This window comes from Ipomoea triloba, chromosome 1 (assembly GCF_003576645.1).
Source record: "Ipomoea triloba cultivar NCNSP0323 chromosome 1, ASM357664v1".
In the NCBI taxonomy this organism is placed as follows: Eukaryota; Viridiplantae; Streptophyta; class Magnoliopsida; order Solanales; family Convolvulaceae; genus Ipomoea; species Ipomoea triloba.
In genome coordinates this window covers 27,066,280-27,207,500 of record NC_044916.1, presented here as the reverse complement: position 1 = coordinate 27,207,500, position 141,221 = coordinate 27,066,280, and the positions used below count along the sequence as shown (strand labels likewise).

The window sequence follows — 141,221 nt, the reverse complement described above, 5'->3', positions numbered from 1 at the left end:
GGGGCGAAAAACCTGAGGCTTGAGGTGGGCTTCGTGATCAAAGCTTAAGCGCTCGATATTGTACTAAAAAGAGAAGTTTTTAGTGCAATCCTTCCAGGGAGTTTCTGGAAGAAGAGTGGACGTAGGCGGGTTGGCCGAACCACTTAAAAATCTCTCTTGCATTTACTTTCTGCTTTTATCTCTCGCTAACCTCTCGACTACACTACATATAAACACACCTCTCGAACTAACCCAAACTCGTGCTAATTAAAAGGGGATAATATTTCCGCTGCGCATAAAACTTTGTCTTCACCTCGTGAGGTATCGAACCTAAACATCCTAAGTTCAATACACACGAGAGGTCGAAAAAGATTTGCAAAATCTTATACAAGTCTATTCACCCCCCCTCTAGACTTGTACCCCATCCCCTTGGGACCAACATATTTAGCTTAATTAACTTAATAATTATTAGGCAATTATTATTAGTCAATTACACTAAATTAATTATTTTTCGTTAACATGAATATCAATTCGTATATACAAAAATTATTATTATTATATATTAAATATGTTCGACCTTCTACAGTGTTCATGTAACTTATGTATTTATGTATTTTATACATAAAGATTGGAATATATTTTTCCTAATTTTTAAATGCCATTTCAAAATATATTCTAACTATACGTATAAAATATATGAAAATATATTATAATATTATAATATAATGGAGGTTACAAAATAATAGTATGGATGTTACAAAATAATATTATAATATTATAATTATAATTATAATATAGTAATATAAAATAATATATTTTATACATATAGATTAGAATATATTTTTTCTAATTTTTAAACAATAATTAATAGGTATGAATGGTAGATAATGCAATATCTTAAACATAACAAAACATGATTTGATTTGATTAAGAATAATATATATGTTTACGAATGTATATTATAGATTATGAATATATCACCAATCACCAATTAATATTAACAATATTACCATAAATATATATGGATAATTAATCAATTATAGGTGAATGAAATTGGGGTATGAAATTGGTATGTTCTTAGCAATTGACTGATTTTATGAATAAATATATATGTATAATTAATAAAATAATAAATGAATAAAATAAATGATTTTATTAAAATGCCACTAAGTTTGGGATGAAAAATTTGGGAGGAGTATATTGTTTTTATATACACACTTTTAACTCTATATTTATTAGTACAATTTGTGGAGTGTAAACTGGGACACCGGGTGCCACTATATATATATATATATATATATATATATATATTCCATACAATATCGTAAGGTAAATTGATAAAAAATAATAATAATTACTTCAAAATCAAATACATAAATGTTCTAAGGAAATATTGGATTTTACAATTAAAAAGTGTGCTATTCTTTTATTGATGAATTCAAAAAACATCACCAGTCAATCCCCTCATTTCTTCTGGTCGTCACCGACGCCTTTGCATATCGTCTTCTCCGGCTCTAGATGATCCTTGTTTAGTAACTCCATCAACACCATGTGTTCATACTATGACAAATATTTCATACAGATACATAAATCGAAGTATAAACACTGAGACTAATGTCAAAGTATTAAAACAAAATCAATCTTGTGCTTCAACAAATAATAGTTATCATAAAATCAATATTGTAAAATGATATTATAATCGATATTATAATGGATGCAACACCAATCCATTCTATTTACAGGGCGGTGAAAGAAGAAAATAAGAGAGCCGCCAAGATATGATTTCACATAGAACGGGAAGAAGAGACAGACAGTGCAAATTGAAGAATTGTGATTTTCAAAATCAACAATCCATTGTATTTATAGGTAGAAATGGTGAGAATTATAAATTTGTTAATTTTTCAAAAGGAAAGTATATTAATTACTTAACATTTTTAATTTTTAATTCTAAATGAAATTTTTAATCCTACGTATAAATTATAATTTGTTCCGATTATTATTATTATTATTATTATTATTATTATTATTATAAACATGTATAACTTTCATAGTAACACGTGCCTCATGCCTTTTTTCACCGATCTGGAGACTTCTTTTTACTTTTTTTTTCGTTCTTTTAATATAAAATAATATATTTTATACACATAGATTAGAATATATTTTTCCTAATTTTTAAATGTCATTTCAAAATATATTTTAATCTATACGTATAAAATATATGAAAATATATTATAATATTATAATACAATGGAGGTTACAAAATAATAGTATGGATGATTTACAAAATAATATTATAATATTATAATATTATAATTATAATTATAATAAAGTAATATAAAATAATATTTTTATACATATAGTATAGATTATAATACATGATTTGATTTGATTAAGAATAATATATATGTTTACAAATATATAGTATAGATTATGAATATATCACCAATCACCAATTAATATTAACAATATCACCATAAATATATATGGATAATTAATCAATTATAGGTGAATGAAATTGGGGTATGAAATTGGTATGTTCAACTGATTTTATGAATAAATATATATGGATAATTAATAAAATAATAAATGAATAATATAAATGATTTTACTAAAATGATTTTACTAAAATGCCACTAGATGTACTCCCAAAATCATACTCCCAACTTTAACTCCCACTTGTGTTCAAATTTGATTTGAGAATGAAAAAAAAGGAATGGATAAACACATGGCCCCGTATTATATTGATCAATCAAAGCATGCCAACTCATATGAAGTAGAAAATGGGAGTGTGAATTGGGAGTATATGTAGAATTACTCTTTTATATATAGTATAGATTAGAGTAATCTATACTATATATAAAAACATTATCCTCCTCCAAAATTTCCCGCCCAAACGTAGGGGCATTTTAGTAATATAGTAATTATTATTCTAATTATAATTAATTAATATTATTGTATCATAATATTAGTAATTATGGTAATCATAATATACGGAGTATTATATATAGTATAGATTGGTAATTAGTTATTAGTAATTATGGTAATTCTTTATTAGTAATTATGTTAATTATTATGATAGTATATTTGTATTTTATAGATTAATACATGTACGTGCTGATAGCGTAAATGTAAACGGGGTCTACGATTACGCTACGGATACGTGTGTTACGGGTGGTGAGGAATGTCGTTTGGCCGGTCAGACGGTCGGTCTACCGGTCAACGACTGAGCGGTTCGAAGCTATATCGCTCTACGGGTGACGAACAGTGATAAAGAGTAAGCAGGAGAAAGACAATCGGCAAATTGCAAGTGTATTAGTGTAGTACTGATGAGTTCTTCTCCTCCCTTAGTGAGGGGAATGACCCCTATATTTATACAAAGTGGGTTCACTATGCACATAATGTCTGATATGCAAGTGGATGGCATATTTGCATGGGCTGAACAGTCACTCCGCAAAATGCGCATCGGTTTGCTCGAAGTGGTTGAGTTACTCGAGGTGATGAAAACACGGATCCCTTGTTCCCGAAAAGTTGTCGGTCGTCACATCAAGCAACTGTTGCGCTCGTGAGCCTCCAATCCACAAGGTGTGTTGCTTCCAATCACGCAGTTGACGGACCGATTGGGTGACCGTTCGACGGACAGGTTGGTGACCGTTGACGGACGGGTGATTTACGGACCGACTAGTACATGTGCATATTTACCCATCACAAGTCCCCCACTTCTTGAATCTGCGAGAGTCGTCAGGTTCGAGAAGTAGAATGTGCTCCAGACGGCTAACTCGTTACGAGCAAAGTCTCCCTGGTTTGAATGCCTTGATAGTCCGTGAACCCCTCAAGTTTGAGTTGAGCAGGAGGGGCGTGATTTACGCTGGTTGCCTCGTTAAAAACCTTAGACTAAGAAAAACCCTATGGGAAAAAACCTAGCTAAGGAAAAAAGAGTACAACCGAAAGCATAATCATTAAAGACGGGTTTGTTCTTGGTTGTTTCTGATCGTCGAGCAATGGATCATTTAGCGGATTTTGTTCACATCTTTTCCATGGTTTGGAGATGGGTCTTCCCTTGGTGATACCTTGGTCAAGTAATAGTTGACGGACCTGGGGATGAGGAAGGTAGCACATACGAATCACCGAGTGGTTGAGTTGACCAGGCGCATCCAGTCCAGATGGGGTGATTGTTATCGGTCAGCTGAGTGATTTTTATGATCCGACCACCTGCGTGTATATTTCCTCCAGTTTGACACTTTGGACTTGCCAAGAATAATGCTCCCACCAGTAGTCTTCCAAGCTATCAAAACAAAAACAAAAACTTTTTTTTTTTTTTGGGACCAGATCTGGAAAATCCAGATCTGGTCTAACCAGTCGGCGGTTGCCGACTGGATCCCCGGTCGGCGGTCGCCCAGTCGGCGCCCCGCCGACTGGATTCCCCGGTCGACGCCGACCGACTGGAATTTCAAGTCGGTCAGCGTCGACCGACTGGGGCCGACTGGAATTTCCAGTCGGTCGACTATTAGTCGACCGACGACGTCGACGTCGACCAGTCGGTCGACCGACGACGTCGACGTCACCCAGTCGGTCGACGTCGACCGGCTGGGTCGGTCGGTCGACTCCTTTTTTTTTTTTTTTTTTTTTTGTACAACTAGTCCAATCTACACAAACCAAAAATTACAAGTGGTCTAAAAGTTGATAACACTTGTCCATGTTGCTCTGGCGACTCTATCTTGGTGCAAGTCGCTTGGTATCGTTGATAGTCCCGTGCAAGTTGCTTGTCTTTCAAGTGGATGGTCGGTCAACATGTCACTTTGTCAGTCGCAAGTCGTTTGACATTGAAGTGGTTGTCGATTGTTGCAGGTTGCAAGGCTTCCAAGGTGTTGGTCGACCGATCAACCATCTTGACATAAGATAATATTCAAGCTTCTCTATGCTTTCTTGCAGTTTTTCAAGTAGTATATTCTTCCATCCAACTCTCGCTGCTAACAAACTTGCACAACTTGGCTGCTCTGATGGTTACATTTACTCGTGCATGTCGAACAAAACCCCAAACGAAGATTCGTGCAGGTTGAACAAAACCCCAAACGGAGATTCGTGCAGGTCAAACAAAACCCCAAACGTGCAGGTTGATCACAACCCCAAACGTGCAGGTCAAACACAACCCCAAACGTGCAGGTTGAACACAACCCCAAACGTGCAGGTCGAAAAAAAACCCCAAACGTGCAGGTTGAACACAACCCCAAACGTGCAGGTCAAACACAACCCCAAACGTGCAGGTTGAACACAACCCCAAATGTGCAGGTCGAACAAAACCCCAAACGTGCAGGTTGAACACAACCCCAAACGTGCAGGTCAAACACAACCCTAAACGTGCAGGTTGGACACAACCCCAAACGTGCAGGTCGAACAAAACCCCAAACGTGCAGGTCAAACACAACCCCAAACGTGCAGGTCGAACACAACCCCAAACGTGCAGGTCGAACAAAACCCCAAACGTGCAGGTTGAACACAACCCCAAACATGCAGGTCAAACACAACCCCAAACGTGCAGGTTGAACACAACCCCAAACGTGCAGGTCGAACAAAACCCCAAACGTGCAGGTCAAACACAACCCCAAACGTGCAGGTCGAACACAACCCCAAACGAAGATTCGTCCAGGTCGAGCACAACCCCAAACGAAAATTCGTGCAGGTCGGTGTTTTTTTTTTTTTTTTTTTTTTTTTTTTGACTTACATCAAACAAGATTATAGTGAAAAATTCAAAAAACACTGCGACTTAACTATTCTAGATGCAAGTTACATTCCAACAACCAAACTACTTGTGAAATTTAATAAGGTGCTCAGAGTTCCACACTCGGGCGACTAATCGACCAGAAAGAGTCTCTAACTTATAGGTACCTGGCTGAACCATTGTAGAGACCTTGTAGGGTCCTTCCCATTTCTTGGCAAATTTTCCGTGATCAGTCGGTTTGCTAGCTTCCCTCCGCCGTAGGACCAGATCTCCTACTTGGTTGCTAGCTTCCCTCCGCCGTAGGACCAGATCTCCTACTTGGAAATAAGCTTCCCTCCGCCGTAGGACCAGATCTCCTACTTGGAAATACCGTGGGTTCACTCGAAGGACCAGATCTCCTACTTGGAAATACCGTGGGTTCACTCGATCGTCATGGGCTACTTTGGCATTCCTCTGATATTCTATTAACCTTCGAGCTGCCATGTCCCTTTTTTCGTCTATGAAATTGAGTTCCGTACCTTGCATCTCATCATTCACTTCAGGATCGTAATTTTTTTCTCGGGTGGTAGGGAGCCATGCTTCAATCGGGACTCTTGCCTCGAATCCATATGTCAGCGAGAAGGGTGTCTCATTCGTCGCCCGACGCGGGGTGGTTCGGTATGTCCAAAGAACATATGAAAGTTCATCAACCCAACCTCGGCCTGCAGTTTGCAACTTCTTTTTCAATCCATCCAAAATCGTCCGGTTGGTGTTCTCCACTTGACCATTTGCTTGCGGGTATGCTACGGCCACTCGGGTATGCTTTATGCCCAAATGAGCCATAAAGTTCTTAAACGGCCGGCTGTCAAATTGCGTCCCGTTGTCTGTGATCAATTGAACAGGTACCCCGAAGCGAGTAATCACATTTTTCCAAAGGAACTTTTGACACTGTTGAGAAGTGATGGTTGCCAACGCTTTTGCTTCCACCCACTTAGTGAAGTAGTCAATCGCCACTATCACATACTTTTTTCGTCCGGCTGCCATCGGGAATGCTCCGATCAGATCCACACCCCACCTTGCAAAAGGTATTACTTCGCTGACTGGTTGATAGTAGGTGGCTGGTCGACCGGGTAACTTGTGAAATTCTTGACAAGTGGCGCATCGTCGAACGTACTACTCGCAATCCAGGTTGATCGAAGGCCAATAGTAACCCATCAGAATGATCTTTTGCGCGAGTGTTCTTAGTCCTTGATGGGCAGAACAGATCCCTTCATGAACTTCTTCCATCACTACTTTTGCCTCGTCGCTGGTTAAGCATCGGAGCAGCGGTCCGCCATATGATCTTTTGTAGAGCCTATCATCAACCAATTGAAAGCGCGGTGCCCTCAACTTAACTTTCTTTGCCCGGGAGGAGTCGTCAGGTAGAGTGCCGTTGGTGATGTAATTCTTCAAGTCGTACATCCAATCTGGTTCGCCTATCTCGACCGGTTGGACTTCTATGACATCAATGCTTGGCACTTCAATTTCTTCAATACGTGCAATCTTGGACACGTATTCAGGAGCTTCCTGAGTCAACTTGGAGAGCATGTCAGCGTCCGTGTTCTCCATCCTTGATACTTGGATCAGCTCGTATTTTTTGAATTGTTGCAACAATTCGAGCGCAATATCCTTGTACTGTATCATTCGATCCTCCTTTGCATCGATCGTGCTGGATAGCTGTCCGATTATCAACCGGGAGTCTGATCGTGCCCTTAACCGTTCGGCCTTCATCTGCTTGGCCAATCGCAACCCGCCTATGAGTGCTTCGTATTCTGCTTCGTTGTTGGTAGGTTGAAATTTGAAGATCAAGGCTTGATAAATCTTGAAGCCCTCGGGGGATGTGAGCACAATTCCACCCCCACATCCCTTCTTACTTGACGACCCATCAGTAGAAACTTCCCACCATGGTTCTTCTAGGGCAGTCGGTCGGTCAGGTTCCGGATCGCGTGCAGTGCATTCGACGATGAAATCAGCCAATGCTTGACCCTTGATGGCAGGACGGGGCTTATACTCAATCGCGAACTGGGTGAGCATCATGGCCCATTTGATCAATTGTCCTGATGACGTTGGATTCCTGAGGATCGTCCCCAACGGTTGATCGGTTAGCACTACTATCGGGTGAGCTTGGAAGTAAGCTGCAAGTCTTCTGGCCGTCACCCAGAGCGCCAACGCGGTCTTCTCAAATTTTGTGTACCTCAGCTCAGCTCCCTGAAGAGCTTTGCTCACGTAGTAGATCGGCTTCTGAATTCCCTTTGTTTCTTCACGGACAAGCACAGAACTGACCGCTCGGTCGGACACGGCCAAATAAACGAATAAGACCTCATCTTTTTCTGGCTTCGAGAGGACTGGTGCAGAGCTCAAGTATACCTTCAAATCTTCAAAAGCCGATTGACACGCCGATGTCCACTCAAAGCCATTTGATTTTTTCAAAATCTGAAAGAACGGCAAAGACTTTTCGGCCGACTTGGATAGGAAACGGCTAAGCGCTGCTAGCCGATCGGCCGACTTGGATAGGAAACGGCTAAGCGCTGCTAGCCGACCGGTCAGTTTGGATAGGAAACGGCTAAGCGCTGCTAGCCGACCGGTCAGTCGCTGAACATCCTTGACCGATCGGGGGGGTTGCATCTCCATTATCGCAACATCCTTGACCGATCGGGGGGGTTGCATCTCCATTATCGCCTTTACCTTCTCAGGGTTTGGCTCGATCCCCCGCCCCGTCATCATGAACCCCAAGAATTTTCCCGTCTGAACAGCAAAAGTACACTTACTTGGGTTCAGACGCAGGTTGAAAGTTTCCATCACCTTGAATGCCTGGGCAAGGTCAGTATGATGAGTTTCTTTCAGTCGACTCTTGATGAGCATGTCATCCACATATGCTTCCATAGTTGATCCGAGCAAACCCTTAAACAATTTGTTCACCATCCTTTGGTACGTAGCTCTAGAGTTCCGTAAACCAAACGCCATTACCACGTAACAGAACACTCCATCTGGAGTGATGAAAGCAGTCTTCTCTTCATCTTCCTTGCTCATGAAGATCTGATGGTATCCTTTGAAGGCGTCCATGAAACTTAGCAGCTCACACCCGGCCGTTTCATCAACCATCTGGTCGGGATTTGGTAAGGGATATGGATCCTTCGGGCAAGCTTTGTTTAAATCGGTGTAGTCAACGCACATTCTCCATGTTGGCGGTTTAGGCGCGAGGACTACGTTGGCTAACCACTCCGGGTAGAGGACCTCTCGGATGTGCCCTACCGACAAGAGGGTGGCGGTCTCCTTTTTCACGAATTCTCTCCTTTCGCTTGACAGGTGCCTTTTCTTTTGCTTGACCGGTTTCGAACCCGGTTAAATTGATAAGAGATGGCAAATGACAGACCGATCAACCCCGGGCATGTCTTCCGGTCCCCAAGCAAAAATGTCTTTGTACTTCTGCAACACTCCGATGATGTCCTCACGTAGGTCTGTAGGGAGTCCCCGACCGATTTTAACCACCCTTTCTGGTTGGTCGGAGTCAAGTACTATCTCTTCCAATTCTGAGGCAGGTTGCGGTTTTTCCCTCTCTTCCCCGCGGTCTACCTGTTGGGATATGGTGTGAATCCTTCCTTCCTCCCGGTCCGACTGTTTGACTGCTCGCACGTAGCACTGCCGAGCAGCACGTTGGTCTCCTCGAACCACTCCAATCCCATTGGGTGTATGGAACTTCATGCACAAGTGGTTCATGGATATAACAGCAGCTGCGCGAGTGATACCTGGTCGCCCAAGTATGGCGTTGTGAACACACTTCAATTTCACTACCACAAAGTCTATGGTAGTCTTCAACACATTTGGTTGGCTGCCCAACTCCACATTCAAGCTGATGACTCCCTCTGCTTCTATTGAGTCACCGGTGAAACCAGACAGCGGGGTCCGAATGGGGGTTAACTGATCGGTGGATAGACCCAACAGAGCAAAAACATCAAAATATAAGATGTTCACCGAGCTCCCCGTGTCAACCAGCACCCGCTGGACATCCGTTCCATTGACATCTAGTGTGATGACGAGTGGATCATTTTGGGCTTCCCCATGGAGTGGTAGATCATCGTCACTGAAAAGTATTGGCTCTGTACGTTTTCTCTTCTCTCGGGGTTCCGAATGAATCGTCCCAACGTATAAGTTTCTCGCCCATTGCTTCCTTTGCCGTGAAGAGTCGCCTCCTTCAGGGCCCCCGTAGATGACGTGGATCACTGGTTTCTTTCCGACCGCCTTCTCGTCAACTGACCCAGGTGGGACAAATGCTTTGTCGTGCCTTTCGAGATTCCTTTTCATCACATTCCTTTCCGTTTTTCCTTGGTTTCTATCCTCCTTCATCACAAATTGCCTCAACTCCCCCTTCTGAATGAGTTGTTCAATGAGCATGCGCAAGGCCATGCACTCCGAAGTATTGTGTCCCTTGACTCTGTGGAAAGCACAATACTTTCTCTTGTCCTCCCCCTCGGGTATCGGCTCCGGTGGGTGGATCAGATTGCATTGCTCGGCAAACTGCAAGACTTCCACCAGGGGTCTGTTCAATGGAGTGAAACGTGGTACACTTTCTGATCGATCGTATTGTTTGACGTGTTTGAACGGTGGTTTATTTTTCCTTTGATCGTGGCCTCTGTCCCGATTGACCGGCTGCTCATCGCGTCTCTTTGCCATGTTAGCTTCGGTGGCATCTGCATGATGCCTAGCTCTGGTGATGGCCTCTTCATAGGTTCGGGGGGGATTAACTATGAGGTCGTAGTAAGATTTCTTTCTTGATTTACTTGCAGCGAAACGCTTTACAAACTTATCGGCCAACTGACCGAAGTCCCTGATCGACCCCTGCTCCAAACCCTTGAACCATTCGGCCGCTTTACCGACTAAGGTAGCGAAAAAAGCTCTACAAATGACCGCATCGCTTACTCCCAACATCAACATGTTGCCATAGTACATATCGACATGCTCTTGCGGGTCGTACCGTCCGGAATAAGTGTGGGCCAGCGGGATTTGGAGGTCCTGTGGATAGTGGGCATTCATGATGTCGTCCGTAAAGGGGGTGGCAACCAGCGAGTATGATGGTTCTTTTCCCGCGCCGACTCTCTGGCGAAGCTCTTGTTGTAAACGATCTATTCTTTCCTGCATCCTGGCCATTTGGAGTCGGGGACTATCCTCTTCACCGAGTTGCCTCTCTTCCCTAACCGGTTGATCGCCTACTCGATTGGTCCGCCGATCACTCACCCGACCGACCGGTCGGGCCCTTCTGTCAGCTAAATGGGCGTCCCTATGTTGTGCACTCCCAGTGCTGCTTTCCTCTACAGTCATTTGGGGCCTTTGTCTCGCGTGTTCATTGTTATTCTGGGGCCCCAACCGAGATCTAACGCTATTCCGAACGCGATAAAAAACGCTCCTACGTTGAATTGGGTCATACCGACGTCCCTCTCGATCGGACCTTCGTGTGCGATCCGTAGATTGGACTTCCTCCAAGTTACGATCTTGAGGTTGGGGGTGCGACTGTTGCCTCTGGGAAGGTCGGGGCGCCTGTCAGACGGTCGGTCTACCGGTCAACGACTGAGCGGTTCGAAGCTATATCGCTCTACGGGTGACGAACAGTGATAAAGAGTAAGCAGGAGAAAGACAATCGGCAAATTGCAAGTGTATTAGTGTAGTACTGATGAGTTCTTCTCCTCCCTTAGTGAGGGGAATGACTCCTATATTTATACAAAGTGGGTTCACTATGCACATAATGTCTGATATGCAAGTGGATGGCATATTTGCATGGGCTGAACAGTCACTCCGCAAAATGCGCATCGGTTTGCTCGAAGTGGTTGAGTTACTCGAGGTGATGAAAACACGGATCCCTTGTTCCCGAAAAGTTGTCGGTCGTCACATCAAACAACTGTTGCGCTCGTGAGCCTCCAATCCACAAGGTGTGTTGCTTCCAATCACGCGGTTGACGGACCGATTGGGTGACCGTTCGACGGACAGGTTGGTGACCGTTGACGGACGGGTGATTTACGGACCGACTAGTACATGTGCATATTTACCCATCACGTGCATTAATGTAATACCACTGAAAAATGTTTATGGTAATTAATTATATTATGATAGTATATTTATATTTTATAGATTAATACATATACGTGCATTAATGTAATACCACTTAAAATTGTTTATGGTAATTAATTATTATGACAATATATTTGTATTTCATATAGATTAATATATATACATGCTTTAATGTAATACCACTGGCAAATGTTTATGGTATAGATTTATTTATTATGGTAGAATAATAATCTATATCTATATCTATATCTATATAATAATATATAAAAATATATTAGTTATAATTGTATGAAATTCTATTAATTATAATTGAATTCCATATATATTATATTCCAATACCTATTTGTTTACAATTCTATTTATTTATTACCAAATTAGCAATTATTACCAAAAGATATGTTATTATTATGTTAATGGTGAAAACATATGAATGGTAATCAAATGAATTACCAATTACCAATTATTACCAATTAACAATAATAGCTATACATCTCTCTCTTTATGGCTATAAATATAAGAAGAAACTCAGTCCACCACCAACACCAATTTTAATCTCTCTTAGTTCTGTTGTTTTTCGTTTGTGAAAACATCAATGTACATAGGAAAAACCACCCTTCTCCATAAAAGTGTGACATATTTATTGCTTTTTTTTTTTACTGTTCTTATCTTTTCTTCTTTTTCTTTTTCTTTTTTTTTTTTGATTTTTTTGGTTACATTCATTGCAGGTTCTTATATTTTGCAATCACAAGCGCTATGGTTAATTATTGGTAGCTTCAATTGTCGAAAGGTAAGCTAATTTGTCAAATAACTACAACTTTTATTCTAAGTATTAACTATTCTTTTTTAATTGATTTTTTTAACTATTCTTTTATATTTGAAATCTTATATGTCCAGCTCTCTTGATTCTTTAATTATAAATGCAGATATTTGGAGCGTAATAAGCAATGTGATGCAAAGGATAATGGATCTGTTAAGAGATGGATGTAAAAGTTGAGAAGCAATTAATAAAATATTTTCCTGTTGAAATCATAGGCATTTTATGTTTTTGGGCATTAAATATTTCAAATTTTAAATTTGTGTAATTTTTTTAAATCTTAACATTTCATGGTTTTACATTACTTTGAATATGTAGTTGTTTTATTCGTTTATTCATACCATGTTCAGAGGTGAAATTATAGTTCAAAAAAAAAGAATATTAAAAAAATAATTAATTGGAAATTAAACGGCACGGAATTTAGGCCATTTGAAAAAGTAAATTAATATTAATATTTGATTGAAAATTGAACAAAAAAGGAATTGAATTTATTTTGACAATTAAATTATTATAATTATATTAATTATATTAATATTTATGAAGGAAAGAGAAAATGAATATATTAATATTTCATTGGAAATATAATTGGCAATTATATTTTTATAATTATATTACTTATTAATTATATGGAAATGAATATTAAAATCTTTTTATGAATAAAAAAGGAAATAAATATTACACACGGAAATATGTTATTAATATTATGTTACTAATGTTACTAATTGGCACATGAATCAGGCCAAATGAAAAAGGAGATTAATAATAAAAATTCACTATAAATATAACATAGCTTTCCCTGTTCAAAAATTAGTAACTACAAAATGAAATATTAGTAAAAAATTATGAAGGAAAAAGAAATGGAAATGAATATACGAAGGAAAAAGGAAATGAATATACGAAGGAAAAAGGAAATGAATATATTCATATTTCACTGGAAATATAATCGAAAATTATATTATAATTATAATTATATTAATTATTTAGAATGAAAACAAAATGAATTTATTAATATTTCACTGAAAATATATTCAACAATAATATTTTTATAATTATATTACTTTTTAATCATATGGAAATTAATAATAAAATTTAATGAATGAAAAGAAAATAAATATCACACGGGAATCTGTTATTAATATTTTCTTGCTAATTGGCAAGGAATCAGGCCAATTAATTGGCAATTATTATCAGGAAAAAGGAATGGATGGAAAACAATATTAATTCTTTTGATGAAGAAAAAAAAGAAATGAATATACTAAAAAGAAAATGGAATATTATGAAAACTGAAATGAATATATTAATATTTCACTGAAAATATAACATAACTTTTCACTACGAAAAAACTAGTAACCACAAAATGAATGACTAGGAAACAATTATAAAGGAAAAAGGAATGTAAAATAATATTAATTCTTTTTATGAAGGAAAAAGGAAATAAATATATTTAAAAGGAAATAAAATATTAGGAAAAACGAAATGAACATATTAATATTTCACTGGAAATATAACACAGTTTTCTCTATAAACAAATTAGTAACCACCAAATGAAATATTAGAAAAACATTATGAAGGAAAAAAAATGGGAATGAATAATAATTTTTTTATGAAAGAAAATGGAAATGAATATATTTAAAAGGAAATGAAATATTAGGAAAAACGAAAGAAATATATTAATATTTCACTGGAAATATGACACAACTTTCCATATGAAAAAATTAGTAACCAACAAATGAAATATTAGGAAAAAATTATGAAGGAAAAAGGAATGTAGATCAATATTAATTCTTTTTACGAAGGAAAAATGAAATGAATATATTTAAAAGGAAATAAAATATTAGGAAAAACGAAATGAATATATTAATATTTCATTGGAAATATAGCATAGCTTTCCCTACAAAAAATTAGTAGCCAACAAATGAAATATTAGGAAAAAATTATGAAGGAAAAATGAATGACAATAAATAATTCTAATTATAAAGGAAAAAAGAAATGAATATATTCAAAAGGAAATTAAAATATTAGAAAAAATAAAATGAATATATTAATATTTCATTGGAAATATAATCGCCAATTATATTATTATAATTATATAAATTAAATATTAATTATTTAATTATATTAATTATAATTATATTAATAAATAGTACTCCATAATAATTAATATTTATTAACTAGAAGGTTGAGCAATCCCCTCACCAACTTTAGATGTCGTTGATCAAATTAATTTGTACACGTGTGACATGAACACTGCAGAAGGTCGAACATATTTAATATATAATAATAATAATTTTTGTATATACGAATTGATATTTCTATTAACGAAAAATAATTAATTTAGTGTAATTGACTAATATTAATTGCCTAATAATTATTATCGTAATTAAGCTAAATATCGGTCGTTGAATTTATTTTTATACTCCGTAATAATTAAAGTTAAATTATTTCTCATTTTCCATATTTATTTTTGTAATAATATAATTACTTAAGTTATATTAAATATAGATCTTTTTAAGATAATGGTAAACAAACAAGTCATATATTATTCAAGTTATTGAGTGATACTTTTGCACTAATCTTATAATCAAATAAATGTACATGTGCAATATTATATTTTTTTTAATAAATAATTTTCTTTAATTTTATTATCTAAATAAATAATACAAAAATTTATCCACGTGAATCGTACGGGTAATTGGACAATTATTTGCTCTAATTCAAGCAAAGAAAACATCAGAAAACATAATCAATCCAACTAATTTCATCAATTGCGCTATATAATATTCGATGTTATAATTTATATAATTGTATATCGATCCAAATATTCTTAAAATATTATAACAAATTAATTCCGTGCAACGCACGGGCGAAAATACTAGTTAGAGTAATGGTATCCGCCACTCCCAAACTTTTCCTTTCAATCTTTCCCTCCTTAGATTGCATTTTCTAATTAGACAATTAACTTTTTGGATCACCCATTTTATGTGCACCAATGATTTTAAATCACATCATGGAGAATATTAGGAGAAAAATTTAGAGGGGAGTATATCATTTCCTTATTATTATATTTATCAAATCAGGACACGACAATGACAAATAATAAAAATAAGAAGGGACAACTTGTATCAAATTAGTCAAATTGTTGACTTGGTAACTAAATTGTTATAAGTTTGACTTCTGGTGTGAACAACTTATTTATCTTCTTAATTTGAACCAGTTACCTTTTTGTGGGTTTTGTCGATTAAGAACATTAAAAGATGAAGTTTTCCAAAATTTGGTATATTAGAAGATGTTATCCGATCAGATACTAATAGAAATAAGAAGAATTCTGAAAAATAACAAAAATATCGTAGGAGTGAGCAGGAAAAATTTGTGACAACTTAGTCATTTGTATGTCCACAGTGGTGGAGTCACAATGGAGGTAGTGGGGGCAGCTGTCCCACTCACCCACCCCATATATAATATGTAGATATTATATATACCAAAATTTAATTAAAGGTTAATTTGGCTTAGATGGAAAGCTATTATTTCCAACCAATATCAAATGGTTAGCTATTTGAACCCTAGAGGATTTAATTTTGTTTTTGAAATTTTTAATACCAATAGTGAGAATTTTAATTGAATTTTTTTTATTTGTAACATTATGGTTTTTTTTTCATTTTTTAATATTAATAGTGTGAATTCTAATTGAATTTTTTATTTGTAACATTGTGAATTCTTCTCTATTTTTATTTTTTCTTTTTTTAATATTAATAGTGAGATGAATGATTTATAATGTGTCTTCCATTCAAAATATTTTATCAAATTAATTATTTTTTATATTTTGTTTTAAATATTTTTTATCTTGATGTTTTTTTTTTCATCACTATTCACCAATATTTATGACACGGTATCTAAGTTTTTCATTTTTTTCCAAAATATCTCGTTACTTTTAATTTTTCACCCCCGTTGGAGAAGATTTCTGGATCCGCCACTGTTAACGTCCGTATCTATCTATCTAATAATAATAATATATATCTAATCTAAATAATAAAAACATAATAAATATAATGTGAATGAAGGTTATACCCCTCATTTATGTCCGTTTTTTCCGTTAAGTTTTTTTTTTGTACATTATGCTATAAAAGTTGTACTACATAATATTTTGGACAAATATACCCCTACCTTTATAACTTCCGTTATCTTTTCCACTATTGTTACTATGCAAATGCATCCACCATATATTTTCTTATCTTCTTCAAGAATAATAATAATAATATATATACATTAAATATTAGACTTATATGTTAGTTATTTTTTAAAATATAAATATCGAATTTATAAAAATATTTTATATTATTATTATTATTATTATTTACTATATTAAAATTTAAATAAATTTAAAATTTTAATATAAAATACTAATATTGAGCACCTATTTTTTGCGCATCACGCATAAGAAAAACTAGTATATAAATATAATAAGAGTTATTATGAGTCATTTAATTCTTTGTAACCTACCTTATACTGTATATATATTTTTTTAAAATGTAATGAAAGTAATGGGGTTCTTTTGGCTCTATATTCTTTGTCTCTTACTTTCTCTACTCTATCTCTTCCCTATATTTTGTCTAATCCATTGGTTTACATTATATTGTTTTATCATATTGTTGATCCAAACCTGCAACTCTGCAAGTCACCGATTAGGAGCTAATAAGTCAACGGGCATCAAATTTCACAACACGTTATTATCAATACGCTCTTTTAGTAAATGGTATGCTTACACAAACATAAACATTTACCATAGTCTAACCTCATCAGGGTTGGTTTTTAGATTTTTTTGCCCGATTTTTATAAATAAATTAAATGAGACCCTACCAAAAGTATAAACACAATCTTTAACACCAATACGTAAAATATATGATTTTTACTTCAAGTTATCTTTGTAGATTCAAGACATGAGACATCATCTGTGCCGTTGGAGAAACATAATGGTTTTGCCATGCTCAATTAATTACGTCCTAATTATTATTGGTTTGCAGATTCAAGGCATGAGACATCATCTGTGCCATTGGAAAAAGAGGCGTCATTTTAACGTTTACAAAAATAATTTCATTTGTCAATAACGGCGTTTGTTGTAGCCGTTTGTGTGTTAGAATAGTGAACCTTATGTAGTAGGATAATGTATTTTATGAGTTAGAATAATGTATTTTATGAGTTAGAATAATGTACTTTATGTATTAGAATAATGTACTTTATGTGTTAAAATAATGAACCTTTTGAGGTTAGAATAATGTACTTTATGAGTTATAAAAAGAGTTAATACCCAATATAGTTCTCGACTATAGTGGTTTTACTCAATTTAGTCCTAAGTGACTTTTTGTCACTATTTAGTTCTCGACTTTAATGATTTTACCCACTTTAGTCATCTGTTAAGAATTCTGTTTGTTGGGTGTTAATAACAAGGTTAACATGGTAATTTAATTTCTATTTTTTTATCAAATTAATTATTAATTATATATCCTAATTTCTCTCCCTCTTCTCCGTATTCTTCTGTCGCCGATACAATTCCCCCCTCCCCTCACTCTTCTCAGTCTTCTGCCAATACAATTCTGTTTCCCTTCCTCAAGCTCAATAAGCACACATCAAACTCACCGGAACTCTGGAAGCGAATACAAAGCAAACCCACCAGAAGCAAGCACATGGCAAAGCACTCCAACGATTGTTGAACCTGTTACCCATTGTTGGCACTGGGAGCAAACGCCGAACTGGAAGCAACACTCCATGGGGGATTCAAGACGAAGAATTGGATACAAATGCACGCCAAAATACTACCCACAAAAAAATATTGTTAGTAGTTTTTTTTTAATATGGATTTAACTCATTTCTTACTGGTTGTTAGATCAAATATGTTTTAATGTGGATTTAACTCATGAGGGATTCAAATCTGTTTAAATTATGAAGGTGTTTGTGCATTGGATGAAAAAATATATATATTTTTAAGGAAGTGTATTGTTTGTTTAGAAATTAGCTATCTGATCTGTCAATGTGTCTACGGTATGTTTCTACCGCCTGAGGAAGGGAATGAGGGAAATGTATCCACTATGAAGAAGAGTGGGAGAAATTAGGACATATAATTAATAATTAATTTGATAAAAAAATAAAATATAAATGAAATTACCATGTTAACCTTGTTATTAACACCTAACAAACAAAATTCTTAACGAAGGACTAAAGTGGGTAAAATCATTAAAGTCGGGGACTAAATAGAGTACAAAAAGTCACTTAGGACTAAATTGAGTAAAACTACTATAGTCGAGGACTATATTGGGTATTAACTCGTTATAAAATGTATGTTATAGCAGTGAGGATGAGGAAGAAGAAGTAATGGAGAAGAAAATGCAGGTCATGTGAAAAAAAATGTGCAACCCATGTCGTGCAATTAAGGGTGTCGTCTCCTCTAGACGACATCGTTTTGAACCGTGGTTCACAGTCCACGCAATAATGATTAGAGAAATCCTTGATTGAGGAATGGCTGACAGTAGTTGTGTGGGTCACGTCGCACTGGCCATTTTATCAGTGTTTGAATTTGCAAGAGACTTGTCTTTGAGGTTTAGACCCGTATCCAATTCGTAGTCAAAAGTCAAAACTAATCTTGAGCCTTTGACCCTGTAACTCAATTGTAAATATTGTTCAGATATAATGCTTAATTTGTTATAAAAATTGTTATTTAGTGGATATTATTAGACATTATTATATAACGGGGATATTTATATCTTCATTATGTTTTTCGTTATGGTTTAGAATTATATATATTTCCTATTATTATGTACATTGGATTGCTAGTGAATGAAATGAGAATTATCTCTTTACATCTTTGTCTATTATTTGTCACTCTTTCTCTCATATTTTATCCTGTAAAAGATTCATCAGTTAGGAGCTAATGGCAACAGACACAATTACAACATAATTAACATAATCTTTTTGTTTTCCTCATTTTAATCATATTCCCGTCCTATTTTATAAAGAGCCCGGCTTCGCATAACCATTGTCCATTAATGCCAAATCCCAAGCAAATAATTAAATATAATACTCACATAAACATATGTCCCCATGTGATTTCTGAAAAAAGAATTCGACGATAGTGAATAGTCCATTTCTGGCAGTATATCGGTACAAATAATCAAATGATAATTATATGGTTTCATGATCTTTCCTCGCAATTGACTCATGTTCCCTGGTCATTTTTTCTTTAATACAAGAAATTAAACAACGTGTTAAGTATTAGTTGTTATACCGTGGACCATGGTTGTGTTGAACTGATACTGTAGTTGCGCGGAACAAGGGTTATTTCATTCGTCTGGAACTGCAGTTGTGTTAAAAGGGAACTGCAGTTGCGCGAAATGGATACTGTTGTTTTTATTAATCAAAACGACATTGTTTTGATGTCGCAGTCCACAGTACAGTATATATAATTTGCGGTTAAGTATATAATAAAAATATCTTCTTCTTCTTTTTTGTTTTTGTACGAATTCCTCTTTCACAGTTGGCTCTATTCAGGATAGATCTAGGAATACCATTACGTGATGACTCTATAAAATGGTTAGAAAAAATTCTACACTAGCTAATACACTATCATTATTAATATGATATTCATAATTACATTTTATCACAATTAGATTAACTCTATGTATATTTTTAGATAAATCTGAATACGATGACACATTATTGAAACTTTTAGACTACATTGACTAGTTAGTTCATAAAAAAAAATTGTAATCTTGTGGCCATGATAAACATTTTGACCTAGTTTAAACACTCCGCAATGAATTACCAAGCTAAAGTTGGATTTGTAATCTTGTGGTTACCAAGCTAATGGTCTGATCAACTTTATGGGTCTTACTTTCCTTTTTAGTTTTTCCCAAAATGTTGTTCTCTTCCAAAAACTCTGTTCATCTATACTTTCAATTCTCAACCTGTTGAAGCAGACTCGATCTCATGACCTCCCATATAGGAGAGTCACTACATGTCATTTGAGCACAAAGTGCTTGGCGACTATTGCTTTCTTTATTACTTTTATTTAAGAAAGTGAAAAAGTAAGAGACATAATTGGAAAGTACAATATATTTACTTTAATTTCTTAAAATGTGTGTAAAGATAAAATTAGATAACCAATTTGGAACAGAAGGGGTATTATTTAAGTTATAGAATTATAGCTGCATCTACAATGGTTACGACAATACATCTAGCCATGTGACAGTGACATTTAATTTGATTCACCACTTGACCCAAACTATTTATTTATTGACTAGTTGCTTGACTTAGAGTTGACTCCATGCTGAATACTCGTCCTTCTATCTTCTCAGTTCCCACTATATATAAACAAAACCTAGCTAAGGCCCCCTCATTATCCCCTTTGCACAACTCTACTCTCATTACTTGCATAGATCTCTTTTCTCTAAGCTTCAATTCTCTTCCAAGCAATGAAGGCCAGTCAGCTCTTCCTTTAATCTCCTGTTCTTTTATTCTTTTTTATCCTAATATATTAGTATTTATGATTTATTTACCCATTAGTCACTATGTCAATAAGTTTGATCGTTTTTTAACCATTATGTGAATATAGGTCATTGATTATTATTTTAGTTTCTTAAACATTGAAGTATAAAGCATAATTCATGAAAAAATGTGTTATGTTTCAACTAAAAATTTAAATTGATAGTTAGATTATACGTTTATTATTTATATAGTATATTCAGGGGTAGATCTACAGTGTGACAGTTGTCCCCCACCCCTATCCCCATATATAGTATACTTTGTATGTATGTGTGTGTGTGTATGTGTGTGTGTGTGTGTGTGTATATATATATATATATATAATACATGATATGTTTAGAGATAGATATAATATACAAATACTAGTATTCAAAAGATGAGTTAGGTGAGATGGTAAGTTATGTTCTTAATTAGTGTAAGAAAGGTCAATGGATTGAATTTCAAATCATTTTGTGGTCTACATTGAGCAATATTTATGGCTAAGCAGCAGTGTTTGATGGGATTAGATTGGCTGATATGTATATGGTTTTTGGTTATTAATTTTGCCAGAAAGTTGTGGTGCAGTTGGAGTTTGAAGGTGGCCAAATCAAGAAAAAGGTCATGGGAAAGGTGTCAAAGATAAAAGGTGTTCAATTTTTTATTTCTACTTTTTTAGAACTAGCTAGCTACTCCGATCTGATCCATTCTTGAACTTTGAATATATAAATTAAAATAGCAATAATTATAAGTAAGTATAATTTTGCAGGGGTGAAATGTATTGAGATTGGGAGGGACAAGAAAATGACAGTAATAGGGGACATGGATCCGGTGTTGGTGGATAAGAAATTGAAGACGATATGTTCCACAAAGGTAGTGCATGTTGGACCAGCAGAAGCTGAGGTCACGACGGCCAACAATGGCGGCCAGGGGGGGATCGGAGTTCAACAAGCGCCGGCGGCAGTGACTACTGTAATACCGCCGCTACAACCTGATAACCCGTACTTTAATTATTATCAGAATCTCTACTATCCACCCAGTGCACCCCCTTGGCCATTTTACTAGTCACACATTATATTTCTCAAGTTTAAATGCATGCCATCATCCTATTCATCACTTAGCTTCAATCCTTTTTATTTTTGCTGCGTGCTGTGTTTAATTTGGTTTGGAAGTTGTTCAATTGAATCAATAATTTTAGTAATTTTTTTTGTTTACCAATTTCTTGATTCTTGATATTATTATCTACTAATCTACTATCTACTATTGTATGAGCCAATAAAGTTAAGCCTATAATGAAAACTAAAAAATGTCCCTCCAATTATTTGATAAAATGAATGGTTCATTATTTTGATTTTTAATTTGTATTTTTATTTGCTTACTTTACCCTCTATTATATTATTTTCTTCATTTAAATACCTCATATTCCAATCCATTAGTATAAACTTTAATATATAATCGAATATTCCATTAACTATTTATTCTATTAAAAAATATGCAAGAAAATGATTTCCGTAATAAATAGTTATCATTTGAAAACTTATAAGATGAGGGGTAACATTGAAAACTATTTGTATTAGTATAAGAAAGAGAACATAAGGAGAAAGTATTTAATGCAATCTATTAAGTATTAACACATTTTTATTATTGTTATAATAATCCTAACATTCTTATAGTGTTTATTATATTTTGTAGATTACATTTTGATTATTGATTTCTTCATTTTCTTGTAATAATTTTTAAGTTAAATAGTTGAAAATAAATATATAAATTTATAAAACTAATTTAGAAAGAAAATATAAATTAAATGAGTTGATATATAATTTTTAATATTTTTTTATTTTTTTTTATTTTTAGGACTATAATAGGACCGGAATTTACTTTTTGTTTCTGAATTCTGACCAGTCTAAAAAATTAAATGGGCTAATGACGGGCCACACAAGCTCGGCCCAAGCCCACCTGTTTGACACCTCTAAGAGTCTAAGGCAAAGTGTATCTTTTTTTTTAAAAAAAATGTACAAATAAGCCATCCAACTATTTGAAAAACATCAATCAAGCCACCCAATTGAAATAAGCTCCAAACAAATTCACGAACTTGGAAAAGTATTGCAATGGCATTTTAGCATATACGTAGTATATAACTTACCGATTTGTGCTTACTAGGATTGTCACATGGATTTAAAAGTACTGTTGCAAAAATCGGCCGTCTAGCGCCTAACTTGACCGAGTTAACTCGCCCAACTCGGTAGAATTAGCTGAGTTAACTCGGGCGAGTCGGTCTTGCTAATTTTTTTTTATATTTATATATATTTAAATTTATTTATTTATATAAATAAGAGAAGTAAGATATATATATATATATATATATATATATATATATATATATATATATATATATATATATATATATATATATATATATATACACTCAGCCACAGAATCCCATAAATCACAATGAGGAACAAAATTAGTGCACGTTAAGCACTCTTGTAGGCGATTAGGATTGAAAATAATTTATCAGAATTATAAATACCTAATCGATGCTGATATATATAATGTATGTATTTTATATATAATATAATTTTATTCGTTTTCAAAATAAAAGAAAAACTCTCCCGACAGCTAGAGCCAAAATTCTTGATTCGGGTATGATGTTTGGAGTTTCTTTTACGCAGTAATAAGTTGTAATATAATGTGTAGGTATGCTTTTTAAAATGATTATAAAATGCCAACAACATTATATTTTTTTCCTTAAAAAATACAAGCAAATAATGTCGTGCTATACATTAAGATAGACTTGTTATCTTTAATGAATAAATTAAATCAACAAATGCAATATAAAATATTTAAAATATCATTAATTAATTGAAACATATCGGTGGAAGAAGATCTATCTAGTACTATACTATAATATCTATATACAGAAACTAGTTTTACCGGCGCAGTACGCGACTGATTTAATATCCAATATTTGTATTTAAATAAGTAATTCAATGAGTCTAAAAAAAAATAAGTAATTCAAAGTATATCAATTCAAGATTATATATAAGAAGTTCACTATGGTTGGCATTAAAATTAATGTTTAATTTACACTTTTTTAAAAATAATTATTTAAATACTTATATTAGTTAATATGACATTGGTAGTAGGTTGGAATTACTTTAAGTTTTGTTAATTCACTTTTGGATATGTTTGTCATTCATTTTAACCAACAATTCGCATTATATAGTCATAACTTTATTGGCTTTCATTTATTAGTAAAAATTAAGAGAAATTTTAACTTTTACTATTAAAAATAGAATCGTAAATAAACAAACAATGAATTTTTTTTTCTACTGATATTTGCCTTCTAACATTCCCGATTCATAAAATCAAACAAATATTCGTATAAACTAATTTATGCAATAACTAAATATAGAAAAAGAAAAATTGTAAGAACTCGTGAATAACACTATAAAACCACAGTATGAATGCAATCTCACGATTTACAACTGCAAATTGGTAGTTTCTTTATTTAATATATTGTGTCATGGGTCTCTGTCACTTTGGAAATGAAGGAAGAAGTAGCATAGTAAGACAACCTATTAAATAGTTTTTCAGCGTGCCTTAATTGTTCTTCCACTTCATTTTAATTAATTAATTTATTTATCTTATCATTTTTAATATATATTTTTCAATATTATCGACCTAAATTCTCCTATCTAGCCTTAAGAACTGACTAATTAACGTTTACATTTAACTAACTGCGTCCTTGTAATTTCAATTATTGGCATATTCTCTCGCATTCACATCTGTGACGTGAAAGAACCCAATGGGCAGCTCATCAAGTGACAAGTGAACTTTCTTTAATTTGTGAGAAAAATTTTTGAAAAAATTCGAGTTCGATTATTACAAGTGATGATTCTCCTTGGGCTAACTACTTGGACCATTAAACTGACGGGAAGACCCGGTGAATTTACCCAAAAAAAAAAAAAGTCTTGGACGTGAAAGATCGATTGGTCTATAGAATGAGAATATAACAATTTGTTAGTTTTGCGCCTATTGAACACCTGGAAAATAATTTCATCTCGGAATAATTTTTTAGGAAAACTAAATAATATTTTTTATGTTACCATGAAAATATAACAACTAAATTATGTAAAAAGTTATTTCAAACATTTAGTTCTTTTAATTTTTTTAATATCCAATATACCTTACCACATATAAACATAAAAAATATCATATCCAAACACAAACATATCGGGGTGTTTGTTAATAGCTACGGGGTGTTTGTTAATAACTGTTAGCTGATTGGATTATTGAGTTTGACTAGTTGATAGCATTAGCTGATTATAAAAAGCTAAGATGTTTGGTAAATTTCACATGCAAAATTACTTTATCAAAAAGCTGATCGAAAAAGATGTTTTTTTGAATTTTAGTGTTTTGAAGCAATAAAACTGTTACAAAAAGTCAATTAATCAAATATTCATATTAGTTGTTTAACCACGTCAAACATCTAATAGTAGTCAAACAAGTCAGGATTGACTAATAAGCTAACTATGTTATCAAACCGGCCAACATCTTACCATTAACTTATATTGACTTAGGTATATAAAAAAAAAATTGGAGTTAAATAGAACACATTAATAAATTATATGCCAAATAAATTTAAGTTTGCAACAAAAATANTATATATATATATATATATATACACTCAGCCACAGAATCCCATAAATCACAATGAGGAACAAAATTAGTGCACGTTAAGCACTCTTGTAGGCGATTAGGATTGAAAATAATTTATCAGAATTATAAATACCTAATCGATGCTGATATATATAATGTATGTATTTTATATATAATATAATTTTATTCGTTTTCAAAATAAAAGAAAAACTCTCCCGACAGCTAGAGCCAAAATTCTTGATTCGGGTATGATGTTTGGAGTTTCTTTTACGCAGTAATAAGTTGTAATATAATGTGTAGGTATGCTTTTTAAAATGATTATAAAATGCCAACAACATTATATTTTTTTCCTTAAAAAATACAAGCAAATAATGTCGTGCTATACATTAAGATAGACTTGTTATCTTTAATGAATAAATTAAATCAACAAATGCAATATAAAATATTTAAAATATCATTAATTAATTGAAACATATCGGTGGAAGAAGATCTATCTAGTACTATACTATAATATCTATATACAGAAACTAGTTTTACCGGCGCAGTACGCGACTGATTTAATATCCAATATTTGTATTTAAATAAGTAATTCAATGAGTCTAAAAAAAAATAAGTAATTCAAAGTATATCAATTCAAGATTATATATAAGAAGTTCACTATGGTTGGCATTAAAATTAATGTTTAATTTACACTTTTTTAAAAATAATTATTTAAATACTTATATTAGTTAATATGACATTGGTAGTAGGTTGGAATTACTTTAAGTTTTGTTAATTCACTTTTGGATATGTTTGTCATTCATTTTAACCAACAATTCGCATTATATAGTCATAACTTTATTGGCTTTCATTTATTAGTAAAAATTAAGAGAAATTTTAACTTTTACTATTAAAAATAGAATCGTAAATAAACAAACAATGAATTTTTTTTTCTACTGATATTTGCCTTCTAACATTCCCGATTCATAAAATCAAACAAATATTCGTATAAACTAATTTATGCAATAACTAAATATAGAAAAAGAAAAATTGTAAGAACTCGTGAATAACACTATAAAACCACAGTATGAATGCAATCTCACGATTTACAACTGCAAATTGGTAGTTTCTTTATTTAATATATTGTGTCATGGGTCTCTGTCACTTTGGAAATGAAGGAAGAAGTAGCATAGTAAGACAACCTATTAAATAGTTTTTCAGCGTGCCTTAATTGTTCTTCCACTTCATTTTAATTAATTAATTTATTTATCTTATCATTTTTAATATATATTTTTCAATATTATCGACCTAAATTCTCCTATCTAGCCTTAAGAACTGACTAATTAACGTTTACATTTAACTAACTGCGTCCTTGTAATTTCAATTATTGGCATATTCTCTCGCATTCACATCTGTGACGTGAAAGAACCCAATGGGCAGCTCATCAAGTGACAAGTGAACTTTCTTTAATTTGTGAGAAAAATTTTTGAAAAAATTCGAGTTCGATTATTACAAGTGATGATTCTCCTTGGGCTAACTACTTGGACCATTAAACTGACGGGAAGACCCGGTGAATTTACCCAAAAAAAAAAAAAGTCTTGGACGTGAAAGATCGATTGGTCTATAGAATGAGAATATAACAATTTGTTAGTTTTGCGCCTATTGAACACCTGGAAAATAATTTCATCTCGGAATAATTTTTTAGGAAAACTAAATAATATTTTTTATGTTACCATGAAAATATAACAACTAAATTATGTAAAAAGTTATTTCAAACATTTAGTTCTTTTAATTTTTTTAATATCCAATATACCTTACCACATATAAACATAAAAAATATCATATCCAAACACAAACATATCGGGGTGTTTGTTAATAGCTACGGGGTGTTTGTTAATAACTGTTAGCTGATTGGATTATTGAGTTTGACTAGTTGATAGCATTAGCTGATTATAAAAAGCTAAGATGTTTGGTAAATTTCACATGCAAAATTACTTTATCAAAAAGCTGATCGAAAAAGATGTTTTTTTGAATTTTAGTGTTTTGAAGCAATAAAACTGTTACAAAAAGTCAATTAATCAAATATTCATATTAGTTGTTTAACCACGTCAAACATCTAATAGTAGTCAAACAAGTCAGGATTGACTAATAAGCTAACTATGTTATCAAACCGGCCAACATCTTACCATTAACTTATATTGACTTAGGTATATAAAAAAAAAATTGGAGTTAAATAGAACACATTAATAAATTATATGCCAAATAAATTTAAGTTTGCAACAAAAATATCTAACATAGAAAACAATACAAAAGAAAATTGCCCAAATTTCACATTACCCTTAAATTTAATATTTACTAAATTGATCTTTAACTGATGACCAAATTTAGAACAAAATCAATAGTCAATGGATTATTTATAATCAAATTAAAAGTCGAGTATGAAAGTTAGTAAAAATCAATAGTCAATAGACCATTTATGGTCCAATTGAAAGTCCAAGATAAAAATTGATAAATGTCAATAGTCAATAGACCATAAAATGGTCCAATTGAAAGTCGAAGATAAAAATTAATAAATGTCAATAGTCAATAGACCATTTATGGAATTAACTCTTTAAATAAATTAATAAGTTATAATATAGCTGATTGGATTGGATTTGAAATTCAATAATAATAATAATAATAATAATTATTATTATTATTATTATTATTATTATAATAATAATATGTATTTTTATTATATTAACATATTTTTGTTAGATAACAAGGAAACTTGCAGCCACTAATTAAACATGTAAATTTGATAAACCTTATTAATGTGTAATATTCTACAAACTGTATAGGAGAGATAACTGTTTAACTGCAATAGAAAGACATTGTGTGACAACTTGATTGGCTTGACTAAGAAGGTGTTAGCAAAAATTAAATATGTGATCATCCAAGTGTGAGAATTATGCTCCACCCACTTGGCTACTATTTTCAAAGCATGTTAAAATATTATTAATTAGTGATTCGACAGCCCCACCTTCACCATTTTATCTAGCCAAGTCAACATATTTTACAATTTAACTAATGATGTTAATAATTTTGGGGAGGTTAGACAAATAATTTTTAGCTTATAGCTGATAGATGCTAGTTGATTGGATTAGTTTGTTTGACTAGTTGATAGTATTAGTTGATTGTAGAAAGGTGTTTGGTAAATTAGTCGTTAACTGAACATGTAAAATGACTTTTAAAGGTATGAGTGTATTGTATTATTTTAACCTATAAAAACATTAATAATAGTAATATTATAATAATAATAATAATTATTATTATTATTATTATTATTGTTATTATTATTGTTAGTATTAAAATAGAATTTATCAAAAAATAAATAAGCACATGTTCACAGGTTTAGGAAGCCAGTGAATGCTAATCACGTCTTCCTCAGGCTTCCTAAGCCCATTGCTAATACCTAACAGTAATAGGCAATGAGCTTATGAGCCACGTTGACGGGCTCAAGCACCCCGTTTTTTAGTACCATGAAGAGACAAGGAGAGTAACGAGACTATTGAACCCGTCTGGACAGTCCTTATTTTTTAAAAAATTATTGAAGGCGTTTTGGAGAATTTTTTTTTCTCAAAAACGCTGCTCAAAGCAACGTTTAGGATTTTAACGTTATGGAGCAATAAGTAGCTTCAAAACGCTGATTAACCAAACACTTTTTTTGGTTGGTTGGACTTGTCAAAATGCTAAAATGGCTTATCAACTAAAATTTTGGCTTATATATCAACCATTTACCATACACCACATATTCTAATTTTATTATACAAGGGCTAAATTAAACATTTTACAATAATATAAAGACAAATTGAGTACTTAAATCTTTATAGTTGCATTAAAATTTTGACTAATCGAGGGATAAATACATAACATGAAAATTATGTGTTTGCAGTTAATATATTATGTATCTGCTGTTAACAGATTATGTGTCTATAAATAAATTGAAGGCACATAATATGTTTACTGGATACACATAATATAATATGTAATTAACATATTATGTGTCTGTGGTTAATATATTATGTATATTTAGTTAACATATTATGCCTTGTTTGACATACATAGTTCATAAGCTGTCTTGAGGTATGAGTACGAGGTAAATATTTACCTTAAAATTCATGAAAGAGTGATTAGACCAAAAATAAATAAACACACATAAATTTAAATAAAAAAAAAACTTATTATTTTATAATAAAATAAATATATCGTATAAAGTATCACTGCAAAAAAAATTTTATATCTAAACTATTAATGTAATTGATTACACTTACCTATCTCATGATATTTAAGTTAGAACCATAATATTATCGCAAATTTTACTGTGGACCAAGGTCTACAATGGATTGTAGATCATGCATCAAAACGACGTCGAACAGACGGTTGAAACGGCCTCCATTCCGTGCCATTCACTTTCAGTTCATATATACTGCAGTTACATTTCAACATAATTGCAGTTTCATTCAATATTATACACTCAAATATGTGAACTTGTTATTCAGTTTACTTTCAACACAACTACAGTACAGTTTCTTTTATAATACATTGCAGTTTCCTTTCAATACAATTACAATATCATTTCGATATGACTACAGTTTTATTGAACAATATACAACTAAAAATGTGAAACTGTTATTCATTATGAGTTTATATACACTGTAGTTACATTTCAACACAACTACAGTTACATTGCGGTAAAATTACAGTTTTATTCGATAATATGAAAACACAAATGTGAAACTGTTATTCAGTATCAGTTTATATACACTGCAGTCAACGCAACTACAATTACAGTTCGATATAACTGCATGCAGTTTCATTCGATAATATAAAAATAAATGTGAGGCAGTGTATCTTTGAGATGAACTGTAACATCAGTTACGGAGCTCCGTTACGACTAACGGACATCGTTTCTCCCACTTAATTACTGAAACGACGTTGTTTTGTGACCATGGTATCACACTACCATGGTCCACCGTATAACTACTGTAATATTTTTGCAACTTTATATTAGATATACATTATTATTATTATTTTGGTCTTATTAACCTAAGATATAGAAAACATCATTTTCAGCATCTTCTGTCCAAATTCCCAACATCACCCACGCAACCTCTGCTACACTTCAACCCCAACCCCCATCAACTTCGTCAACCCATTCATCCATATTTATATACAACTCATAGGATACCTTCGATGAAAGCAAGGAAGTGTAAACACAACACACATTTCTAGGCCAAGAAAGACACACAAACCCTCTATTTTTCCTAGAAACTAAAGCCGCCATGGGCAAGAAATCCCTCAAAATATCCAAGAATCATCATCCTCATCATCATCGTCAAGCTGAAATTAAGAAGCCACAGCTAAACAGCTCGATCAAAGTCCTGAAACCCAAAGTTTACATCACACACTCCTCAAACTTCAAGACCCTCGTCCAGCAACTCACCGGCAACGCCTCTCCGGTGTCTTCTCCGGCGATCCCACCAACGCCGATAGCACATAATCCTAGGTACCAAGAGCCTACCCTAGACGAGTTGTGTATGGACAATAATAATTCATCTTTTCATGAAATCCCCGTTGATATTCCGTGCATGGAAGAGACTTTCAACATGGTTTATGAGTTCCCAGAGCGCAACAATTTGGAGCCCTGGGCTTTTGCGACGGATAATCTATGCTCTTATGACAATTCTGTCGGTTCATGCGACGATGATGTCTGCGGCGTTCCATTCATATCTCAACAAGAATTAGGGCTGTCTGTGTTCGATTACGACATATGTTGTTCGTACGATGATTATCCAATAATCCAGTACTAGATACAGACTTCGATTCCATCGATCATGTACGTAGGTGATCGAGTCAGTCCGGTTCACGATCGCACCTAAAGAATATTATTTGGTTGAATTTCTGAGGTAAAATTGTTATAACTTGTGATTTATATTCTATAGGTGAGACTGTGAACCAGATTATTATTGTTGTTGTTATATAGAATTCGATCTAGGAAATGAGCATGTTATATATGGGTAGAGTACATAAAATACAGGTTCTACTGTATGTAGTGTGCATATTTTGTACAGAGATGAGAGATACAGATAGTACATACAACTATCTTTTAATTTTGATATTTTATCAAAAAATACTATATGTACTTTTATTCTATATTTTCAAGTCTCAACTTTTATTCTCTCACTCAAATTCTTGACGTAGACAATTATAATGGGCCCTCTTTATTTCATAATCACATTGATTAAGCTAAGTAATTTAATATGAAGTCAATGAAACTTATGAAAGTGTGGCGTAGTTTCTTTAATTTGTTAATGAAAATGTGTGCATATATATTATATAAAATTTCGTATTTTGCAATATTTCGTAAAGCTTAAGGAATATTATTGAAGCAGTAGTACAGTTAGCACTGGCCACGATTAATATACTAAATGGAAAATGTATTAGAGATCAAATCACAATAATCAAAATTTAATTCCCCCTTCCCTTTTTTACAAAAGAAAAAAAAATTTAATTGTATCATTTTTATTTTAATTTACTGTGTTAAATTACAACCTTAGTTCACATCCAAACTGAAATTTTACTTTAATTTTGATGCTATGGTATATATAATTGTATGATCTAAACACCACTATATTATTATAAGTTGAGCAAATTTATGTACTATTAAGAAACTATGCATCATAGCCCCTTGATGAGAACAATAATTATGAAATAATCTTATTATTGAGCAATTCATGATGATTTAAAGTACATGATGAAGAGATGTATTTATGAAGATATTCAAAAATCAAGATAGGAATGGTAAATGGTTATATTCTTAGCTAATAATATAGGGGGAAGGAGAATGAATTCTAATGTGCCTAGAATACAGAACCCTAATACCTTTAGCCATCTGGTGTAGAACTTGAACCCGTGACCCGACTCTGATACCATGTGTTAGGATCAAACACTCATCACTACGCCAAAAACTATAGCTCATAGCGAAAGCGTAATTAACTTTATTGACATATACCACCACATATTCAAGAGGTAGGGTGCTAGGTTCGTCCCTTCAGGCTTTCGCCCAACAATCCCTAGCCACATGGTGCTGGACTTAACCCTTCATCGGCCTCTATCCAACACAAATTGCTTTAAAATGTTGTTTAAAAACTGAGAGAGTCACTTCGTGCTACTAGATTACAAGATCATTGACCTTCTTTTATTTAATTGTCCTTTAATTAAATAATATCAAAGGAGAAATTATAGGAGGTAAAAGTATACAGAAAATAAACATTTTTCTAAATACAAATTCCACACTAGACTTGGTCATCTTTCGTACATTAGGGTGTATGAAACATCGTTTAAAGACCGAAAACACTATCAACATCAAGACTCCATGGCCCAATGGATAAGGCGCTAGCCTACGGAGCTAGAGATTCTGGGTTCGATCCCCAGTGGAGTCGGTTTTTATGTTCAGCATTACACTCCGTCCAATACCCCCCTATGAAACATACTTTAAAAATAAAAAAGTGATCAATTTCACCAACAAGACTCCATGCCCAATGGATAAGGCGCTAGCCTACGAAGTTAGAGGTTCGATCCCTAGTGAAGTCGGTTTGGTTTTTATAATCAGCATTACACTCTGTCCAATGCCCCACAGCAGCTTCATTTATTCCCCACTGTGATGATAATCTAGGGGGTAAATGAGCCGAGCGGCGATCAACTCAAGCTCTTTAGCCGAGCTCGAGCTCTAATATCTTAGGCTCGTGGCTCGACGAGCCGCTCGCGAGCCATATATATATATATATATATATTAAATTTATAAAATTAAAATTTGAAATATTAAAAATTTAAAATCAAACAGGTTAAATTCGAGCTCAAAATTGAACTTGAATTTGAGTTCGAGCCTAAATTCAAGCTTGAATTCAAATTCGAGCTCGAGATCGAGCTCGAACAAACAAGCTGCTCGCGAGCAGCTCGAAAATTACCGAGCTCGAGCTCGAGCATCAGTTCTCAAGCTCGATCGAGCTCGAGCCACCCAAGGCTCGAGCTCGGCTCGGTTCGTTTACACCCCTATGATAATCACCCCTATGATAATCTATGCTGGCCTTACTCAACCATTCTCGAAAGAGCCAATTTTTTGGGTTTTGGTTAGGGACCTAAACTAATCTAGGCGAGAGGTTGGACCAAATTGGTGGTGAAATTGGACTAGGAAGCGATTGTCAAGATCACGGTTAAAGATTTTTTTTAAATTGGTGGTGGAATTGGACTAGGAAGCGATTGTCAAGATCATGGCCAAAATTTTTTTCATCAACCAGAATATCAATACTATGACGGGCAAATGAAATAGGATGATTGCAAGCCTGAAAATAGTAAGGATTGTTCATGTTTGGAGAAAGGGACCAAATGTGCTGACATACTTGTCAACTCGGGGGTCTTCATGGGGAGTAAAATTGAGGAAGGGAATAAAGAGTTGATAGTATATGTAATAGAACTCTATTTTGTTCAAACTATTGTGAAACTGGATGAATCGTGCATGAACAATGTATCGTTTACAATTCAGGAATACAATATAATAAAAGAGAGATGAGAATACATAGAAAAACATTAATCCTTTATAAATTAATCATCATTCATTATAATATATACAAGATATACAGAGTTCTAGTATAACTACAATAGATGAAAATGTATTATCATTGTATAATACTTTTAGTATTAATGTACACATATATTTATTTAGGGAAAGTAGTCAAATAGGCTCTCGAACTTTAGCCGAAAAGTCAATTAACCACCTAAACTTTTTAAAGGTGTAATTACACCCATCAACAATTCATTTTGATCCAATGCAACAAAAAAAAATAATAAAAATCGGTAATTACCTACTATCACAAGTCATTAGAGTTCCAACCACTCTTCAACGAAATTTCAGGTAAAAAAGTAATCGGCGACCGTTAGAGAAGGAGACCAAGGTCGCCTTCTCCGTAGAGAAGGCGACCACCGGGTCACCTTTTCAGGCGAGAAGGCGACCACAGTGGTCGCCTTCTCCGGTTGAGAAGGTGAGCACTATGGTCTCCTTCTCCGTGACCAACAACCGTACGCCGGTCGTCGGTCACTTTTTTACCTGAAATTTCGTCGGAGGGTAGCAAGAACCCTAATGACCTGTGATAACAGGTAATTAACCAATTTTTGGGCTTCATTGCATCAAAATGAATTGTTGATGGATGTAATGAAACTATATTATATCTAAAATTAAATTAAATAACATGTCACATATATGGAGTGTATATTGTCAAATGAAACTGTAATTGAATTAAAATGATATTTTAGTTGTATTTTAATGAAACTAAAGTATATATAAAATGAAACTGAATAACAAATATAACATATTGAGTCTATATTGTCAAATGAAACTGTAAGTATATCAAAATGATACTTTAGTTATGCTATAATAAAACTACAATGTATATATAAAATGTAACTGAATAACATATTTCACATATTTTAGTGGTGGTGTAATAAAACTACAACGTTTAAAATGAAATTTAATAACAGGTCTAACATATTGGTGTATAATGTCAAACACAATAGCCACACTTCATTAGTAGGATGATCTATAAAGTGCAAGGCATCATACTAACAAGGAAAATATTTCATTAAAAATTGATGAGACAGCAGGCACCAGAAATCAGTTATAATTTAACAATCAATAAGGTGAAACAAGAATTAGTATGAACAACACTATATAGTAGTGTGATTGAAAATGAGTCATTTGCTGGAATTCTTACCCACTTCTAACTCTTGAGGGGTTTAGCAGCTGTTTGTCTTGAGGTAGGGGGGAGGCTATACAAAGATTTCAGCTGCTGGCTTATCAGCCTGCTGCTATTCAGAGCCATTTGGAGCTCCAAATTATCAGACCACCATTGTTCTATCCCGTGCGCCTCGAGAAACTTCTGCTTCCCCTTCGATGACAGGAAAAGTTTAGCAGCAACTTGGCCATTCGACGGTTTTGCATTCTCTTTGTCAGCCTGGTTTTTGTTCTGTGCTTCGTCTGGATCGGTGTACGAGCAACAGATGTAGTCGCTGTTGTTGATGTACAGATGTGGCACCCATTGCTTTAAGCTGCCAAATTGGAATGGTTTTGTTGCAATTTCCTCAGAGCTGGTTTGAGCTTCAGAGCCTGAAGGGAGCATTGATTTGAATCTCTTCCAAACAAAACCGGCTTTTTCTCCTATGTTTCTCAGACTCATGGCTAGTGAAACCGAGGGTGGGTTGAATAGATGTGCCTCGACGTATATACCTTCTTTGGCTAACGATTTTCCCACTTGCAGAGCAAAGCCGGCCCCTAGGGAGTGGCCTGCAATGCATACGTTGTTGCTCCCGAACTTGCCAACGAGCGATTTGAGGGCCTGCATAGCACAGCTGAACCTGACAGATCCCTTTAGGCTTTCCCAAGCTAGGAAACGGAGATCATCTTCGATGTCCCTTCTCATTGTAGGGCCTTTGAGAAGCGTCCCTCGTAGAGCCAAGACAGCTCTCGGTGCACCACTCGGTCTGATGAACACGAGATCAGCCAGAGCTGCTGCTCGATCCCATTCCAATATCGCGCCAAATATCGACCCGTCCCTTTCATCTATCAGGGTTTCAACCAGCCTGTACTTGAAGGGTATCCACCATTTCGGGGCAAGTGCATTTTCTTCCTTCCTGTTTTCTTGCCTGTCTAACTCAAGCAAGTATATTGCTTGGATAAAGCAAGCAATTACTGTCCTTTTATAATTAGCATCCTTCCTGTATATGTAAATGCCACAATTTAGTGCTACTAAAGGATCAAATTGTTTCAAGAGGATCTGACTTTTAATGGATTCAAAAGTTCAGAAAAAATTAGTTTCTTCAATTTAGTTCATAACACAAATAAGATCCACCATTAAACCTTTAAAAAGAAGCATGATCTACTGAAACTGCCAACAATAAACCATGATTCTTGATCAATGAAAAAACATAAACAGAACAGACAAGTTGCAATTACCAAATCCCAAATAATACAGCAACTGTTCTCCATTATACAGACCCTCTTTTGTAAGCAAGATCAAATAGCAGAAGCAAACTCATATGATCATTGAAAAATCATAAATGAAACAACCCCCCCACAACCCCCACTCATATGGTTAACCTATACAGAGGCAAGGAAAAGAGCACCAAGACTCTCAGATTTGGCAGTTTTTTGGTACAAGAATAGTTAATCACACCAAAATTAACACAAAGAAGAATTGAGAAAATCAAAAGAAAGACAACAATAAACCATAAAACCCCAAGATTAGGACCACAAACACAAAAACCATATTAATCTCAGAAATGCAATTATGTATGTATACCAAAATCTCATCCCAAAAATTCAAAAATTCAAAAACAAATCTGAAAATGGGGAGAGTGGGCACTTACCAACTGGAGTTAATGAGGTCTCTCCAATTGGGAGAGGAAACATTGCGAGGCCCTGATACATGAAACGCATATGGATGAGACTCAGACTCAGACTCATCCTCCTTATTTATCATCTCCTTCACTATCACCTTCTCCCCTTCCAAAGTCATTGTAATCACATCATCATCCCACACTTCCACCTCCTCCTCCGCACTCCTCTTCGCCATTACTGTGTATACACTTACTCACACTACACTGTAATGCCCAAAATGCTCTAAGAAAGACTAGGGAGAGAAGATATAAAAAAAGAAAGGAACTTTAGGGAAGAAAGAGAGACAAGAGCGATGGGTTCTTTGGTTGCGCTAAGGTTTCTTCATGCCCACATCGGATTCTTGAAATTTAATGTTGGGATTCAGGTGGGTGGAGGCTGGATTACGTTGATCTGAAGAGGATACCATTTATTTGTGGTGAAAATTTGAAAATGGAATGCAAAGAGTGTTTTAAATCTCTATATTTATTAATTATTCTCACTTGACTAATTTTTTTTTATCACGAATTAATAAAATTTGATTGAAATAAATGAAAATTTTCAAGTTGTTATCTACTTATCTGTATAATATTCTATACTTTGAAAACGCCTTAGATTCAATAGAGTTGAACTTGAGCAAATGGCATTCAAATTCTAACGGTCACATTTTGGCTCTCTCATTCTTTCTCTCTCTAGAACCCCACCCACACTCCCAAAGCATTTTAGAAATTTAGAATCCAATGGGAGACAACAAATCTTATCATTACAGAATACAGATTACCATATTTTGTTGTTGTTATTTTTACTGTTATTATTATTATATATTTGTTATTTAATGTGATACTCTCAATTTCAAAAATGGTTATCATATTTAATAATTAATACACACATAATTTTGATAGAGTAATGTTAAAATTTCTTTTTACCTTTTAATATTCTCAATTTTTTAATTTGATCAGAAAAAAAAAACAAATATTGATAAAACTTATAGGAACAAATATTGATAAAACATATATTGATATATAATCCAAAGAGTATACATGTTTTTATTTAATCCAATGAAAGGTGACATATTTGAGTCTCATCTTAATCGAGGTTGACATATTACAATTAGAGTTACAATTTTAGAGTTTTATGACTGAGTTTTTATTTTATTTTATTTTTATTTTTATTTGGTTAAGTGGTTCTCTTTTTACCGCTTAAGGTCTAACATTTACGGTATAAATTTAAAATTTAGCTTTTTCGTTGATTTTATAGAATTTATCAGGTTTGCATGTTTAAGTGTTAAAGTTCACACATTGGAGTTGATGATAATTATGGAACTGCCACAACGGTTTTTTTTTTCTTTTAATATGATCAGATCCGTCAAATTTTTACAAATGTAAGACTGAGATCACTATGTCATACACACTAATATGAGCCAATAAAATTAGACTTATAATATGAACAAAAATGTGTAAAACTAGTTTTAAAATAAACATATATTAATGGGTGTGTTTGGTTGGCATGTATAGCTATTGGGACTGAGTATCAAAGTCATTGTTTTTTTTTGTGGGAATCGTCACTTGTGGGAATTAAGAGAGCTCACTTGCCGCTTGAGCTAACCCATTGGGTTGTATCAAAGTCATTGTTATTATTTGTTTGATAGGTTTTTAGAACACTACTATGGGTTTTGATTACCTTCTTAATTGCAAAAGACATTCCCTAATAAAATAAGAATCTCATACCTTCCTTCTCAGCCGCTTCAAAAACTATTAATAATCATTCCATTTTCATCATACTACCAAACATGTAAAATACTTTCACCAACATTCATTACCATTACCAAGTATTTGATAGTTATTCCGATTCTAACTTTTATGTGCGAATCAAACACACCGGTCACACCTAATATTTACTTAAAACGTATCTTCATCTACAATTTTAATTTTGAAAGTAAGAGAATATTACAAGTAAATAAAACCAATCAACTAATCATATGGAATCCTTTAAAAAAAAACTAATCATATGGAATCAAGTAAAACATGTAGGTGGACACTAGAAGCCAAATGGCAGTGTGACAATTTGGGAAGGCAATGTTTGAGGGGCCAGAAAGCAATATATTTGTGGATGGGAAATTTCGGGACACTGCTTTAAGTTGAGGCGGCAAAAATTATCAAATTACCAGACGAATCTCCAGCCTCAAAGCCAATGGAAATTTCCACAACAAAAAAATTGACAAGTAGAAGAAGAAGAACAGAAACATTACTCGTACCATGGCATTAAATTTCAGCACAGTTCCGCTTCACACAAAGCACCCTTCTTTCTTGATTCCAAATCACAAGCGTGAGCTCAACAGGCAGTGTTCTTCTCAGCCTTGGCTCTCATCGTCTGGCAGATCGGCTGCTTTGTCTGAAGGGACAGAAGGTGGGGTTACAGAGAAGGAACCCCCAGATTACTCTGGTACTTCTTCACTCATTTTCATAGTTTTCTGGTTAAGGAAATGAGATCTTGTTTGGTTTAGAGAATCTATTTCAGTAATCTTGCTGGGTTTTGTCTAAAGATCCAATTTTTGGTGATTTTGAGTTGGTTAAATTCTCTGGGTTTTCGTTTTTGTTGATTCTTGGTAATTGATAGTACTTGTTTTGAGTGATATGTTGGCAGTTTATACTCTGTATTTGGGTGTGAAATTGGAATCTTGTTTTTGTTGTCTCAAGTTGTGGTCTTGTAGTGTTTTGTTGCAGCTCGATCTCTCCATACACATATATAGTTTGTACTTTTTGTTAGCTGATATTTGGGATTTAAGAAAGGAAGTTAATAACAACTTGTTGGCCATCAGAATTTATATGGTGCTATGACAGAAATCCACACTTGATACTGTGTAGGAGTAAACACAGTCTATTACGGAGTAATTGACAGTGAATGGAAGTGATTTTGGGGTGTTTGCTAAATAACTGTTCACAGATTGGTTCAGTGAGATGAGCTTGACTAGTTAATAACATTAGCGGATTATAGAAAAATATTTGGTACATTAGCGGTTGGCTGATAGATGATTACATACAAAATGATTTTCTAAAAAAGTTGATTGAAAAAACTGCTTTGAGTAGCTTTTTCAATTCTAGCAAGTCAAACATGGTCAAACAAGTTAAAATTGGCTGATAAGCTAATTAGGTTACCAAACAAGACCTTAACTTTTTTGTTAATGAAGATATTTTTTTGAGTGGAAGAAAACTCGTTGCCACTACCGAGGTGCACATTAGGTAAACCGTAAACCTGACTTTTTGATTTAGCCGATAAAGACTAATGCAGTTTAGGTTGCTCATAGCTCACCAACTCAAACTAAAAAGGTCAATGGAGTGTTTTCATTGAGAGTGAAACTTAGAATTTTGTGATTACTAAGTCAATAACTTGACCAATTTGATTGGAGTTATCTCATTAATGAAAAGATATGAATTGCAGATTTGGGTAGATAAAGGGTGCTATGCTCTGCTCTCTTGTTACTCGTATGAAACAGGTTTAATCATATTTGAATATTTGATGATTGAAATAACAACACCCCCCTCCCCCCTTTTAAATAGGGTCAGCAACTTCAGCTCGTGCACAACTTGATCTCTTGCAACAGCTCACTTCAAGTAGCCTGGATTTTAATGGTAAGTTGGTAACTATTTTACCTTTAGATTGTGCAGAACTAACATTCTAATTGATTCCTGATTATAACACTAATGTTCTCAATATTCACCTGTGCTTTCATCCTTTACTAGGCTACGAGAGCGATGGTGGTTCAAGCGGATTGAGTATTCGTGATCAGCTGGCCAAGTTGTTTGGAGAGCGAGATGATGATTTCAGCGTTCCGTTGGGTAAGAATTTGAAGAAGTTTACTCCAAAGGTTTTAACTATTTCACAGAAGAGAAACATCAAAAGACAGGCTTACCTAGATGAGGTATCTCAAAGAAATGACTCGGTTTTCTTTGCAACCATTGGAGCATTTGTAATCCTTCCACCCATTATTATCTTAGGAATTGCAATAGCAACTGGTTATGTGCAGCTATTTCCATGACTTGCCTATTGCTTGCTCTGTAACTTATACTTTTCATTATCAATCTGATGCAATATATGTGTTTATTAGTTGCACAAGTACTGTCACCATTAGCCTTATCTATTATTGGCGATATGTTTAGGCTTCATATCTAGGAATAGTTTGGACATACTTTCTGGAATGCTAAAAAAACTACCAATATAAGTGTACAGGTGAATATGGCATACCTATATGGCAAGACACTATAGTTGAATGTAACTTTTGCTGAGAAGGTAACATTGATCTATGAGCCTTCATTTTCATGTTGGTTATCTCATGATTAGAGATTGGCATACTTGTTCCCTCATTTCCCAAATTCAACAACATACTCATCATTGATCATCATTATTTGGAAAGGCAAAAATTGATGAAGTTGCCTAAATGAAATGTAAATCAAATTACAAGATTTAGGCATATAAGTAGTTCAAATGTAGTCAAGGAGCTTGTAGTGCAATAATATTTTTATGACTCTCTTAAATAGGAGGTTACAAGTTCAAATCATGATGGGGTAGGGAACAGATATCACTCTCTCGTTTTTTAAAAATTTTAAAATCCTTTTTCCTTTTAAATAGTGCTTTTGTTGCTTAAGTTTCTTTGCCTTCGATCTTTTATGGGCCATTTGATAGGAAGGAGAAAATTATGGGAGAAAACGATGATGTTTGGACATCTAAAAAAAATCGTGCTCTATGCGCTTATATTTTACAATAATGAACATTCTGGGATAAGATAATTTTTTTTATGAGTTAAAATAATATAGTTTATGAACTAGAATAATATATTTTATGAGTTAGAATAATGTATTTTATGTGTTTTTGGACCATCGTCCACTCATCTGTGTGGACCACAATAATGATTGTGTGAGAAGGGATACTCATATAAAACGTTAGGGAGTGATAGTATTGAATTGGGCTTGATTTTGTAAATTATTGGGCTTAATTTTTCTTTTTGGGTTGGAGATTAAAATTGATTCACATTTTGAGTTGTTCTAATGCAATCATTATTGCATGGACCATGATCCACACAGTTATATGGACCAAAAATAAAAAGTATATTACTTTTGTATGGAAAAAATGTCAAATAGGCCACTGAACTTATCGCTTTTGTGCAATTGGGCCATTGAACTTAAAAAGTGTGCAATTCAACCATCAAACAAGCAAAATTTGTGCAATTGGACCATTTTTACAAAAATTTTCTGGTAAAATACAATTATATTACTAACATATATGTATTAAGAGTGGCATTTTCTTCTACCATACTAGTTGGGAGTCAATATTTAAATGTTTTTAACTCAAATTGAATCAAAATTTTTTATAAAAATGGTCCAATTGCACAAATTTTGCTTGTTTGATGGTTGGATTGCACACTTTTTAAGTTAAATGGTCCAATTGCACAAAAGAGACAAGTTCAATGGTCTATTTGACACTTTTTCCTTTTTGTATTGAAGGTACATTATTTTTATACTGTAGGTACATTATTTTTATACTGAAGGTACATTATTTGATATATACTATCAAATAATATACCTACAGTACAAAAACAATGTATCTTCAGTACAAAAATAATGTACTTTTTATTTTTGGTCCACACAACTGCGTGGACCATGGTCTATGCAATAATTTGCCGTTCTAATGTTCTATTATAGCTTTTCTGTTTGGGCTTTTCAGGAGGAGGGTGCGAAACCAGTTCATACAAACTCATATGAAAACAAACTCCTTTGCTAACATGTGAGGAGTCTGATTCATATATCATTTAACAAAAGATAAAAAATACCAGTGGAGGTCCTCGACTTTGATGGCACCGCCACTTTTAGTCCTCAATTTTTAAATCAACCATTTTTAGTCCTCCGACTTTAATGGCACCGTCACTTTTAGTCATCAACTTTTAAATCAACTACTTTTAGTCCTCTTAATTTTTGTTTCTAGCCACCTATGGTCCTTGCTTTATAATTGGACATCTAATATCATTTTCTCAAAGGCAATTCAGTCATTTCATAATTAATGTATTAAGTATTATGTTTCCTCATTAGAATAATTGAAGAAACCCTATTTTCCACTCTCCTTTGTTGACACTAAAATTTGGACCAAATGATTGAATTGTCCTTGAGAAAATGACATTAGATGTCCAATTGTAACGGAAGGACCATAGGTGGCTAGAAACAAAAAGTAAGAGGACTAAAAATGGTTGATTGAAAAGTTGAGGACTAAAAGTGACAGTGCAATCAAAGTTGGAGGACTAAAAGTGGTTAAATTAAAAGTTGAGAACTAAAAGTGACGATTCCATCAAAATCGGAGACCTCCACTGATACTTACGAGAAATTAATATGAACAAAGTTACCCATTCTTCCTTTAATATCATCTAAAACTAAACAAAAAGCAAAAAAAAAAAAAAAAAAAGTTTAGATCAAGTCCTTGAATAACTATTAGAGCATCAACTTCCACACAAACATTGTCCACTTGTTTGTCTTTCAACTAACTTAAAGCCTCTCTCATACCCTTTTTTAAAAAATAAAATAAAATAAGAAAAAATTATCGATCCAGTTGTGGTAAGAAACTGCAATTTTCAATTGTGATAAATTAATACTAAATTAATCTCTCTATTTTTGTTTTGGTACTATTAAATAAAAAGAACACTTACGAAAGACTACCTCACCCTTTGGCTTGCAACACCCAAGCCATCGGCCCGAAGAAGATCTTTCAAAGTTCAGGAAGATTCGTCCAAAACACTATCCCTAAGCTCTTCTTCAATAGTGATCGGGTTTTTAGGAGATTTTGCAAGTGTAATTAGGAGAGAGAAGATAAGAGAAGAGGAAAAAGAAAAACAAAATATAAATAAATCTGACAGGAATTAAAAAAATTCATACATTATTTACGCGCCCACTGAGCGTGAATCTTGCGCACAACGCGCTGATCAAATTGTTGTTTCTCTTCTGCATGGGGCCCATAATTCAGATTAAAATCCCACCTTCCTGCAAGGATCTGACATCCTCTCTCTCTTTGACCTCTCTCATCCACGTAAATCTTACTTTCTTAAAATCTGGTCCAAATGTCATTGATGGGGAGAGCCTAAGCGCCTTCCTGACCAAAATTAACAAGTCTGTCCACACAACTATTACCTTCCTTTAAAGGTGTGCTAGATCATAATGATCCCACAACAAGTCATCAGTCCTAGCAGTCCGCAACCAGTTGCCCCCAACTCTGGTTCCCTTAGGATGACCTTTCCCTTATTAATCAAGCTCTTAATACATGTACAAACTAAACGATTTCACATGATGACGTATATCTAAACCTTTCTTTTTTCACAAAAACTTGATTCCAATCTCATTTTTGTCTTTGTCTTGATTTACAAAAGGTTGTGCTCCATCCTAATTAAAAATATAATTTGTAAAGTGAAACTAAACATTTATTATTTTATATCTATTATCTAAATTATACTCTTTAGTGTTTTCAAAAAAAAAATTATACTCTTTAGTTTATATTTTTATATAATTATATAAAAGAGAATCTAAATTGAATTACTATCAATTAAGATTATTTTATTTAAAGACTAACGTGGTCTTGCAACATCCTTAACCTATATCGTTCATTAATCAATTGTAACTCACATTTAACCATCGTGTGGTTTGAGTTTAACCACACATCTTGCAGCCACCTTTGACTAGTTGGGCAATAATTGCATGGCGCGTAAAAGGTTTCCATCACTTTAAATGGGGACAAACATTATATTATATACTAATTAAAAAAAAAAAGTATTGGCCGTAAAAAGACAGGTCACTGGTGAATGAAGATGAGGTCACGAAAATTGTCCATATTATATCAAGATATACGTAAGCATCAGCCTTCGAATAAAATGCAATTCTATATTATTTACATTATTAAAATTTGGTTCAAACACGAAATATATGCAGTATATACTTTGTAAATTGGAAAAACATAGTAACAATTTAATGAAAATTTCTTCCAATATGCATGTATGCTTTTTTTTTTTTTTTGGGTGAAAAGCGACTACGCCTAGTACGAACATTAACTGATTCTTCTAAATCTTGCATTGCATGTGTCAGCAATCAGGAGCTCCGCCAAACCTTCCAGAGGAACATCTAGGACTGTACGTCATACCCCAATTTTTAGTTTGGCTGAGATTAGCAAGAAAATCAGCACATCTATTCCCTCTATATTATTTCAAGAACCATGTTAGGGACCCTACAAAAATTTTGACGTTGATAACCTTTAATACATTGAGTTTTGAAATAAAAAGTTAAAAAATTAACCACACAAAAATGTAATGACTTAGGGGTGAGAAGAAATTTTCTTTTCCATTTGATTTACGGAAAAGCTCATTCTGTTCGAATGTGTATTTTGGGTGAATTCTATGAAGCCCGTCTTGTGATCGTTGATAGGGATAAAATCCGGTCTCCGTATCCCGATCTCTCGCTCTGTGTAAGGATTCAGCTGGACCCTCAGGTTTATTCCCGGTCTGCCGAACCTGGCCCTCCACACTCCGGGCCGCCGCAGATCCCCTGGCGGGATTCGCAGCAGGGGTTACATCCACTTATCGTAAGCGCATTGGGCCGATAGCGTGACCGGTGCATGCCCGCCACGCGTCCTACATGCAGACAGACCGGAGTAGGCCTGGCCGAATCCGCTATAAAAGGCGCATTTAATGTAGAGAGGTGGACTTTTGGCTATTTCTTAGAGAACAGTAGCTAAACAGACCGGGAGCCCCTGACCCACTGTCACAGAGCCCGGTCACATCTAGAGTATCCTACCTTGTACTCTACCATATATAAATACAAGTATTCTGTTCCGTATTTTACTGTATCATTTTTGGCGCCGTCCGTGGGGACCCGAAGTAACAAGCCGAGTCCCGTTCTACCCAATTCCAATCTCCAAGCATGTACCCATATATGGATTATTTTGCCGCTGCGGATCCAGAGGAGGAAGCACCTTCCGACCTACGTTCCCGCCTTGGCTCTAGAGGCGACCCAAGCGGTACCGTAAATCCGCAGGCGGCTGATCCTGTCAACATGATTCACCCCCCCCATGCATTCCCTATACCGGTCGGACCGACACCGTACCAGTACCCACCGTACCCGTTTGATCCGACCGCTCATTGGTGGACCACTTCCCCTCGTTTCTATCCGACGCCTTATGCCCCTCCTTTCCCGTTCCAGCCAGCGCCGTCCGTTCAGCCACCGGTCCCTCATCCGGATACTACGACAATCGGAGCTGCGGCGGCCCACTCGCCCGCTAGGAGGGCACAGTGTGAGAGGCGACCGATCTCCTCTAGATTACAAGAACCGACGTCGACGCGTCGACCTGCTCTGTCGCGTTTGAGCGCCTCGAGTTCCAGGCCACCTACAGCCCGGGAAGAGGCGCCGAGAGTCAGTGTCCTGGACCGAATTGACCCGCCGATGGAGAGAGGGCGTCGACCGTTTAACGTCCCGACTGCGACTGAAGCTGATTCGAGTGAAGCAAGTTCTTCGGATTCTCGTCACCGTAGACGCCATAAGTCAACCCGTCCGTCTGGTCTTTCGCGTGGAATGCTCGATCAAGTCCGAGCGGAGTTCAACAGATGGAAGCGTGAAGAAGGAACTGATCGACCCACTGGCCGATCTAGCAATCTGCTCCGAACGCCCTTTACGCACGAGCTCATGAGCGAGCCTTATCCAATAGACCTGCGCGTCCCTGGGGACAAAGAGTACGCCGGCAGGTCGGACCCCGAACAGCATGTCAACCTCTACTACTGTAACATGCTCATGATGGGGGTATCCGAGGCCGTCATGTGCCGGGCGTTCTACTCCACGCTCACCGGGAGAGCTGCAGAGTGGTTCCGCACCCTGGAACCAGGGTCCATTTCGAATTTCCGAGACCTAGCCCAGAGGTTCGTCGATCGTTTCGCTATGGCCAAGACCGTAAAGAAACATTTCTCTCATTTGGAGAACGCCAAGCAGCTAGACGGGGAGCCGCTCTCTGTCTTTATTGAGCGATGGAACAAGGAAATGTCGGAAATAGAACCCGTAGATGATGTAACCGCCACCAACCTGTTGTTGAACTCACTGAGAGCGGGAAACCTATACCAAGACCTTATACTCCGGCCGCCGACCTGCTACGAAGACGCTGTGCACAGAGTAGTGGCTTACGCTACTGCCACGGAGGCGAACTCCGCCAAGAGGTTGATGGAGACCGGGGGATCAAGGAGGGATCTGGCCCAGAGAGACCGACGCCCGAACAATCCTCGACAGAAAGATCGTGATGGGAACCCGATTTACACCCCGCTGACCAGGCCGGTTGCAGAGGTCTTGCAATTTGCTCAAAACTGCCATCTGATCCAGTTGCCCGCCCCGGCGAGAGACGGACCGGATAAGGAGAAGTACTGCGCGTATCACCGCAATCGGGGACACGACACCGAAGAGTGTCACGTGCTCAAAGGTCTGATCGAAGACCTGCTGCAAACCGGAGAATTGGCCCAGTTCGCCGAAAGGAGGAAGAAGAACCGGCGTGGGTGGAAGAAAGATTTCAAAAAGGATAAGGACAAGAGAGACAAGGACCCCGACCTCGATAGAGAACCTCCGATAGCCGCTCGAAAGCAAGTTATCCACGTGATATTCGGAGGACCGGAAGGTGGCGACAACGCGGAAGACCGGCGCAATTGGGCTCGAGATCTACAAGTAGCCCTAGTCGAGGAGTCGAATCCGGAGAAAAGGACGAAGGTGGAGCCTATCGTGTTCACCGACCGTGACCTGCCGAGCGCCACAAACTGCACGACCGAAGCGTTGGTGGTAACCATAGACATCAACGACGTCGATGTACAGAGAGTCATGGTGGATACGGGTTCGAGTGTGAATGTTATGTACCTGGACGTCTTCCGAAAGCTTCAGTTAGATCGGTCCCAATTGATGCCTGTCGGGACACCGCTCTCGGGCTTTACAGGAGCAATGGTCCATCCGGAAGGAGTCGTCCGTCTGCCCGTTGAGGTCGGGACCGCCCCGAGAGTACTTCGGGTGACCATGGAGTTCGTCGTCGTTGACTTGGTGTGCGTTCATAACGCAATCTTAGGCAGGCCGGGGATATCACAGCTCGGCGCAATAATATCAATGCCGCACTTATGCATGAAGTTCCAGACTCCGGGAGGTGTAGGCACGGTCAGAGGGGATCCTCTATCGGCGAGGCGATGCTACGTTCGGGCTGTACAGAAACAAGATACCGGCACATCCCGAGTGAACACTATCAATAAGAAGGGAGACGCCCGAATCGAACGTCCCGAACCATTGGAAGAGGTCGAGCTGGTACCGCTGTCGGACTCACAACCGGAACGTACTGTGAAGATCGGCTCGGCCTTGTCGCCTGATTTACGGACTGCAATCATTGCCGTCCTTCGGGAATACGCCGACATCTTGGCCTGGGGACCGGAAGATATGCCTGGGATCGACCGCCGGACAATATGCCATAAGTTGGCCGTCCACCCGGGCTCCAGACCGGTCAAGCAGAAGCAGAGGCACCTGGCGTCCGACCGACGAGAGTTCGTCCGCTCCGAAACGAAATCCTTGGTAGCGGCCGGACACATACGGGAGGTTCACTACCCTGAGTGGTTAGCAAACGTGGTTCTCGTCCCTAAGCCCCCAACCTGGAGGATGTGCGTGGATTATACGGACCTCAACAAGGCGTGCCCACTAGACCCGTACCCGTTCCCGAGTATCAACCAGATGGTCGACGAGACCGCCGGTGCCGAGCTTTTAAGTTTTATGGACGCTTTCAAGGGCTACCACCAGGTGATGATGGCCGAAGAGGACGAGGCCAAGACGGCGTTCATTACTCCAGACGGTCTATACTGCTACCGGGTTATGCCGTTCGGTCTCCGTAACGCCGGCGCAACTTACCAGAGAATGGTGAACACCCTGTTCGGAGAGCTGATCGGTAAAACGATGGAGGCCTACATCGATGACATGTTGGTAAAGAGTAAAGACGAATATGACCACCCGTCCGACCTGAGACGGAGCTTCGAGATCATGAGATCCAACCGGCTGAGGCTCAATCCGGCCAAATGTACTTTCGCGGTCCAGACCGGGAAGTTTCTCGGGTTTATGATGACAAGGAGAGGAATCGAGCCGAACCCCGCGAAGGTGAAGGCGATAATCGATATGAGGCCGCCGGCCACAGTTAGAGAAGTTCAACAGCTAACTGGTCGGTTGGCCGCCCTGAGCCGCTTCCTCTCGAAACTTGCTGAGCGGGCACACCCGTTCTTCCAGACACTGAAGAAGACGTCTGCCTTCATGTGGACTGATGAATGTCAACAGGCTTTTGAAAGTTTGAAAGAATATTTGGCCTCGCCGATAGTTTTGTCCAGACCGGAACCCGGTGAAGAATTGCAGATTTATCTCTCCGCATCTGACCGCGCTATCAGCGCGGTGCTCTGCCGAACCGACCCTGAAGGGGTGCAGCGCCCGGTCTATTACATCAGCCACGCTCTCCAGGGCCCCGAACTGCGGTATACTCGGTTGGAGAAGGTCGTGTTCGCGTTGTACACGACCGCGAAGAAGCTAACACCGTACTTCCAAGGCCGGGTGATCCGGGTGCTCACCGATCAGCCGATGGGGACTATACTCTGGACGACTACCTCATCCGGTCGGTTAATTAAGTGGGCGATGATGTTGACGCAGTTCACGATCGAATACACGCCGAGACCGGCCATCAAAGGACAAGCCTTAGCGGATTTTATCGTCGAATGTTCAGCACGGGATGCCGGCACCCCGGTGACCGGCCCCACCCCGGCGGAATGGGAAATCGCAACAGATGGGTCGAGTTGCAAGCAGGGCGCCGGCGCCGGTGTAGTTCTCACCAGCCCGGAGGGCTTCAAAGTTTACTTCGCCCTGTCGCTTGCCTTCTCGCCGACCAACAACGAAGCGGAATATGAGGCATTCATAGCTGGCTTGTGCCATGCCCGCTCTCTGGGAGCTCGACACGTGAGGATCCGGACTGACTCAGCCCTGGTCGTCGGACAGGTCACCGGCGCTTTCGAGGCGAAGGGGGAACGTTTGGCCCGGTATCGCGACCGCGCCTTATCCATTATGGGATCGTTTGATGCTTGCGTAGCTGAGCACATTCCCCGGACCGAGAATGCAGATGCAGACATGTTATCCCGACTATCGCATGAGGCCCTAGAGTATATATCGAAGGTCGCCCGGGTGGAGGAGCTGCAGACCGCTTGCATTGATGCACTTCCCGTGGAGCCGGTTCATGCAGAAACGGATGATTGGATCACCGACCTCCGATCATATTTAGAAACCGGGGCCTTACCAGGAGACGAGCAGAGGGCCAGGAAAGTAAAGCTGCGGTCTCCCCGATTCCAGATAGTCGACAACCGCCTCTACCGGCGGTCTTATGGAGGGCCATTGATGAGATGTCTAACCCGTTTTGAGGCCGAACTTGTGATGACCGAGCTGCACTCTGGACTTTGCTCTGCCCATCAGGGGGGCCGGGCCTTGGCGAGAAGAATAATGCTGATCGGCTACTACTGGCCGTCGATCCAATTAGACTGCGAAGCGCTAGTTAGGTCGTGCGAGTCCTGTCAACTGTACGCCCGAGTACCGGGCAGGCCGGCCACCTTTTACCATCCAGTCAGCACGGCTATACCGTTTGCTAAATGGGGAGTGGATATCTTGGGACCATTCCCGCAGTTGACCGGTCGGCGCCGTTTCATCATCGTCGCGGTGGATTACTTCTCGAAGTGGGTCGAAGCCGAACCGTTGGCGACGATCACATCTCAACAGTGCGCCCGGTTTGTATGGCGAAACGTTATCTCCCGCTTTGGAGTTTCGGTTCAATTGGTGACCGATAACGGAAAGCAGTTCGAGAGCGAATACTTTCAAAACTTCTTGGCAACGGTCGGCACCAGGTCGGTCCGTTCTTCTGTAGCATACCCCCAAGGGAACGGCCAGGTAGAGAACGCGAACCGGACCATTCTGGGGGGGCTAAAGAAGAAGTTGTATTCGGCCGGACGGAGCTGGGCGGACGAGCTCCCGTACATCTTGTGGTCATACCGGACTACACCCCGTGAAGCCACCAAGGAAACGCCTTTTGCTCTAGTCTACGGCGCCGAAGCCCGCCTACCGGTGGAGGCATGGATACCGACCTCACGAGAACGGGGCTACGATGAGGGTAACAATGATTCCCTGATGGTCACCGAATTGGATTCCTTGGAAGAAAAGAGAGATGCTGTAACCCGAAGAGTCGAGGAGTATCAGAAAAAGTTAAAGGCGTACCGCGACCCCAAGGTGCGTCCCCGATATTTCCAGGTCGGGGATTATGTGCTCCGAGAAAGGCGGGCCAGCAAACCACTTGAGGGCGGGAAGTTGGCCCAGAGTTGGGAAGGACCATATGTTATTTCGACCGTGGTGAGACCGGGAACCTACCGGCTCGAAACAACTACCGGCAAACCGGTTGACCGCATTTGGAATTCCCAACACTTAGTTCATTTCTATTAGTAGATTGTAATAGGGCCGGGAGCCTGCGCGCCCCGTTCGACTTTGACCCTGCGTGGTCGTTTCGTGGGAATGTAGCACCGACCAGTTAGGTCGTTTTTCTCGTTACGCGTTTAGCTTTTTGGTGAGAGCAAGGCGCTCACCCCGGGAGCAAGGTGCCCGGTTACCGGTCTTCGGACCTCAATGGTGAGAGCAAGGCGCTCACCCCGGGAGTAAGGTGCCCGGTTACCGGTCTTCGGACCTCAATGGTGAGAGCAAGGCGCTCACCCCGGGAGCAAGGTGCCCGGTTACCGGTCTTCGGACCTCAATGGTGAGAGCAAGGCGCTCACCCCGGGAGCAAGGTGCCCGGTTACCGGTCTTCGGACCTTAATGGTGAGAGCAAAGCGCTCACCCCGGGAGCAAGGTGCCCGGTTACCGGTCTTCGGACCTTAATGGTGAGAGCAAGGCGCTCACCCCGGGAGCAAGGTGCCCGGTTACCGGTCTTCGGACCTTATATGGTGAGAGCAAGGTGCTCACCCCGGGAGTAAGGTGCCCGGTTACCGGTCTTCGGACCTTATATGGTGAGAGCAAGGTGCTCACCCCGGAAGCAAGGTGCCCGGTTACCGGTCTTCGGACCTTAAACTAAAATTAAACACGCAAAGTAAAATTAAGTGCACAATGAAACAGAGCGTTTATATTAAGTTGGCCCAAGGCCGGCAAAATAATATTGTACCCGGCACAACGAGGCCGAGCTCCCGGTACAAATATCTTAAACTAATTCGCTTCGGCCGGTGGCTCGACTCCGGGCGCGGCTTCTCCCCCTGCCGATGGTCCGGCGCTCGGGACCGCCTCGGGCTCCGCCGTCGGTCCAGAAGTCACAACGACCTCCGCCGATGGTCCAGCGGAAATCTCAACGGGGAACTGTAGAGTACGCCCGTCCGGAACTGTGGAGAACGGCGTCGGACCGGGATCGGGCACCTCCTCCGGGAGAACGTCCAGGATCTTCGGAAGATCGGTGTCGTCGATCGATACCTCCAACGCAGCCTTGACATCGTTCTGCATGGCCCTCCGGCCGCTGTTGAAAGCCCAGGTACCGAACTCGTACATCAGGTCCTCCCCGATCGGGGTCCGGGAGATGGCGGCGAGGACGGCCTCTCCGGTCTCCTGCCCTCGGCAGATGTGCCGGGCGAGCAAGACGGGGTCGGTGAGGATCTTTTCCCCCAGGTCCGCGCGCTCTAGGATCCGCCTCCCGGTTTCTTCGGCCGTCTTAAGCTTGCCCTCGAGCTCTTTAATTCTCTGCTCCCGCTTAGCAAGGGCCTTCTTGAGCGGCGCCACCTCTCGACGGTGGATTTCGTCCCCATCTTTCGCCCGGGCAAAGAGGTCGGTGACCGAGTGAGCCATCTGTAAAATCCCCATTAAGTGCCCGAGATCGGCAAAACGTTCGTAGTAAATTAAATTCGTGGTACCTGTATCAAGTCGCGAGCGATACGCTCCCCGACCAGAGCGGTCGACCACCCGCTCGTCTTTTCCGGAGGCGGAGCTGCGGCGCAGATCCTAGACAGCAGGGCCGCAGGAGGTTCGTCACCGTGCTTCATCAGCACGTCGATCACCGGGGTCGTAGACCCTGACCCATCACGGCGAGGGCATTTCGCCATCACGACCTCCTCGACCTCGGTCTCTTTCTCCTTCCCGCGCTTAGCTACCCGGGCCGCGTCTTGATCGCCGCCCGAGCTAACGGGGTGCGTAGTGGTCAGAGGCAGACCGGAAGGGACCGACGTTTCGGTGTTGGGATCCGTCGGTTTCGTGGGCTCGGCCCTCCGGGACCCGAGGCTGATCTTCTTCGCTGGTGCAGGCGGGCGGATGGAGACCGGAAAGCTCCTCATAGTGCCTGAAAAAACGAAGAAAACGGGGGTTAGAATCCCGGTTCGCGTTCAACCGACCTATCGTCCCCGACCCCAACGAACCTCGTGGACCGGTCTTAGGAAGGGGAGGCCTAACGGCTACCGTCACCGCTGCCCTCTGAGGCGTGTACTTCTCCGCTAGGTCGTATCTGGGGGGCTCAAGGTTCGCCTCCTGGTACTCCTCGGGAGACCGAAAGATCTCGTACTCATACTCCTCGGCCGAGATTTTCACAGCCGCATCATCGAGAGCTCGGCTTCTCTTAGGCCTCTTATGCTCCGTCACGAAGACCGGCCATTCTCTGTCGACCGGAAGAGGCCACGGATATTTGACCGACAAGATCCGGTCCTTCCAGCCTCTATTGTTCTCGGGCAGATGGAGGATCTTGCAAAAATTTTCACGGGATTGTATACACAGGACGCCGCCCCCGTGTTTGACCGACAGAGCCCGAACAGAAAATAAGTAACGAAAGAGCTCCAACGTTGCAAGGAGACCGTGCCGGGCGCATATCTGCGGAAAACACGCCAGGGTGCGGTGGGCGTTCGGGGCGATCTGCCCGGGCAGGACCCCGTAATATCTCATGAAACCCAATAGGAAGGGGTGGAACGGAAAGGTCAGCGGGGCCTTGATGGAATCCAAGTGCATTCCGAGCCAATCCCCGGTCGTCCGATCGATGACGTTCCCCAATGACCGTCGGGTGTCGAATTTAACGACTCCGGTCAGCAGCGTCGAGATCTCTTCGATCTCCCCACGGGTTAAGAGGCTGGTATGTTGTCGCAGGCCGCGGTCTTCTAAGCGGATCCTGCTGGCGGTCTCGGGAGGATTGGAGTCGACCGGCAAACCGGTGAACCAGTCCCTACCGTGAACGGTAGGAACAGGTTTCCCTCGACCTGAGGGCCCGGCTTCCGTGGAAAGAGGCTCCGCGACGGGCCGAGAGTCTGCTTCGTCATTCCCAGCCCTTTGTCGGTTATGAGCCCGGCTTGAGCCCTCAGTTTCCCCGGAGTAAGTCTCTATGGCATTAATGTCAGAGTCGTAAGTCGAGACCGTGAATGATCCGACTTCGACCGAGTCGCCGTAGCTGTGGTTGGATAGGTTTTGACTATCCGATCCGCTCATGGCTGTACCTAGCAAGGACAAGGAGGTGTCTTACTAAGGTCAGCCCGGGACTCGAGATTACCCGAAATCATAAAACGGTTGTATTTAAGAATATAAGTAAAAGGAGTTACCTGTCGAAGAAAGTTCGAAAACGTGCTGAGGTCGACAACGGGAAATTTAGGTAGCTCGGGAGGTTTAAGTAGCTCGGGAGGCTCTGAGTTTGTCTCGTTCGTGAAAGCCGGAAACGCCGTACGCATCACGCTTTTATAGAGGGAGAAGGAAGGGGCCGACGGTTCGGCTTCCCACGCCGTAGACCTAGCATAGGCCCAAGTTCCGAGGCTCATGCAAACATGACACGTGTACCCTAGGGCTGACGACACCCGCTGACGACGTTTTCCTTGTCCCGTTCCGTTGGTCAACCATGAAGGGCACAACCCGGATCCGATCGTACAGCCCGGACTTTTCCTCAGTGATCGTAAAAGACCGGGCTGGGGGGCTAGGTGATAGGGATAAAATCCGGTCTCCGTATCCCGATCTCTCGCTCTGTGTAAGGATTCAGCTGGACCCTCAGGTTTATTCCCGGTCTGCCGAACCTGGCCCTCCACACTCCGGGCCGCCGCAGATCCCCTGGCGGGATTCGCAGCAGGGGTTACATCCACTTATCGTAAGCGCATTGGGCCGATAGCGTGACCGGTGCATGCCCGCCACGCGTCCTACATGCAGACAGACCGGAGTAGGCCTGGCCGAATCCGCTATAAAAGGCGCATTTAATGTAGAGAGGTGGACTTTTGGCTATTTCTTAGAGAACAGTAGCTAAACAGACCGGGAGCCCCTGACCCACTGTCACAGAGCCCGGTCACATCTAGAGTATCCTACCTTGTACTCTACCATATATAAATACAAGTATTCTGTTCCGTATTTTACTGTATCAATCGTAATCGACAAAGAACCATAATGAAGTAAATCAGTTTAGTTGTCCATACCTGATCGACTTTAATCAAGAAGTCCAATAGATAACTCTCATAAGGAGTCAAGCTTAAAACTTTATGTTTATCAAATTAATTGTGCGATCAACTTGGTTGGGTAAAACTAGTGTTTTATGCTAACTTTTTTTCTCCTTATTCCAAATACATGATATGCTTGTAAATAGTTCCAATTTTTATACGGAGTATTTTAAAAGTAGATAATAGTAATGATTTTGATAATATACATATAAAATTACTTTTATATATAAATAAATAATGATTTTTTTGGGTAAATTCACAGGTCTTTCTCTGTCCATTTAATGGTCCTTTTATATATAAATAAATAATGATTATAATATAATTAGAATATGGTAAAGATGAAGTGATATCATTGCTGGTGGGCCCTAATTTCTTTTATAAAATTTATTCATATAATATTTCTTTTTGGGGGAAAAAATGAATTTCTAAAATTTATGGAAAGTAAACAGTATGACTCTGTTTGGTAACATAGTTAGCTTATCAGTTAATTTTGACTTATTTGGTCACTATTAGTTATTTGACTTGATCAAACATTCAATATACGTGCTTGATTAATTAGCTTTTTCACATTTTTGTAACAGTTTATTGCTTCAAAATACTAAAATTCAAAAAGCTGCGTGCTCAAAACAGTTTTTTCGATTAGTTGTTTACTATCATGTTAAGTCGGGCTACTAAGTACTAAATTACCTTGATTTACACATCCACTATCATGTCGAATAGGGGTGTGGGGTCTTGGGGGTGAGGAAATTTCGTGGGCAATAAAATTTACTTATGACCTCGAAATGGGTGACCAAGTAGATTGAGCATGATCTTATACGTGAATGATGAGTCATTACTTTGATTCTTGCTAACGTTTTCTTAATTAGTTGCACACGCGCGTCATGAATTTACTTGTACTAAGTTTACTAAAGTACACTAATAAGTCTCAAATAGTGGTTGTGATTTATCTCGTAATTAAAAGAAAAAAATTTGCTCATGTATTGTGGCATATTTTTGAAAACGCAACACAACACCTGAGAGAACTGTTTAACATAAGACAAAAACATCACACTTCCTAACGCAATACAGCCCATTAAGACCCGGCGCCCACTACTAATTCCAGATGCCATTAAAAGTAAAAGACCTTTCATGTCATTTTTTATATATATATATATGATAAAAAAATTCAAGACACTTAAAGTTAAAAATCACATCCTGGATCGGAGTTTGACGACAAAGATCCATTATGCATATTTATTTTCTCACCTGTTGCATGCATTCTTCAAAGTAGGTGGCCACTGATAACTAAATTACGAATTATCATGTTATTGGGACCAATTTTTCACTGTTTTTGACAATATATAATTTATATTTAATTAATAAATGTATTTATTTTTCAACTCAGAATAGTTAGTCAAATTCATGGTAACTAATGAATAAAAGATATTTGTTGTCATGTCGGATAGTGAAAGAAAATTTTGTTTTAAAAAAATTGGTCCATGTAGAAATATCCTTAAATTAATGTTTAAAGTTGTTGGTTAGTTAAGAGGTGATTTGGTATTTCTCATCAACTAAATTATTAAGAAAATAACCAAAGACCTTGTAGTCAAGCGACACCCGGTGTACACTCTCATGTGAAAGGGAGTTGGTTCGAGCCTCAGTAGAACTCAAAAAAAAGAAATTATTAAGAAAATAATTCTATAGTATATATGATGGGAATAACTTTATTAATAAAATTTGTTGACGTATTTGGGGTTACGTTCAAAATATTACAATTAAATTTCATGAAAAGTTATTTTAAGTATTTGGTTTGTCTAAACTTTACAAAGAAAATATATACAGTATTAATTTCCAATATACCATTGTCATGTGCAAACAACAAAAGGCAATAAAACACAAAATAATTAGATAAAATTTACATGTTCTCATCATTTACCTAGAAAAAAAAAATCGACTCCCTCTAGCTGGGATAAATATAAAGGTTTAATTATGCTTAAAACCATTTAAGCCGTCGTTTTTCATCTCATTATCCATGTCACTTTCATGTTATGTTGTTGGTCAATTTGATAGGTTGAATGTTAATCCACAGTTGGGGTGGATAAAAATTTGTTTAAGTTCACTAAAACAAAAGAGTCAAGAAATCTGACTCATTCAATATAAATTATTTTTTAAAAATCATACACATTATTTTTTTAATAAAATTTAAACATTAATTTCTATTTTTTTAAAAAAAAATCAAGTTTCTAAAAAAAATATTATTATATTTTATATAAGCTTAAAATGAAGTGATAACATAGCTAATTTAAATGGAGGTTAATAGTGAAGTGAATCTTGATTGGCTAACCCCTTCAACACTCTTGGCATATTTGTCTTCGCCATTTGAATCACGGCAAATAAATTGTATTTGTCTGCTGTCTGCTCCCTCAAACACTCTAATGGTGACTTGTATGAATATTATTGCTGTTGTATCCTTAGCTTTCTACCTAGCTGAATATGACTTCGGATTTATCCCACTATATATATGCATGTACCAATGTACTAGAATCTTTCTATTATGGGATCTCCCGTACCTCTTATTATCTTATTAAAAAAATTGAATATTTAGATCATATAAGTGATTAAAAAAGAAAAGAAAAAGATCTAGGTGGCTGGAATGATTGCTAGGGGCGGAGGAAGAGGAGGGCAATGAGAGCAGTTGCCCCCATTATTCTCTCTCTCTATATATATATAGCGGAGGAAGAGGAGGGCAATGAGAGCAGTTGCCCCCATTATTCTCTCTCTCTCTCTATATATATATATCACTGTTGCAAAAATGCCCGCCTAGGCACTCGCCTAGGCGCTAGGCGCTCCTGGACCAAGGCGAATAGCTCCCTAGGCGTCCGTCTAGGTGGCCGCCTAGCGCCTAACTCGCCCGACTGGGCCGAGTTGGCGGCCGACTAGGCCAAATTTGACCGAGTTAACTCGCCCAACTCGGCAGAGTTAGCCGGGTTAACTCGAGCGAGTCGGCCTGGTTAATTTTATTATTAAATTTATATATATTTAAATTTATTTATTTATATAAGTAAGAGAAGTAAGAGATATATATATAATATATGACATACACTCACACACATGAATTAATTTTTTGTTTTTATAGGTTGCCGCCTAGAACCGCCTAGATACCGCCTAGGCGCCGCCTAGACCGCTTAGGCACTAGGCGCTAGTCTACCGCCCGACTAGCGCCTAGCGCCTACTGCAACCATGATATATATATATATATATATATATATATATATATATATATATATATAACTCCATACTAATTTTTTACTATTACTAAAATTATTATTATTTGGGATATTTATTCCTAATTTTAATTGTATTTGTGATATGTGGTTGTGTGAATTTTCCTTATTACTTCTTTGATATGAGATTTATATAATGTAGACTAATTTGTGTTCGAGATCACCTCATTTAGACGAGATCATGAGATTAAATCCTGTTCATCTATTATCTTTTTTTAATGGTATAGATTTGATGGAATTTTTAGATTATTATAGGTAATTATGTTGTGGAGAGGGGTTATGTAGTCTTTTTTAAATTTAGTGTATTTATTACCATTTTAATTTAGGTGTTATTTTTATTTTGTTTCCTTTATTTGATTGGTTTTCGCAATTCTCACCTTAACTTCCGATTCATTTTGGTCTTTCTTTTTATTTCTCTCCCCAAAACCTCGCCCATAAGCCGTCGGTTTGTGCTCCTGCCGTATACATCTCTCCACGCCTAGAAGCCGTCGGCTTGTGCTCAACAGAGATACTCCATGGCTGTTCTTCTTCAAGGCGGTCGAAGCGGCTTAGGAGGAGTTCGTCCGGTGGCGGACCATGTATTTTTTTTTATTACGAGGGATTGGGTTTTGGTCTATTTTTGTGTTTGGGCATGGGTGTGCGGCGGCGATTGGTGTATTGTGTATCGGCAGTGAGCGGTGGTTGGGTGTTGTGGGAATGGCGGCGGTGCGGCGGGTTTGGGGCGGTATATGTATTTTTTTTAATTTTTTTTTTTGGGTTTTGGGTTATGAGTTTGGTTTTTTTGGTCCGGGTAATTTTTCAGTCCAGGAGAATTGTAATTTTTAAAATTTGCTTCAATTGTCTTCTTGTTTGGCTTGCAAAAAAAAAAAAATTGCTTCAATTGTGGTTGTTTTTAATATATGGTGGGTTGAGGTTGATGGTAGACGTTTGCTTAATGCTTCAATTGTGGTTGATTAATAAAATTTGTTGCAATTTGATTCTGTAAGGTAGGTTGAGGTTGATGGTAGATGTTAGGTTAATGCTTCTGTTGTTGTTTTTGTAATCAATTTTGTAATTTGATTAATGCTTCTGTATTTTGAATCCACAAAGACGTTAGGTTCATAGCTTCTGTATTTTGCAATTTGATTAATGCTTCTTTGTTTGAGGGGTTCGGGTGTGGTTCTATCATAATTTGGGTCTATGCACTTTAAGTATTTGTTATTTGCGTATTTACCATCATAATTTGGGTCTATGCACTCTTATGCTTCAGTATGTGCATACAGTTTCACTATACATTCTGTCTCGTCTCTTTCCTTTCATATTATTTACTTTCGCCAAATTTGTTCACAGATTTTCCAGCATTAATACAAAATCCACAAAGAATTTTTTTTTTTAAACAAACTGAAATTTTTTTTGTTATTGCTAATGTACTTGGTTCTCTGTTGTTAATTAGTGTTTCATCTGAATTGGCATGCGTAATCTAAATTTTGAGTTATTATTCAATTCTTTAAAGCAATTAGTTCTTAATAACATGTTTATTTTTTGGTTTATGCGTGACTGGGATGCGGTTTGTGCGTTGCTACCCAGCAGTATTTGGGTCTATGCTCTTCATTTTATACGTGTGTGCGCCAATTCGTTTTATTTCGTTTTGATAAATTTGTTCAGAAATTTTCATTTATTAATAGAAAATCCACAAAGAATGCTTTTTTTTTTTTTTACGAAATTGAAATATTTTGTTATTGAAAATGCACTTGGTTGTCTATTGTTAATTAGTGTTTAATCTGAATTGGCATGCTTAATCTAAAATTCTGCTTATTAATTCCACTTTTTAGAGCAATTAATTCTGAAATCCATGTTTTTTTGGGGTTAGTGCGGGACTAATATGTGGTGTGTGCGTTGAAACCACATAATTATATTGTTTCATGGTGTATTTTGGGTCTGTGCACTTTAGGTATCTGTTGTGTGCGTGTTTACCATCATAATATGGGTTTGTGCACTTTTACTCTTCAGTATGTGCGCACAGTTTCACAATACATCCTATCTCGTCTCTTCCTTCAATATTATTTACTTTCGCCAAATTTGTTTAGAGATTTTACAACATTAATACAAAATCCACAAAGAATGTTTTTTTTTTTGGAAACTGAATTTTTTTTGTTATTGATAATGTACTTGATTGTCTGTTGGTAATCCGTGTTTCATCTGAATTGGCATGCTTAATCTAAAATTCGAGTTATTAATTCAATTCTTTAAAGCAATTTGTTCTTAGTAACATGTTTATTTTTCGTTTGTGCGTGACTGGTATGCGGTATGTGCTTTACTACCCAACAGTATTTTAGTATGTTATAAGTGTGTGCGCCAATATGTTACATTCAGTTTGGCCAAATTTGTTCAGAGATTTTCTATCATTAATAGAAAATCCAAATAGAATGCGTTCTTTGACGAAATTGAAATACTTTGTTATTGAAAATGTATTTGGTTGTCTGTTGTTAATTAGTGTTTAATCTGAATTGGCATGCTTAATCTAAAAGTCTGGTTATTAATTCCATTTTTAAAGCAATTAATTCTGGAGTCCATGTTTTTTTTGGGGTTTGTGCGAGACTGGTATGTGGTGTGTGTGTTCAAACTAAAAATAATTTTGAGGCTGTGCTCTTCGTGCTTTAACTTTGGGCGCCAGTTTGTATGCGTTGTTATCTGTGTTATTGTTTGGTTACTATTTGTTAGTTGGTGCGTTTTAATATGATGTGCATCAATTTACAAGGATCATTGATCAATGTAATCAAAATGTGATGGCATATAGTACGTCTTCTGATGATTTCGTCTCTTCTCCTGTTGTGGTGGTCCCTCCTGCCCAACCAGACCCTCCGTTGGACGATTCTGATAATGGGCCAGCTAGCGAAGAGGTAGCGTTGTTTCCCGACACATACCATCTTTCCAACGTCAATTCTGTGGGGGGATTTGCAGCTACTATTACCTGACAAACTTTGCACTGCTATTTTATTCTTATTTTAGTTTTCGATTAGCAAAATCTGGGTTGGTATATTCTTTTCTTTTCTTTTAAATTGATGTTGACTTTTAAGAATTCAAATAAATCAGGCCTATTCTTGGATTGTTAATTTACGTTGTTATTGGATTAGCTATATTGCATCCCCACACACAAGTATGTCTCTACACGGAATTTTTCTCCCAAATCATTAATTACAAAGCCATGCTCAATATAATCCACACATCTGCCATTCAATTAGCGCATGCACGGGCATTACAGTTTTCGTTTAGAATAACGCAGACTCTGGTGTATTCGCATGCACACACTATCATCCATACTGTCCTGGAGTAATTTTATAATTTCCACACAAATTCACACGCTGCTACCCTCCCACGCACACACTCACATTATTCGTTCAGTAAAATGCACACTCCGTTACCCTTCAACGCACAGACTATTTTCCCCCCTTGATGCTAGAGTTATTACTTATTTTTCTCAAACAAACTCACACACCGTTTCCCTCCCATGCACAAAATCACATTACTCATACAGTAAAATGCACACGTCATTACCCTTAAACGCACACTACAGAAGCTTTGCACACATACACTATCCTCCATACTCATCCTAGTTTTATTACATAAATTAGATCCACACTCTCCTACCCTCCCATACACACATTCACATTATTCGTTCAGTGCAAAGCACACCCCGTAACCATTCAATGCCTGAACTATCATCGATACTTGTTGTAGTGTTGTAACATAAATATTTATCAAAATTCCACACGCTGCTTCACTCCCATGCACAAATTCACATTATTGGTTCTGAAAAATGCACACTCTGTTACCCATCAATGCCCACAATTAAATGCATACACCACCAACCCAAACTTTTAATTATCCGTTAGTTGTCAATTTTTTCGGTTAATTAGTCTTAGTTTGTCTTGTATCAACATTGTGGGAACATACGTCATATGTCCCTACACAATAATAAAACAAATTTGTACCACTCTATGTCCAGTGAAATGCGCACAGCTGCACTAACGTCTGCACACGCATGTCATATGTGACATGAAATTGATTTACCAGGTAGGCTAAAGCAACAACATTCAACAAAATCTATAACAGTTCATCCAAGTGCATATTTATACAATTTGATTTATGTACCAGCACTGTTCGTGGCTATGGAAGACTCCTGGACAATTGGAACTAATTTTCTTCCTTTTCTTACGATTGGTGTGTAAAAACCACACAAAAGATCCCAAAACAACTTGTACTGGTTTACCATGATTAGAATTACTTAATATTTAGAAATTATTTTCCATACAACTAATTTCCTTAATCATACACCCTAATTAATCAAATTACAACTCTAACCTTTTTATTTAATTTTATCCTAATATAATTCATATTTTAATATCAATCCTAACCATTCATTCCAATTTTATAAATGGCTAAGATGGAATCTCATGATCTCATCTTATAGGGTGATCTCATTGGATCCAGCCCCTATAACTCCATACTAATTTTTTACTATTACTAAAATTATTATTATTTGGGATATTTATTCCTAATTTTAATTGTATTTGTGATATGTGGTTGTGTGAATTTTCCTTATTACTTCTTTGATATGAGATTTATATAATGTAGACTAATTTGTGTCGTTTCATATCAAAATTTGAAATTTATTTCTAGTTATGTAACTTAGTATTTATGGGGAATAGTATAATATATTTTAAAAGGCAAATCTCCTATGAAACTGTTTCAGGGATTCTGGTTCATGAGATGAGTTAAAATTTTTATAATACACTTTTCCTCATTAGTATTACAATTTTTCTCATAAGTAACTCTTCAATCCTTAATATTAGATTTTGATTTAAAAGTATTACATTTTTTTTTCAAGTATTGCATTTTCTCTCATAAGTAACAATCAATTAATTTATTTTTTTATTAGTATTACGCTTTTTTTCATAAGTAACAATCCAGCCCCTAAATATTGCATTTTGATTTATAAGTATTACGTTTTCTCTTAAAAGTATTACACATTTCCTTATAAGTAACAACCAATTTATTCTTGATTAGTATTACATTTTTCAGCATACGTATTGCATTTTCATTTTAATCTAACTCGTCTCACAAATCTTGATCTGTGAGATGGCCTTACAGGATATACTCACCCATTTTAAAATTATACCAAGATACATCATAATTTAGATGGTTTATATTTTAACTTAGGGGAATCCATTTTTATTTTGAGTGATTTTACAAAATTTTTGTAACCACGTATCGAGTGGTCTGAAATAATTGGAACCACGATAAATTAATTTTTACAAGTTAATTAATTTTGCTAACGTTTTAACAAGAAAAATTATATATTTCCCTCTAATTTTTTCTCAAAATATTTTCTTGTGGCTTAAAAATTAGAAAAATTTATTTTTATAATTATTTTTGTTTAATAGTAAAGTAAATTATTTTAAAAAAATTATAAATTTATTCGTATGGTAAATAATGACTATCCAATTGATATACTAGTAATGAAAATGAAAGTTTTTTATTTTATCAAACGGAGGAGTACTAGGAAAAATTTAAATCCACTCATAAGTCTCACATGAATGAGACCTAAATCATTGACGATATTTTTATTTAGTACTACTGACTTTGTTACAATGTAGTGTCTGTTCTATTGAAGCGCAAAGAGTTAACAATTGTCTCCACTGAGGCTCAAACTCACTTCCATCATTCATGTGGGAGTGTTAACCGGGATACCGAGTGCCACTAAACCACAAGGTCATTGGCTTCTCACCATAAACATGATAAATCAAGAGGTCCCAATTTTTGTAGAACTAGTTTTTACACTCCTGAAAAATTTTCTACATGGAGATAACGACCATTAACCAACTAGTTATTATTATTATTATTATTATTATTATTATTATTATTATTATTATTTGCGACATTTATTTAATCAACAAGAGTAGACTTGATAAAAAAAAAACACAAAGTCTTCTAATGGGGTTAGGAATTAAATAGCAAGGTTGATTAATCAAGGGGCGATGCGAAGAACACGTTTCAATTATTTAGGAGGGCCCCACAATATTATCTTCAACCAAAATCACCGCAGTTTCACACCGACTTGACTTACTGTACATTTGGCCCACAAACGACTCCAAAGTCTTCCATACAGTATTTATTGGCAAATTATATCGTGTATTGGAGAAACAGTGCATAGTGAATTTTGGTACAAAACGATTTCTACTATAGTAATAAGAGTTAAAGAGAGTTAGGCTTAAAATGGGTAGAAAAAATGGCGGTTAAATTATTTAATCAAATGGATGGTTCAGATGAATTATTTAATCAAATAGATGGTTAAGATAATTCAGATTAATATTATTAATAGAGATTACCTAATTTAACCTTACTTTTATGATTATCCGTTAAGTTTTCCGTTAAATATTCTCTTCTCCGTTAATATTCCGTTAACTTTTAACTTATCCATTAATTTCCATAAGAAAGATCTTAGGTTCAAACCTCATCTCAATCAAATTTGACATAATTAAGTTTCTCATTCTATTTACTCTTGTTAAATTAAATAAATTAGTAGCTACAACAAAAAATGATACATATGTATTTCTTTAATTTAGAATTATGTGTCTACAATACCTTTATTTGAAAAAATTATTCGTTATCAAAAAATTAAATTAAATAAGAGAAATAATTTCATTAGTTATATTGTTTTTATTTTCTCTCATGCAAAGATTCTTTACATTCAAATTTATCAATTGATATTCATTACATTGTCCATTATCTTATTTTTACAATATCTTGTAATTAAATATCAAAGTTATAGTACAAAATAATGTTATATATTTATTTACCAAGTATTTTATTAATACTATAAAAAAATTTAAAATAATTTATTTGAAGCTAATTATATTAACTACTTGGGGAATGGTTGACAAAGAGAGTACTCAAATAACCCAATAAATTGAAACGGAATCGCTCTATTTTACGCTTATTGAATTAAATAAATTAGTAGTTACACAAAAAAATGATACATATGTATTTCTTTACTACCATGAAAAAAAATAAAAAAGAATAATTTGAAACCAATCATATTAACTACTTGGGGGATTTGTTGATAATGAAAGTACTCAAACAACCCATTACCCAGTAAATTGAAGCGAGAAACTGCCTTTTAATATCTTTAGAATATATAATATTTTAAATTTTCAAATTTTTATTAATTTATTTAATCTTTTTTCAAAATTGGTCATCGTATTTTAATTTGGACGAATTAGACCCTTGACTATCAGATTTGTTCCAGTATTGGTCTTTCCGTTAACCATATGATGTTAGGCATTAGTGAAGGGGTTAAAATGGTCATTTCCTGTGATTTCTTTCTTCTTTCTAGTGTTGGTAAATATATGTATCTATTACACACAGAGGACCAAAACCAAAACTCCATGATTTCTATTCTTCCTCACCTAGCTTCTTCTTCCATGGCCGAATTTTCCTTCACATGCCACCAAATAAACCAATATGATTTTTCCTTTATCTTTTTAAAATAAATAAATAATACGGGGTGTACCACCTCCAAGATTGATGACCTGCCGGCGGTGGCACTCATTATTCAGCTTAATTTGGCTCCACGCCACTTCCATTCCAAGCACTTCATCAATTTCTTTATACACTGTTTTCTTTGCCCCTTTCCCTAGAATTTCCCCCAACTACCCCCATTTCAACCCAAAAGAAAAAACTAATGAAACATATCTGAAAATCAAGAAAAAAAATGCATTAAAACCATAATTATGAGTCAGATTCTTGAAAGTAAATATACTAAAACAAACAAAAGAAGAAACTCTTTAATCTTAATCCTTTAAATAACCACCTACTCAAACTCATAACTTTAAACTTTTTTAGAATTACCCAGCTTTATTCAGATAAATATGAAATTTAAAATTTAAAAAAAAAACATTACTTTTCTCAGGAATACTGCTTTGGAGTATTATTTAGGATTTACTTAGTGCAAAGAAAAATTCATGAACTCCATTCACTGCCCATTGATCTATTATATACCCATAACATATATATACATGCATGTATACATATTCGAGGTAATTATCCTCAGCAAATCGATGACCTGCCCACGGTGGCTCTCTGTCGGAACCACTGCGTCTTCCTTACAAGCTATCCGCCAGCGTTACTCTCTCGCCGAGGCTCACCTTGCCTACCACCAGTCTCTCCATGCTATTGGTGCCTCTCTCCACCACTTCTTCGATCAGGATCTCGGCGCTTTCCCCCGGCCCTGGTTATCACCTCTCTCTTCTCACCGTAAAGGAGGAGGAGACCACAACCTACTGCATTCTCTCCTCACAAACCACCCGCTACAATTCCCTCTCATCTTCACTCTAGCACCGATTCCCACCTTCACTTCATCTCCGATTCCAAAGGTGAAGATGACTCCGCCTCTATATCTTTAATTTGCACCACCACTCACACAACGACACCCCATTTCATCCCTATGCTTACCTAAATTATGCCACTTCATCATAACTTTATCGTAATTTATTGGTTATTGATAAGCAGAGTTTATATGGACAATTGTACTGATTTTCAAGTGCTTAACTAAAACTTTTTAAAGATCAAGAGTCTAATTGTTTTTTCATTAGCTTGTCCGGCTCCCTTGGGATCAGAGCTCCGAAGTAATGGTGTTCCCTATCAAGAAGTGGTTTAGGCAAAGTTCAACAGTAATACCAGCATTATTCACATTCATATATACTTGAGCTATTGATGCCAATAACTAGATGTTTAAAGCAATCTATCACTAAACTAAATTGTTGGTATCAGAGCTTGTCAGGTTCACTTGGTATCAGAGCCCCAAGTAATTGTTGTATCCAGATTATAAAAATTGTACGGAAATATTAATCAACTTTGATTTATCATGACTTCAACTTCATAATTGTTTCAAATTGGCGTAAATTACAATAGTCAAGAAGTATCAAGAGGAGATAGTGCCGATATTCATCTATCATCACCTAAAAAATGCATTGAAAAATCTCTTGCTACTATAGAAGGCTCTCAACAACATATTTCGTTCCATATTCTAATGCCCGTATTCAATTAAAAACAACAAGACTACCGCCCGTTCTCAAAGACTGGTTTATGAACTCCATCTTGAGTCGATCACATATTTTATGTAAAACTTCGTCATCATTAAGCGTGAGAGCATTCTTCAAAACAATGGTTAGGGTGGAAAATCATGCATCATTAGATTAAAGACAACATCTAGGAAGTATGCACCGACCACCCCAAGGATCATTCACTAAGAAATTGGATTTATCTGCGATATTTTCAAGCAGTTGCTTTATCTTAACATCATAGATGAGTTTCAGATAGTCATTCAAGCATGAACATCCATATTCAGTTGTTGCCAGCTCTTTGAAGTGACACATGGCACAAGAACACAAAAATTGAAATATTATGTGGCTTAATTAAGGTCATTGTTACCCAGACAAGACGGTGTTGATCTGAGGTTTAAATTAGTTAATCACCTCATTTTCTTTAACTCCAAAATTATATATGCACTGCAGAACTACATATCTGCCTTGTTCGCTGGTCATCAACTCGACAAAACTCTTGGATAAAAGTGAGGTAATAGAATGGGCCAACCATGCTAGTTTTAGTTTCTTGATGAACCCTTGAATTGCTATTGAACTGTACTGCAAGTGATCGATATGAATTATTGTTCAGTAAAGCATTCAAAAAAGTTAAAAAGAAATGCAAAGAATAATCTTTTTCTTTCTACCCATGTTTCAGAAGGGTTGCATTGATAAGCAAGTCCTCATTTAATTCTATGGTGTGAATGATTGTTTGAAACTGACGTAAATCGCAACACTCAAGAACTATCAGGAAGAGATAGTGTCCATATTCATCTATTATCACCTCAAAAATGCATTTAAGAATCCCATCAACAATCTCTTGCCACTACATTGGATCTTTTCTTGCTTATTTTTAGAAGAAGAGCTCGATGACAAGATGGTGTTGAGAATCTCCTAAGGAGCAAAAGAACCAAAACATATATGTTAAAACTAAATAAATATAGATTAATAATAATGAATATATCAAGACCGGTTCAAGAAGAGAAGCCCAAAGCGTATATGACCTATCGAACAAAGGCCCAAGAGCGGAGGTCAACTGTGCAAGGTGCAAAGGGCCGAGCGAAGTATGGATGACCAGAGAACAATCCCGGGGCAAGGGGTGAAGGACCCTCAAGGTCGGCAATCATGAGCAACCCCCAAAGCCCGTCTCTTGGCCCAGACTAGTTGAGCTTTGACTTGGTCTCAAGGCCCGCCTCATTTTAGGAGTTTTTTAGAGGCTTTGGCGAGGCCTTGTATAATTAGCATTGTCTTAGCATAGACAATATCATATTCTTTTCACTACACAATCTTGTAATACACAACCATCAAACCAAAGAATCTCACTCCAAGCTATTTGTCTTTATCGTTTCATTGCCTTTACCATTTTTATCCTTGTTTTTTATTCGGACTTAATTAGTTGATTCAGATCACCCCGGTCAATTAATTCTATCATTGGTGCTTTCATCGAGAGATTGACAAAGTATATACAAGCTCGAACGTGCTCCTTAATCAACATCTCCTACAAACCCAACACTTAACAATGGCGAGATCCCATTCTTACAACCGGGACTCCTGCAACACTACTGTGACCTCGGGCGGCAACAACTTTAACGGGGACGCAAGTCGACAAACATAGCAATTGGGCCTTGCAAATATAATGTGTCAAAATTAAAAGAGTAAGATTAAATGTGACAATGACAAAATAGTGCATTACTAAAAGTGAAATTTGTTCTTTTTTAAAATAAAAATAAAGTTTCATCTAATAATGTGGTTAAATTAGTTTTCTAGTGATCGATGACTCTAATATGATTATGTGACCCAAATTGCGCACATTGATTTGTGAATTCTTCCATAAGTAGGCGATGCCATCCATCTACCTGACTTGGTCATTCATGTTCTTCTTTCAAACTCACTGCCGGGGAGACTTGGTCAAGGGCTTCATTTTGACTTTCTACTTATATTTGGAAGGGGGTAGGGCTTACACACTACTTTCAACCCAAACACATATGGTCATCGTACATTATTATGAATATTTGGTACTTGTAAGTGTTTATATTCAACTTAAAGTTACGTGTACATATATTAATTAGATGTGGACGTTATGTTAATCCAGTTCATACACTGCACTACTACTCTACTAGAGAATACTGGATTAATTAGTTTAATATGTTATTTTGCTTATCCTCCCCTAAACTTAAGAATGGAAAGTGTAATTTTCGTTAAAAGTATTGAGTTATAATTTTTTTGTTGAGTACACTATAATCTATCCAACGTCTTTTTTATATAAAATAATAATAATATCATCAAACTATAAGGCACTTAACAATTATGAAATTATTTAATCTTTTCCTAGTTACAAATTCATTTACCTATTTAAGAATTTAGACATTTGCAATAACAACCTTAATACATACGATGAAATGTGAATAGAAAATCCAACTAAACAAGAAAAATATTATGTGTATTTCTATTTTCTATTCCAATTTTTTTTCTTACGCACAAAATTTTGATATAAACATTTTTATTGCGACCCACATGGAAAAAAAAAAAAAAGTAACTTATCAATACTCTTTCTCTAAACAATGTAATAGAACTCTCTAAACAATAGAACTCTCTAAACAATACTCTGTCTCTCGCGATAACAGAGAACGAATTAATGATAAACATGTAAATGTGTTTCTTTGTTGACGTAATATGTTGGCTGGATTACGTAGCTTGTTGACTGACTGGCTGACTATTTCTTCTCGAGTTTTCTATCCTGGTGGGTATAAATAGCTCATAATACTACTCCAAATCTCCATCCTCAAATTCTCCTAGTAGAGCTTCCTTAATCACCCAATCAAATTTCTCTCTATAAATCCTCTGTTCTGCCAAAAAAAAAAAAATGGCCAAGGTATATAAATTCTCCTAGTATAGCTTCCTTCATGTTAAGTAGAATTGTTAAATAAAAGTGTCATTTGGTGAGGTGTTCTAATTTGGGTTTGTTAATTTGCAGCAAAAGGTAGTGATCGGCATCTCTGTGAAGGACCAGAAGGCTCGTGCCAAGGCTTTCAAGATTGCCGTAAGCCTCTCAGGTACATACCCACCATCTTACAGTACAGTTAATTACCTTTCCCGGCTAGCCGGCCGGCGGCTAATTAAGGGGAAGTGTTTTTTTGTTGTGTTGCAGGAGTTGATTCGGCGTGTATACAAGATGAGAAGGGGCAGTTAGAGGTGGTGGGGGAGGTGGACGCGGTGGCTCTGGCCAACCAGCTCAGGAAAAGGTTGGGGCAGGCGGAGTTGGTCAGCGTGGGTTCTGCTGAGAAGAAGGACGAAACCCCAAAGCCACAAAGCGTGACGTTCACTTATGATCCTAATAATTCATATCATCATGCAATTCCTTACCCTTACTACCCTTACCCAGTAGTTCAAGATGAATCCGGCCAGTGCTCTGTCATGTAAACTGGCCGGCCGGCCGGCGCCAATGAATTGAAGTGAGATGAGATGATGAAATCCATCATCTATGGCATCAAATTAAAACGGGTGTGCTAGCTTAGCTTAGCTGTCATGTGTGCATAAGACCAAAAGAAAGGTGTTTTGTCTGTCTACATCCAATTTAGTGATTAAAAAGTTGGGGGTTGGCTTAGTTATTAGCTTGTAGTGTAGCTTCCTTTCTTTCTCATCTTTGGATGTTATTTAAACTCAAAGTCGATCAATACAATGCATATATAGTGGATGTTAAAATAATTAATCTACCAAACTCTCTCTCTCCCTCTCCCTCTCCTTTAGCACAGTACTAGTTTTTCAGGCACATTTCGCGAATTAAATAATGCTCAATGTTTAATTTGAGAAGCAGAACTTGGGGAGTCGTAAATAACATATACATTGCCAATACCTAAAACACTATTACCATTTCAGTTTCCATTGAAAATGAAATATACTCAAAATTGTCTGGCGTCTACTTTCTGCCACTGGACTACAAGATTTGACCTGTAAGAGTATGCACAATGTCACTCCAAAACCACCACAAAGCTTACACTTATGACTCATCCGACAGCAAATGAAAATCCTTTCACAGAATTAACATTACAGAATTTACAACTGTACTATGGGAATTTTCAAATTGTTCATACGTCAGAACCAAAGCCTTTAGTTTAGCACAAGATCCCCCATAAAGCTAAGGGAATTAATATAAGCTCATCTGCAACAACTTTATTCCCATACCTACTCATTCACATCCAATGTCAGTAACAAAACTGTAGCCTCTATAAATATTTATATTACCCAATTATGGGAGTATTATGTTTAGGAACTATATCATCATTTTCATATGTATTTACACAAACATTTCAGAACCACTATTTAATATCCAAAAAAGTACGAGGCTTAATTTTCTTTTTGTCCACAAATATAAATAAATGTTTTACCTAAAACATTTCATTCAACTTCATATCTTCATAAGAACCAAATTGAAAATAATCAAAATACCACAAGTTGTACTGGATATTATGAACACTAGTGCCAACAGGCATTGTTTGTACAAGAGAAACAGATTGGCTTCCTTCTCAAAATTAAATTGTTTGCAAAAGAGTTCTATAAATAATTTGAATATGAAATGGCTAACAATAAGCTACAATTTTCAAACACATTTTTTACAGTGGCATTTCAAAATTGACAAGAGAAACAGATCAGACATGGCTGGCTTCCTTCTCGAAATTAAATTGTCTGAGACCTAGCTTCGGCTTCACAACATTTGATCACAAGATTTACTAGTCTGCCATTTTCGTTGGAAGAAAGAGCCAAGAAATGTGGCTTAAGGATTGCAACAAGCAATTTATAAAGCTTGAAGTCAAAAGTCTGTGCATACAGACAAAGAAAAGTTGAGTTTTGGTTAGTAATCTGGAAAACAACAGAAAATAAAATTCAGCTGAACAAATTGAGATCAGTTTACCCTTGCTTTAAAAAGTGCTGTTTGGATTACAAAGGTTCCAAATCTATCACTGGCAAGTTTCAGAAGTACTTCTTCACTGCCCTGCAGAAGGTTCTCAAGAACAGATTTCGTTCCATATTCTGATGCTTCCAAGCACTTCAGAACAACTTGACAACCATTACAGCCCTTTCTCGAACACAGGTTTATGAACTCCATCTTGAGGCGATCACATATTTTGTGTATAGCTTCGTTGTCATTAAGCGTGAGAACCTTCTTCAGAACAATGGTCCTGGTGGAAAATCTTGCGTCATTAGACTAATTAGTAGCTGAAAAGTGCAGCACTCATGAATAGAAAGAAACTCTGATTAAAAACAACATATAGGAAGTATGCAATGCACCCACCCACCCCCAACAATCATTCACTAAGAAATTGGATTCATCTGCGATATTTTGAAGCAGTTGCTTTCTCTGAAAGCCACAAATGAGTTTCAAGAAGTCAAACAAGGATGAACATCCATATTTGGTTGTTGCCAGCTCTTTGAAGTGACGCATGGCACAAGAAAATAAAACCTGAAATATGTGGCAGCTTAGCTTAGGTCATTGTCAACCAGGCAAGATGGTATTGATCTATGGTTTAAATTAGTTAATCACCTCATTTTCTTTAGCTCCGAAAGTGTATATGCACTGCAGAACTACATATCTGCCATGTTCACTGGTCATCAGCTCCACAAATCTTTTGGATAGAAGTGAGGTGATAGAATGGGCTAATCCTGTTAGTTTTAGTTTCTTGATGAACCCTTGAACTGCTATTGAACTGCAAGTGATCGAGATGAATTATTGTTCAGTAAAACATTCAAAAAATTTTAAAAAAAAATGCAAAAAATAATCTTTTTCTTTTTACCCATGTTTCGGAAAGGATGCATGGATAAGCAAGTCCTCATCTAATTCCAGGGTGTCAATGATTGTTTGAAACTGACATAAATCGCAACGCTCAAGAACCATTAGGAAGAGATGATGCCCATATTCATCTGTCATCACCTCTAGAATGCATTCAAGAATCCCATCAAGAATCTCTTGCCACTGCATTGGATCTTCGTACACAATCCTTTTCAACAATTCCACCGACCCTTTTTGCGTTTTAGCCATTTTCACAAACTCATTCGACTTTTCCTTTTCCTTTTCCTTTTCGTTTTCCTTTTCTTCTCCCATATTTTCAAAAGAAGATCTCGCCGATAACCTGATGATGTTGAGAATATCCTGAGGAGTAAAAGAACCAAAGTTTAAATCCAACTCTTCAAAAGAGTGAATTATTTCTTCATCATGGCAGGGAGAAGGTTTCGAGCTTGAGGCAGCCATGAGAGAAACTACGGCGTAGGGATTTTGTTGCCGTTTTCTCTGTCACGGGTTGTGCATGGATTTTATTTGTCCTGACCCGTTTATCCGTGGATTATCCAGATTGCATGCCATGTAAAAGGTTTCCCTCCTTGTAAGTGGGCCCAAATATTATATTATATTAAAGACAATTTCAATAGGAGTTTTTTTTTTTTTTTTTTAACAAAATTTAGAACCGCAAAAAACTAAGTAGCTAGTTTTTGTCTAATGTGAAATTAAGATTTTTTGTTAAATTTTTCTCCTATAAATACATAATTTTTACAGGAAAAAAAAAAAGAAGAGAAAATTACACGTTGGAGCGCACTCATCACCCCAGTGGGCACGTGTTTCTCACACGCCCGTTGGGGTGCTTCAGAGTGGCCCTCAGAAATAAAGACTATGTTTTCATTTATTTTTATTTTTTTCTTTAGGGAATGCAACGACCAAAGTCCTTTAAAAAAAAGTTGTTAAATTTATTTATTTATTTATTTGTTCAAACGTTTTTAAATTTAATTTTGTTGTTAAATTTTAAACAATTTTACAATTATAAATCTAAAATTTGATGGGGAGTGATTTTTTAGATTAAGTGAGATAGTGGATGATGTACATGTTTGGGCCACAAAAGACTTGGAGAAAGAATTTCAGCACTATTGGGGTTGCTCTAATAATAAAATTAACGATGTGATGTAAAAAGACAGGTGAATGAAGCTGAGGTCACGAAAATCGTCCATATGATGAGAACTGAATGAATTGTATTAAATGAGATAGTTCAAAGATACAGATTACAGGGATATATAATGAGAGAATCTCAGGCAGACTAGAATAGGGAAGCACAGGAAGCCTAGAATAGGGAGTCATCTGACTCAAATACATAGAGTCCTAATACTCCCTCTCAAGCACAGGGTAAGCTAGTAACCTGTAGCTTATCTCTAAGAAAAGAAAATCTAGGACCAGACAGAACTTTAGTAAAGATATCAGCAAGTTGATCTTTGGTTGAAATAAAGTTGACTTGAATATCTCCTGCAACAACTCGGTCTCTAACAAAGTTGACGGTAATAATGTGTTACCGGATATTATTTGAGTATTATTGAGTATTTGAATACAATATTGAGTGCAGTGCTTAGTGTACAAAATGAGTTGAATGTTGTTTTGTCTAGTCAGAAGTGTCGTGCTCTACTTTGTGTTGTGAGCCTTTTTATTTCCTTCAGCTCAGTAATGGAGCGTTAATGCCAAGGGTTGAGGAGCCGTTGAGCATTAATGCCTTGAGCTGAACGTTGGGTGTCAATGCTGAGGAGTTGAACGTTGGACATCAATGTTGAGGGGCTGAACGTTGGGCATCAATGCTGATGAGTTGAACCGTTGAGCATTGATGCTGAGGAGTGAGGTGTCTTGGGTAGTTTGAATGACAACTGTTTTGCTTTTGGGTCCTGCCAGTGGTTCCGGGTCGGATGCCCAATTATCCTGTCACCAGTCCCCCACTCCCTAGCCAACGAGAATGGTTGAGGTGGCTTGGGAGTAATGACCTATGTAAAACTATTTTTTTTTCTTTTTTTGAACCGTAAGAGGATTGTGGCCGAGGTCAGGCCTCGGCCAAAATTGTTGATTTTTTGTTTTTTTTTTGGTTTTTTTTTGTTTTGTTTTGTTTTTTTGTTTGTTTGTTTGCTTTTTTTTGTTTTTTTTTTTTATTTTGTCGCTCTGTGCGTGAGTTCACTTCGACCAGCCGTAGGCTCGGTCAAAGGTCAGCTCTCCCGTCAGGTAGCTAGCGAGATCGGATCTCGTGCCAGCCCTAAGGGACTAGAGTGTGGTGTTTTTGAAATCAAGCATTCGGCTTGACCCAGGAAAACACTCTCCCGTCAGGTAGCTAGTGAGATCGGATCTCGTGTCAGCCTTAAGGGACTAGAGTGTGGTGTTTTTAAAATCAAGCCTCCGGCTTGACCTAGAAAAACACTCTCCCGTCAGGTAGCTAGCGAGATCGGATCTCGTGCCGGCCATAAGGGAATAAAGTTATTTTATTTGTTATCATTGTGGCCGAGGCACGGGGCCTCGACCATGGCCGGAGGTGATGAGCTCGGCCAAAATTAGCCGAGGTGAGGACCTCGACAAAAATTGGCCGACGTGACGACCTCGGCCCAAATTGGACGAGGTGATGACCTCGGCCGAAGATTGGGCGAGGTGGTGACCTCGGCATATTTATTGGTGACGCTGCTCGGGGAGGCGACACCACTTGAGGATGTGACGCTGGTTGAGGAGCATCGCCACTTGAGGAGGTGACGCTGCTCGAGGAGGTGACGCCACTCACCTCTCGATGAGGTGATGCTACTCGAGGAGGTGACACTGCTCGAGGAGGTGACGCCGCTCGAGGTGGTGACGCTGTTCGAGGTGGTGATGCTGCTCGAGGAGGTGACACTGCTCGAGGAGGTGACGCCACTTGAGGAGGTGACGCTGCTTGAGGAGCAGCGCCACTTGAGGAAGTCCACGGCTTGTATGGGAGTAGTGTTCACTTGATAAGTCCACTGCTTGTAAGTCCACTGCTTGGATGGGAGCAGGGTTCACTGGGTAGCGCCACTGCTTACAAGAGGTGAACGCACAAGTGAAGGAGGCGGACGCACTTGAGGAGGAAGCGCCACTGCTTGGAAGTCCACGGCTTGGATGGGAGTAGTGTTCACTTGATAATGCCATTGCTTGTAAGTCCACTGCTTGGATGGGAGCAGCGTTCATTGGGTAGCGCCACTGCTTACAAGAGGTGAACGCACAAGTGAAGGAGGCGGACGCACTTGATCGAGGAGGAAGCGCCCGTGGTTGTTGTTGAGTTGGCTACGGAGATCACCCTTGCGGCGATCTCCCACGCGGTTACTGTTGAGTTGTTTACGAAGATAACCCGAGGGGTGACCATTAAGCTGCCCACGAAGATCACTCGAGGGGTGACCATTGTTCACTCGATGAGAACCATGAGCAACTGCTGGATGCGGGATGGCCATTGTTCACTCGATGAGAACCATGAGAGCTGCTGGATCCGGGATGGCCATTGTTCACTCGATAAGCGAGAGCTGCTGGATCCGGGATGACCATTGTTCACTCGATGAGAACCATGAGAGCAGGGCTGGATCCGGATTGCACCATCGACAGTGATGAGATGAGCTGGGTGTTTTGTGATTTGTGAAAAGTGTGGCTTGATGAGCCGGAGGCGAACGCCATTTGATGAGCAGGACACTGCTTGAAGAAGGCAACGCCATAGAGGTGTTTGTGATGTGTGAAGTTTGTCTGAGATATGATCTCGACTCTCAATGAAAGCACCAATGACGGTAAGAATGTTACCAGTATCTTTGTATTATTAATCTCAGTGTCAAAGTACAATGGTGAGTACAATAGTCTAGTAGTGTTTGTCTTAGTAATGTTGCATCCCCTACTATATGAGTGTGAGTGTCTTTTTATATGCCTGAGTGCAACGACTCTTTGCTTCCACTTCAATGCGCAGTAAGTGACCTCTTCAATGTTCTTCAGTAAGTGGATATTAATACTGAGGAGCCGTTGGAGTGGCTCCTCCTCTTTAATGCGTAACGGCCTCTTTCACGTCCGTTCACTGCCTTCGGGTCAGTGCTGATGATTCAGGACGGGTGCTGATGCCGAATTATCCTGTCACCAGTCTCCTTACTCCCTAGCCAACGAGAGTGGTTGAGGTGGTTTGGGAATAATGACGTGTGTAATTTTTTTTTTTCGAACGGTAAGAGAATTGTAGCCGAGGCGAGGGCGAGGCCGAGGCCAATTTTTGGCCGAGGTGGGGCCTCGCCCTCGCCTCGACGTTGAGGAGGTGACGCCGCTTGAGGAGGTGACGCCACTTGAGGAGGTGACGCTACTTGAGGAGGTAACGCCACTTGAGGAGGTGACGCCGCTTGAGGAGATGACACTGCTGCTCGAGGTGGTGATGCTGCTCGAGGAGGTGATGCCACTTGAGGAGGTGACGCTGCTTGAGGAGCAGCGCCACTTGAGGAAGTCCACGGCTTGGATGGGAGTAGTGTTCACTTGATAATCGGATGCCCAATTATCCTGTCAAAAGTGATAATCAATCTCAACATGTTTGGTATGCGCATGAAAAAATGAATTTGCTGACATGTATGTAGCACCAAGATTGTCACACCATAACTTGGGAACAGAAATATTGGGGACATTGATCTCACGTAGTAAAGACAAAATCCAAATTACTAAATTACTAAAGAGGATGCTAAGTCTTACCTTTTGTGATCTGATTCTGTGAATCCATTTTCCTTTTTGAAACTTTAGTACTTTCAAAGAAAAGTATTACTATATATATTAAACAAATATAAAATAAGTGGAATGTGTAGTGTAGTGGTAAAGTGTTCGTTGTTTAGACAAGAGGTCTTGGGTTTGAAACGTTGCTTCATTTTGGGCCGAATTTTATAGTTTTATGCATCACAAAATTGTGGCATGGCAATTTCAACGCCACGTGGACAGACTTAACGGGGAAAATAAACGGTGTTAAGTACGGTGTTAAGTATTGTCCTTAATTGTACACTATAAATCTTAGAGTATACAAAACACTATAGTACAGGGACCTTGACCGTCCATAGCTACTTTCTCAACCTTCTAAGAGTCAAAGACAATTAGACTCCTGTGGAAGTGTAAACTGGGACACTAAGTGCCACTAAACCACAAGGCCTTTGGCTACACTTTGTCACTTTAATTACAAAAATACGAAGATATCAAGAGTACATAATATCCAAAATTCACATTCCAATCCAAAGCTAATAATTCAAATCACAAATCCAACCCTACTCTTCTTCCTGAAAAATTCCAAAGTTAAATCCAACCCTACCCTTAGTCTCCGGCAAGTTTTTTTTTTTTTTTTTAATTTAATTTAAAATTATTAAAGTAAAAGTAAAATAAATATTTTAAAATTCAGAAACCGACACGTAAGCTTCTAAACAGGTAAACAAGTCATTTTTGGTGAAATTACAACAATTTGTGTTGTTTAGGGACTTAATTGTAGTTTTTTTGAGTTCATTGGCCTAATTGCATTTTTCTGTGTAGTTGGATGGCCTATTTGACCCTTATTCCAAAATTATAAAATTAAACAAATAAATGAAGGGCTAAGATATTTTTATTTTCTTTTTTTTTGGTTTCATATCAAAGTAATATAAATATATTTTTTCCCTATCAAAATAAGGTTGAAAGCAACTTGTCACCTGAGTTATGATAGAAACCAAACTACATAAGTAACATACATACGAGCCCAACTCTATTAGTTTAGACAACACGATTGCATCATCCAATAGTTATTGTGGACCATGGTTCAAAAACGGCGTCGTTTTACTTAGTTTTATTTTTTCGTGCGTCCAACTATAACAATAACTCATAATGTACATTATTCTTAAACATAATGTACATTATTTTAAAACACAATGTACATTACATTAGCTCAGATGTTTCATTATTCTAATATGTAATGTACATTATTTTAACGCATAATGTACATTATCCTAACACGTAATGTATATTATTTTAAAACATAATGTACATTATTCTAACACATAATGTACATTATTTTTACTCATAATATTCATGACGATATCTTGGACCGTAGTCCACACAATAATTATATTTGACAACATCATTATAGCAAATTTGAATTCTTAAGTTTGTAAAACTTAATAATTTAAGAAATGCAAAAAAAAATTGAAAGTAAGGGATAGTGATACGCAAGATTAGCATTCAATGAATCAAGGCCTCAAGGGTTAAGGGCCAAAGACATACTAATTATATTACTAATACATGTGCAATACATAAGTTTTGAGTTTATAACTCAGAAAGTATGTATGAACAAATACTATATTGTAATAAAGTTAATAGTATTAAAAAAAAAAAAAAAAAAACTCAAAGGTAGCAACAATTAAAATAGTTGCAACAACATTTAAACCAAATCTGTGAGCCACTTTACTATAACATATAAACAAAGCTTCGTAACCAACATAATTAGCGTGGTTCAACATCCCATGCTTTAATCATGAGATTGAGAGTTCGGTCCCCGCACATGTAAATTGATATATAAACAACAAGAACATCATAGGGAGCAAACCCAACAGACAACTTCTCAAACCCATTTATCTACTGCAGCACCTTTTTTTATTGTCTCTCTCCCTTTCTTTTTCCTCCACTCTATACTCTCCCCCTTCACATAACCAAAAAACTCAAAAGAAAGGGAAGCACTATTAGTGATGCTCTCAAAATAGTGTAGGAAAACAATATATAATTTTTCAAATATCATTTTAGTTGTGGGTTAAAACCGCTAACTTTTGATTAAAATACTATTTAAAAAGAATTGAAGTTGAATTGTATGAAGCACATTTAATTTGTATAAGCAATTATGCAATCACCTATATATTCAAACCAACTGATACAATAAACTGTGAAGCTCCCCAAAACGCAGGAGATGCATGATTAGTGAAAGTACTTTGAGTTAAACTGTGAGAGAGGTTTCATTCCCATCCAAAGATGTGTTGAAGGAGGGTTATTAGTTGCTCCTTTAATTTTATGTCCTCTGAGGCTCTGACCTGACCTTGGAGGATAGTCCCTCCGAACCCTTCCTCCCCTACCACTCTGCAAACAGAATAGGTACTGAGCTATACCTTAACACTAAGATTCAAGCAGACCACAGACATGATCAGATAAAATAGCTGCTACAACAAGCTAAGGAAATCAACTTTCAAGAGAAGAATGGCCCTTTGTGTGTGCCCAAGGAAATATTGATTCACAATGAATATAATGATGTGCAACATGCAAGGTAATATAAAAATAAAAGTAGGATCTTTATTTGTGGTCAGTAGCAGGCCTATTAAGCTCATCTAACCAACCCCTAGCTACTAGGTAATTGGCTATCAAAAGACTCCGAGATATCACGAAATGAGTTAGTTCGATCAGTTTCTACTACATAGTATCCATATAGTTGGGACAATTTAATTTGCCGTCAAACAATTAACAAACCCAACTCAGTTTCGGGCTTTAAGCAATTTACTAATTACGATTCAGACAGAAAAATTAGCTTGCTTGCAGGCATAAAGCTAAACCTCCTCCCAAACCTACCCCATCTACATAAAATACCAACTTAAATTTCAACTGCGATCAGCATGGCTACGTCTTAGTTTAGTTTCCATTAGATAAATAAAATTGGGTTTCTTATTAGCCTCTAGACACATAATCTCCTGGATCACCCAAGCCACGACAATTTCAACAAATAATACTCATGGGGAGATGCGGGTTTAGGAAACACTTTCCCGCCTTTTGAAATTGTTTTCTCAATCTCCATGGACAATGTTCAAATTTTAAGTAGCGAGAGAGAGCGTTAATAGTTATAGCTGCCAACTTGATTATCAATGTACATTTTTATTATCATTATTATTATTACACAATAACATTTTAGTTTTTATATCTCTCAATCTCAATAATTCTATTTTCTTACTAAACAACAATATAATTTAAATTCCTACTTTATTCTCACGAAATTACAATTCATTTCCTTAATAATTCCTTACTTCCAACAAAATACCTTGAAATAAAACTACATAGACATATACATACATATTTAACAACCGCCGCCTCCGCCTCCAACAATAGAAGCTGATCCGGCCGTGGCTGATATCGCGCCTGCTCCGCCGGAATGTCCCGCTGCGCTGCTGCGTTGCCATCATCCACGTCGTCACAGTCTCCACAACCAAAAATGAGCATAGGAATTATTATTATGGCAGACATAACAACCGTCCAAAACATCATCATTAAACCAAAACTACTACTGCCTGCGCTACCATCATCCGCCACAACATAGTATCTCGCCATCCCTATCTAATCTTCTGTATATATATATATATATGTGTACGAAAATTGATAAGTAGGAGAGAATAATACAATAAATAATGGGAGTATTTCAATTTTCAAGCTAAGCTTAGCGAGTTTTTTTTTTCCGCTCTCTCTAAACTGCCCAACCTCAATAATCAATTTATACATTGAAGCACTAGTACGTGCTTTAATTTTGTAAAGCACCTTTTGGCCTGGATGGTGCTTAAAACAAAATTTGCTGACTGTGCTGCATGTGAAAAGTGTAGTACCATTTACAGTAACATTGACTAATCTCAGCACATGTTATTTATTTATTTTTTTATTTTTTTTAAGCAGCACATATGTTGTGCTTTAAAACGCCTAATAATAGTGCCAAATCATTTAGCATTAAAAAATAAATAAATTATTAGCACATGATGTCATGTGGTGATTCAAATGAATGAAAACCAGCAACAAAAGAAGCAAAACCAGCAATGCTCCGCCGCAGTGAAGTTCCACATACAGGGCGAAGTTTCGAAAGAAATACCAGAGATTGAGTTTTATCAATAGGTGGAAGTAATATTTTAAAGTGAGGGGTTTCTTGTGCGCATTAAGTAAAACTCTAATTTTTGTGTTTAATTAATTAATTATCATGATTTACATCATTCAAATGCTCTAACTTAAAGTTTAGGATTCAATTTTTTGAGAAGAAAAACCAACCATACTTTAATTTTTTGAGACCATGCTTTAATTTAAGTACTCTTCTGTACTCAATAGCTTCCTGGAAATTACATTTGTCATTGTCATTATGGGTTACGCCGCGCACTGCTTTGTCTTTTTCTTCATTTGTTTTGCTTTGACCAATTGGACGTATAGTATTTAATCTCAAATCTTAGCCACTCTTCATTCGATCGATTTCCTCTTATCTAAATCAAAAAGAATTTTTCGGTGAGAGAGACATTTCAGTCCACATTCCCCTAGCTAATATTTAATTTGCCACAAAACTAAAATAATTAATATATAGGAAACATTATATTTTAATTTGGTCCTTCATCATATCTGAGTACGTCCATATTTGGTTGGCTGAAAAATAAATTCCATAGAAATGGAATTCCTAAAATTTGAAAAAGAAAAAGTGTTTTATACTTTGTTTGGTTAGTTGATGAAAAATATTTTTCCAACTGATCGAATTTGAATTCCTCAAATATGAGGAAAATAATTCATTGTAGGTATTTTATTTTCTATAGCATTTGGGGACAAAAGTTCAACCCTTTGACACAAAAGCACCGATTAGTATCCTTATATGACTTTATTAATTACACAAGTATAAATAGCAATAACCTAAACAATAATTACACAAATTAATTAATAATAAAATATATAATTATAATATTATATAATATATAATTATATTATATATAACCAACACTTCCTTTATATTATATTATTATAATAAAATATATAATTATAATATTTAAATGTATAATATTGTAATTTATAAATTATAATATTTTAATTTATAATTTAGTATTATAGTATGGGTGTGTTTGGTTGACATGTTTAGGTATAAGGAATGAGTATCAAAGTTATTGTTATTGTTTGGTTGACAGGTTTTTAGAATACTACTATAAGTTTTGATTACCCCATTAATTGTAAAATCCATTCCCTAATAAAATAAGCGTTTCACCCTTCCTCCCCATCTTCTCCGGTCCAACTATTGATAATCATTCACATTCCATCCAGACCAAACATGCAAAATACTTTCATCAAAATCCATTATCATTACCAAGTATTTGATACACATTTCGATTTCGATTCCCATGTGCAAACCAAACACACCATATATGTACAACTATTATAATTACACACACATATACACTGAGTTTATATGTAAACTTATCGTCTTTATTATTTTTAATAAACTTTTCAAATAAATATATTAATAAATTTATTACAATGTAGAATATTTTTTTATAAAAATAAATAATGGAAAGTAAAAAAAATTTACTATAAATATTATACTATAGTGTAATTAGTATATTAATGATTTTAAGTTGAAATTTGTAAATAGATGTTTAGATTGATTGAATGACGTATAAGTTTATATTTATTAGTAAAAATACGCTAGTTTATTAAAATTAAAAGTTTAAAATGTTAATTTGAAAATGTCAAAAGTTTTAGTTTAGCTCGCCTGATAAACCCAACAATTCGAAGGTTAGAGTCAAGAATTTTGAACCTGACCGACAAAAAAAAAATGATGAGCCTGAACTAATAAGTTTGACAGCTTGATAGAGCTAGCTCAAAACTAAACAGTTTGGCCCGATTGACATCCCTATCCACCCCGGCCAACCCACCACCTACTATCATCCAAAAAATCTTACCCATGCGGAGGTACATTCGGGTGGATATCTACGGGGTGGATCGAAATTGTCATCCCTACCCAGCATACACATGCGTCCACAAACAGCGTTAGTTTCATCATGTACAGATGCTAGGGGTAGCTAGCTCTATACATCGGGTGGGTTCTGACGAATCGAATTTACAAAAGAGCACTCATACTATGATTTTAAATTTTAATATTCAATTCGTAACACAAAGAAATTAAATTCGACAGAATTTTTTAAAATTGAAACCTTTCGATTTTTTGTCAGATAATCAGATGTATTCGGATTTGAAATAAAATTCAAAAAGTAATATATTTGAAATGACTAAAGTGTCATCTAGCACCATGAACTATATCCAATTATTCATGCCGCACCCTGAACTTTCATATCGTATATATCGAGCCACAAACCAAAATAAAAAATTCACCTATAACTTTTAGCAGGTTTCCAGGTCTTCTTGCTGACATGGCGTTTGATGTGGCATTTCTCTTAACCTTATGTTGTCCATGTAAGCGTTTACATATTTAAAATTAAAAAAAATTATTATATTAAAATAACTAGAATTTTATTCTCTTTATTTTCATAATGTATACTTTTCAATTTTGCAATTCCAATGTTTCAATTTTCTTTTTCAGAATTTATATTTTTTGGCTAATTTATTGTTTAGTAAAATTTATAGAAATGCTAATTTTTTTGTTTGTATTTTTTGTTTTTTTTTTAAAAATATTTTTAATATGTAAATGCTTACATGAACAACATAAGGTTAAAAGAAATGCCACATTACTTGAAAACCTGCGCCATGTCAGCAGAAAGACCTGGAAACTTGCTAAAAGTTCTAGGTGAATTTTTTATTTTGATTTGCAGCTCGATATATACGATATGAAAGTTCAGGGTGCGGCATGAATAATTGGATATAGTTCATGGTGCTAGATGACACTTTAGCCAATTTGAGGTCACAATAATTTTACGTGCCAATTTAATACGGAGTATGTTACAACTTAAAAGGCAAACAAATTACAAAATTAAAATCACAAAAATGGAATTTACACTTTAGAGTACAGTGTACACTTTGTCACTTTACGAAAATACAAAGATATTCAAGAGTACATAATATCTATCCAAAATTCATATTCCAGTCTAAAGGTAATTCAAATCATACTCTTCTTTATACATATATACATATTTAACCGCCGGCGAGCATCGCAGCTGCTGATCCGGCCGTGGCTGAGATGATACCTACTGCTGCAGTGCTGCGGCTGCACCGCTTGAATGTGGTGCTGTGTTGTTCCGAGGAGGCCGTCGGATGCACGCACATAATATTGGAAATAGATAAGGTTTTTCGACGTGTACATGAAAACTATTATTAGAAATGTTAACAACGTGACGTGGTGATTTGCAAAAAAAAAAAAAAAAAAAAAAGAAGAAGAAAAAAAAGACTCATCATCTCTTATAATATGTGAACAAGCAAAAAGGAAAAGCCAAGTTTATCTTTCAAAAAAATAATAAAAACCATGTTAATAATTTGCTCGGAATCCAAAAACCATGCAACACTTTTTTGGGATCCAGTGTTAATAATTTGCTCGGTCGAGGTTATGACTCTGGGTCTTTCCATCATCGTCGTCGACGTTTTTAGAGTCTCCACAAGCAAAGATGAGCATAGGAATTATGATGATGGCAGACATAACAACCGCGCAAAACATCATCATTAAACCAAAACTACCATCATCCGCCACAACATAGTATCTTGCCATCTATATCGATCCCTACCTAATCTAATCTCTACGTATGTTCTGATATATTTTCAGTGTAAGTTAGAGATTGAAAATATACTAACCTAACTATATATTCTCATTAATTATTGGATCGATGGAGTAGTGGTTCTATTATTTCTTCTCTACTCAATAGCTTATCTCGAAATTATATTTGTCATTGTCATTATATGGTTACGCGCTGCTTTCTCTATTATTTCTGTCACATCCACATTTCCCTAATATATATGTTTAATTTACACTCAAGTATATTATTGTAAATTTAGGGTGTGTTTTTTGGTTCGAGGTTTAGCTATTAGGAATGAGAATTAAAGTCATTGATATTGTCTGGTTGACAGGTTTCTAGAACACTATTATGCGATTTGATTATCTCCTTAATTAGAAAACTCATTCCTTAATAAAATAAGGGTTTCATTCCAGTATTCCCCTTCTAATTGGTAATTTGATTTTTAAGTTTGGATTAGTATTTTTAGATTTTTGTTTTCATTTTTTTTTGTTCATATTAGTGCTTTGGATGTCTTTATATTAGAATAAATTGTTTTGATTTTTATATTGGTAATCATTCAAATTCCACCCTATTACCAAACATGCAAAATAAGAGTTAATTTCATTTTTGGTCCTAGATTTATATGTGACAATCCATTTTTAGTCCTTTTTTTTTTATTAAAACATCCTTATTTGGTCCTAGTATTATTTCGACATGACCATTTTTAGTCCTCCATCTACAAAATCGTCAAAATTCCGTTAAATACAAAGGCATTTCAATTTTTTATATACGAAGTATGTTGAACCGTTATATTTTTTTATATTTATTTTTTTGAAAACATCCATAATTTAAGACGAAACGTCTTTGAATTTAACGATATTTAAACTGTTTTGTTGATAAATGACAAAAAATGGTCATGTCACAATAATATTAGGATTTAGGACCAAAAGTAATGTCCTAATAAAAAAAAGACTTAAATGGACCGTCACCTATAAATTTAGAATAAAAAATGAAATTAACTCTAGAAAATAATATCACCAAAACCTATTAACATTACCAAATTTTGTATTTTCATTCCAATTTTAATTCCTATGTGTGAACCAAACACACCCTTGAATTCTTCCATGCTCGGCAGCTTCTCGAGTTCTCGGACACTGTATAGGTAATTATGTACTTTGACTTGTAATCTTTCTCTGAGTCTTTGTCTTTCACGTGGTCTGTCTGAGCTTGCCTGGAGCATTGTTGTTGCATGCAAAAGAAAAGAAAAAATCTTATTAATAATGCGCCCCACAGGCATTCTTGTTGCATGCAACACGCTCCAGCAAGTGTGTATGCTTCTTTTTCGGTAGGATCCAAAAAAAAAAAAAAAAAAACTCATTTATTGTTGCACTTATTTTCTTCTTTCTCTTTCTTCTACTCTACAGTGACTACACCCTCTCCGCTCCACATAAATTTTTTTAAAAAAAAAATCAAAGAAAAAACACTATTGAGGATACTCTCAAAATAGTGTAGAAAAAATGGAAAATAACCATCTATCAAGTACGTACCATTTTAGATGTGGGTTAAAACTGCTCACTTTTGATTAAAACACTATTTATAAAAAGAAGTTGAATTGTATGAAGCACACTTGTATAAGAGCATCCTGAAGACTTTTTGTGATTTTTGAGAAGTTTTTGTAAATGTGATTAAGAAAAATAAAATGAGAAAGGATGAAAAAATAACAAATATGATTTATAAAATTAAAAAAAAAAAATTATTGTCAAACGCGCCCAGCGGCCAACGGGCCTGGAGCACTTGTCAATCCTTTTAATTTTTTTTTCTTGGATGAAAGTCACTCATTTTCTCTCTCTTCTATGTGGCATTTTTATCTCAAAAACCGTAAAATAACCCCTAAATAACCATTGTTATGGATGTTCTAAGCAATTGTGCAATCACCTCTTCAAACCAACTGATACAATAAACTAACATCAAATGATCAAAAGTGTCGATGGTGCTGCGGCTGCGATCTATCAAAATATAATGAAAACTCAGTACATGCAACTATGCAAGTGTTTATAACATGAAGTAGATGAATTGAGACTAAGTTCATCTGATCAGAGCCATTCTCTAAATATATTCACCTTTCAAAACACATATATATTCATACATTTTGTATCTTTACAGTATTAGCTCAACTCAGAAACCAACCCACTAGTTTACTTCAACCTGCATTTTTTTTGGAGACAAGCATTCTCCACTATGGTGAACTGAGGGACCAAAATGATCTTCATCAAGAACACAACAGAGAGAAAGCGAACATCAAATCTTACGCGGGGAATTCACCGACATTTCTTCAACACTTTCATCATGTACACAAGCTAGGGGTATTCGAATTTTGCAGGTGAGTGCTGTTGGTTGAGCCGGTGAGCGCGTAGAGAAGAAGGAACAAGAAATGATGTGTGTATTATTCAGAGTATATTCTGTTTCAATACATTGCATGAGGAAGGTGGCTGGGTTATATACACGCATGCTAACCAACCTAAGGCGGTTATAACTAACTACAATGGGAAGTTACAGAAGAACCCTTAGCACTCAAACGGTTTCTTCCAGCTTGCTTGCTTCATCCTCCAATACCCCCCCGTAAACTGGAGCATGGAGGTCTTGAATGCCCAGTTTAGAGGTGAATATCTGGAATGGTGAGATAGGAAGTGGTTTAGTGAAACCATCCGCGATCTGGGCAGAGGATGGTACTGGCAGCAGTTTGATGAGGCCTTCGTTCAGCTTCTCCCTCACAATATGGCAATCGATATCTATGTGCTTCGTTCTCTCGTGAAAGACGTGATTCTCGGCAATGGCGATTGCAGATTTGCTATCACAAAATACTGCTGCAGGTTTACTTGGTTGAACTTGCAATTCACGAAGCAATGAAGTAATCCACTGTACTTCACAAACCGTGGCAGCTAAGGCACGGTATTCAGCCTCTGATGATGAACGGGATACAGTTGCTTGCTTCTTTGATCTCCAAGAAATAAGAGCAGGCCCTAGGAAGACACAAAAACCTGTGATAGACCTGCGTGTTTCTGTACATGATGCCCAATCAGAATCTGAGAATACATTGAGCTGATTACCATTATTTTTGGGATAGAATAACCCCTGACCAGGTGCCTTTTTGATGTAGCGAAGGACTCGGTGTGCAGCAGCCATGTGCTCAGTTGTTGGAGCATCTACATATTGGCTTAATTGTTGTATGGCATAAGCAATATCTGGTCTTGTGGCGGTGAGGTATAATAACCGACCTACAAGACGTCTGTAGCTGGAAGCGTCACTGAGGATGGTGCCACCTTCTCTGTTTAATTGTTGTCCAGGGACCATTGGGGTGTTAACTGGTTTGCTGTTGAGAAATCCAGCTTCAGTGAGAATGTCCAAGGCATACTTTCATTGACACAGATTCAAACCGGACTGATTCATGTGTGCCTCGATTCCCAGAAAAAATCCTAAGTTTCCCAAATCCTTAATTTTGAAAGCATTGTCAAGATAAGATTTGAGTTCTTGAATCAGAGAAAGACTGGGGCTTGTAACCAGAATGTCATCGACATAAATGAGTATGGCAATAAATGACACATCCTGGCCTTTAGTGAACAAAGAAGGATCAGAATTTGATTGCACAAAGCCCCTCTGAACCAGTACAGCAGTTAGCTTCGCATTCCACTGACGGCTAGCTTGTTTCAAACCGTAAAGGGACCTTAGCAGCTTACATACTTGTCCCGGTTTTTCTCCTTGGAATCCAGGTGGTAACACCATGTACACCTCTTCGTCTAAATCCCCATGGAGGAACGCATTGTTGATGTCCAGTTGGTGTATATGCCAATCCCGAGAGGCTGCCAAAGCTAGGAATGTGCGTATAGTAGTGATTCTAGCAACAGGTGAAAAAGTCTCGATATAGTCAACTCCCAATTGTTGAGTGTAGCCCTTGGCTACAAGCCTAGCTTTGTATCGTTCTACTGATCCATCGGCCTTGAGTTTCACTTTGTATACCCACTTGCATCCTATAGGAATTTTGTTGGGTGGTAGATCAACTAGAACCCATGTATTGTTATCTTGCAGGGCTGTGATTTCAGTGGCCATGGCTTGTCTCCAACACTCATGATGTATGGCCTGGCTGTAAGTCTTTGGCTCTTCATTAGTAGCAACAGCCATAGAGAATTCCTTGTGTGGCATAGTGAGGTGGCTGTATGACACAACTTTGGATAAAAGGTGGGGAGACAACCCTTTTGTTGTAGCAGCATCACAGTAATAGTCTAGAAGCCTGCTTGGAATGTGCCGATTTCTATCAGATCGTCGTGGTTGAGCAATAGGAAAAATATGAGGTTGAATAGAATCCTGCTGCATTTGTTCTCCAAGATTGTTGCTAGATAAATTCTGTGCTTCAGAATCATCATGAGTGGCAGTAGGTGACTCATGTGCCTCAGAACTATGCTGTTGTGAGGTGTAGTTCTCTGCTGGAACAGGGGAGTGATGTACCTGTTCAGATTCAAGGTGAGTGTGAGAGTCCACATTCATTGATATGGGAATATTAGGGAGAGATGACTCATAGTCTGGGAGAATCCGGTTGCTATCACCCTCCTCTACCATCGGAAACTGAGACTCATAAAAAACAACATCCCTTGAAACAAAGAAAGAGCCATCCTGCAAATCATATAACAGATAGCCTTTGATCCCTGCTGGTATCCCTACAAACAAGCATTTCCTACCTCTAGGAGCCATCTTGTGCCTGGCATTTGGTAGTGTGGATGCAAAACATAAACAACCAAACACCCTTAGGTTAGTGACATCTGGATCATTCCTATAAAGCCTCTTGTAAGGACTCATTAATTCAATGACTGGAGATGGAAGCCTGTTTATGATAAAAACTGCATGCATAACACAATGTCCCCAAAACTGTAACGGGAGGTGAGCTTGAAACCGAAGGGATCTAGCAACGTTAAGAATATGTTGGTGTTTACGTTCAACCACAGCATTTTGCTGTGGAGTATTTACACAAGAACGTTGGTGAATGATGCCTTTGTCCAAATAGAAATCATCCATTCTAAATTCAGAACCATTGTCACTTCTAACAGTTTTGATCATTATACCAAATTGTGTAAGCACATAAGCATGAAATCTCTTTACAAACTGCCTTGTTTCCGATTTATTTCTCATTAAATGGATCCAAGTAAATCTAGAGTAATCATCCACAACTGTTAAGAAGTAATAATCTCCTTTCAAAGAGCAAACTGGGAAAGGACCCCAAATGTCAACATGAATCAAATCAAAACAAGCTTTTGAACTAGTAGTGCTTATGGGAAAGGGAGAACGTTTATGCTTTGCTAAATGGCATATTTCACAAGGCATATTCTCAGCTCTAGGAATATCAATATCACAAAAGAGATGTAGCTTGCTAGTTGGGAAGTGCCCCAACCTTTGGTGCCAAGTTGTTGAGCTAGTACACTGCATAGCATATGGTTTATCTGGCAGTCTTGGAGGTTCCATCAGAATGTACAGACCTCTCTCTTCCTTAGCTATACCAGCTGTCTGCCCAAGATTCCCCTGAATCAAGCACTGTTTGGACATGAAAGTTAGTTTGTATGCTGCATCATTAACCAACTTGCTCACAGAAATGATGTTAAATTGAAAGGAAGGGATGTGGAGTGCTTCTTTCAACCACAGATCACTACTTAACCTCACGTCTCCTATGTGTTTAACTTCAATGCACTGCCCAGTAGGGAGATTCACTTCAACACCATTAACCATGTGATAATTTGTAAGTAAATCAATTGAACACACAATGTGATTAGTGGCCCCCGAATCAAGAATCCAAGTAGATGTGTTTAAGGAGAGGGAGTTAACAGAGAACTTGCCTTCATTCTTAGAATCTGTTTCATCAAATTTTGGGATTAGACTGACAGCCCCTGCAACGTTTGAGCTGGAGGAACTAGAAGCCTGAGTAGGCTGTGTCTGTAATATGCTGATGATCCTTTGCAACTGTTCAGATGATATGCCAAGATCAGTGTTAAGTGTTGTGGAGGCAGTTTGCTGCTGTTGTTGCTTGCCTTTCATCTTATAACCCGGCACCCATCCAGGAGGGTAGCCGTGCTTTTTGTAACACCTATCTACGGTGTGACCTGTCATACCACAGTGATTGCATTTCGGCTTCGTCGGATTGCTTCTTCTGCCATTGTAGGAATTGAAGGCAGCGACTATGGTTTCATCATTCACAGATTTCTGCACAGCATTGGATTGATTGATGTCTAGTCCTCCTAGATTCAGATTTGTCAAGCTAGTTTGCCTCTCCAGTTTTTCAGCCATGACAAACACGGTATAGACATCAGGTATCGGATCTAGAATGAGAACATTGGATTTCAGAGTATTGAAGTCGTCATTGAGCCCTTGTAAGAATCGGATCACTTGATCTGTTTCTCTTTCCTTTCGAATTATTTTAGCAAGGTCACAAGAACACCTAGGAACGCATTTGCAAATCGGGAGTGGTCTTAATGAGTTCATCTCCTCCCAGAACGTCCTGCATTTGGTGTAATACTCGTTGACTGACACAGCTCCTTGCTTCAAATTATGTATCTCATTTTGTAGAGTAGAGATTCGTTGAGCATCTTCCTGCGAGAATCGCTTCCTCAAATCCTCCCAAATGTCTTCTGCCTTTTCGAAGTGCATTATACTTCCAACTATAGACTGATGAACGGATTTGAAGAGCCAAGCGCAGATCATTAGATTGCAGCGCCTCCATGCTGCATAACCGATCTGGCCTATGTTCGGCGGTGTAGTGCTTCCGTCCACCAGTGTCCATTTGTTCTTCACCTCGAGGGCGATCCTCATAGAGATACTCCAGCTCCCGTAGTTTGCGGTTCCGATCAATGGTGGACTCACAAGAACTGTAGAGGTGCTGTCGTTGGCTGCGAGATGCAGCGGATTGTCCAGATCTTCTGGATCATGGTCTCTGTTCATCTGAAAAGGAGGAATCCTCTGTGGATTCGCTTCCGGAACGGTGCGAGCTGGGGAACGAGTGACTGGCGTCGCTGCGGCGTGAGCTCCCTGGAATTGACTAGAATCTCCGACGCTGGATACGGCGGCGGCGTACGAATTACGCCGTGGCTCTGATACCATGTTGGTTGAGCCGGTGAGCGCGTAGAGAAGAAGGAACAAGAAATGATGTGTGTATTATTCAGAGTATATTCTGTTTCAATACATTGCATGAGGAAGGTGGCTGGGTTATATACACGCATGCTAACCAACCTAAGGCGGTTATAACTAACTACAATGGGAAGTTACAGAAGAACCCTTAGCACTCAAACGGTTTCTTCCAGCTTGCTTGCTTCATCCTCCAATAAGTGCAGTGTGCCATGAATCCGCTGCCTGCATTTTACCAACTATGGCTTCTCAGCCTCGTCCCCTGCAAAGTAAATTTCCGGCTTTTCATGTTAAAGTATAGGTAATATGGTACACCGTATACATTCTTAATATGTATCGTTCACTAGCAAGAGTTTAACTCATACGGAGTAGTATTTTTGGGGTGGATATAGTCCTCATCCGGTTATTAACAACAATGCTGAAATGATGAATACTATACATGAATTATGGAAGGAAAGCGCGAGGAAACTCACGTATAGTTTCGGGATCTATATGTACAAAGAAACTAGCAGCGACTATCAGGTAGCAGAGAAGGAGCATGAGCCCCTTGAAGTAATTTGAAGTTCCTTCCTGCAGGGGCGATTTGGATTTTGACAACAAAACTAAATTAGAAAAGGGAATGTGTAGAATAATACTTCACTAAAACGGGGTGTGAAGGAGCAAAAACGGGAAGAAAGAAAAAAAAATAGTGGGAAAAATGAACGAGTTAAAAATTAGAAATCATAGCATTTATAAGAATTGCGTACCTGTAGCATGAATGCTACTACAAGAACACTCATGAAGAGGGTGGCCGTTTCAAAAAGTTGGAAGTCCAAGTTCATTGGTTGCCCCGTTATCCAGCCAACAACCACAGAGAACGGGATCTGAAAAGCAAGCCATTGTGACAAAATTGGATCATGGAATAGAACAAAGAGAACAAGGTATGGAGCAAGGGTTTACATCTAAAACAGGCACTACTACCTACCCCAAACATGGCTATTTGTGTCGAGGATCCTATTGCCACTCCCAAGGATATGTCCTGCATGAATGTCAAATAGACGAGACAGTTATGCCGCATTTACTTTTGTTATGAAGTGAGCGGGGATACTCACAAGCTTGTCTTTCACCGCAAACATGACAGCACCAGCATGCTCTGCTGCATTTCCGACAATAGGAAGCATAATGACACTTATAAATGCGACGGGAATGCTCATTGCAACAGATGCCCCCTGAAAACTCATTCACAATTATCATAAAGCTAATGTCGAGGTTTATTCCTTTATTAAAGGAAGAATGCTCGAGAAATATTTTAAAGGAGAGAGAGCTTTGTCTCAAGTTACCTCTATGGCATTAACAAGGTACTCAGATAGCACAGTTATCAATACAGTCAAAACAAAAAGCCATGTGACTGATTCCCACTTGGATATCTCCGGACCTTCTTCGTCATCTGAGTCACCATCATTTTGACTATCTTCCTGAAAAGTATGTCAGTATTTCAGTTGCTGATAGAAACATTAGAGTCCAACAAGGTAAACCGAGCATATTTTTAGCATCAAAAGTATTATTTGCCTGCCAAATGGTCAAAATGTTCTAGGTGGAGGAAAGGTGTAAAGAGATGGAATCAAGATTTGAAGCTCCAAATATTAATTGAAAGTTCGGAAAATAAAAGAAAGAGTTGCAGAGGTATGCACTAAACGATATCATATATGCACTAAAGGATCAGAGACGAGCAACATTTGATGTAGCGAGAGATACTAAATAATTATATGGAGTGGCAACCACTGACCTCTGCAATTGGCACGTAGAGACTCCTTTCACTAGTCAACTGAAAAAAGATATATGCACCATATGCTACAAGCATTACGCAGCTACTAAACCTTGAGAGCGCCAACTCAGATGTCCCAAAATGCATCTCGGTGTGTGTAAAATGGAGGACAGCTGGTAACAACAGCCCCATCACAGCCATCAAAAGCAACCCCGAATTCATTACTGCAGTTCCCTAACAGCAGAATATGAAAACATTCAATTATCGTACTATTAATCCTTAATTGAAGGAAAGTAAACTAATTTTTCAAAAGCAAACGCAACCAAAATCTACATGATGCTGGAATACCTTGTTGAAAACTTGCTCTTTGTGAGAATGAGCAATTCCACCAGCAAAAAACGCGCTTCCAAGCACCAGTAACATGTTCGAGAGAATTGAGCCCAATAGTGACTGCTGAACAACACGTATCATGCCTCTGTTAAGTGCATACATTGATATTATTAACTCTGTTGCATTTCCAAAAGTGGCATTTAAAAGGCCTCCAACTGCAAATTTTCAATTCAGTATAGAAAAAGAGATATGGTAAGTAATTTGTATGGAGAGTATAAAAATGAACAATGACTAAGCTGACCAGTGCAAAAACCTTTGCTTCAACACAACAATATGGTATCTCCTTCCAAAAGATATTCATATCAAAATTTTCTAAAATCATTAGGGAATAAGCCATTTCTCTATAACAGCTATACAGTAAATCAGAACCATAGTTAAATTTAGCACTTGTCGGTTCAGATTTCATTGCATATAAAGGGCACCCTTAGGGCCAGTGACATGACTCATGAGTATAAAAGGAGGCGAAAGACAAGAGAGTCTGAAAGCAATGTGCATATACTGTAAAAACAGGCACTCACATGTACATATAAAGTAAATACAAAGAGGGGTAACCCCAGCCAAGTTGGCTAAGGATACAAATTTGTAACTACAAGGTCACGAGTTCGAATCCCAGCCTTCTTGGTTTGAGCCGGTCTGTGGGCAACCTAGGTTGGTTTACCTCCTTGTTGTCCTTTGCCGGCTAGGGTCACAAGGCGGGGTTTACTCAGTGCACACCCTTAGGTAGTGGCTACACGTTTCCCTCGTCACCCCCAAAAAAGTAAATATAAAGAAAATAGGATATAACCTGTAGGACCAGTGTAGAAAGCTAGCTGCCTGCATAGAAGAAGAAGTATAAACATATCAGTGACTTGACAAACAACAATATATGATGCTTAAAAATGTAAATTGTATATGTTTCGACAGGGATGTATGAATATGTTCTCTTTCTACATTTCCCACTGTGGAAAAGGAGTTATAAAAGTTTTCAAACGTAATCATAATATCTTTCTTTAACTTGATAAAATTTGCATCTGAGGCCCCGTGATGTGGAGAAATCCTAACTTGTTAATAATGATTATTCAAATCCATGTATTCCTGTCCATATCTTGGTTAAAAGTATAACAAACAATAGGTATGATGAATTACTCTGTGACCCAACCTAAACGCTCGGCCAGAGGTATGATGCCTAATAAGCTTAGAAAGAAGATCCATCCCTGAAAAAAAATAGATAAATAAATAACAAAGAATACAAAATTAAAGTAAAAATATGCATGAATAGTAGGAGAATAAAGAAATCCACAACTTACATGATGATTGGTGAACAGATCAACAATTACAGCTAGAGGCCCGCAAGGTACAAGAAGGTTCAACTTTTTTGATAAAAACACAAGTTTAATGCTGCTTACTACCCCATTTAATACATATTTATAACTGAGATCATCCAACCTAGTATAAAAAGAAGATATGCGAGGAGAATCATCTACAGATAACATCTTCTGGTTAACAGCAACAGTGTTCTCATTCTCAAGCTCAAGCACTGCTGTTCCAACGAATGATCCCATCTGTTGGAATGAACGCCTTGTCATTAGAATATATTGTGGTAGGTGCAAAAATTCTCAGGTAACATCCGATATACATGAATTTCACAATAACTGTTGTTCTTATGTTCACCAACTGGTTCGTTATCCATAGTAGCTTTTAATGGTAAAAGCTATTCAAGCCAATGCAAATATCTATATATATTGGTCCCATTTAGTAAAGCTTATGATTACAGATTATGATTACGATAACAATGCATGATTTATACTCAATTTCAATGATTGTGCATAATCTCTAATTAATTCCAACTTAATCACTGATTATTGGCCTAAAAGAGGAATCAATAAATCAAATCTATGACCAAAATAATCAGACTAAATAAGCTTTGCCAAACACCACTAGTGTGTACCTTGAAAATTTTCAACAATTTCTTTAAATTTCATTCTTTTCAGTCTTCAGAACAATCAACATTGAGAAAATGCATTAAGCATAATAATAGAATTGCAACTATATACACAAAGAAATCATGCTAACAATGAGAAGAGAAGATTCAATTCAAGAAATGAGTTTGGCATTGAGAATTGTGAATATTTCTTGTGATTTGCCATCCACTAGTACTAATTGTTTTTCTCTGCTGAAAAAATGAGAGACAATTCTCAATCTCCAACAGCAGGGATAACCTTATCTAAATCCACCACCGAAGTCCCAAAACATCATAAAATCATACTAAGAAAATCAATGGGAATTTCAAGAGCAAATTAGAAATAGAAAATGGCATTGGAAATTCCAAATCTTGACAAGAAATATGAAGGGGATAGAATTACACCCTTTTCAAGATTGAAACTCAAAGAGTGTGGGTTTCTAGAAACAATACATACCCACCTGTCGGAGAGTCAGGAACTGCTGCTACAAATCCATAGCGGATACATTATACTAAGAAAATTTGCAGAAAAAAAAAAAAGAAAAAAAGAAAAAAAGAAAAAGATTGAAACTTCATGTGTTTCCTCTTTCCTGTGAGTGTGGGATTTTTGTGTTTCTATTTTTTTTAATTTTTTTTTACATAATTTGTTGTTGGGGCGTAGTATGCGCTCTAAGATTGTGAGAGATGTGGGGCAGTTGCCGGTTGGTGTACGCTGAAAGAGTTAGTTATAGTTCAAGAATCACACAAACACATCACTATAAAAAAACTATTGAAATGATATATTATAATTTACTCGTAAGTCTGTAGTAAATATGATGCATACAATGAAATAAAAAGAATATACTTTATTTCTTTTTGTTATAATATCATAACACCATTTTGTGTTAATAAATCATTAGAATCACATAATACATTTTAACAATAAATTCTAAATTTCCATTATCAAATTACTAGATTTAATAACAATACTATAAAAAGGGGAAAAAAGTAAAAAAGAAAAACAATAACTACCTCCCTTAAATATAAGGATTGTTGTTTGATGTTCGCATGTGCAGATCAGTTTCTTAGGGTGAAGTTCGGGAAGAAAGACTAATGATGGAGTCTCACCAGCAAACCTCTTAAAGTGATGGGGCTTCCTATGCGTAGTAAATAAAAGTCTAGCATTTGTATTCAGTTAAATTACCATGATTTACATCATCTCAGATGCTCTGTCGGACAGGAGTGTGGAAGCCCTTGAAGTTGGGGATTCAATCTTTTGGGAATGATATTGTTGTTTGATTTCCAATCTTTTCTACTTTTCTTATCTAGCTATATTTTTTATTTAATATATATTCATCATTTTAATTATTAAAAAAAAACACAATTTTACAATTTATATACATAGCAGTAATTAACTGTCTACCCAGCAATATAACTCAAATAAAGTGTTGTAATATCATAAGATCACACAATTGAGAGAATTTTCTTTAAAAAGCATGTTAGAGAGCACAATAACAAGATTCCAGTGTGCTTGTCAAGTCGTGATTGTGCTATCTTCTCTAATTGGTGAGAATAAAAACACCGATCTGTTTATTAGTCAATTCTCACTTGGTGCATTAATAAGCAACGAATAATTTTAGTTATACGTTATATCAAAAAAATTTGTAAAAAAAAAAAAAAAACTCTAGTTGGTTGGCACGAATTTATATTAGCATTGATGATACAACAGAAATATCATTAGTTGTTTTTCTAATTTTGTTTACAAAAAACTATCATTAATTTAACCATAAAATGTTGTTTGTAAATATCATTTAAGAATGGCAATTTTTTGTCTTATAAGGAGTAATTGTTATTTTCATTTTTAATTAATTAATGCATGTGCTCGTATTTCTCGTATTTACTTATGCTGCTCTTTTAACCCCTAATTCTTTAATAATTATTATTTTTGCCCCTAATTATTTATTATACAAATACATTAGATATAGAGAGTTCAAAAACCCAGTATTAGGCATTTAGGCATGCTCTAATATTAAAAAATTGGGTTAAATTAATACGAAACATTCGAGGAGGAGCCCCCAATAGTGTGGAAGAGGCATTCTCCTCCCCCAATAGTGTGGAAGAGGCATTGTTATTTGATTTGAGTGTCGTTCCGTGTGAGCGTCTTATCTCAGAGGAATGTATTTTGTAGAACTTCAGGCTTGACCCTCCTCTTGATCCAAAAAAAAAAAAAAATTAATACGAAACATAATCACCATTTCAAAACACTCTATTCACATTTGATAGCGTTAAATAATACAGCACCTGTGACAGTACTGTGAGGAGGAAGGAGTTCATATGTACTGATGCAATTTTTGTATCCAGACATCATAATATAATTAGACACAAACAGACAAACAATTCAAACGCAAGCTCTCAACAATCAAACCAAAGAAGTATGAGACCACAAATAAACAGTGACCAAACAATCCGATTCCTGTTTTCAACTGCAGCAACCCCCGCCTTGAGCAGCACCTCCATCTCTTCCGCCTGAGGGCCCCGGGATGCCCCCATACCCCACTTTTATTCCATACGACTGCAAAATTGAACCAAACATACAAGGCTTAGATGCTGAAGTTGTATTTTTATTTTCAGAAAAAATAAATAAATAAATTCAGGACATCGTGTATGATGCTACATTGCTACTGTTTGGTTATCATCCAGAATCTACAAATTGGTTGAAAATAATGCTCCACTGCACAAGGATTTCTTATGACTTCCAAGAGTTTCTAATGTAGTTTTATTCTCCTCGTTATATATTTTACGATGCAAACATGTATTACACGTCAACGGTCAATCATCCTCATTTTTGGACAAAGTTCAAATTCATTTGCTAACTCATATTTAAGAGAAGGCATAAACTTAATGACTACAAAAAACAATACAATATATTGAGGTATACATATGTGAACTGCTGGACATGGTTACCTCATTTGAAATGTCAAATACTCCATCCTGTATTTTCTTATATATTGTTGAAGATGTTCTGATAAATGCCTGCAAGAAGACAATAAAAACAAAAGCAATGCATCCAAAATTCAGTTTGGCATGAACATAAATAGTAGTATAAATGAATCTTAGTGATAAGTTCAAAAAACTATCGGTGTCTGTGTAAAAGACTTCATTCACCTCCTCCACATTCTGTGCTGTTTTGGCAGAAGCCTCCATAAATATCAAACCATGTTCCTTGGCAAACTGTTCACCTTCCTCTGTGCTTACAGCTCTTCTATGAGCAAGATCACACTTGTTTCCAATCAGCATTATGGTCATGTTTGCATTTGCATGCTGTCTTGCATCTTCTAACCAACTAGCTAGGTGATTAAAAGTTTCCCTCCTAATAAATTAAAATTTAATAATAAATCGTCCAAGAATTAAAGATGGGAGAGTGAAATAAACTACAAAAAAGAAGAAAAATAAGTTGAAACTAGAGAGAAATATATATACCAAAATTGTTATCTATTTATCAAAATTTTGGTTGGCAATGGCATTGGTATACAATTGAAACCAATGTCATACATTCAAGATCAAATTGAAAATACTAAAACAGTTGGGATTAATTGAAACCAAGCTTTATACATCTGAGGCCAGAAGTGAAATTTACTCGTCAAGAGCTTATTACTGATGAAAGGTCAGATCAATAGACCATTCTGCAAATTTTAGCATTTACCAGTTAGGTTCAAACAAGATACATTAGCTACTTGGTTAACTGACAACTCAGTACATAGATCCACTGAACCATGATCAAAATATTATAGCACTTAATTATCCAAGCCAAAATGAATTAAAAGTATACAAGCTATTTGAAAAACTCAAAAAGGAACAGCTCAGATCTATACTACAAAAAAATGGAGCAATTAGATATAAATTCACAACTTAAAAAATCCACCAAGAATTACACTCTTTGTCCCATTTTCTAGGTCTTGTCCAAATAATGAGAATTGACTCAAATTATTTAAAAATTCAACTTTTTGTAATATTTAATTTAGTAAATAAAGTTTACATATTTAAGAAATATACTAAAAGTTCTATTAAACACCAAAAGCAAAATTTGAAAACTGGAAGAAATTGTTAGAGAAAATAAGAGCAAAAAAAAAAAAAAAAAGTCGGTTTCATCTATGAATAGTAAATAGGGCATATAAAATGTGATGGAGAAAGTACCTTGTAATATCATAAACAAGTAGTGCACCAGCAGCACCACGATAATAAGACCTTGTAATAGATCTAAAAGATTCTTGACCAGCCTGAGATGTCACACAATAAGTGTAATCAAAATTTCATACATTGGCAACAACAACAAAAAATGGAGGAAACTACAAAAGAACATTCAATACAATGGAAGAAATAAAAAATTTGGCTGCAAAGAACATATTATATTCCTAAACACCAAAATGTGAAAAAGTAAAAAAGACAGGAGATAGAAGCTAACCGTGTCCCAAATCTGCAGTTTTATTGGCTTGTTGTCTATTGTAATCATTCTAGCACCAAATTCGACACCAATGGTCAAATCATGTACAGGTTGAAACCGTTTGTCAGTAAATTGCAAAAGAAGACATGATTTTCCAACTCCTGTACAACAAAATATATTCACATCATTGTACTTCATATAAGGCTTATCCGGTCTACCTACATGCATATCTGGGCATACGTGCCTCAGTGCCTGTATATTTGTTGAACAGAAGGCATGTGTTATCAAGAAAATGAAACCTAAAACATATATGCAAATATATACTCCCTCAAGAGAGACTAAAGAAGCATGGAGTATATTTTAAAAATTATTCAAAGTTGAGTTGACTCTTGAGAAGTGAAACACAACTGACAGTACAATATATACACTTTTACAAGGCACAATCACAGCCAAGCAGATGGTAGTCTTGCAATCTAACCCCATTTGCAGGTTCCTAATAATCTTCCTCCAAAAATCCCATTTGCAATCGCACAGGATACTTTTTTTAGCTTTTAGGATCTAGTTCCTAGTTCAAAATCTCTCTTACTAACTGGAATAAAAGATTCATAGATCTATTCCGCCCAAAATGGGCTAGGGTTATGAACTTATAATCTAATGATTGTGTTGACTCCGTGATTATATGTTCATTCCATATTAGAACAGGTCGGAATAGGGTTATTCTCATTATGAGAAGGGGCCATTCAAGCATATCTAAATAGATACGATGTTTCCGTATGGATTCCTATGTTGTTACATTCCATTTAGGATCAGGAATAAACGTAACTAGACCTGCTATTTACATATCTCTCTTAGAACCCTATTCACCTCTTTGAGTGAATGGAGGAATAGGTTTGATTGTGCATCTTTCTTTTTTTTATACAGATAAGGCATTCTAAGGATAATTCAAATAGAAACAATTCGATGCCCAACTCAGGCCTATACGATGCGACTGATCTATAGAAAGACTCCACCATTGTTATATATTCCATAAATTACACTAGATAGATATCGCAGTCATGGAATATGATTCACTTTCAATATGCCTTGGTGGTGAAATGGTTGGCACACAAGACTCGAAATCTCGTGCTAAAGAGTGTGGAGGTTCGAGTCCTCTTCAAGGCATAATTTGAGAATGCTCATTAAATGAGCAATGCAATGAGAGCTCAGATCAAATTGGTATATCAATACTTATCCGACCGATCTGAGCTCATGGAAGAAATTTGGCAGCAGATCACGAAATTTTGGTAATCTCATCTTTTGTTAATCTCTATTTAATGACTGGGGAGTCTACTTTCAAATTTAAAATCATGTGTGTGTAACATAAATAAATTGAAGTTACACATAAGTTAACTATAAAATCAAAATTAAATTTTATCAAGGGTTTGAACTCTATTCAATGAACAAACTTTTGTCAATTATGTTACAGAGTCAAAATGAACCAGCTTCATGAACCTTGTGAAAAGACAAAAGGAGTATATGTATATCCCACTACTTTCTTAAAAGGAAAAATCAACTTTTCTGGGCTGCAGGAATTTCAAATTAAAAAGGAAAAAAAAAAAACCCTTAAATCCCACGTTCAATTTTCACATTAACCAGAAACCTCGGGGAAGGATAGAAATCTTTTAATTCCCCTTTGATACCACGATTATGTGGATCCAAATTACTTAGGTGTAAAGGCAGGGGACTTGAAAGAATCTCTTTGACTCAAACTGCATATGCTATTATATCCAACAACAACTGTACATTGAAAATAGAGGAAAATTCTAATACGATAACTTACACACTAAGAAACCAACATGAAAAAGGAACTAGGTCCGAACTCAAATTCCAGCATCAAAAATTCATCCAGTCATGTTTATGTCAACAGAATTGATAAATTATACATTTAAAAAAAAAAACTAGCATGATTCAGGAAGAACAAGCGCAGACAGTCAATTCAGAGTTAACTTACATACGAAAACTGTGAAGCCAGAAACAAGATTATAAATCAGATAAAGCGGAGATATAAAGATTACCAGTGTCCCCGATGATGATATACTTGAAAAGGTATGCGTACGACATCGTTTGGGTTTACCGGAGAGACGGAAAGATCTGGACGAAAGGAAACCGATCACTATCTGTTCTGGAGGGGTATAAAAATATACACATATATCTTATATATATATACGCACACACCAGAGAGAGAGATGCTTACGAATGTGAAAAGAGTGTCCAACACGAAGTCAATTTGAAGCAGTGTAGAAATCTCGAAGAAATACAGGCACGGGCCACGGAATTATAGGTAAAGGGTTAAGGCCCAGGCCCATATCCGTGAGCTCTTTAGAAAAAAAAAAAAATAGAAATGCTACATAGGGGTGTAAACTGTAAACGAATCGAGTCAAATATCCTACTATTCGATTCGAATTCGACTATTTTGAGAACTATTCGAATTCGTATTCGATAAATATTCGAATCCAAAATTTTATTCGTATTCGATTCAGCTACATTATTCGAATATATTCGATTTGACTCGAATATTCGAATTCAAAATGTCTAACCTATTTTTTTTTACAAGTTCTCCAATAAATTAACATAAAATGTAATAAAATTTTCTATTAATATACTATTATACTAATATTCCATTAATATATTAATTTTTAAAATTTTAATATATGTATGTATGTATGTATATATATATTCGAATATATTTGAATATAGTCGAATCAAATACATTCTGATTCGTATTCGATTCGAATAAAATTCGATTTGAAATATGTATTTGAATTCGGATTCGTATTCAAATCGAAATATTCGAATTCGAATCACGAATCGAACTAAAAATATTTGATTTGTTTACATCCCTAATGCTACATCAAGCACATCCATTCAAGTTCGTTTTTTTTTTTTTTTTGATTAGTCGACAATTCATGTTATTTCCATTCGTTATATCGTGGATCAGGATCCACAGTTTTCGAAACAACGTTGTTTAACTAAGTTAGTGAGGAGTTGACGCGCGACAGACACTGTTCTGTGACTTCTGTCCATCCAATTTCTATTATGTGTAATTATGTGTATTCTATTCAGAGATGATGTGTATTCTTGTATATAATTCTGTATATTATTGATTTGAATGACATGCCTCATGAAACATAAATGATAATACTTAGGCTTATGATTTTGTGTATTCTATTCAGAGATGATGTGTATTCTTGTATATAATTCTGTATATTATTGATTTGAATGACATGCCTCATGAAACATAAATGATAATACTTAGGCTTATGGACATGCCTCATGAAACATAAATGATAATACTTAGGCTTATGGTTTTGTGTATTATATTTAGAGATTATGTGTATTCTAGTATATAATTCTGTACATTAATGATTTGATTGTCATGCCTCATGAAGCATAAATGATAATACGTAGGCTTATGATTACGTATATTATATTTAGAGATTATGTGTATTCTAGTATATAGTTCTGTACATTATTGATTTCCAATACCATATATAGAATCTGTGTAAATAATATACAGAATGTACATAAATTTGTCACACACGTACACATAACTAATCTTAGTGTTTACATTACTCCAATAGTTAACACACATAATTCATAACCATAATTTACATAAATGATAACACCAAATACACAAACACATCATAATACACATAATTTTACAACTTTATTTTATTTTATTAGCGACGTAATTTGTCAAGCACCTTGTGCTCAGATGACATGTAGTGACTCTCCCATATGAGAGGTCATGAGATTGAAAGTATAGATGAACAATTCAAAAAAAAAAATTAGCGTAATTTTAGTTTTTATTATGTATTTTCAATTTTCAAAGTTCAATTTACAACTTTGTAATTCTATTTTTTACATAACTTTTATCGGTAATTTTATTTTGAATATGTTTTTTTTTTGAGTTAATACTCAATATAATCCTCGACTATAGTGGTTTTACTCAATTTAGTCTTAAGTGACTTTTTATACTCTATTTAGTGCTCGACTTTAATGATTTTACTCACTTTAGTCCTCTGTTAAGAATTATGTTTGTTGGGTGTTAATAACAAGGTTAACATGGTAATTTCATTTCTATTTTATTTTTTATCAAATTAATTATGAATTATATGTTCTAGTTTATCTCCCTCTTCTGTATAGTTGATAAAGTTCTGTTCTTCCCTTCCTCAGGCCGAAAATTTTTCAATTCGTCATTCACTATCAGAAAATATTTCAATTATTAATTTCAAATGTGTACCCAAAAAATCAGGTGACAATTAATTTTCTTTTGCCCAAATTCATTCAGAGGTCATACCACGTTTCTAAGCCATGCATGACAGTATTTTGTGGTTCCAAAGCATGCTCTGGAAAATGGAATTTCAAATCAGTGAACGATCATACAAGGAAACATTTCATAAGAAAAAGACTCGCTGAAATTTATTTTAAACATAGGCATGCAGAAACCAGTAAGACAAATAGCAGGAAACACGGGAGTAGGAGCATGAAAAACCTTGAATAGTCCATTGTTTGTTCTGAAGTTCAGGAACAAATCTCAACCAGACAGGAAATCCTCTGCCCAATAATAGATGTTTGAGGAATTATTAAGATGTGTGTTTGTTGCAAATATATATATATATATATATATATATATATATATATATATATATATATATATATATGCGTTTCTACGGCCTGAGGAAGGGAATTGAATGATGGAATTGTATCAACTATATAGAGGGAGATAAATTAGGACATATAATTCATAATTAATTTGATAAAAAATAAAATAAAAATGAAATTACCATGTTAACCTTGTTATTAACACCCAACAAACAGAATTCTTAACAGAGGACTAAAGTGGGTAAAACCATTAAAGTCGAGGACTAAATAGAGTACAAAAAGTCACTTAGAACTAAATTGAGTAAAACCACTATAGTCGAGGACTATATTGGGAATTAACTCTGTTTTTTTTTAAGTATATGTTCTCATTATAGAGTCGGTATTGAGTAACAAAAGAAAAAATGAATGACTTATAAAATCAATTATCAATTAACATGTTAAGAAATAGCAAACTCAAATTACTTGTAATATAACTCGATTAGAAAATTAATTGCACATTATGACCCTTTTTGGTAACGCTTATCATTAATTTTGACTAATTTGATCACTATTAGCTATTTGACATAGTTAAATAGCCAATATAGTTTTTGATTAATTAATTTTTTGTAACAACTTATTGCTTCAAAACGCTAAAATTCAAAAAGATATTCGAAACAATTTTCTATCAACTTTTGAGAAAGTAATGTTGCAGGTAATTAGCTAGTAGCTAACAACTAATTTACCAACCATTTCTCTACAATCAGTTAATACTATCAACTAGTCAAACTCACTAACCCAATCGACTAAGATCTATTTACCAAACACCCACTATAACATAAAATTACTTTAGTTGCATCATGATTATTGAACCATAACATCTACTGCCCTTCTGCATATTGACTTTGACTTTTACTTCTAACTTCTAAGCTTCAACATCGAAAGAGGAGAAAGAAAGAAAGAAAACAAAATCATATTGCAAGGCCAGAACTTGTTCCAAACACCTTTTATATGCACACCTAAACCAAATAGCCAATCCTCCAACTTTCTAATCACTCAATTGGAAACCAACCCTCAACATAATCATATTGCAAGGCCAAAACTTGTTCCAAACACCTTATATATATAATATATGCACACCCATTTTGATGGGAAAGTCTTTGTCGTGCTCTGTGATTTTGGGGTCTCGTCCTTTTTCTTAGCGTAACTCACGCTGACTATCTCCGTCTACTCTAAGCTAGCTCTTCCTGAGCTGGTTGGCCAGAGCCTATAAACTAATAAGACTGGCCCGGAATGTTTCAAAAAAATAAATAACAAAAAAAAAAAGAAAAAAATATAAAGAAAGAAAGTGATTGTCATGGTTTGTGGTTTTGGTGTCTCCTCCTTTTTCTCCGCCTGCCCCAAGCTCTTCCTGAGCTGGCTGACCAGTGCCACCACGTCCACGTCGCCCACCACCTCTAACTGCCCCTTCTCTGCCTGAATAGATGTGGAATCAACTCCTGTAACACAACCAAAACTTCCCATTAATTCAGATTGAATTTAATGAATATTGGCCAGGAAATTGAGTAATGATGGGTGGGTAGTGGGTACCTGAGAGGCTGACAGCGATCTTGAAGGCCTTGCTACGAGCTTTCTGGTCCTTCATAGAGATGCCAATCACTACCTTTTGCTGCAAATCAACAAATCAGAAAAAGGTCATCAAACCATTAACTCATCAACCACCAAAATTTCATGTAAAATATAATAAAATAAATTCTTACAAGTAGCAAGAAGCTAAATAGTACGTAGTATAATAATTAATAGTGTACTTCTAGTTAACATGAAAGATGAGATCATATATCTATACCTTCCCCATTCTTTTTGCAGGGTAGAGAGATAAAGTGGCAGCTAGATAGCTGTATTATATTTATAGGGAAATGCTACTTATTGCTACTAGTGAGGTCGGGACGCGCAAATAATATGGACTATATTATCAAATAATATATATGTAGTACACAAATAATATACTTTTAGTATATTCGAAATGTATGGTACATCATATTAAGACAAAATACATTATACATTATTATTTTGTATGATGTACATTCAGTACACAAATAATATACTTTCAGTATATCAAAAATATTTTTTATTATGGAAATGGTTCACACAATAATTTGCCCGCAAAATATAGATGAATTTTCTTAAAAAACTCCAAGTCCATCTTGAAGAAGAATAGTAAGCCAGTAAAGTGTAATGAAAAATATTATGTGTAATTTTATTTTCTTACCCCGACAAACTTTTATTTTTATGCACAACATCTTGATGTAGACATTATATTGGAACTTACATGAGAAAAGTAATTTATCAACCACATCAAAAATAAAATTTAGAGAGTAAAATTTTCGAGTTCATGTGATAGACTTCAAGTGAAATTGGCAACTAATATTAACAACCCAAAAATTATTTGGATTCTCTGTTGTACATTTCACGGTATTAATATTAAACTAAGAAAAAGTTTTACAATAATTAAACCAAAAAAATTATTTATTTGGATTATATTCACATTTCACTGCATTAAGTATTGCATTATTTTATTTTAGCATCTCTTACTAAAAAGTTAGTAGTTAGAAGTTAAAAGTTAATAATCACAATTTGCACGTTTGCTCGCTCGGGACCATAGCAGCCGACTATTGCAAGTGAATAAGTGATTTTTGGGTATCTATGTATGAACATAACATATTAATGCGTTTAATTTTAATTTTTATAAATTCATAACTCATTTGATTTTTTATATAAAGTTTATGGACCTAATTATTTTTTTAAAAAAAATTACTGCAAAGTAAACCAACTTTAAGTCTTGCAAAGCTTACCAACTTTAAATAAAATTTCTCACAAAGTCTACCAACTTTGTATGACTTTCGACAAAATTTACCAAATTTGGGTTAACTTCTCAGGAATATCAGATAACCAACACTCTTGATTAACGTGTAATAAAAGTTTCTACCAACGTAAAATAATATTTTACTCCACAATATTAAAATATTATTTAAATTCTTGGTAACCATATATGATCTAAAACTTCAAGTAACCATTACTATATAAATCCAACATCGATCAAAACTTTTTGCAAACTAAATATTTAATTTGCTATGTGGTAAAAATTATTATTTATATTTGATTACTTTGATATTCTTCATATCTACTAAATTATATAAAAGACAATGTTCTTAAGGTTCTAAGGGCATCTCCAACCAAGGAGAAATAGAGGAAAAAAAAACTGTTGAAGGGGAGAGAAGATTAACGTCTTAAGAGAAATTTCTCGAGAGAGAAAAAGGATATTGCACGCCACGCGTCAATCGCATGCAATGTGATGTATAATGGTGGGGAACTTTTTAATTAAAAAAAAATTAATTTCAGGTACGTGATTTTCCTTCTTAACGTCATTTTCTTTTTTAAGGTGCGTGGTTTATGTGATGTGTGATTAAGGTACGTTAGTTGTTGAAACTTAAAGTGCGTTGCTCTAAAACTTTAGGTGAGTGATTTTCCTTCTTAAGGTGCGTGATCTGTGTGATTAAGGTGCGTCAGTTGTTGAAACTTAAGGTGTGTCGACCTAAAGCTTTAGGTGCGTGATTTTTTCTTCTTAAGGTGCGTTGTTTTCCTTCTTAGGGTGTGTTGTTTTCTTTCTTAAGGTGCGTCGGTCTAAAGTTTTAGGTGCGCGATAATTTTCCTTCTTAAAGTGCTTTATTTTCTTTCTTAAGGTGCGTTATTTTCCTATATATACTTAAGGTGCGTTATTTCTGTACATGGGTGTGCGCATATGAGTTTGTGTGTCTATATGTATTCCTTTTCTTAGTAATATTCACCAAAGTAGAAAAGTATTTGATCTTTTATAACAAACAATTAAGAATATAAAAAATTTATAGATTTTTAAACACTTCTTTATACACAACATTTGACGTTGAAGAAACACACTCTCCAGTGTCATTACAAATTTGTAACTTAAGACCTGCCGAATGAGTAACTCTAGATAAGGTGACATATAGACAGCTACGTTGCCGTGCAATACTTTTATTTATTTTATTTTTTAAAGGGAAAATGCCACTTTTTTCCCTATGTTATGTGCATATAGCACTATTCCCCCTGAGTTATTAAAGTGACAGTTTTTATTCCCCAGTTATTTTAAAAGTGGTAGTTTCCCCACTGTAATGTTAAATTGACATTTTTGCCCTCCTTAAAAATAACTATTTCATTTATTTTTATTCTCCAACCAATTATTACTAATATGTATGGAAGATCACGGTTCGATACGAACCTAATCGAACACGGTAGCAATTGAACTTAAATAGTATGGACGGTTACGGTTACGGTTACGATTCAGAATTGAAAAAATAAAATAAAATAATTGTTGAATTTAGACTATTTTTAAATAATAAATAAAATTATAAAAATAAATAAGTTTTGATTGGCGGTTCAAAATCGAAATTAGAACCGAACCGTACTGATTTATCAAAATAAGTGTTTGATCATTTTCACTATATATGATTGTGGTTCAGTTTCGGTTCACGGTTCAACAATTATTTAATTTTATTTTTTCGGTTTTGAATAGTAACTAGAATCGTCCATACTTTTCGGTATGATTGCTACAGTATTTGGTTAGGTTCGAACCGAATCGTAATCATCCATACATATAAGTAATAATTTGTTGGAGAATAAAAATAAATGAAATAGTTATTTTAAGGGTAAAAATGTCAATTTAACGTTTTAAGGAGAAAATCTGCCACTTTAATAACATATGGGGGAAAAGTGCTATATGCACATAATATAGGAGGAAAAGTGCTATTTTCCTTTTTTTTTTAATAGTTTTAAGTTAATGTTTTAAATTATCTTCAAAAAAAAAAGTTTAATGTTTTAAATTGATGTTGGGGTTGGCTTTTGAAAATTAATTGGATTTGCAGGGATGTAGCGTGAATAGTAAATGAATTACAAATTGAGTGATGTGGGAGTAAGACCACTTTTAAAACTGAAAGTATATTACAAGGATAAGAATAACCTTAAGAATGAATGAGTCATTTACCACCCAATCACAATCCCAAATTATTTAAATTCTTACTTTATTATCATATTATTCAACCCCATAAAATTGCCATTCTTTTCCATTCTATGTTCTAATTCCTTCTGTCTAATCAAATGCGCCTTAATTGTTTGAAAGATATTAAAAAAAAATAAAAATAAAAAATTAGTTTTAAACAAAAACATTGGCTAGGGCCTAGGGGGGATTTAAAAGAGAAATAAAATTTAAAATTAAATTTAGGAATAAGGTTCAAATTAGCCACTGAACGTAACCTGAAAGTGCAATTAGGTCACTGAACGAAAAAAATGTGCAATTAGGCCACCGAACAGTCCAAATGCATGCAATTTCACCTAATAGCAAGTTACCTTCCATTTCATCAGGTTGTCTGCTTACATGGATGGTGAGTTGGAATTTTAAAATATTTTTTAATAATAAATTTTAAAATTAAAATTAAAAAATATTAATATTAAAAATATTTAAAAAGTAATATTCTTTTAATTTTTAATATTTATTAAATAATAAAATTAAAAAATAAAAATTAATTAAAAATATTAAAATATTAATATTAAAATATTTAAAAATTAATATTTAAAATATTTTAAAATTAATATTTTTTAATTTTTATTTTTAATTTTTATATTTATTATTAAAAGATTATTTTAAAATGCCACATCATCATCCATGTAAGCAGGCAACCTCATGAAATAGAAAGTAACCTGCTATCATGTGAAATTGCATGTATTTGAAGTGTTCAGTGGCTTAATTGCACATTTTTTTCGTTCAGTGGTCTAATTGCACTTTCTTAGTGGCAATTTGAACCTTATTCCTTAAATTTATCAAGGGAGTCATCTCTAGAGAACCCACCTTCAAAGTTCCGGCTGCTTTCTTATTATTTCCGGTGGTCTTTCTTTTACTTAGGCGTGATTCTTTCGTACACTGCCTTAAGATTTTAATCTAATTCGTATTGATATTTTTCACAGATTTCGAATTTATAGCATTTATTATAAACCGCTCCCAGGGCCGTCCCAATAAAAATAGAGGCCATGTGCGATATTTGAATTTGGATCCCTTTTAACAGGAATATTTATTAATCTAGAATCAAGGGCATCTTAATTTTTTAGATCATATATGATAGGGATTAAATGCGTACACCGAGTCAAACCGGAAAATACGATCTTTATTGATTCAAGGATCTAAACCCGGTTACAAGTCGGTAAATGCTCAAAGGGCTCGGAGGGTCGGCAGTGGGCCTTCCTACTGTCCGAGCTCTCTTTAAGTCTTCCTCTCGAAAATTCCCCCCCATTTTCCTCATAAATGTTCTATTTATAAGGGTGGAAAAGGCGCGGATGTCGGACCCCTTGCATGACGGAGACGTGGCGCTCATGCACCCGCCTCATTCGACGCGTAAGCGGGGAGGAATACGTGGCAGTCATGGGCGCATTGCGTCGGGGCCCATCTGGGGCATTGTCCGGCACGTGGCGCGCCGACCTCACAGCGTCGCGCCGATCAACCGATCCCCCGAGCATAAGTCATCCGACCGGGTCCGTAGCCCGTCCGACCAGTCCGGGTATATATACTATCAATATATGTCAAATAAAAATGAATCATGCGGTTTATCATTGTAACCAACATCATCTAAACAACCATCAAGATTCCTATATCATTTTTATCGTCACCATACTTATATTGTTGTGCACACTATTATTTAAATTTTTTCAAGCCTCACAATCACCTTGATCTTTTTTATGAAGATTAATTATTAGCATCTAACAAATTTTCATTGGCATCATCCTTTTGCTCATCTATTTGATATTTTTTTGTACTGAATTTTTCCTAGAGCTCCCTTTTGTGATTGAGTTAATTGCTCAATTCTTCTTTTCTTTTAATGCTATGAATATTTTTTTAGAAAACATAATTATAAAATTCTAGAAAAAAAATTATTTAGAATCTTAATAAATAATTTATCAAAAAACAAACTCTTGAATATATTATTCAATATTTAAAATTATTAAGCCAATAAGCCATACTAATAAATAATAATTGTGAAATAAATTAAATAATATGTACAATTAAGTTAATAAGTTTTAATTGATAATTACTAGATGTCTAATGGTGAAAGTACATTATTTGAATACTAAAAATATATTATTTTATATACTTTCAAATAATGTACATTCAATATACAAATAATGTATTTTTAGTATATTACAAATGTACCTATTATAATCACATATGTATATAATTTTTTCAAAAACAAATTTGGGGTCATTTGTAAAAAAAAAATGAAAAAATATATATGTATATATACTATACAGCAGGCAGTAGCCTGCTGTATAGTATATATACATATGATCATGTATTATGGCCTATGGGGCCCCCAAAGATTGGGGGCCTGTGCAATGGCCCTGACGGCTCCGAGTTAGTTATACATCCGTCTGTTTGCTGCATTAAATTGGGTATATTATATATTTTCATAAGATATTGATAACTCTATTTCTTAACATTTTTCGTCCCATATTTTTAACCATTTTTGTGTACAAAGTATCTAAACTTGAGTGGGAATTGAGACTCGTTTGTGTATTTTATGTTCATAGGTGCAATGGTTCACAACGAGCAACAAAAGGAATCTTTTTGGAGCATATAATTGGATCAATATATTTTGGAAGGATCCCACTCAAGGAAGGATAGGAGAAGCGGAGCGCGAACCAAAGAGAAATCATTTCCAGGATGCAGCGCCACGGCCTACCTCCACGGCTCGTAGGCTTGGCCGTGTGCCCTCACTGCTTCTGTTCTGTCCGCGTCACCTCCACGGCCAGTGGAGGTGGCTGTGGATCTCTGCTCTGTCTAGTATTTAAGTGAGCTTTCTGCATTTTTGTCCAAGTTGAAACCTTATAAATTTATGACAAAAAATGAAATTAACACTAACTATATATATATATATATATATATATATATATATATATATATATATATATATTTCCACCAGAGATCACTTGTCATTGGTGGCAATTTCAAATTTAGTCACAGACTATCGTTTTTATCATTTAACATTACAGACTATTATTTTTGGACACTTAGTCATTCTCATTACTTTTCCTGTTTTTAGTAAGGGCCTTTTTTTTTGTATATTTTTCGTTTGTTATTTTTTTCGATTTTAATCGGTTTAATTAGTTTAGGACTTTACTAAAAATCGATTGAAAAATATGATTACTAAAAATTAGAGATTACCTAAAGTCCTAAACCAATTAAACTGGTTGAATGAAACCAACAAAATAACTAAAGAAGAATACGAAAAGACAAAAATGCCCTTGCTAAAAAAAGAAAAATTCATGATGAGAAGTGATAAAGTAAATTCATCCTTGTATTTCGTAAGTGTATGAAAATTGTATGAACTAAGGAGACCAGATTCAAGAATTAGGCCTGAACTCTTTGTTGAATACTTCTAGAGAGATCACATGTAGAGAGAGTAGAGGAGAAGGGATCCCCTCACTTGTGAGTCTAATGACATTTATATAGGCCTAGAATATTGATTTTGACTATATGATATTTGACCCGAATCGTTTGATCCTATCCCGACTATAAAACGAGAGTAAGGAACGTAAAGGGAGGTTAAATTCGAAGAATATTTTTGTTAAATGACAAAAACAATAATTTGAGACTAAATTTAGAATTGATAATGATGATAAGAGACTTCTAGTGAAATTAACTCTATTTTTATTTTTATATAAGAGATAGAGTGGCTTGGTTGTTTGGGTGTTTGGGACGTTGTCATGCTAGAGGTCTTAGGTTTAATCCCTTAAGATTAATGTTCATTCACCATTCTTACTTCCCCAAAATTTTGTTTGTTCGATCCGCGTGCTGGCAGCATCCTTTAATTTTTTAAAGATAAATGTTCATTCACCATTATTACTTTTACTTCCCCCAAAATTTATTTTCTAAAAAAATTTATGAGTAATTTCTATATGTTATAAATGTTTTTATGATAATGTTTGAGAAAAATATTTTGAAATTATATTATGATAGATGTGATATATTGGGATTATATTGTATGTAAGTTTTTATGTCTAGGAATTTCTACCTGGCGCAGTCATAAAAATAAATTTCGAAAAAATATTTCTTAGATTTCTTTTTACTTGAATTTTTGTTGGAGAACCTAAACTTAGAACTTGAAATCCATAAAAAGTTTGAGTTGAAAATATGTTCCAGTAATCCCAGAAATTTCCGTTAAGTTCTTGGCAATGTGCTGTGCAGAAAAATTCTGTACGAAACAGTTTTATAGAAAATTTCTATGAAAATTACTTGTAGGCTTTGGATTGATATGAATTTTTTTATAGAGTTAATTACCGATTTGGTCCCTCGACTATTAGGATTTCACCACCTTGGTCCTCGACTTTCAAAACTATCCAATTACATCCTCGACTATGCAAACGTTAACCAAAACAATCCTCGGTCTATTTTTCCATCCATTTTCAAGGGTAAAATAGGAAAATCAAATGAACAGTCATCTTCTTCCCTAAAATCACTGGATATCACAATCTTAAGTAATTTTCATCTTATCTCAACAAAAAAAAAAAGAAGAAGTTATTTTCATCTTGGAATGCAGTAGAACCAGACTTTAACCTGAGAAATTAGAATTAGAAACCAAAGACATATCCCCCTCCTCTTCATTTCCATGGCAGCCTCTCTGAAAGCTACCCATTTCCTTCAACTAAAGAATAGGCAAGCCCGCCATTCCTTCCTTACCCATTCTCCGGAAAGCCTCACTTTTTCGCAAAAACCACCCATGGCTGCTCTCACCACCGCGACCTCTGCCGCCGGCATTTCTCAAACTTTCACCAATCTCAGGCAACAAGGCAAAGTGGCATTGATTCCATACATCACGGCGGGGGATCCAAACCTAGAAACCAAAGACATCACTGTCATAGCTGGGACGTGGCTGGCTGCAATAGCATCATCGGTAACCGCTGCTACAGTAGAAATACAAGCGAGCAATTGTAGACGCCACCGCCGCCGTTAGGGTTCCGGCCGCCGGTGGCTAATCATTTGTCTATACAGCGGCGAGGGACTGCGACAAAGAACGAGGATCATCCCCTCCATCAATTCGATGATTGAGACCCAGGTTCGCAGGAGCTAGAGCTTGCGATAAGTGTAGAGGAAGTGCCAGATAGAGCAGACGAATTCGTACCGGGATGTATAACGTCTCGACCGTCCAGACTTGCAGCAGGGATCGATTGCGACGCCAAGTTTGAAGGATCGTCGGCGGAAAGGCAAGAAAATTACCATCGGCGGCGCTAAGATTCCAGCCCTTCGCAACTCCTCCAGGAACGACGAGAAAGGCAATTTAATTTGATTAGGGTTAGCTTTTAGGAGATGGCCTGAGAACGACTAACAATCACAAGGTAGGAGACGACCGCCGATTCAGATTGCTGGAAATTTTGCGATTAGGATTTAGGGGGATTTTTTTTTAACGTCCAGGCTTGAATGCACCAGCGCAGGATTTAAGGCTTGAATGCACCATTGCCATTGATGAATCCACGCTCCAAATTATTTAAGACAATGAAATTACATATTTATCCTCAGTTTTAACGTTCTTCAAACGGCAGTTTGGATTGAGGACCAACTCGGTGAGAAATTACATAGTCAAGGATGCAATTGGATAGTTTTGAAAGTCGAGGACGAAAGTGGTGAAATCCCAATAGTCGAGGGACCAAATCGGTAATTAACTCTTTTTTTATATGTTCTAGACTTTCCAAACTTCATATATGAAAAACGTGTACAAAAGTTTATTACCAATTATTCTTCGGAAATTGCACCATCCATGTGAAAATGATTTGTACCTTGATTTGGATACTTTGGCCATGTGATCTCGATTTAGCAAGAACATGGAGGGACATCTTCTTTATATTTTCCTAATTGTTCTTTATCATTTTTGTTAAACTGTAATTGTATAATTAAGTAGAAAGCTAGTAGAGTAGATGAATAAATTAATTGGGATGTTTTGGATGTAGTATATGACAATTTTGTGATCATCACATGTCTTTGGAATAAGACAGAATTGTCTTGGTGTGATTATTGCATCTCCTCTTCAGCTATAAATAGAGGGGTTTGAGTAGTGAAGGGAGGAGAAGAAGTGAGGAAAGAAATAAGAGAGGTGTGGGAGAAGAATTGAGCAAGTGAAGTAGAAGTGTTGGTTATTAAGTAAGTTTTCATGTTCACCAAAATTACTTTCCCCAAAGTAATATTGGTACGTGTTTATAATTACCAAAATTATTTGCTCTAAAATTTATTTCTACAAAATATGCGTGATTTTATATGATCTATAATATTTTGGTGAACGTAAGTAAATTTATCTAGGGCTGTTAACGAACCGAACATAAACGAACAGAGGCTGTTCGTGTTTGTTTGTTAAGGATTTTGGGGTGTTCATGTTCGTGGTCGTTTGTTAAGGTTTTTAAAAATCCTGTTCGTGTTCGTTTGTTAACCGTTCGTTAGTGTTCATTAACGTTCGCGAACACGTTCACGAACGTGTTCGTTGTTCGTTAACGTTAACGAACACGTTCACGAACATGTTCGCAAACGTTAACAAACACGTTCACAAACATGTTCATTTATGTTCATGAACACGTTTGTGAACATTTAATAACCAAACACCTGCATATGTTCATGAACAAAATTTGTTCGTGAACAATAAATAATCTACGTTCATGAACAATTTATATGTTTGTAAACATGTTTGTGAACATTATTATTAAACGAACATTAAATGAGCTTGTTCGCGAACATTACTAAACGAACACAAACGAGCTTGTTCACGAACACTACTAAACGAACACAAACGAGTTTGTTCGCGAACACTTAGCAAACGAGCTTACCACTGTTTAAACTCTGTTTATTTATTAACCGAGCTCTAAATTTTGTTTGTTAATGTTCGTTTACCTTAACAAACGAACATAAGCGAACTCTTACCGAGCTCGAACACGAGTAGTTTGTCGAAAGCTCTGTTCGCTAACACCCCTAAATTTATCTATAAATTGCAATATTGTGAATAGAGATTCTCAAGATATCGAGAACGGATTTTGACGTGTCGAGCCCATGTGTTGTGTAAAGCTTGGCTTGTATTGCTCTTTTTCTCTGTGTTTTTTTCTTGGGAGAGCACAAACTTCTTTTCCTTTATGTTTTATCATCCCAAATGTTAAATTGAATTATGATCAAATGTGATCAATTTGTGTGTGTGCGAGAGAAATATTATTATCTCAAATTCATATTTATTTCCATGTTCATATTATCAAATAAAGTTCGAAAGTGATATTTTGACATGAAGTTATATATATATATAATTAGTCATGGAGGATATGGATGATGATATTCGGTGCTTGTGTGAGCCAGAAAACTCACAACTTACCGACTGAAATTTTGTCATTCTACCGGAGTGAGTCGGAAGAACTCACAGTTTGAATTTTTATTATTATACTAGTGTGGGCTGGGAAATTAATCCCACATATATGGAAATCGGAGTGAGCCGAAAGAACCCACAGTTTAAATTATTTTTTAAAATTTGAGTTGGCTTATGATGCCTCTTGGTGGTTTTGTTGAGAACTTCAAGGTTCTTCACTCGTTATCTACTCATCCTTGACAATATGATATATTTTGGAAATTGATGTGGAAAATTTTTGAAAATGGTTATTAAAGTATATTCATCAAGTTATACTTGAAAAAGCTCTATTATACTACATACTTCTACAAATTATACGTATATTTTTATTTATACATTTTATATATTATGAATTTATGATTATGGTTTTGGAAAGAAAATATGATTTTTCTATATATATATATATATATATATATATATATATATATATATATATATATATGGGTGAAGTGAAAATTACTTAGCTTATGCTAATTTTGGATACACTTATTTCTTGTTTCAAATGATTTTACAAGTGAACATAAATAGGAATTCAAGTTTGAGGGCCAACATAAATAGATTAGACACTTAGAAGATTTGATATATTTGAGGAATTCTTGATTGTATGGTTATTTTTACTTATTGTACTAAATTGGAATTGGATTATTATATTTATAGGATATTATAAATTAGTCTTAGCCTATAAGTTAAACTTCCTTTTTCTAGGTTAGATGTTTACACATTCGCAATATTATTGGTGATTTTACAGTATGGGCTAGGAAGACCCCCCGGTGTGGGAACAAATGTTAGCCTTGTTAGTGTCCAAAAATGAATAACGTACAAAAAATAATTTCACCTAACTCAATATATTAATGTATAAACTCATGCTGAATCTATTCAACCATCTCTTTTGAGGTTTTGTATATTTATTTATATAATTTTTTTTATTCTCACGTTTCAAGAAAAGATATTGTTAATTCTGAAAAAAAAAATGTTTTAATCGCCTGAGATAACCGTTCCCGTCTTCTTCATCAAGCTTTTCCGACTTTCTTCTCTTATTAATCGCCCTCTCTCTCTCTCTCTCTCTCTCTCGCTCAAACATGCACAGATCAGACACGCAGATAATCTACCATGGCGATATCAAAACCTGTCGTTGCCCTTTTCTTCTCTCTCTGTGTCTTCCTTCCTTTGATTTCAGCAGCGTCCACAGACGTCAAGTATTGCAGTAAGCTCCTCTTTTCCCTTTAATTTGTTTTTATTCACTTTTCTTCTTCTTCTTCTTCTTCTTCTTCTTCTTCTTGTTTGGGTTTTAGCTGTACGGTATCCCGTTTCCCAGATTCCCATCCAGCAACAGAGACTTAGATTTTAGATGTTTGTTTCGGATTTGACGTCGTAAAAACCTGATCTTTGTGGTTAATTTGCCCAGAAAAGTGAACCCTTTTGACAACAACGTTGTATGAATTTCATGTTAATAATTCACTTGAAAATATATATATATGCAGGCGAGACAAACTATGCCATGAAGGTGACCGGAGCTGATATAACACCTTTTCCGGTGAAGAGAGGCGACAACGTCACTTTCACTATCACTGCTGCCACAGGTGATGGCACTGTTTTACTTTTTTTTTTTTTTTTTTTAAAAAATATTAAGAAAACTCATAGTCACTATTAGAATGTGTTTATCGAAAACCATCTAAGGAGTCAAATTAAAATATTCAATGAGTCACTTTAGTGATACTTAGAGTATTACTTCACAATTTCTTATGAAGTTGATGTTGGATTATATGGATACTGTTCTTTTTCTTGGATCCTATCAAGAAATTAAGTTCCTCTAATTGCATGACTAGAAGTTTGGGATGGATTTTCCTTGCAGATAACGGTATACTTGGTGGAAAGCTAGTGATAAATGGCCTATACTATGGAATTAACATCTACGATGAGACTTATGACATTTGTGCAAAGACATCTTGTCCTATCTCTACTGGTTATTTCGTTTTATCACACACTCAAAATTTGCCACCGTATTCGCCCACGGTAAGTAGGCATCTTTGCAATTTCATTTTAATCCTCTTAGGGTACTTGAATTGGCATTGGGGGAGGGGGAAGCAATGGTTATACCCTGCACCACGGTGCACATAGCAATGTGCACCACGTACATAAAACGACGTCGTTTCGGTGTTAGTAGACGCGGACGCGAACAACTCAGGGAATTCATTATCTATAATACACATAATCATTATCTATAATACACAGAACGTTTGCCTAGAATACACATAATGTTTGCCCAGAATACACAGAATATTGACACAAAATACACAGATATTAGTGGACGCGAATGATTCCAGGGAATTCATTATCTATAATACACATAATCATTATATAGAATACACAGAAGGTTTGTCTAGAATACACATAATGTTTGCCCATAATACACAGAACTCATCCTCCTAACATTCGAATGCACAAACACATCACAACTTGTGTTAATAACATGAATACACATAATATTTACACAAAATACACAGAACTCATCCTCCTAAAAATTCGAATGCACAAACACATGCATCACAACATGTGTTACTAACATGAAATCACAACATGTGTTACTAACATGAATACACATAACGGTTGCCTATAATACACAGAACGGTTGCCTAGAATACACAGAATGATTGCCTGGAATACACAGAATATTAACATAAATACAGAGACAGGCCGAAACGGGAAACATGATTTTAAAAAAAAAAGGACGATTAGTTTACAATGCTCAAAACGACGTCGTTTAGGTACGTGGTGCACATTGCTATGTGCACCGTGGTGCACAGTATAATTTGCCAGGGGGAAGGGAGCCACATAGGCCACAGCGAGGTCATAGCTAGTATACATATATGTTTAAAATTATCTCGCCACTGACTTATTTTCTAGCTTTGCCACTGTGTTTTGGCTTGGCCATTTTATTGTCCTATCTTTTAATTAAGTTAACAATGCTTGAAAAATACAGGGTGATTTCTCCCTTAAAATGACAATTCTAGATGAAGAGGATAATGAGTTGACATGTTTCGCCTTCGACTTCACAGTATCGGCGTTGGCATTGGACTAATTGCAAAATCCATGAGAATTCTCTCCAACATTCTTGTGTAACATGTCATGGTCATGCACTGAGTTGCAAGAATAAATAAATTTAAATTCATGTTTTGTTACTTATCTTCTTTGTAATCATGGTACATACACTTCATTGATGGAGTAGGTGTTCATTTTGTCTAGTGTTTATATATGTATTTTTTTTTGTTGTTTCTTATAAGTGGCCCTTACTTTTGAAGAGTGTTATAATATATGTTGGAATCTAATTTGTCCTTTACTGATCTGTATATTTATAAATCACAACAAGAAAATGCTTCGGCAGAAATTAAGTGTATATATACTTTCGTCATGCACCACTTAGGCAATTGTTGATTAAATAGAAAGAAAAAGAAAAAAAATTGTCATTTTAATTACTAATAATTACTCTTTAATTTACATTAAAAAGTATATAAGTTTGGCCGATGTTGAAAATAACATGAATTCAAGCCTTGTTTGAACTTTGAGCCATGACAAGTTTGGCCGATGTTGAAAATAATACTCATTACTGTCAATATTCTTTAGGGAGGTGTGTTGTCTGAATTTCAATGCATGTTTCTTCTTGATTATTATGTATCTTAAATCTTGTTTAATTTTGTTTTTTTGTTTTTTTTTCTTTCAAAAGGCCTTGCTCCTGCATGAGGTGCTATACTATATCAATAACTCTTTCTCTAGTCTGCACATCGTTGAGTAAATCTACTACTGTTTTTGTGCCACTAATATGCATATTTCACTCTTGTTTGGCACAGATTATTCTCTAGTTTGTTTGTTAATGGTATGGATTGAGCATCGATGCAAGATTTTCACCATTAGCTTGCTTACTTCTCATTGTTGTTTTCCCTATACCCTATCCAATTATTAAAGTTTTTTTTTCTTCCTCCCTCTGTGTGCTTGTATATAATATGTTATGGAGTTTTTCCTGGCTAAAGTCCCAAGAGCTTTTTTTTTTTTGGTAGCTGCTACTGAAAAGCAATGCCAAGATATTCCATCCATACAATTTATCAATGCGATACAAAATAAATAAATAAATAAAAAATCAATAACTTCATTACTCACAAATATTTCTCTAATTTCATTGATTTATTGGAACTTGGTACGTGGTATGAATTCCTTTTAAAGTGAGAATAAGTTTTACTCTAGATAACAAATTTGCAATTATGAACAAATAAAAAAATAATGATTTCTATAGTCTTTGAATATTATTTATTATCTTACATTTTTTTTTTATAATTTGTGTAAGGCTAGAGTGAGTGAATCGCAGTTCAACTAAGGGTGCGTTTGGAAAGCAGGAAAATTACTTCTGGAAAATGACTCATTTTCCAGAAAATATTTTCCTTTGTAGTGTTTGGTTACATTTTGGAAAACAGTCTTGATGTGTTTGGTTCATTTTGTGGAAAATGAGTATAATTCTATAATTAAATATTTTAATGTTATTTATTGAATAATATTTTTTTTAAACCCAACCCATCCGCGGACTTGGTTCTTCTTTAGCGGAATTTTGGCGATTTTCTTCCCAAAAAATTTTCGATCAATTTTCCAGCGCCGATGCTTTTAATTCCGGCTAGATGCTCCAGCGACTGACTTCATCTCATTGAGGTGGGTGACCCACCTCCGTAACCTCCCGAATCGGCAACATCTATTGTCGTGAAATTCCTTGAAGACTTGTGTCACGTGGGTTTCTCTGCTCCCGGCGGCGATGGTCTCCCTGAGTTCCGGCAATTTCCCGCTTCGACCCATAGCGTTAGTAATCAATCTGGACAACTCCCAGGCGTTAATCAATCTCAGGCTTCTTCATCACAGTTTCTTTCCTCGGCACAATTTCTTCGATCCATAATTACGGTGGAAACAACCTTGCCTCCTTTAATTTGGCTTCCTCCTCTCTCTCTCTCTCTCTCTCTTTTTAATATTAATTTTTTTTAATTTTATTAATATATTAATTTATTTACGAAATTAAAAATACAATTATTTTATTGTTTAGGAACATGCCATAAGAAAAGGTGATCGGAAATTTGATCTCTACTTGTAAAGAATGCCAATTGCGCTGCACACTTTTGGTAACACTAAATGGTTTAATTGCACACTCTTTTTGTTTGGTGGTCTAATTACACGAATAGTAAAAGTTCGATGGCCTACTTGACACTTTTTCCTTTTTACAATTTAGTATCGATATTATCGAAATTACTTTTTGAGGTGTTTTTATTTGTATTTCTGGCGTTTTTGAAGTGTTCTTTTAGTTTTTAATAATTTTATTTATCGTTTTAGAGTTTATGCAAGTGTTCTTTATATATTTTAAACAATTTTCAGTGCTATTTTTATAATTTTTAGTTTTATTTTTTCCATTTTCGTTATTTTCTTTAGTTCTTTATGCATCAATTTTTATGCTCTTTCTTTTATTTCCTTAGAAGTATTTTTTTGTGTTTTAAGGCTATGTTTGGCAAACCTAGCTGAAATGATAGCTGAAAGCTGAAAAGCTATAAGCTCGAAGCTGAAATCTTAAGAGCTGTTAAGCTAGCTGTTATGCTTAAAAGTATTTGGTAAAATTAGCTTTTTGATAAGTTGATAAATGTAAAAAGACTAAAAAGGACATCTACATAAAAGTTAAATAATTTTAAAGTTAAATAGGTTTGTTTACATATTAAAATATAAAATAATGAAATCAATATAATTTAATAAAATATAAAGTAAGAACGTATATTTAAAAATATATAAAGTAAAACAAAATGTTTATAATTCATAAAATTAGTTCATACAAAAATTATTGTTCAAACACAAATATCAAATTAAAATTACAACGGAACATATTGAAGAAAAAATGCTAAAAGAATTTTAATTGGGAGAGATAAATGGTGTCATTTATTCAAAATAATAATGATAAAGATAGAAAAAAGTTAAGAAGCTACTAGCTTATTTTTGAAAAGCTACCTGAAGTAGCGTTTCAAAATAAGCTCTTATTTTAAGCTACTAGCTTATTTTGAAAGCATTACCAAACAAGCTTTTAGCTTATTAGTAGCTTAAAATAAGCTATAAGCACCTAAATAAGCTCTACCAAACACAACCTAAGTCTTTTTTTTCCCTTGGTTAAGTAGTTATTTTATTTTTATTTTATTTTTATTTTTTTTTACTGCTCATTATGATTTTTTGATGTTGTTTCTATGTATTTTCTTTAGTTCTTTACGCGCCATTTTTATGTTCTTTCTTTTACTTCCTTAGTTAAGTATTTTTTTTTTACTGCTTATTATAGTTTTTTTTGGTGTTCTTTCTATATATTTTTAGTTTTGAAGTGTGTTTTCAAAATTTATTTTACAATTTAGTACCGGTATTTTTCAAATTACTTTTTTGAGATGTGTTTATTTGTGTTGGTTTTTTTTTTTTTTTTTTTTTTTTGCATTTTTAAAGTGTTCTTTTTAGTTGTTAAAATTTTTTAATACCTATTGAACTTTTTAGCATGCATGATGCATATGTACTTTTTATATTTTACAATTTTCATTCTTATTTTTATTCTTTTAGTTTTATTTTTTTCCGTTTTCATTATTTTCTTGAGTTCTTTATGTCTTATTTTTTATTTACGTTTTTAGCTTGTTTGAAGTATTCCTTTTAGTTTTTAAAAAGTTTTAATACTTATATACCAGAGTTTATTACCGAAATGGTCCTTCGACTATTGCGAAATTACCAATTTGGTCCTCAACAATTTTTTGTGCCCAATTAAGTCCCTCGACTTTGAAAATTTTAACCAATTTGGTCCTTCGTTTATTTTGCCGTTAAATATCCGTTAAATCGGAACCAAATTGGTAATTTTGCTATAGTCAAGGGACCAAATTGGTGATTTTGATATACTCAAGGGACCAAATTGTTAAATAATTTTTCACTGAAATGGTCCCTTGGCTATAGTAAAATTACCAATTTGGTCACATGACTACAGCAAAATTACCAATTTGGTCCCGATTTTAACGGATGTTTAGCGGCATAATAAACGGAGGATCAAATTGGTTAAAATTTTCAAAGTCAAGGGACTTAATTGGGCACGAAATATTGTCAAGGACGAAATTGGTAATTTTGCAATAGTCGAGGGACCATTTCGATAATAAACTCTATATACCATTTTAGCGCTTCTATAAGTGTTTTTATGTTTTTAGACGATTTTCAGTGTTTTTTTTTTAAATAATTTTTAGTTTAGTGTTTTTTTTTTGTTTTTCTATTTTTGTTTTTTTTCCTTCCCCTTTTATGCCTCATTTTATGTTTTTTTTTTAAAAAAAAAAACTTGTTTTTAACGTTTTTTTACTTCCTTAGTTACATATTTTTTTTACGGCTTATTATGTTTTTTTTTTGTGTGTTCTTTCTATATATTTTTAGTTTTGATGCGTGTTTTCAAAGTTTATTTTACAATTTGTTCTGATATTTTTTAAATTATTTTTTGAGGTGTGTTTATTTGCTTTTTTTTTTTTTTTGCCTTTTTGAAGTGTTCTTTTTTGTTTTTGAAAATGTGTAATACTTATTATTGACCTTTTTACAATTTATGCATATGTTCTTTTTATATTTTTAGACGATGTTCAATGTTATTTTTATAACTTTTAGTTTTTTTTTTCCGTTTTCATTATTTTCTTGAGTTTTATATGTAGGAAATAATTCTCGAAACCCAAGAAAATGAACGAAATAGAAAATCCACAAAACCAAATAAATAAATAATTCTAGGAATTTAAGGGACGGAGATGAACTGACTTTGGGGTAGTTGTAGCGCAACCTGGTAATTTATAGTAGAGGAAGGGATAAATAGCATTGAATAATGGCATTCATTCTTCATATGTAACCTCCACTCACTAAGCACGAATTTACTTCCCACTAACAGTCCATTAATAAGAAATAAGCACGAATTTACTTCCCACTAATAAGAAATAACCGACTAAGCACGAATTTACTTCCCACTAATAAGAAATAACCGACTAAGCACGAATTTACTTCCCACTAACAGTCCATTAATAAGAAATAAGCACGAATTTACTTCCCACTAACAGTCCATTAATAAGAAATAATGGCAGGATTTAGACATCTATGTTATACAAGTTACTTAGTCATAAAAAGACCCTTGTATATATAGTGGGTCAAATTTTCTTCCCAAACCAAGTGGGACAAAAGGCTTTCACAAAGCTTTTTCCACACAAATTCTATCTCAAATAAGTCTACTTTGAGAACCAATTTCTCATTCACCCATTATCCATTTTGAGCGTATAGTATAATATATCGATCTCTTCATTTCACTACGAAGAATCCGAATCCACTTTGACCCGACCCAAATCGGATATGGATCCTATATATATTTATACCACAAAATGGCCACTTAAAATGCCATTTATGCCATTTTTTCCAACATTATACACCTCATTTTTTATGATCTTTCTTTATTTTCTTAGAAGTATTCTTTTGTGTTTTAAGTCTTTTTATTTTTGTTTTGGTTACGTATTTTTTTTACTGCTCATTATGGTTTTTTGGTGTTTTTTCTATATATTTTTAGTTTTGATTTGTGTCTCCAGAGTTTATATTTCAAATTACTTTTTGATGTATTTTTATTTGCATTTTTAACGTTTTTGAAGTGTTACTTTTAGTTCTAAATATGTTTTTTAAAGGGAAAATTGCACTTTTTATTCTTTAAGTTATAGGATAATTGTAAAATTCATTCCTAAGTGTACACAAAAGGGATTCATGACATTTCTTTTTATTTTTTCTATTATATTATTTTTGTAAATATGTTATCCTTTATGGTAAGAAATGCAATATACTCTATCTGTCCCATTTTATATGTCTGGTTTGAGTCATTGTCAGCCTGCTAACTAGCATAATCTTGTCTTCAATTATGCATCCCTAAGAACAAAAGAGTTGGCTCGAGTTTATTCACATAAAGCAAGCTGGGAAGGATTGGAGTAGGCATGTAAATGTTGCGGTTTCTTATCTGCCTTTAAAGGTTTTGTTTTTTTGGGTGTACACCCTGTGTTGTTTTTGGGTTTGGGAGGAAGGGTGTAGGGACTAGGGGTGGAATAGGTCAATTAAAGATGTGTTTTGATGTGTTTTGTTAAATCCAGTTGATTGTATCTGATGTTATGCTCTATATAATTGAACGAATTTGTTAAATGAGGGACTTGTAGCTATCAATTTCTTGAGGTACTTCTGAACAACTTCAGAAAGTTCAGTAGATGATCTTGTTGTATAGGTCACTGTGTTAATGTATTTAAACATGCATAGTAAAATGATCTTGATCTAAGTTTGTGCCACATAAACTTAACTGCCTCAACAATTTCTGGGCGATCCTGCTTTATTTTCTATGTTTATTATTTATCCGACTCTAATTCTATTTTCTCCTTAAATTATTTTAAGGGCTTGAAATCGGTTATGATTAAATAAATGGCAAGATGGAGGGTGAAATTGAAACTCTCTGGTTCTAACTTGATTAAAACATATGCCACATGTTTGCCCAGATTTCTTGAGTTATCATTAGATACAGGCATGATTTAAAAAAAAAAAAAAAGGCTGTGAAAGATGATCCTAAAACACTAGCATACCACTGTCTATTTATTTTTTAACTTGACTTTCTGGTAGCTGAACCATAACATCAACTGCCCTTCTGTACATTGCCTTTGACTTCCAAAGAGGAGAAAGAAAGAAAAAGCAGAGAACACCTACAAGCCAATCCCAACTTCCTAAATCCTAATCACTATATTGAAACCCAAACCTCTACATTCATTATCATACTGAAATTAAACCCAAAATTTGTTCCAAACACTACCTTTTTTTTTTTTACGCCGCACCCATTTTTTATGAGACTAATCATCTCATCTGGGTTGAATTATTGATTCATGTTTACATAATAGAGCACCCTGGTTGTTGATCTTGAACTGGGTAAGCATGGTATTGGTAAGGAGCTGCATAATGATACGAAGAAGGATCATAAGTGATTGTCATCATGGTTTGTGGTGCTGGCGTTTCCGCCTTCTTCTCATCCTTTTTCTCGGCGGAGCCGACGCTTAGAAGCTCTGCCTGACCCAACCCCTTCCTCAGCTGGTTGGCCAGAGCCACCGCGTCCACGTCGCCCACCACCTCTAACTGCCCCTTCTCCGCCTGAATACATGCGGAATCAACTCCTGCAACACAACCAAATTAAACTTCCCATTAATTAGGTCGAAAATTCAGATTGAATTCAATCAATATTGGCCAGGAAATTGAGTAATGATGGGTGGGTATGTACCTGAGAGGCTGACAGCAATCTTGAAGGCCTTAGTACGAGCTCTCTGGTCCTTCATAGAGATGCCAATCACTACCTTTTGCTGCAAATGAACAAAACAGAAAAAGGTCATCAAACCATTAACTCATCAATAATTAATAGTGTATACTTCTAGTTAACATGAAAGATGAAATCATATATATATATATATACCTTCCCCATTCTTTTTGCAGGGTAGAGAGATAAAGTGGAGAAGATCGGATAAGGAATTAGAGAGAGAAAGATCTGGAAGTGTTTGGATGTGTTCGTTTAAGGTTTAGTTGGTAGCTAGGTTGTGTCTCACTCTAAATTGGCAGTCGTATTTATAGGGAAATGGTACTAGTGATGGACGCGCAAATACAGTGGAATTGTTCTCCGTTGAAAATTCCAACTCTCGAAGAAGAATAGTAAGCCAGTCAATTGGCTACCACACTTGTGTGAGACCGTCTCACGAATCCTTATTCGTGAGACGGGTCGGGTCGGGTCAAAGCACCATGCAAATGTCATATTTATATGTGCAAATCTCACACTTATATGCTCAAATATAACACTAATAAAAAATACAATTTTTGTTACTTATAAGAGAAAAAGTAATAAATTTTTTCATAATAAGTAATGTTGACAAATGCCTCTCACTTATAAGGGTAAATATAATACTTTTGAGGAAAAATGTAATACTTTTAAATCGAAATGTAAAAGTATTGTATTTTCCCTTAAAAGTATTACATTTACCCTAATAAGTAACAAAAATTTTATTCCTGATTAGTATTACATTTGAGAATATAAGTATGACATTTGTGCACATAAGTGTTACATTTGCATCTTGACCCGACCCGTCTCATGGTGAGACGGTCTCACACAAGTTTTTTCCATCATTTATATATATAAAAGGTAGAAATAGACCATTAAACTGCTCGAAGAATATCAATTCAAACTCAAATGAACTTTAAATTTATTTATGAACTTGAAAAAAAAAAAAAAAGAAAGAGCAATTAGTATTTTTGTCTTGTTTGGAATGTCATGTGTATTTGTATTTTTTAAAATTATTATCCTACTAGCTTTACCAAATTGTTTATTAGATTGAAATCATAGTCAGACTATATACTGACTAGCATAAAAAAATCAGTTGTTAACCTGCTAAAAATAAAAAATATATATATATAAATACACATGATATCTCAATTCGCGCAAACCGATTGTTAACTTGCTAAAACTACTAATTACTCTTTTTTTTTTAGTGATTTACTTATTATTTTCCAAATAGTTCAATAGCCTATTTTTACATTTTACTTTTTTTATTTAGAACACTCTGGCTACTAATCTTAACAACCCAAAAATTATTAATTACTTGGATTCTCTGTTCATATTTCACGGTATTATAATATGAAAACAGTTTTACAATAATTAAACCTAAAAATTATTATGTACATGGATTCTATTCACATTTCATTGCATTAAGTATTGCATTATTTTATTTTGATACTCCTTAATAAAAAGTTAGTAGTTAGATGTTGAAAGTTAGTAGTTGCAGGACGCCCGTTTGCTCGTCACAACCATAATAACTAGCTATTGCAAGTGAATTTTGAAAATTGAAGAATAATGAGTGATTACTTAGATCACGGATGGTAATAATTTGAAAGTCAAAAGATTACAAGTAGTCAATTTAAAAGTTTAGGACTAAACATGGCAAAGTAATTCAGCCCGTTTTAAAAAATCTAATAATCCCTTCTAAATAAACATAATATTATTTTCATTATTGTAAAAAAATTTTAATATGTTATACGAGCTTATTATATAATCATAACCTCAACCTTGCAAAGTAATCAAACGCGCATTGTGAATGCAATTAGACCTTATTATTATATTATTATATATTATAATAATAACAAAAGGCAAAGAAAAGTTTATGTAACTTTATTTCTCACTTAGCTTTTCCTAGAAAGATTGGTTCACCGGCCTAGAATTGTTTTATTACTTCGATTTTTTTAAATTAAATATCAATTAATAACAAAAAATTTATTTTAATTGGTTATTAGTAGTGAGGTGAAATGCATGGTAGCAAGAACGTATTTTTTAAGATTTATTATTTATTTATTATTTTGTTATTTGTAGTACGATGAATTAGATAATTGTAAACATGTAATTAGTACAATTATATTATCTTTCCCAAAAAAAAGAGTACAATTATATTATAAAATTGTCAACCAAATTCATATTACCAATTACAAATACTTTTTTTCTATTATTAATTAATATGAGCAAATTGTCATTTTGGTCCACTGACTATAAGTGTCCTGGTAATTGTAGTCCACGACTTTCAAAACTGTTAATTGCATACTATGACTATTCGATTTTTATCAATTTTGGTCACTCCAGCCAAATTACCAGCCAACTTCATGGGAAAATTCTATACCCTAAAATAATGAGGGGTATTTTAGTCATTTCATGTCTGTTTTCTTCTTCTCCGGCGAATCTCTTCTTCTCCAGCGGACCATCTGCCGCTTCTTGCCTTTTGGATGCAATTTCAAGAAGATGAAACTTGAAGCAAATAAAAACATCAAACTTAGCAAGAAATCAAAGATTAAAAACATCTCTTGAAGCAAATAAAAACATCTCTTCTTTTCCGGCGGACCACCATTTTCCCGCCGCTGCTAGAAGGAGAAGAAGGTCGAAGAAGGATCCAGCCTGCCACTGCCATGGTCTTGCTGCATTGCGCCGCCGCTACCACCGAAAACTTGCTGCTCACGCCGGACGGAGAAGGGAAGGATCGCCGGACAACACTGCTGGTTCTTCGTTCCACCGCTGCTTACAGTCGCCGCCGGGAAAAACAGAGATGAGGAAGGAGGTTGATCGTCGGAGAGGAGGCCACTGTTGTTCGTCGCTAGAGGAGAGCCAAGGTCGCCATTGTTCCGCTGAAGAGGAACCAGAGCTGCCGCCGGTCGAAGTTGCTCGGAGAAAACACATCTACATGCTCTACTTTGCTACAGGGGATGCTGACGCTACGCTGCAGGGGGAACACCACCGTCTGCTGCTCTGTTCATCCCGAAGGCATTGCCGGAAAAGTGCAAGAACGCCGGAGATGAAGAACAGACATGTGAAATTACTAAAATATCCCTCATTATTTTAGGGTTTAGGATTTTCCAGCGAAGTTGGCCGGTAATTTGGCCGGAGTGACCAAAATTGATAGAAATTGAATAGTCATGGTATGCAATTAACAGTTTTGAAAGTCGTGGACTGCAATTAATAGGACCCCTATAGTCAGTGGACCAAAATGACAATTTTGCTCAATTAATATTTAATTAAAATATTAAAATAAAATAATAAAATAATTTGTGGCCGGTGGGCAAGATTTGATCTGCACTAGCACATTCATAGGTGACCAAGTACGTGAAAGATAAATTGACAATTGATCTCTGTTACAAAATCAAACATATCCAACATTAAATTACTGTGATTTACATCATCTCACATGTTCTGCCGAGTTCGAGCATAGAAAAAAAAAGGCTAAAGTTTCATCTAGCACCATGAACTATATCCAATTATTCATGCTGCACCCTGAACTTTCATATCGTATATATCGAGCCGCAAACCAAAATAAAAAGTTCACCTAGAACTTTTAGCAGGTTTCCAGGTCTTCTTGCTGACATGGCGTCTGATGTGGCATTTCTCCTTACCATATGGTGTCCATGTAAGCGTTTACATATTTAAAATTTAATAATAAAAAAAAAACAAAATTATTATATTAAAATAACCAGAATTTTATTCTCTTTATTTTCATAATGTATACTTTTCAGTTTTGCAATTCCAATGTTTCAATTTTTTTTTTCAGAATTTATATTTTTTTGGCTAATTTTTTGTTTAGTATTTTTTGCAATTTTCCAAATTTATAGAAATGCTAATTTTTTTTGTTTGTATTTTTTGTGTTTTTTTTAAATATTTTTAATATGTAAATGCTTACATGGTTAAAATAAATGCCATATCACTTGAAAACTTGCGCCATGTCAGCAGGAAGACCTGGAAACCTACTAAAAGTTCTAGGTGAATTTTTTATTTTTGTTTGCGGCTCGATATATACGATATGAAAGTTCAGGGTGTGGCATGAATAATTAGATATAGTTCATGGTGCTAGATGACACTTTAGCCAAAAAAAAAAACAAACAAATTTACCGTTCTCCCCTTCTTATCATCCGTTTTCCACCCAATAGAAAGAAACTAAACCTATAACTCCTCCAATTTCACAAAAAGTCCAATTTGTTAAACAAGTCATTAAAACTGATGAAATCCGAAGCCCAAATTCAATAACCCGAGTAGGTCTATAAGTTATCATGTTAGGAATCTACAACGAAATAGGAAAGAATATAATGCTTTAATTGTGATGAGAAATATATGCAGGCCTAAGATAGACTTTCCGAAAAATGAATACAATCCTGCCATATCCCTTTGCTCTTGATTTTATTCACTCCTTGGATTCAACAAACACATTATTTGAGATCCTATTAGATTCTTTATACAAAGAAGGGCATGATAGGGTAGCTTCAGAATATTTTGAGAGGCAAAAGTAGAGTTAACTGAGCACTGATCTTGAAACTATATCCTTCTGTGCATACCATTGAAAAAGGGTAGTGGACCTATCACCATGTTTTCAAGCTTTTTATCATTAAAAGGTCATGAAATATGTGGTGGGAAAGTCTAAAATCGCCACTTCATGCTTATACATATAATTTGTGGACCAAATTAATGGCATAAATTTGCAAAAAATTGCTTTACACGATGCAAATAATGAATTAGAATATGAAATTAATGATTTGAATTTGCAGATAGGGATGCAGACAACTCCTCCTGCTAACTAAGCCAAATACGCAATAGCCATTAATCCCCAACTTTCTAATCACTAAATTGTAGACCAACCCTCAACATAATCCTATTGCAAGGCCAAAAATTGTTCCAAACACCTTATATATATATGCACACCCATTTTGATGAGAGTGATGGATTTCATAGATTTGACTTGGATTGATTGATTGATTCAAGTTTACATAATAGAGCACTCTGGTTGTTGGTCTTGAACTGGGTAAGCATGGTATTGGTAAGGAGCTGCATAACGATACGAAGAAGGATCATAAGTGATTGTCACAGTTTGTGGTTTTGGGGTCTCATCTTTTTTCTCTTCCTTTTTATCCTCCTTTTTCTCAGCGGAGCCGACACTTAGAAGCTCCGCCTGCCCCAAACTCTTCCTCAGCTGGTTGGCCAGAGCCACCGCGTCCACGTCACCCACCACCTCTAACTGCCCCTTCTCCGCCTGAATAGATGCGGAATCAACTCCTGAAACACAACCAAAACTTCCCATAAATTCAGATTGAATTTAATGAATATTGGCCAGGAAATTGAGTAATGATGGGTGGGTAGTGGGTACCTGAGAGGCTGACAGCGATCTTGAAGGCCTTGCTACGAGCTTTCTGGTCCTTCATAGAGATGCCAATCACTACCTTTTGCTGCAAATCAACAAAACATAAAAAGGTCATCAAGCCATTAACTCATCAATAATTAATAGTACGTACTTCTAATTAACATGAAAGATGAGAGCATATATATATATGTGTGTGTACCTTCCCCATTCTTTTTGCAGGGTAGAGAGATAAAGTGGAAAAGATCGGATAAGGAATTAGAGAGAGAATTGAAAGATCTGGAAGTGTTCGTTTAAGGATGTTTAATGAATGTTTTCAAAAAAAAAAAAAAGGATGTTTAATGAGTCTCACTTTAAATTGGCAGCTGTATTTATAGGGCAATGCTACGCGCAAATACAGAGGAATGTTCGTACTTACTCCGTAGAAAAGTCCAACTCTTGAAGAAGAATAGTAAGCCAGTCAACTGGCTACTAATCATTTTTTTTTTTTTTGAAAATGGCTACTAATCATTTTGTTTGTTTGTTTGTTTTTTTTAAGAACACTTGGGCTACTAATCTTTAATAACCCAAAAATTATTAATTACTTGGATTCTCTGTTCACATTTCTCGGTATTAGTATTAAATTAAGAAAAAGGTTTACAATAATTAAACCTAAAAATTATTAAGTACATGGATTCTATTCACATTTCATTGCATTAAGTATTGCATTATTTTATTTTGATATTTGTTAATAAAAAGTTACTAGTTAAAAGTTGAAAGTCAGTAGTTAGTGGTAACCTGTTTGTTCGTTGGAAGTCGGAACTATAATAACTAAACCTGGTAATTATGAACACAACTCGTTAACACGACACGAAATTGGACACGAAAATAATAAGTTAGTGTTTAGCTTAATGTGTCTCGGATGGTTAACGGATTGACCCGTTAATAACTCGTTATGTTTAATGTCTTAACATATTAACCCGTTAAACCTATTAAGAACACATTTAATCCGTTAAAATTATCATGTTAACCCGCTTACATTAATCTGTTTACACAAACCTGTTTACAACCCGCTAAGAACCATTGTCATTTAGGTAATAACCATTGTCGTGAATGAGATTACAAAAGATATCACAAACATGATTGACGGTAATAATGTTACCGGTATATTATTTGAATGTAATGTTGATACAGTGTTTGAGTACTTGAGTACAGTATTGAGTGCAGTGCTCAGTGTACAAGATGAGTTGAGTGTTGTTTTGTCTGGTAAGAAGTGTTGTCCCTCTACTTTGCGTTGTGAGTCCTTTTATTCCCTTCAGCTCAGTAATGGGTCATCAATGCTGAGGAGTTGAACGTTGGTCATCAATACTGAGGAGCTGAACGTTGGGCATCAATGCTGAGGAGTTGAACTGTTGGTCAAGCTGAGGAGCTGAGGAGCCGTTGAGCATTGATGCTGAGGAGTGAAGTGTTGAACGGTTGGTTGAACGTCCGTTGCCTTGCCTCTGGGTCCTGCCAGTGGTTCCGGGTCGGGTGCTGCTAGCCTGATTACTCTGTCACCAGTCCCCCCACTCCCTAGCCAACGAGAGTGGTTGAGGTGGTTTGGGAGTAATGACCAGTGTAAAAATTGTTTTTGTTTGTATTTTTTTTGTTGCATCCTCAGCACGAGGCAAGGCCGCCGTGCCGAGGTGTGACCTTGGCCAGGCCGAGGTCACACGTCCTCATCAAGTGGCCCTGCTCCTCAAGCCTGGCCGAGGTCACTGTGCATGACCTCGGCGCTGGCCGAGGTCGCGCATAGTGACCTAGGCCTGGCCGAGGTCGCATATGGTGACCTCGGCCTCGCTGAGGTCACGCGACATTGGAGGCCGAGGTCACACGTTTTTTTTTTTTTTTTTTTTTTGCTCAGGGCTCTTGCGTGAGTTCACTTCGACCATCCGTAGGCTCGGTCAAAGGCCAGCTCTCCCGTCAGGTAGATAGCGAGATCGGATCTCGTGCCAGCCCTAAGGGACTAGAGTGTGGTGTTTTTGAAATCAAGCATCTGGCTTGACCCAAGAAAACACTCTCCCGTCAGGTAGCTAGCGAGATCGAATCTCGTGCCGGTCATAAGGGAATAGAGTTATTTTATTTGTTATCATTGTGGCCGAGGTGCGGAACCTCGGTCACAGTGGCCAAGGCACGGGGCCTCGACCATGACCGAGGTGATGACCTCGGCAAAAATTGGCCGAGGTGACGACCTCGACCCAAATTGGCCGAGGTGATGACCTCGGCATATTTATTGGTGACGCTGCTCGGGGAGGTGACGTCACTCACCGCTTGAGGAGGTGACGCTGCTTGAGGAGCAGCGCCGCTTGAGGAGGTGAAGTTGCTCGAGGAGGTGACACCACTCACCGCTCGAAGAGGTGATGCTGCTCGAGGTGGTGACTCTGCTCGAGCAGGTGACGCCGCTCGAGCACGTGACGCTGCTCGAGGTGGTGACGCTGTTCGAGGTATCTGGCTTGACCCAAGAAAACACTCTCCCGTCAGGTAGCTAGCGAGATCGGATCTCGTGCCGGCCATAAGGGAATAGAGTTATTTTATTTGTTATCATTGTGGCCGAGGTGCGGAACCTCGGTCACAGTGGCCGAGGCACAGGGCCTCGACCATGGCCGAGGTGATGACCTCGGCCAAAATTAGCCGAGGTGAGGACCTCGGCAAAAATTGGCTTAGATGACGACCTCGACCCAAATTGGCCGAGGTGATGACCTCAGCATATTTATTGGTGTCGCTGCTCGGGGAGGTGACGCCACTCACCACTTGAGGAGGTGAAGTTGCTCGAGGAGGTGACACCACTCACCGCTCGAAGAGGTGATGCTGCTCGAGGTGGTGAGTCTGCTCGAGGTGGTGACGCCGCTCGAGCAGGTGACGCTGCTCGAGGTGGTGACGCTGTTCGAGGTGGTGATGCTGCTCGAGGTGGTGACACTGCTCGTGGAGGTGACGCCACTTGAGGAGGTGACACCACTTGATGAGGTGACGCTGCGTGAGGAACAGCGCCACTTGATGAGGTGACACCAGCTTGATGAGGTGACACCCGCTTGATGAGGTGACGCTGCTTGAGGAGCAGCGCCACTTGATGAGGTGACACCAGCTTGATGAGGTGACACCCGCTTGATGAGGTGACACTGCTTGAGGAGCATCGCCACTTGATGAGGTGACACCCGCTTGATGAGGTGACGAGCAACGTCATTTGATGAGGTGACACCTGCTTGATGAGGTGACGCTACTTGAGGAGCCACGCCACTTGAGGAGGTGACGCCGTCGTGCAGGTGACGCTGCTCGAGGTGTTGACGTTGTTCGAGGTGGTGACACTGCTCGTGGAGGTGACACCACTTGAGGTGTTGACGTTGTTCGAGGTGGTGACACTGCTCGTGGAGGTGACGCCACTTGAGGAGGTGACATCACTTGATGAGGTGACGCTGTGTGAGGAAGTTCACGGCTTGGCAGGGAGCCGCGTTCACTGGATAACGCCACTGCTTGTAAGTCCACTACTTGGATGGGAGCAGCGTTCACTGGGTAACGCCACTGCTTACAAGAGGTGAACGCACAAGTGAAGGAGGCAGATGCACTTGAGGAGGAAGTGCCCGTGGTTGTTGTTGAGTTGGCTACGGAGATCACCATTACGGCGATCTCCCACTTGGTTACTATTGAGCTGTTTACGAAGATCACCCGAGGGGTGACCATTGAGTTGCCCACGAAGATCACCCGAGGGGTGACCATTGTTCACTCGATGAGAACCATGAGAGCTGCTGGATCCGGGATGACCATTGTTCACTCGATAAGAACCATGGGAGCTGCTGGATCCAGGATGACCATTGTTCACTCAATTAGAACCATCAGAGCGGGGCTGGATCCGGATTGCACCATCAACAGTGATGAGATGAACTGAGTGGTTTGTGATTTTGTGAATTTAGCCTGAGATCTGATCTCGGCTCTCAATGAAAGCACCAATGACGGTAATAATGTTACCGGTATATTATTTGAATGTAATGTTGATACAGTGTTTGAGTACTTGAGTACAGTATTGAGTGCAGTGCTCAGTGTACAAGATGAGTTGAGTGTTGTTTTGTCTGGTAAGAAGTGTCGTCCCTCTACTTTGCGTTGTGAGTCCTTTTATTCCCTTCAGCTCAGTAATGGGTCATCAATGCTGAGGAGCTGAACGTTGGTCATCAATACTGAGGAGCTGAACGTTGGGCATCAATGCTGAGGAGTTGAACCGTTGGTCATGCTGAGGAGCTGAGGAGCCGTTGAGCATTGATGCTGAGGAGTGAAGTGTTGAACGGTTGGTTGAACGTCCGTTGCCTTGCCTCTGGGTCCTGCCAGTGGTTCCGNACTCACCACTTGAGGAGGTGAAGTTGCTCGAGGAGGTGACACCACTCACCGCTCGAAGAGGTGATGCTGCTCGAGGTGGTGAGTCTGCTCGAGGTGGTGACGCCGCTCGAGCAGGTGACGCTGCTCGAGGTGGTGACGCTGTTCGAGGTGGTGATGCTGCTCGAGGTGGTGACACTGCTCGTGGAGGTGACGCCACTTGAGGAGGTGACACCACTTGATGAGGTGACGCTGCGTGAGGAACAGCGCCACTTGATGAGGTGACACCAGCTTGATGAGGTGACACCCGCTTGATGAGGTGACGCTGCTTGAGGAGCAGCGCCACTTGATGAGGTGACACCAGCTTGATGAGGTGACACCCGCTTGATGAGGTGACACTGCTTGAGGAGCATCGCCACTTGATGAGGTGACACCCGCTTGATGAGGTGACGAGCAACGTCATTTGATGAGGTGACACCTGCTTGATGAGGTGACGCTACTTGAGGAGCAGCGCCACTTGATGAGGTGACGCTGCTTGAGGAGCAACGCCACTTGAAAAGGGCGGATGCACTAGATGAGGTGACGCTGCTTGAGGAGCCACGCCACTTGAGGAGGTGACGCCGTCGTGCAGGTGACGCTGCTCGAGGTGTTGACGTTGTTCGAGGTGGTGACACTGCTCGTGGAGGTGACACCACTTGAGGTGTTGACGTTGTTCGAGGTGGTGACACTGCTCGTGGAGGTGACGCCACTTGAGGAGGTGACATCACTTGATGAGGTGACGCTGTGTGAGGAAGTTCACGGCTTGGCAGGGAGCCGCGTTCACTGGATAACGCCACTGCTTGTAAGTCCACTACTTGGATGGGAGCAGCGTTCACTGGGTAACGCCACTGCTTACAAGAGGTGAACGCACAAGTGAAGGAGGCAGATGCACTTGAGGAGGAAGTGCCCGTGGTTGTTGTTGAGTTGGCTACGGAGATCACCATTACGGCGATCTCCCACTTGGTTACTATTGAGCTGTTTACGAAGATCACCCGAGGGGTGACCATTGAGTTGCCCACGAAGATCACCCGAGGGGTGACCATTGTTCACTCGATGAGAACCATGAGAGCTGCTGGATCCGGGATGACCATTGTTCACTCGATAAGAACCATGGGAGCTGCTGGATCCAGGATGACCATTGTTCACTCAATTAGAACCATCAGAGCGGGGCTGGATCCGGATTGCACCATCAACAGTGATGAGATGAACTGAGTGGTTTGTGATTTTGTGAATTTAGCCTGAGATCTGATCTCGGCTCTCAATGAAAGCACCAATGACGGTAATAATGTTACCGGTATATTATTTGAATGTAATGTTGATACAGTGTTTGAGTACTTGAGTACAGTATTGAGTGCAGTGCTCAGTGTACAAGAGTACTTGAGTACAGTATTGAGTGCAGTGCTCAGTGTACAAGATGAGTTGAGTGTTGTTTTGTCTGGTAAGAAGTGTGTACAAGATGAGTTGAGTGTTGTTTTGTCTGGTAAGAAGTGTCGTCCCTCTACTTTGCGTTGTGAGTCCTTTTATTCCCTTCAGCTCAGTAATGGGTCATCAATGCTGAGGAGCTGAACGTTGGTCATCAATACTGAGGAGCTGAACGTTGGGCATCAATGCTGAGGAGTTGAACCGTTGGTCATGCTGAGGAGCTGAGGAGCCGTTGAGCATTGATGCTGAGGAGTGAAGTGTTGAACGGTTGGTTGAACGTCCGTTGCCTTGCCTCTGGGTCCTGCCAGTGGTTCCGGGTCGGGTGCTGCTAGCCTGATTACTCTGTCAATGATTAAGGATGAAGTTACTACATTAGACCAATATCCTACACCAACTATTGATGTCCAGCAATATGAAATGTGAATTTTTATTGTGTTGATCAATTTTATTCTAAAAGCTATATGGATTTGTTTATTATAATTTTTGGATGTTATTTTATCATTTAATAAATGTTATAAATTGAATATTTTTTTTAGTTTGTTTGATGGATTGAATTGTAGGTTTTATTATTATTTTTATATAACTTAACTTTAAATTTTAGTTTTTTAATAGATTAATAGGTTTAGCAG

At 36.3% G+C, this 141,221-nt stretch overlaps 14 protein-coding genes and 1 non-coding gene across 19 annotated transcripts; 5 read left to right on the top strand and 10 right to left on the bottom strand.

Moving 5' to 3' along the window:
- Positions 1–6,847: 6,847 nt before the first annotated feature.
- On the bottom strand, positions 6,848–8,677 carry LOC116011589. The gene is made up of 3 exons (XM_031251067.1): positions 8,516–8,677; positions 7,337–8,146; positions 6,848–7,240 (listed from the first exon to the last, which is right to left on the bottom strand). Exons 1-3 carry the CDS (start codon positions 8,675–8,677, stop codon positions 6,848–6,850), a joined length of 1,365 nt encoding a protein of 454 aa, XP_031106927.1.
- A 378-nt stretch (positions 8,678–9,055) lies between these two features.
- On the bottom strand, positions 9,056–11,029 carry LOC116011573. The gene has a single exon (XM_031251066.1). The coding sequence runs from the start codon at positions 11,027–11,029 to the stop codon at positions 9,056–9,058; it is 1,974 nt and encodes a 657-aa protein (XP_031106926.1).
- Positions 11,030–21,669: 10,640 nt separating this feature from the next.
- On the top strand, positions 21,670–22,212 carry LOC116014008. Its single transcript, XM_031253990.1, has 2 exons — positions 21,670–21,741; positions 21,862–22,212. The coding sequence occupies exons 1-2, from the start codon at positions 21,717–21,719 to the stop codon at positions 22,155–22,157; spliced, it is 321 nt and encodes a 106-aa protein (XP_031109850.1). The 5' UTR covers positions 21,670–21,716; the 3' UTR covers positions 22,158–22,212.
- Positions 22,213–33,144: 10,932 nt separating this feature from the next.
- TRNAR-ACG lies at positions 33,145–33,217 on the top strand. Its single transcript has one exon. It is a non-coding gene; the product is annotated as a tRNA-Arg (tRNA).
- Positions 33,218–35,388: 2,171 nt separating this feature from the next.
- Positions 35,389–37,651, bottom strand: LOC115998849 (GDSL esterase/lipase At4g10955). Its single transcript, XM_031238512.1, has 2 exons — positions 37,194–37,651; positions 35,389–36,542 (listed from the first exon to the last, which is right to left on the bottom strand). Exons 1-2 carry the CDS (start codon positions 37,397–37,399, stop codon positions 35,549–35,551), a joined length of 1,200 nt encoding a protein of 399 aa, XP_031094372.1. The 5' UTR covers positions 37,400–37,651; the 3' UTR covers positions 35,389–35,548.
- A 1,703-nt stretch (positions 37,652–39,354) lies between these two features.
- LOC116019052 lies at positions 39,355–41,313 on the top strand. Its single transcript, XM_031259128.1, has 3 exons — positions 39,355–39,642; positions 40,758–40,829; positions 40,941–41,313. Exons 1-3 carry the CDS (start codon positions 39,456–39,458, stop codon positions 41,234–41,236), a joined length of 555 nt encoding a protein of 184 aa, XP_031114988.1. The 5' UTR covers positions 39,355–39,455; the 3' UTR covers positions 41,237–41,313.
- A 29,539-nt stretch (positions 41,314–70,852) lies between these two features.
- On the top strand, positions 70,853–71,808 carry LOC115996639 (heavy metal-associated isoprenylated plant protein 16-like). Its single transcript, XM_031235978.1, has 3 exons — positions 70,853–70,962; positions 71,065–71,143; positions 71,239–71,808. The coding sequence occupies exons 1-3, from the start codon at positions 70,954–70,956 to the stop codon at positions 71,508–71,510; spliced, it is 360 nt and encodes a 119-aa protein (XP_031091838.1). The 5' UTR covers positions 70,853–70,953; the 3' UTR covers positions 71,511–71,808.
- A 956-nt stretch (positions 71,809–72,764) lies between these two features.
- Positions 72,765–77,327, bottom strand: LOC116011542 (pumilio homolog 11-like). The gene is made up of 6 exons (XM_031251065.1): positions 77,124–77,327; positions 73,880–74,235; positions 73,630–73,792; positions 73,402–73,548; positions 73,000–73,293; positions 72,765–72,905 (listed from the first exon to the last, which is right to left on the bottom strand). The coding sequence occupies exons 1-6, from the start codon at positions 77,325–77,327 to the stop codon at positions 72,765–72,767; spliced, it is 1,305 nt and encodes a 434-aa protein (XP_031106925.1).
- A 3,399-nt stretch (positions 77,328–80,726) lies between these two features.
- On the bottom strand, positions 80,727–82,598 carry LOC115997483. The gene is made up of 2 exons (XM_031237046.1): positions 81,940–82,598; positions 80,727–80,961 (listed from the first exon to the last, which is right to left on the bottom strand). The coding sequence occupies exons 1-2, from the start codon at positions 82,192–82,194 to the stop codon at positions 80,803–80,805; spliced, it is 414 nt and encodes a 137-aa protein (XP_031092906.1). The 5' UTR covers positions 82,195–82,598; the 3' UTR covers positions 80,727–80,802.
- Positions 82,599–88,394: 5,796 nt separating this feature from the next.
- Positions 88,395–98,169, bottom strand: LOC116017345 (vacuolar cation/proton exchanger 5-like). 5 transcript variants are annotated; one of them, XM_031257930.1, is made up of 13 exons: positions 98,001–98,169; positions 96,891–97,145; positions 96,730–96,797; positions 96,389–96,417; positions 95,563–95,759; positions 95,236–95,448; positions 94,790–94,924; positions 94,562–94,678; positions 94,435–94,488; positions 94,217–94,333; positions 93,944–94,040; positions 93,675–93,732; positions 88,395–88,700 (listed from the first exon to the last, which is right to left on the bottom strand). In XM_031257930.1, exons 2-12 carry the CDS (start codon positions 97,143–97,145, stop codon positions 93,710–93,712), a joined length of 1,305 nt encoding a protein of 434 aa, XP_031113790.1. In that variant the 5' UTR covers positions 98,001–98,169; the 3' UTR covers positions 88,395–88,700; positions 93,675–93,709. The 5 variants fall into 5 exon arrangements, 4 of the variants coding, with proteins under 4 accessions (XP_031113790.1, XP_031113770.1, XP_031113777.1 ...); XR_004097882.1 differs by lacking the exon at positions 88,395–88,700 and adding an exon at positions 88,735–88,874 and having other exon boundaries at positions 93,620–93,732; XM_031257910.1 differs by lacking the exon at positions 88,395–88,700 and having other exon boundaries at positions 93,480–93,732.
- Positions 98,170–99,767: 1,598 nt separating this feature from the next.
- Positions 99,768–104,168, bottom strand: LOC116001728 (ras-related protein RABB1c). Its single transcript, XM_031241658.1, has 6 exons — positions 104,018–104,168; positions 101,985–102,124; positions 101,717–101,799; positions 100,688–100,892; positions 100,487–100,555; positions 99,768–100,094 (listed from the first exon to the last, which is right to left on the bottom strand). The coding sequence occupies exons 1-6, from the start codon at positions 104,061–104,063 to the stop codon at positions 100,002–100,004; spliced, it is 636 nt and encodes a 211-aa protein (XP_031097518.1). The 5' UTR covers positions 104,064–104,168; the 3' UTR covers positions 99,768–100,001.
- Positions 104,169–107,774: 3,606 nt separating this feature from the next.
- On the bottom strand, positions 107,775–108,460 carry LOC116015933 (heavy metal-associated isoprenylated plant protein 39-like). The gene is made up of 3 exons (XM_031256104.1): positions 108,430–108,460; positions 108,174–108,252; positions 107,775–108,082 (listed from the first exon to the last, which is right to left on the bottom strand). Exons 1-3 carry the CDS (start codon positions 108,436–108,438, stop codon positions 107,811–107,813), a joined length of 360 nt encoding a protein of 119 aa, XP_031111964.1. The 5' UTR covers positions 108,439–108,460; the 3' UTR covers positions 107,775–107,810.
- A 9,313-nt stretch (positions 108,461–117,773) lies between these two features.
- LOC116020039 (putative phosphatidylglycerol/phosphatidylinositol transfer protein DDB_G0278295) lies at positions 117,774–122,230 on the top strand. Its single transcript, XM_031260495.1, has 5 exons — positions 117,774–117,834; positions 120,156–120,272; positions 120,550–120,648; positions 120,921–121,081; positions 122,049–122,230. The coding sequence occupies exons 2-5, from the start codon at positions 120,179–120,181 to the stop codon at positions 122,145–122,147; spliced, it is 453 nt and encodes a 150-aa protein (XP_031116355.1). The 5' UTR covers positions 117,774–117,834; positions 120,156–120,178; the 3' UTR covers positions 122,148–122,230.
- Positions 122,231–128,690: 6,460 nt separating this feature from the next.
- LOC116019125 (heavy metal-associated isoprenylated plant protein 39-like) lies at positions 128,691–129,696 on the bottom strand. Its single transcript, XM_031259238.1, has 3 exons — positions 129,585–129,696; positions 129,396–129,474; positions 128,691–129,291 (listed from the first exon to the last, which is right to left on the bottom strand). The coding sequence occupies exons 1-3, from the start codon at positions 129,591–129,593 to the stop codon at positions 129,011–129,013; spliced, it is 369 nt and encodes a 122-aa protein (XP_031115098.1). The 5' UTR covers positions 129,594–129,696; the 3' UTR covers positions 128,691–129,010.
- Positions 129,697–134,100: 4,404 nt separating this feature from the next.
- LOC116019117 (heavy metal-associated isoprenylated plant protein 39-like) lies at positions 134,101–135,165 on the bottom strand. Its single transcript, XM_031259224.1, has 3 exons — positions 135,017–135,165; positions 134,824–134,902; positions 134,101–134,732 (listed from the first exon to the last, which is right to left on the bottom strand). Exons 1-3 carry the CDS (start codon positions 135,023–135,025, stop codon positions 134,443–134,445), a joined length of 378 nt encoding a protein of 125 aa, XP_031115084.1. The 5' UTR covers positions 135,026–135,165; the 3' UTR covers positions 134,101–134,442.
- Positions 135,166–141,221: the final 6,056 nt, after the last annotated feature.

Coding starts and splice junctions, on each gene's coding strand:
- LOC115998849 (XM_031238512.1), bottom strand. CDS start 37,399: ATGGCGAAGAGGAGTGCGGAGGAGGAGGTGGAAGTGTGGGATGATGAT. Junction 36,543..37,193: donor GACCTCATTAACTCCAGTTG/GTAAGTGCCCAC, acceptor TTACATATACAG/GAAGGATGCTAATTATAAAA.
- LOC116020039 (XM_031260495.1), top strand. CDS start 120,179: ATGGCGATATCAAAACCTGTCGTTGCCCTTTTCTTCTCTCTCTGTGTC. Junction 120,273..120,549: donor CACAGACGTCAAGTATTGCA/GTAAGCTCCTCT, acceptor ATATATATGCAG/GCGAGACAAACTATGCCATG. Junction 121,082..122,048: donor TGCCACCGTATTCGCCCACG/GTAAGTAGGCAT, acceptor TGAAAAATACAG/GGTGATTTCTCCCTTAAAAT.
- LOC116019117 (XM_031259224.1), bottom strand. Junction 134,733..134,823: donor GATCGCTGTCAGCCTCTCAG/GTACCCACTACC, acceptor GTTGTGTTTCAG/GAGTTGATTCCGCATCTATT.
- LOC116015933 (XM_031256104.1), bottom strand. Junction 108,083..108,173: donor GATCGCTGTCAGCCTCTCAG/GTACCCACTACC, acceptor GTTGTGTTACAG/GAGTTGATTCCACATCTATT.
- LOC116001728 (XM_031241658.1), bottom strand. CDS start 104,063: ATGTCGTACGCATACCTTTTCAAGTATATCATCATCGGGGACACTG. Junction 102,125..104,017: donor TATCATCATCGGGGACACTG/GTAATCTTTATA, acceptor TTTGTTGTACAG/GAGTTGGAAAATCATGTCTT. Junction 100,893..101,716: donor CTTGTTTATGATATTACAAG/GTACTTTCTCCA, acceptor TTAATTTATTAG/GAGGGAAACTTTTAATCACC.
- LOC116017345 (XM_031257930.1), bottom strand. CDS start 97,145: ATGGGATCATTCGTTGGAACAGCAGTGCTTGAGCTTGAGAATGAGAAC. Junction 96,798..96,890: donor ATCTGTTCACCAATCATCAT/GTAAGTTGTGGA, acceptor ATTTTTTTTCAG/GGATGGATCTTCTTTCTAAG. Junction 95,760..96,388: donor TTTCTACACTGGTCCTACAG/GTTATATCCTAT, acceptor GAAAATTTGCAG/TTGGAGGCCTTTTAAATGCC.
- LOC116011573 (XM_031251066.1), bottom strand. CDS start 11,029: ATGACTGTAGAGGAAAGCAGCACTGGGAGTGCACAACATAGGGACGCC.
- LOC115996639 (XM_031235978.1), top strand. Junction 71,144..71,238: donor GATTGCCGTAAGCCTCTCAG/GTACATACCCAC, acceptor GTTGTGTTGCAG/GAGTTGATTCGGCGTGTATA.
- LOC116019125 (XM_031259238.1), bottom strand. Junction 129,292..129,395: donor GATTGCTGTCAGCCTCTCAG/GTACATACCCAC, acceptor GTTGTGTTGCAG/GAGTTGATTCCGCATGTATT.
- LOC115997483 (XM_031237046.1), bottom strand. CDS start 82,194: ATGGCGAGATACTATGTTGTGGCGGATGATGGTAGCGCAGGCAGTAGT. Junction 80,962..81,939: donor AGGCGGCGGTTGTTAAATAT/GTATGTATATGT, acceptor TTCTGTTTGCAG/AGTGGTAGGGGAGGAAGGGT.
- LOC116014008 (XM_031253990.1), top strand. CDS start 21,717: ATGGGAAAGGTGTCAAAGATAAAAG. Junction 21,742..21,861: donor AAAGGTGTCAAAGATAAAAG/GTGTTCAATTTT, acceptor ATAATTTTGCAG/GGGTGAAATGTATTGAGATT.
- LOC116011589 (XM_031251067.1), bottom strand. CDS start 8,677: ATGGCGTTTGGTTTACGGAACTCTAGAGCTACGTACCAAAGGATGGTG. Junction 8,147..8,515: donor ACCTTGCCCAGGCATTCAAG/GTGATGGAAACT, acceptor CCGTTCTTTCAG/ATTTTGAAAAAATCAAATGG. Junction 7,241..7,336: donor TGATACAGTACAAGGATATT/GCGCTCGAATTG, acceptor AAGTTGACTCAG/GAAGCTCCTGAATACGTGTC.
- LOC116019052 (XM_031259128.1), top strand. CDS start 39,456: ATGGCATTAAATTTCAGCACAGTTCCGCTTCACACAAAGCACCCTTCT. Junction 39,643..40,757: donor GGAACCCCCAGATTACTCTG/GTACTTCTTCAC, acceptor CCTTTTAAATAG/GGTCAGCAACTTCAGCTCGT. Junction 40,830..40,940: donor AAGTAGCCTGGATTTTAATG/GTAAGTTGGTAA, acceptor ATCCTTTACTAG/GCTACGAGAGCGATGGTGGT.
- LOC116011542 (XM_031251065.1), bottom strand. CDS start 77,327: ATGGCCATCCCGCATCCAGCAGTTGCTCATGGTTCTCATCGAGTGAAC. Junction 74,236..77,123: donor GGCGCTTCCTCCTCGATCAA/GTGCGTCCGCCT, acceptor TTTACTCCTCAG/GATATTCTCAACATCATCAG. Junction 73,294..73,401: donor CAGATGAATCCAATTTCTTA/GTGAATGATTGT, acceptor GCTACTAATTAG/TCTAATGACGCAAGATTTTC.